The sequence below is a fragment of the Taudactylus pleione genome, unplaced genomic scaffold (genome assembly GCF_031769625.1).
Source record: "Taudactylus pleione unplaced genomic scaffold, aTauple2 ptg000612l, whole genome shotgun sequence".
NCBI lineage: Eukaryota > Metazoa > Chordata > Amphibia > Anura > Myobatrachidae > Taudactylus > Taudactylus pleione.
Genome location: NW_028285014.1, coordinates 1525152 through 1646183, shown reverse-complemented (window position 1 = coordinate 1646183; position 121032 = coordinate 1525152). Strand labels below are relative to the sequence as shown.

Genomic DNA, 121032 nt, shown 5'->3' with positions numbered 1-121032 from the left:
TTATCATTTAAGAATAATTTAATTAATTTAATTCTAATGTAGTTTGATCTTGATTGGAATGTAGATGGGAAAATCGATCAATTCTTAGGTCTTTAAAAGTTTCTATGCCCTTTAATTCATTCAATCATTGTGCTTCATATTGCTTAGAAATAAATGGGATCAAGATATCAATGTCTGGGAGAGGAAAGATTGAAAGACTGTGGATGTCCTGAGCATACTTCTCAATGTCAGTCATTTTGAGTGTAAAACATAACCAAAGAGCAAAAATATATTGTCGGAAGTGGGATTTGAACCTACGCCTCTTTACAGAGACCAGAATTCCCATTAACTGGAAGAGTAGAATCTTGAGTCTGATGTCTTAGACCGCTCGGCCATCCTGACAAGCACATCAGTATGTCCAAATCTGCTTCCTGTTAGGGTTTATCATTTTACTATTTATATTTTTGATTGTGATTTTGACAAATAATTTGGCCTTGTTGAAAAAGGGGTCATTAATTCAAGATCTTAGATTAATGCATTTCCTCTAAAAGCTGTTTCTTAAATAACATTATTTAGGAAAAATGGCTCAAGCTAAAGTGTTATCCTTCAAAATTACTGTTGTCACCCTTTACTAAGGTCTTCATCCTAGCAGAACAGATTAGTTTGTCTTAGAAGTAAATTGTATATCACGTTATATGTAAAGTCTAAGAGCCTTAAAATACTTTCGATGCCAATTATTCTTGTGTTTTATGTTTAGATTACTGAATAATAAAAGAATGTTGTGCAAACAATACTTATTCTTCAAAGGAAGAGATGTACAAGAACACGAGGACATGCACTGAAACTGGAGGGAGGTAGACTTAGTGGAAATTTGAAGAAAAATTACTTCACAGAAAGGGTAGTTGATAAATAGAAAAGCTTCCCATCCGATGTTGCTGAAGCTAAATGGTGAAACAATTTAAACACGCTTAGGATAGGCATAAGAATATCCTTAAGAGAAATGTAAGGAGCAAATAGGATTGAAGTTGCCAAAAGGATACATGAAAAGGAGCAGACTACGTGGGCCAAGTGGTTCTTATCTGCCATCAAATTCTGTTTCTATGTAAAACATTATTTCAACAGTCAATTTCTACATGAACTGAACTTTAGAATTTTAAAACTAATCATAGTGTCTTTATCATTTAAGAATAATTTAATTAATTTAAGTCTAATGTAATTTGATCTTGATTGGAATGTAGATGGGAAAATCGATCAATTCTTAGGTCTTTAACAGTTTCTATGCCCTTTAATTCATTCAATCATTGTACTTCATATTGCTTAGAAATAAATGGGATCAAGATATCAATGTCTGGGAGAGGAAAGATTGAAAGACTGTGGATGTCCTGAGCATACTTCTCAATGTCGGTCATTTTGAGTGTAAAACATAACCAAAGAGCAAGAAAATATTGTCAGAAGTGGAATTTGAACCCACGCCTCTTTACAGAGACCAGAATTCCCATTAACTGGAAGAGTAGAATCTTGAGTCTGGCGCCTTAGACTGCTCGGCCATCCTGACATGCACATCAGTATGTCCAAACCTGCTTCCTGTTAGGGTTTATCATTTTACTATTTATATTTTTGATTGTGATTTTGACAAATAATTTGGCCTTGTTGAAAAAGGGGTCATTAAATCAAGATCTTAGATTAATGCATTTCCTCTAAAAGCTGTTTCTTAAATAACATTATTTAGGAAAAATGGCTCAAGCTAAAGTGTTATCCTTCAAAATTACTGTTGCCACCCTTTACTAAGGTCTTCATCCTAGCAGAACAGATTAGTTTGTCTTAGAAGTAAATTGTATATCACGTTATATGTAAAGTCTAAGAGCCCTAAAATACTTTCGATGCCAATTATTCTTGTGTTTTATGTTTAGATTACTGAATACTAAAAGAATGTTGTGCAAACAATACTTATTCTTCAAAGGAAGAGATGTACAAGAACACGAAGACATGCACTGAAACTGGAGGGAGGTAGACTTAGAGGAAATTTGATGAAAAAATACTTCACAGAAAGGGTAGTTGATAAATAGAAAAGCCTCCCATCCGATGTTGTTGAAGCTAAACGGTGAAACAATTTAAATACGCTTGGGATAGGCATAATAATATCCTTAAAAGAAATGTAAGGAGCAAATAGAGTTGAAGTTGCCTAAAGGATACATGAAAAGGAGCAGACTACGTGGGCCAAGTGGTTCTTATCTGCCATCAAATTCTGTTTCTATGTAAAATATTATTTCAACCACCAATTTCTACATGAACTGAACTTTAGAATTTTAAAACTAATCATAGTGTCTTTATCATTTAAGAATAATTTAATTAATTTAAGTCTAATGTAGTTTAATCTTGATTGGAATGTAGATGGGAAAATCAATCAATTCTTAGGTCTTTAAAAGTTTCTATGCCCTTTAATTCATTCAATCATTGTGCTTCATATTGCTTAGAAATAAATGGGATCAAGATATCAATGTCTGGGAGAGGAAAGATTGAAAGACTGTGGATGTCCTGAGCATACTTCTCAATGTCAGTCATTTTGAGTGTAAAACATAACCAAAGAGCAAAAATATATTGTCGGAAGTGGGATTTGAACCTACGCCTCTTTACAGAGACCAGAATTCCCATTAACTGGAAGAGTAGAATCTTGAGTCTGGTGTCTTAGACCGCTCGGCCATCCTGACATGCACATCAGTATGTCCAAATCTGCTTCCTGTTAGGGTTTATCATTTTACTATTTATATTTTTGATTGTGATTTTGACAAATAATTTGGCCTTGTTGAAAAAGGGGTCATTAAATCAAGATCTTAGATTAATGCATTTCCTCTAAAAGCTGTTTCTTAAATAACATTATTTAGGAAAAATGGCTCAAGCTAAAGTGTTATCCTTCAAAATTACTGTTGCCACCCTTTACTAAGGTCTTCATCCTAGCAGAACAGATTAGTTTGTCTTAGAAGTAAATTGTATATCACGTTATATGTAAAGTCTAAGAGCCTTAAAATACTTTCGATGCCAATTATTCTTGTGTTTTATGTTTAGATTACTGAATACTAAAAGAATGTTGTGCAAACAATACTTATTCTTCAAAGGAAGAGATGTACAAGAACACGAGGACATGCACTGAAACTGGAGGGAGGTAGACTTAGAGGAAATTTGAAGAAAAATTACTTCACAGAAAGGGTAGTTGATAAATAGAAAAGCTTCCCATCCGATGTTGCTGAAGCTAAATGGTGAAACAATTTAAACACGCTTAGGATAGGCATAAGAATATCCTTAAGAGAAATGTAAGGAGCAAATAGGATTGAAGTTGCCAAAAGGATACATGAAAAGGAGCAGACTACGTGGGCCAAGTGGTTCTTATCTGCCATCAAATTCTGTTTCTATGTAAAACATTATTTCAACAGTCAATTTCTACATGAACTGAACTTTAGAATTTTAAAACTAATCATAGTGTCTTTATCATTTAAGAATAATTTAATTAATTTAAGTCTAATGTAATTTGATCTTGATTGGAATGTAGATGGGAAAATCGATCAATTCTTAGGTCTTTAACAGTTTCTATGCCCTTTAATTCATTCAATCATTGTACTTCATATTGCTTAGAAATAAATGGGATCAAGATATCAATGTCTGGGAGAGGAAAGATTGAAAGACTGTGGATGTCCTGAGCATACTTCTCAATGTCGGTCATTTTGAGTGTAAAACATAACCAAAGAGCAAGAAAATATTGTCAGAAGTGGAATTTGAACCCACGCCTCTTTACAGAGACCAGAATTCCCATTAACTGGAAGAGTAGAATCTTGAGTCTGGCGCCTTAGACTGCTCGGCCATCCTGACATGCACATCAGTATGTCCAAACCTGCTTCCTGTTAGGGTTTATCATTTTACTATTTATATTTTTGATTGTGATTTTGACAAATAATTTGGCCTTGTTGAAAAAGGGGTCATTAAATCAAGATCTTAGATTAATGCATTTCCTCTAAAAGCTGTTTCTTAAATAACATTATTTAGGAAAAATGGCTCAAGCTAAAGTGTTATCCTTCAAAATTACTGTTGCCACCCTTTACTAAGGTCTTCATCCTAGCAGAACAGATTAGTTTGTCTTAGAAGTAAATTGTATATCACGTTATATGTAAAGTCTAAGAGCCCTAAAATACTTTCGATGCCAATTATTCTTGTGTTTTATGTTTAGATTACTGAATACTAAAAGAATGTTGTGCAAACAATACTTATTCTTCAAAGGAAGAGATGTACAAGAACACGAAGACATGCACTGAAACTGGAGGGAGGTAGACTTAGAGGAAATTTGATGAAAAAATACTTCACAGAAAGGGTAGTTGATAAATAGAAAAGCCTCCCATCCGATGTTGTTGAAGCTAAACGGTGAAACAATTTAAATACGCTTGGGATAGGCATAATAATATCCTTAAAAGAAATGTAAGGAGCAAATAGAGTTGAAGTTGCCTAAAGGATACATGAAAAGGAGCAGACTACGTGGGCCAAGTGGTTCTTATCTGCCATCAAATTCTGTTTCTATGTAAAATATTATTTCAACCACCAATTTCTACATGAACTGAACTTTAGAATTTTAAAACTAATCATAGTGTCTTTATCATTTAAGAATAATTTAATTAATTTAAGTCTAATGTAGTTTAATCTTGATTGGAATGTAGATGGGAAAATCAATCAATTCTTAGGTCTTTAAAAGTTTCTATGCCCTTTAATTCATTCAATCATTGTGCTTCATATTGCTTAGAAATAAATGGGATCAAGATATCAATGTCTGGGAGAGGAAAGATTGAAAGACTGTGGATGTCCTGAGCATACTTCTCAATGTCAGTCATTTTGAGTGTAAAACATAACCAAAGAGCAAAAATATATTGTCGGAAGTGGTATTTGAACCTACGCCTCTTTACAGAGACCAGAATTCCCATTAACTGGAAGAGTAGAATCTTGAGTCTGGTGTCTTAGACCGCTCGGCCATCCTGACATGCACATCAGTATGTCCAAATCTGCTTCCTGTTAGGGTTTATCATTTTACTATTTATATTTTTGATTGTGATTTTGACAAATAATTTGGCCTTGTTGAAAAAGGGGTCATTAAATCAAGATCTTAGATTAATGCATTTCCTCTAAAAGCTGTTTCTTAAATAACATTATTTAGGAAAAATGGCTCAAGCTAAAGTGTTATCCTTCAAAATTACTGTTGCCACCCTTTACTAAGGTCTTCATCCTAGCAGAACAGATTAGTTTGTCTTAGAAGTAAATTGTATATCACGTTATATGTAAAGTCTAAGAGCCTTAAAATACTTTCGATGCCAATTATTCTTGTGTTTTATGTTTAGATTACTGAATACTAAAAGAATGTTGTGCAAACAATACTTATTCTTCAAAGGAAGAGATGTACAAGAACACGAGGACATGCACTGAAACTGGAGGGAGGTAGACTTAGAGGAAATTTGAAGAAAAATTACTTCACAGAAAGGGTAGTTGATAAATAGAAAAGCTTCCCATCCGATGTTGTTGAAGCTAAATGGTGAAACAATTTAAACACGCTTAGGATAGGCATAAGAATATCCTTAAGAGAAATGTAAGGAGCAAATAGGATTGAAGTTGCCAAAAGGATACATGAAAAGGAGCAGACTACGTGGGCCAAGTGGTTCTTATCTGCCATCAAATTCTGTTTCTATGTAAAACATTATTTCAACAGTCAATTTCTACATGAACTGAACTTTAGAATTTTAAAACTAATCATAGTGTCTTTATCATTTAAGAATAATTTAATTAATTTAAGTCTAATGTAATTTGATCTTGATTGGAATGTAGATGGGAAAATCGATCAATTCTTAGGTCTTTAACAGTTTCTATGCCCTTTAATTCATTCAATCATTGTACTTCATATTGCTTAGAAATAAATGGGATCAAGATATCAATGTCTGGGAGAGGAAAGATTGAAAGACTGTGGATGTCCTGAGCATACTTCTCAATGTCGGTCATTTTGAGTGTAAAACATAACCAAAGAGCAAGAAAATATTGTCAGAAGTGGGATTTGAACCCACGCCTCTTTACAGAGACCAGAATTCCCATTAACTGGAAGAGTAGAATCTTGAGCTGGTGCCTTAGACCGCTCGGCCATCCTGACATGCACATCAGTATGTCCAAACCTGCTTCCTGTTAGGGTTTATCATTTTACTATTTATATTTTTGATTGTGATTTTGACAAATAATTTGGCCTTGTTGAAAAAGGGGTCATTAAATCAAGATCTTAGATTAATGCATTTCCTCTAAAAGCTGTTTCTTAAATAACATTATTTAGGAAAAATGGCTCAAGCTAAAGTGTTATCCTTCAAAATTACTGTTGCCACCCTTTACTAAGGTCTTCATCCTAGCAGAACAGATTAGTTTGTCTTAGAAGTAAATTGTATATCACGTTATATGTAAAGTCTAAGAGCCTTAAAATACTTTCAATGCCAATTATTCTTGTGTTTTATGTTTAGATTACTGAATACTAAAAGAATGTTGTGCAAACAATACTTATTCTTCAAAGGAAGAGATGTACAAGAACACGAGGACATGCACTGAAACTGGAGGGAGGTAGACTTAGAGGAAATTTGATGAAAAAATACTTCACAGAAAGGGTAGTTGATAAATAGAAATGCCTCCCATCCGATGTTGTTGAAGCTAAACGGTGAAACAATTTAAATACGCTTGGGATAGGCATAATAATATCCTTAAAAGAAATGTAAGGAGCAAATAGAGTTGAAGTTGCCTAAAGGATACATGAAAAGGAGCAGACTACGTGGGCCAAGTGGTTCTTATCTGCCATCAAATTCTGTTTCTATGTAAAACATTATTTCAACCACCAATTTCTACATGAACTGAACTTTAGAATTTTAAAACTAATCATAGTGTCTTTATCATTTAAGAATAATTTAATTAATTTAATTCTAATGTAGTTTGATCTTGATTGGAATGTAGATGGGAAAATCGATCAATTCTTAGGTCTTTAAAAGTTTCTATGCCCTTTAATTCATTCAATCATTGTGCTTCATATTGCTTAGAAATAAATGGGATCAAGATATCAATGTCTGGGAGAGGAAAGATTGAAAGACTGTGGATGTCCTGAGCATACTTCTCAATGTCAGTCATTTTGAGTGTAAAACATAACCAAAGAGCAAAAATATATTGTGGGAAGTGGGATTTGAACCTACGCCTCTTTACAGAGACCAGAATTCCCATTAACTGGAAGAGTAGAATCTTGAGTCTGGTGTCTTAGACCGCTCGGCCATCCTGACAAGCACATCAGTATGTCCAAATCTGCTTCCTGTTAGGGTTTATCATTTTACTATTTATATTTTTGATTGTGATTTTGACAAATAATTTGGCCTTGTTGAAAAAGGGGTCATTAATTCAAGAACTTAGATTAATGCATTTCCTCTAAAAGCTGTTTCTTAAATAACATTATTTAGGAAAAATGGCTCAAGCTAAAGTGTTATCCTTCAAAATTACTGTTGCCACCCTTTACTAAGGTCTTCATCCTAGCAGAACAGATTAGTTTGTCTTAGAAGTAAATTGTATATCACGTTATATGTAAAGTCTAAGAGCCTTAAAATACTTTCGATGCCAATTTTTCTTGTGTTTTATGTTTAGATTACTGAATACTAAAAGAATGTTGTGCAAACAATACTTATTCTTCAAAGGAAGAGATGTACAAGAACACGAGGACATGCACTGAAACTGGAGGGAGGTAGACTTAGAGGAAATTTGAAGAAAAATTACTTCACAGAAAGGGTAGTTGATAAATAGAAAAGCTTCCCATCCGATGTTGCTGAAGCTAAATGGTGAAACAATTTAAACACGCTTAGGATAGGCATAAGAATATCCTTAAGAGAAATGTAAGGAGCAAATAGGATTGAAGTTGCCAAAAGGATACATGAAAAGGAGCAGACTACGTGGGCCAAGTGGTTCTTATCTGCCATCAAATTCTGTTTCTATGTAAAACATTATTTCAACAGTCAATTTCTACATGAACTGAACTTTAGAATTTTAAAACTAATCATAGTGTCTTTATCATTTAAGAATAATTTAATTAATTTAAGTCTAATGTAATTTGATCTTGATTGGAATGTAGATGGGAAAATCGATCAATTCTTAGGTCTTTAACAGTTTCTATGCCCTTTAATTCATTCAATCATTGTACTTCATATTGCTTAGAAATAAATGGGATCAAGATATCAATGTCTGGGAGAGGAAAGATTGAAAGACTGTGGATGTCCTGAGCATACTTCTCAATGTCGGTCATTTTGAGTGTAAAACATAACCAAAGAGCAAGAAAATATTGTCAGAAGTGGAATTTGAACCCACGCCTCTTTACAGAGACCAGAATTCCCATTAACTGGAAGAGTAGAATCTTGAGTCTGGCGCCTTAGACTGCTCGGCCATCCTGACATGCACATCAGTATGTCCAAACCTGCTTCCTGTTAGGGTTTATCATTTTACTATTTATATTTTTGATTGTGATTTTGACAAATAATTTGGCCTTGTTGAAAAAGGGGTCATTAAATCAAGATCTTAGATTAATGCATTTCCTCTAAAAGCTGTTTCTTAAATAACATTATTTAGGAAAAATGGCTCAAGCTAAAGTGTTATCCTTCAAAATTATTGTTGCCACCCTTTACTAAGGTCTTCATCCTAGCAGAACAGATTAGTTTGTCTTAGAAGTAAATTGTATATCACGTTATATGTAAAGTCTAAGAGCCCTAAAATACTTTCGATGCCAATTATTCTTGTGTTTTATGTTTAGATTACTGAATACTAAAAGAATGTTGTGCAAACAATACTTATTCTTCAAAGGAAGAGATATACAAGAACACGAGGACATGCACTGAAACTGGAGGGAGGTAGACTTAGAGGAAATTTGAAGAAAAATTACTTCACAGAAAGGGTAGTTGATAAATAGAAAAGCCTCCCATCCGATGTTGTTGAAGCTAAATGGTGAAACAATTTAAACACGCTTGGGATAGGCATAAGAATATCCTTAAGAGAAATGTAAGGAGCAAATAGGATTGAAGTTGCCAAAAGGATACATGAAAAGGAGCAGACTACGTGGGCCAAGTGGTTCTTATCTGCCATCAAATTCTGTTTCTATGTAAAACATTATTTCAACAGTCAATTTCTACATGAACTGAACTTTAGAATTTTAAAACTAATCATAGTGTCTTTATCATTTAAGAATAATTTAATTAATTTAAGTCTAATGTAATTTGATCTTGATTGGAATGTAGATGGGAAAATCGATCAATTCTTAGGTCTTTAAAAGTTTCTATGCCCTTTAATTCATTCAATCATTGTGCTTCATATTGCTTAGAAATTAATGGGATCAAGATATCAATGTCTGGGAGAGGAAAGATTGAAAGACTGTGGATGTCCTGAGCATACTTCTCAATGTCAGTCATTTTGAGTGTAAAACATAACCAAAGAGCAAAAATATATTGTCAGAAGTGGGATTTGAACCTACGCCTCTTTACAGAGACCAGAATTCCCATTAACTGGAAGAGTAGAATCTTGAGTCTGGTGTCTTAGACCGCTCGGCCATCCTGACAAGCACATCAGTATGTCTAAACCTGCTTCCTGTTAGGGTTTATCATTTTACTATTTATATTTTTGATTGTGATTTTGACAAATAATTTGGCCTTGTTGAAAAAGGGGTCATTAAATCAAGATCTTAGATTAATGCATTTCCTCTAAAAGCTGTTTCTTAAATAACATTATTTAGGAAAAATGGCTCAAGCTAAAGTGTTATCCTTCAAAATTACTGTTGCCACCCTTTACTAAGGTCTTCATCCTAGCAGAACAGATTAGTTTGTCTTAGAAGTAAATTGTATATCACGTTATATGTAAAGTCTAAGAGCCTTAAAATACTTTCGATGCCAATTATTCTTGTGTTTTATGTTTAGATTACTGAATACTAAAAGAATGTTGTGCAAACAATACTTATTCTTCAAAGGAAGAGATGTACAAGAACACGAGGACATGCACTGAAACTGGAGGGAGGTAGACTTAGAGGAAATTTGAAGAAAAATTACTTCACAGAAAGGGTAGTTGATAAATAGAAAAGCCTCCCATCCGATGTTGTTGAAGCTAAATGGTGAAACAATTTAAACACGCTTGGGATAGGCATAAGAATATCCTTAAGAGAAATGTAAGGAGCAAATAGGATTGAAGTTGCCTAAAGGATACATGAAAAGGAGCAGACTACGTGGGCCAAGTGGTTCTTATCTGCCATCAAATTCTGTTTCTATGTAATACATTATTTCAATAGCCAATTTCTACATGAACTGAACTTTAGAATTTTGAAACTAATCATAGTGTCTTTATCAATTAAGAATAATTTAATTAATTTAACTCTAATGTAAATTGATCTTGATTGGAATGTAGATGGGAAAATCGATCAATTCTTTGGTCTTTAAAAGTTTCTATGCCCTTTAATTCATTCAATCATTGTGCTTCATATTGCTTAGAAATAAATGGGATCAAGATATCATTGTCTGGGAGAGGAAAGATTGAAAGACTGTGGATGTCCTGAGCATACTTCTCAATGTCAGTAATTTTGAGTGTAAAACATAACCAAAGAGCAAAAATTTATTGTCAGAAGTGGGATTTGAACCTACGCCTCTTTACAGAGACCAGAATTCCCATTAACTGGAAGAGTAGAATCTTGAGTCTGATGTCTTAGACCGCTCGGCCATCCTGACAAGCACATCAGTATGTCCAAACCTGCTTCCTGTTAGGGTTTATCATTTTACTATTTATATTTTTGATTGTGATTTTGACAAATAATTTGGCCTTGTTGAAAAAGGGGTCATTAAATCAAGATCTTAGATTAATGCATTTCCTCTAAAAGCTGTTTCTTAAATAACATTATTTAGGAAAAATGGCTCAAGCTAAAGTGTTATCCTTCAAAATTACTGTTGCCACCCTTTACTAAGGTCTTCATCCTAGCAGAACAGATTAGTTTGTCTTAGAAGTAAATTGTATATCACGTTATATGTAAAGTCTAAGAGCCTTAAAATACTTTCGATGCCAATTATTCTTGTGTTTTATGTTTAGATAACTGAATACTAAAAGAATGTTGTGCAAACAATACTTATTCTTCAAAGGAAGAGATGTACAAGAACACGAGGACATGCACTTAAACTGGAGGGAGGTAGACTTAGAGGAAATTTGAAGAAAAATTACTTCACAGAAAGGGTAGTTGATAAATAGAAAAGCCTCCCATCCGATGTTGTTGAAGCTAAATGGTGAAACAATTTAAACACGCTTGGGATAGGCATAAGAATATCCTTTAGAGAAATGTAAGGAGCAAATAGGATTGAAGTTGCCTAAAGGATACATGAAAAGGAGCAGACTACATTGGCCAAGTGGTTCTTATCTGCATCAAATTCTGTTTCTATGTAATACATTATTTCAATAGCCAATTTCTATATGAACTGAACTTTAGAATTTTAAAACTAATCATAGTGTCTTTATCATTTAAGAATAATGTAATTAATTTAACTCTAATGTAATTTGATCTTGATTGGAATGCAGATGGGAAAATCGATCAATTCTTAGGTCTTTAAAAGTTTCTATGCCCTTTAATTCATTCAATCATTGTGCTTCATATTGCTGAGAAATAAATGGGATCAAGATATCAATGTCTGGGAGAGGAAAGATTGAAAGACTGTGGATGTCCTGAGCATACTTCTCAATGTCAGTCATTTTGAGTGTAAAACATAACCAAAGAGCAAAAATATATTGTCAGAAGTGGGATTTGAACCTACGCCTCTTTACAGAGACCAGAATTCCCATTAACTGGAAGAGTAGAATCTTGAGTCTGGTGTCTTAGACCGCTCGGCCATCCTGACAAGCACATCAGTATGTCTAAACCTGCTTCCTGTTAGGGTTTATCATTTTACTATTTATATTTTTGATTGTGATTTTGACAAATAATTTGGCCTTGTTGAAAAAGGGGTCATTAAATCAAGATCTTAGATTAATGCATTTCCTCTAAAAGCTGTTTCTTAAATAACATTATTTAGGAAAAATGGCTCAAGCTAAAGTGTTATCCTTCAAAATTACTGTTGCCACCCTTTACTAAGGTCTTCATCCTAGCAGAACCGATTAGTTTGTCTTAGAAGTAAATTGTATATCACGTTATATGTAAAGTCTAAGAGCCTTAAAATACTTTTGATGCCAATTATTCTTGTGTTTTATGTTTAGATTACTGAATACTAAAAGAATGTTGTGCAAACAATCCTTATTCTTCAAAGGAAGAGATGTACAAGAACACGAGGACATGCACTGAAACTGGAGGGAGGTAGACTTAGAGGAAATTTGAAGAAAAATTACTTCACAGAAAGGGTAGTTGATAAATAGAAAAGCCTCCCATCCGATGTTGTTGAAGCTAAATGGTGAAACAATTTAAACACGCTTGGGATAGGCATAAGAATATCCTTAAGAGAAATGTAAGGAGCAAATAGGATTGAAGTTGCCTAAAGGATACATGAAAAGGAGCAGACTACTTGGGCCAAGTGGTTCTTATCTGCCATCAAATTGTTTCTATTTAAAACATTATTTCAACAGTCAATTTCTACATGAACTGAACTTTAGAATTTTAAAACTAATCATAGTGTCTTTATCATTTAAGAATAATTTAATTAATTTAAGTCTAATGTAATTTGATCTTGATTGGAATGTAGATGGGAAAATCGATCAATTCTTAGGTCTTTAACAGTTTCTATGCCCTTTAATTCATTCAATCATTGTGCTTCATATTGCTTAGAAATAAATGGGATCAAGATATCAATGTCTGGGAGAGGAAAGATTGATAGACTGTGGATGTCCTGAGCATACTTCTCAATGTCGGTCATTTTGAGTGTAAAACATAACCAAAGAGCAAGAAAATATTGTCAGAAGTGGGATTTGAACCCACGCCTCTTTACAGAGACCAGAATTCCCATTAACTGGAAGAGTAGAATCTTGAGTCTGGCGCCTTAGACCGCTCGGCCATCCTGACATGCACATCAGTATGTCCAAACCTGCTTCCTGTTAGGGTTTATCATTTTACTATTTATATTTTTGATTGTGATTTTGACAAATAATTTGGCCTTGTTGAAACTGGGGTCATTAAATCAAGATCTTAGATTAATGCATTTCCTCTAAAAGCTGTTTCTTAAATAACATTATTTAGGAAAAATGGCTCAAGCTAAAGTGTTATCCTTCAAAATTACTGTTGCCACCCTTTACTAAGGTCTTCATCCTAGCAGAACAGATTAGTTTGTCTTAGAAGTAAATTGTATATCACGTTATATGTAAAGTCTAAGAGCCTTAAAATACTTTCAATGCCAATTATTCTTGTGTTTTATGTTTAGATTACTGAATACTAAAAGAATGTTGTGCAAACAATACTTATTCTTCAAAGGAAGAGATGTACAAGAACACGAGGACATGCACTGAAACTGGAGGGAGGTAGACTTAGAGGAAATTTGATGAAAAAATACTTCACAGAAAGGGTAGTTGATAAATAGAAAAGCCTCCCATCTGATGTTGTTGAAGCTAAACGGTGAAACAATTTAAATACGCTTGGGATAGGCATAATAATATCCTTAAAAGAAATGTAAGGAGCAAATAGAGTTGAAGTTGCCTAAAGGATACATGAAAAGGAGCAGACTACGTGGGCCAAGTGGTTCTTATCTGCCATCAAATTCTGTTTCTATGTAAAATATTATTTCAACCACCAATTTCTACATGAACTGAACTTTAGAATTTTAAAACTAATCATAGTGTCTTTATCATTTAAGAATAATTTAATTAATTTAAGTCTAATGTAGTTTAATCTTGATTGGAATGTAGATGGGAAAATCGATCAATTCTTAGGTCTTTAAAAGTTTCTATGCCCTTTAATTCATTCAATCATTGTGCTTCATATTGCTTAGAAATAAATGGGATCAAGATATCAATGTCTGGGAGAGGAAAGATTGAAAGACTGTGGATGTCCTGAGCATACTTCTCAATGTCAGTAATTTTGAGTGTAAAACATAACCAAAGAGCAAAAATTTATTGTCAGAAGTGGGATTTGAACCTACGCCTCTTTACAGAGACCAGAATTCCCATTAACTGGAAGAGTAGAATCTTGAGTCTGATGTCTTAGACCGCTCGGCCATCCTGACAAGCACATCAGTATGTCCAAACCTGCTTCCTGTTAGGGTTTATCATTTTACTATTTATATTTTTGATTGTGATTTTGACAAATAATTTGGCCTTGTTGAAAAAGGGGTCATTAAATCAAGATCTTAGATTAATGCATTTCCTCTAAAAGCTGTTTCTTAAATAACATTATTTAGGAAAAATGGCTCAAGCTAAAGTGTTATCCTTCAAAATTACTGTTGCCACCCTTTACTAAGGTCTTCATCCTAGCAGAACAGATTAGTTTGTCTTAGAAGTAAATTGTATATCACGTTATATGTAAAGTCTAAGAGCCTTAAAATACTTTCGATGCCAATTATTCTTGTGTTTTATGTTTAGATAACTGAATACTAAAAGAATGTTGTGCAAACAATACTTATTCTTCAAAGGAAGAGATGTACAAGAACACGAGGACATGCACTTAAACTGGAGGGAGGTAGACTTAGAGGAAATTTGAAGAAAAATTACTTCACAGAAAGGGTAGTTGATAAATAGAAAAGCCTCCCATCCGATGTTGTTGAAGCTAAATGGTGAAACAATTTAAACACGCTTGGGATAGGCATAAGAATATCCTTAAGAGAAATGTAAGGAGCAAATAGGATTGAAGTTGCCTAAAGGATACATGAAAAGGAGCAGACTACATTGGCCAAGTGGTTCTTATCTGCATCAAATTCTGTTTCTATGTAATACATTATTTCAATAGCCAATTTCTATATGAACTGAACTTTAGAATTTTAAAACTAATCATAGTGTCTTTATCATTTAAGAATAATGTAATTAATTTAACTCTAATGTAATTTGATCTTGATTGGAATGCAGATGGGAAAATCGATCAATTCTTAGGTCTTTAAAAGTTTCTATGCCCTTTAATTCATTCAATCATTGTGCTTCATATTACTGAGAAATAAATGGGATCAAGATATCAATGTCTGGGAGAGGAAAGATTGAAAGACTGTGGATGTCCTGAGCATACTTCTCAATGTCAGTCATTTTGAGTGTAAAACATAACCAAAGAGCAAAAATATATTGTCAGAAGTGGGATTTGAACCTACGCCTCTTTACAGAGACCAGAATTCCCATTAACTGGAAGAGTAGAATCTTGAGTCTGGTGTCTTAGACCGCTCGGCCATCCTGACAAGCACATCAGTATGTCTAAACCTGCTTCCTGTTAGGGTTTATCATTTTACTATTTATATTTTTGATTGTGATTTTGACAAATAATTTGGCCTTGTTGAAAAAGGGGTCATTAAATCAAGATCTTAGATTAATGCATTTCCTCTAAAAGCTGTTTCTTAAATAACATTATTTAGGAAAAATGGCTCAAGCTAAAGTGTTATCCTTCAAAATTACTGTTGCCACCCTTTACTAAGGTCTTCATCCTAGCAGAACCGATTAGTTTGTCTTAGAAGTAAATTGTATATCACGTTATATGTAAAGTCTAAGAGCCTTAAAATACTTTTGATGCCAATTATTCTTGTGTTTTATGTTTAGATTACTGAATACTAAAAGAATGTTGTGCAAACAATACTTATTCTTCAAAGGAAGAGATGTACAAGAACACGAGGACATGCACTGAAACTGGAGGGAGGTAGACTTAGAGGAAATTTGAAGAAAAATTACTTCACAGAAAGGGTAGTTGATAAATAGAAAAGCCTCCCATCCGATGTTGTTGAAGCTAAATGGTGAAACAATTTAAACACGCTTGGGATAGGCATAAGAATATCCTTAAGAGAAATGTAAGGAGCAAATAGGATTGAAGTTGCCTAAAGGATACATGAAAAGGAGCAGACTACTTGGGCCAAGTGGTTCTTATCTGCCATCAAATTGTTTCTATGTAAAACATTATTTCAACAGTCAATTTCTACATGAACTGAACTTTAGAATTTTAAAACTAATCATAGTGTCTTTATCATTTAAGAATAATTTAATTAATTTAAGTCTAATGTAATTTGATCTTGATTGGAATGTAGATGGGAAAATCGATCAATTCTTAGGTCTTTAACAGTTTCTATGCCCTTTAATTCATTCAATCATTGTGCTTCATATTGCTTAGAAATAAATGGGATCAAGATATCAATGTCTGGGAGAGGAAAGATTGATAGACTGTGGATGTCCTGAGCATACTTCTCAATGTCGGTCATTTTGAGTGTAAAACATAACCAAAGAGCAAGAAAATATTGTCAGAAGTGGGATTTGAACCCACGCCTCTTTACAGAGACCAGAATTCCCATTAACTGGAAGAGTAGAATCTTGAGTCTGGCGCCTTAGACCGCTCGGCCATCCTGACAAGCACATCAGTATGTCCAAACCTGCTTCCTGTTAGGGTTTATCATTTTACTATTTATATTTTTGATTGTGATTTTGACAAATAATTTGGCCTTGTTGAAACTGGGGTCATTAAATCAAGATCTTAGATTAATGCATTTCCTCTAAAAGCTGTTTCTTAAATAACATTATTTAGGAAAAATGGCTCAAGCTAAAGTGTTATCCTTCAAAATTACTGTTGCCACCCTTTACTAAGGTCTTCATCCTAGCAGAACAGATTAGTTTGTCTTAGAAGTAAATTGTATATCACGTTATATGTAAAGTCTAAGAGCCTTAAAATACTTTCAATGCCAATTATTCTTGTGTTTTATGTTTAGATTACTGAATACTAAAAGAATGTTGTGCAAACAATACTTATTCTTCAAAGGAAGAGATGTACAAGAACACGAGGACATGCACTGAAACTGGAGGGAGGTAGACTTAGAGGAAATTTGATGAAAAAATACTTCACAGAAAGGGTAGTTGATAAATAGAAAAGCCTCCCATCTGATGTTGTTGAAGCTAAACGGTGAAACAATTTAAATATGCTTGGGATAGGCATAATAATATCCTTAAAAGAAATGTAAGGAGCAAATAGAGTTGAAGTTGCCTAAAGGATACATGAAAAGGAGCAGACTACGTGGGCCAAGTGGTTCTTATCTGCCATCAAATTCTGTTTCTATGTAAAATATTATTTCAACCACCAATTTCTACATGAACTGAACTTTAGAATTTTAAAACTAATCATAGTGTCTTTATCATTTAAGAATAATTTAATTAATTTAAGTCTAATGTAGTTTAATCTTGATTGGAATGTAGATGGGAAAATCGATCAATTCTTAGGTCTTTAAAAGTTTCTATGCCCTTTAATTCATTCAATCATTGTGCTTCATATTGCTTAGAAATAAATGGGATCAAGATATCAATGTCTGGGAGAGGAAAGATTGAAAGACTGTGGATGTCCTGAGCATACTTCTCAATGTCAGTCATTTTGAGTGTAAAACATAACCAAAGAGCAAAAATATATTGTCGGAAGTGGGATTTGAACCTACGCCTCTTTACAGAGACCAGAATTCCCATTAACTGGAAGAGTAGAATCTTGAGTCTGGTGCCTTAGACCGCTCGGCCATCCTGACATGCACATCAGTATGTCCAAACCTGCTTCCTGTTAGGGTTTATCATTTTACTATTTATATTTTTGATTGTGATTTTGACAAATAATTTGGCCTTGTTGAAAAAGGGGAAATTAAATCAAGATCTTAGATTAATGCATTTCCTCTATAAGCTGTTTCTTAAATAACATTATTTAGGAAAAATGGCTCAAGCTAAAGTGTTATCCTTCAAAATTACTGTTGCCACCCTTTACTAAGGTCTTCATCCTAGCAGAACAGATTAGTTTGTCTTAGAAGTAAATTGTATATCACGTTATATGTAAAGTCTAAGAGCCTTAAAATACTTTCAATGCCAATTATTCTTGTGTTTTATGTTTAGATTACTGAATACTAAAAGAATGTTGTGCAAACAATACTTATTCTTCAAAGGAAGAGATGTACAAGAACACGAGGACATGCACTGAAACTGGAGGGAGGTAGACTTAGAGGAAATTTGATGAAAAAATACTTCACAGAAAGGGTAGTTGATAAATAGAAAAGCCTCCCATCCGATGTTGTTGAAGCTAAACGGTGAAACAATTTAAATACGCTTGGGATAGGCATAATAATATCCTTAAAAGAAATGTAAGGAGCAAATAGAGTTGAAGTTGCCTAAAGGATACATGAAAAGGAGCAGACTACGTGGGCCAAGTGGTTCTTATCTGCCATCAAATTCTGTTTCTATGTAAAACATTATTTCAACCACCAATTTCTACATGAACTGAACTTTAGAATTTTAAAACTAATCATAGTGTCTTTATCATTTAAGAATAATTTAATTAATTTAATTCTAATGTAGTTTGATCTTGATTGGAATGTAGATGGGAAAATCGATCAATTCTTAGGTCTTTAAAAGTTTCTATGCCCTTTAATTCATTCAATCATTGTGCTTCATATTGCTTAGAAATAAATGGGATCAAGATATCAATGTCTGGGAGAGGAAAGATTGAAAGACTGTGGATGTCCTGAGCATACTTCTCAATGTCAGTCATTTTGAGTGTAAAACATAACCAAAGAGCAAAAATATATTGTCGGAAGTGGGATTTGAACCTACGCCTCTTTACAGAGACCAGAAATCCCATTAACTGGAAGAGTAGAATCTTGAGTCTGGTGTCTTAGACCGCTCGGCCATCCTGACAAGCACATCAGTATGTCCAAATCTGCTTCCTGTTAGGGTTTATCATTTTACTATTTATATTTTTGATTGTGATTTTGACAAATAATTTGGCCTTGTTGAAAAAGGGGTCATTAATTCAAGATCTTAGATTAATGCATTTCCTCTAAAAGCTGTTTCTTAAATAACATTATTTAGGAAAAATGGCTCAAGCTAAAGTGTTATCCTTCAAAATTACTGTTGCCACCCTTTACTAAGGTCTTCATCCTAGCAGAACAGATTAGTTTGTCTTAGAAGTAAATTGTATATCACGTTATATGTAAAGTCTAAGAGCCTTAAAATACTTTCGATGACAATTATTCTTGTGTTTTATGTTTAGATTACTGAATACTAAAAGAATGTTGTGCAAACAATACTTATTCTTCAAAGGAAGAGATGTACAAGAACACGAGGACATGCACTGAAACTGGAGGGAGGTAGACTTAGAGGAAATTTGAAGAAAAATTACTTCACAGAAAGGGTAGTTGATAAATAGAAAAGCTTCCCATCCGATGTTGCTGAAGCTAAATGGTGAAACAATTTAAACACGCTTAGGATAGGCATAAGAATATCCTTAAGAGAAATGTAAGGAGCAAATAGGATTGAAGTTGCCAAAAGGATACATGAAAAGGAGCAGACTACGTGGGCCAAGTGGTTCTTATCTGCCATCAAATTCTGTTTCTATGTAAAACATTATTTCAACAGTCAATTTCTACATGAACTGAACTTTAGAATTTTAAAACTAATCATAGTGTCTTTATCATTTAAGAATAATTTAATTAATTTAAGTCTAATGTAATTTGATCTTGATTGGAATGTAGATGGGAAAATCGATCAATTCTTAGGTCTTTAACAGTTTCTATGCCCTTTAATTCATTCAATCATTGTACTTCATATTGCTTAGAAATAAATGGGATCAAGATATCAATGTCTGGGAGAGGAAAGATTGAAAGACTGTGGATGTCCTGAGCATACTTCTCAATGTCGGTCATTTTGAGTGTAAAACATAACCAAAGAGCAAGAAAATATTGTCAGAAGTGGAATTTGAACCCACGCCTCTTTACAGAGACCAGAATTCCCATTAACTGGAAGAGTAGAATCTTGAGTCTGGCGCCTTAGACCGCTCGGCCATCCTGACATGCACATCAGTATGTCCAAACCTGCTTCCTGTTAGGGTTTATCATTTTACTATTTATATTTTTGATTGTGATTTTGACAAATAATTTGGCCTTGTTGAAAAAGGGGTCATTAAATCAAGATCTTAGATTAATGCATTTCCTCTAAAAGCTGTTTCTTAAATAACATTATTTAGGAAAAATGGCTCAAGCTAAAGTGTTATCCTTCAAAATTACTGTTGCCACCCTTTACTAAGGTCTTCATCCTAGCAGAACAGATTAGTTTGTCTTAGAAGTAAATTGTATATCACGTTATATGTAAAGTCTAAGAGCCCTAAAATACTTTCGATGCCAATTATTCTTGTGTTTTATGTTTAGATTACTGAATACTAAAAGAATGTTGTGCAAACAATACTTATTCTTCAAAGGAAGAGATGTACAAGAACACAAGGACATGCACTGAATCTGGAGGGAGGTAGACTTAGAGGAAATTTGAAGAAAAATTACTTCACAGAAAGGGTAGTTGATAAATAGAAAAGCCTCCCATCCGATGTTGTTGAAGCTAAATGGTGAAACAATTTAAACACGCTTGGGATAGGCATAAGAATATCCTTAAGAGAAATGTAAGGAGCAAATAGGATTGAAGTTGCCAAAAGGATACATGAAAAGGAGCAGACTACGTGGGCCAAGTGGTTCTTATCTGCCATCAAATTCTGTTTCTATGTAAAACATTATTTCAACAGTCAATTTCTACATGAACTGAACTTTAGAATTTTAAAACTAATCATAGTGTCTTTATCATTTAAGAATAATTTAATTAATTTAAGTCTAATGTAATTTGATCTTGATTGGAATGTAGATGGGAAAATCGATCAATTCTTAGGTCTTTAACAGTTTCTATGCCCTTTAATTCATTCAATCATTGTACTTCATATTGCTTAGAAATAAATGGGATCAAGATATCAATGTCTGGGAGATGAAAGATTGAAAGACTGTGGATGTCCTGAGCATACTTCTCAATGTCGGTCATTTTGAGTGTAAAACATAACCAAAGAGCAAGAAAATATTGTCAGAAGTGGGATTTGAACCCACGCCTCTTTACAGAGACCAGAATTCCCATTAACTGGAAGAGTAGAATCTTGAGTCTGGCGCCTTAGACCGCTCGGCCATCCTGACATGCACATCAGTATGTCCAAACCTGCTTCCTGTTAGGGTTTATCATTTTACTATTTATATTTTTGATTGTGATTTTGACAAATAATTTGGCCTTGTTGAAAAAGGGGTCATTAAATCAAGATCTTAGATTAATGCATTTCCTCTAAAAGCTGTTTCTTAAATAACATTATTTAGGAAAAATGGCTCAAGCTAAAGTGTTATCCTTCAAAATTACTGTTGCCACCCTTTACTAAGGTCTTCATCCTAGCAGAACAGATTAGTTTGTCTTTGAAGTAAATTTTATATCACGTTATATGTAAAGTCTAAGAGCCTTAAAATACTTTCGATGCCAATTATTCTTGTGTTTTATGTTTAGATTACTGAATACTAAAAGAATGTTGTGCAAACAATACTTATTCTTCAAAGGAAGAGATGTATAAGAACACGAGGACATGCACTGAAACTGGAGGGAGGTAGACTTAGAGGAAATTTGAAGAAAAATTACTTCACAGAAAGGGTAGTTGATAAATAGAAAAGCCTCCCATCCGATGTTGTTGCAGCTAAATGGTGAAACAATTTAAACACGCTTGGGATAGGCATAAGAATATCCTTAAGAGAAATGTAAGGAGCAAATAGGATTGAAGTTGCCTAAAGGATACATGAAAAGGAGCAGACTACGTGGGCCAAGTGGTTCTTATCTGCCATCAAATTCTGTTTCTATGTAAAACATTATTTCAACAGTCAATTTCTACATGAACTGAACTTTAGAATTTTAAAACTAATCATAGTGTCTTTATCATTTAAGATTAATTTAATTAATTTAAGTCTAATGTAATTTGATCTTGATTGGAATGTAGATGGGAAAATCAATCAATTCTTAGGTCTTTAACAGTTTCTATGCCCTTTAATTCATTCAATCATTGTGCTTCATATTGCTTAGAAATAAATGGGATCAAGATATCAATGTCTGGGAGAGGAAAGATTGATAGACTGTGGATGTCCTGAGCATACTTCTCAATGTCGGTCATTTTGAGTGTAAAACATAACCAAAGAGCAAGAAAATATTGTCAGAAGTGGGATTTGAACCCACGCCTCTTTACAGAGACCAGAATTCCCATTAACTGGAAGAGTAGAATCTTGAGTCTGGCGCCTTAGACCGCTCGGCCATCCTGACATGCACATCAGTATGTCCAAACCTGCTTCCTGTTAGGGTTTATCATTTTACTATTTATATTTTTGATTGTGATTTTGACAAATAATTTGGCCTTGTTGAAAAAGGGGTCATTAAATCAAGATCTTAGATTAATGCATTTCCTCTAAAAGCTGTTTCTTAAATAACATTATTTAGGAAAAATGGCTCAAGCTAAAGTGTTATCCTTCAAAATTACTGTTGCCACCCTTTACTAAGGTCTTCATCGTAGCAGAACAGATTAGTTTGTCTTAGAAGTAAATTGTATATCACGTTATATGTAAAGTCTAAGAGCCCTAAAATACTTTCGATGCCAATTATTCTTGTGTTTTATGTTTAGATTACTGAATACTAAAAGAATGTTGTGCAAACAATACTTATTCTTCAAAGGAAGAGATGTACAAGAACACGAGGACATGCACTGAAACTGGAGGGAGGTAGACTTAGAGGAAATTTGAAGAAAAATTACTTCACAGAAAGGGTAGTTGATAAATAGAAAAGCCTCCCATCCGATGTTGTTGAAGCTAAATGGTGAAACAATTTAAACACGCTTGGGATAGGCATAAGAATATCCTTAAGAGAAATGTAAGGAGCAAATAGGATTGAAGTTGCCAAAAGGATACATGAAAAGGAGCAGACTACGTGGGCCAAGTGGTTCTTATCTGCCATAAAATTCTGTTTCTATGTAAAACATTATTTCAACAGTCAATTTCTACATGAACTGAACTTTAGAATTTTAAAACTAATCATAGTGTCTTTATCATTTAAGAATAATTTAATTAATTTAAGTCTAATGTAATTTGATCTTGATTGGAATGTAGATGGGAAAATCGATCAATTTTTAGGTCTTTAACAGTTTCTATGCCCTTTAATTCATTCAATCATTGTACTTCATATTGCTTAGAAATAAATGGGATCAAGATATCAATGTCTGGGAGAGGAAAGATTGAAAGACTGTGGATGTCCTGAGCATACTTCTCAATGTCGGTCATTTTGAGTGTAAAACATAACCAAAGAGCAAGAAAATATTGTCAGAAGTTGGATTTGAACCCACGCCTCTTTACAGAGACCAGAATTCCCATTAACTGGAAGAGTAGAATCTTGAGTCTGGCGCCTTAGACCGCTCGGCCATCCTGACATGCACATCAGTATGTCCAAACCTGCTTCCTGTTAGGGTTTATCATTTTACTATTTATATTTTTGATTGTGATTTTGACAAATAATTTGGCCTTGTTGAAAAAGGGGTCATTAAATCAAGATCTTAGATTAATGCATTTCCTCTAAAAGCTGTTTCTTAAATAACATTATTTAGGAAAAATGGCTCAAGCTAAAGTGTTATCCTTCAAAATTACTGTTGCCACCCTTTACTAAGGTCTTCATCCTAGCAGAACAGATTAGTTTGTCTTTGAAGTAAATTTTATATCACGTTATATGTAAAGTCTAAGAGCCTTAAAATACTTTCGATGCCAATTATTCTTGTGTTTTATGTTTAGATTACTGAATACTAAAAGAATGTTGTGCAAACAATACTTATTCTTCAAAGGAAGAGATGTACAAGAACACGAGGACATGCACTGAAACTGGAGGGAGGTAGACTTAGAGGAAATTTGAAGAAAAATTACTTCACAGAAAGGGTAGTTGATAAATAGAAAAGCCTCCCATCCGATGTTGTTGAAGCTAAATGGTGAAACAATTTAAACACGCTTGGGATAGGCATAAGAATATCCTTAAGAGAAATGTAAGGAGCAAATAGGATTGAAGTTGCCTAAAGGATACATGAAAAGGAGCAGACTACGTGGGCCAAGTGGTTCTTATCTGCCATCAAATTCTGTTTCTATGTAAAACATTATTTCAACAGTCAATTTCTACATGAACTGAACTTTAGAATTTTAAAACTAATCATAGTGTCTTTATCATTTAAGATTAATTTAATTAATTTAAGTCTAATGTAATTTGATCTTGATTGGAATGTAGATGGGAAAATCAATCAATTCTTAGGTCTTTAACAGTTTCTATGCCCTTTAATTCATTCAATCATTGTGCTTCATATTGCTTAGAAATAAATGGGATCAAGATATCAATGTCTGGGAGAGGAAAGATTGATAGACTGTGGATGTCCTGAGCATACTTCTCAATGTCGGTCATTTTGAGTGTAAAACATAACCAAAGAGCAAGAAAATATTGTCAGAAGTGGGATTTGAACCCACGCCTCTTTACAGAGACCAGAATTCCCATTAACTGGAAGAGTAGAATCTTGAGTCTGGCGCCTTAGACCGCTCGGCCATCCTGACATGCACATCAGTATGTCCAAACCTGCTTCCTGTTAGGGTTTATCATTTTACTATTTATATTTTTGATTGTGATTTTGACAAATAATTTGGCCTTGTTGAAACTGGGGTCATTAAATCAAGATCTTAGATTAATGCATTTCCTCTAAAAGCTGTTTCTTAAATAACATTATTTAGGAAAAATGGCTCAAGCTAAAGTGTTATCCTTCAAAATTACTGTTGCCACCCTTTACTAAGGTCTTCATCCTAGCAGAACAGATTAGTTTGTCTTTGAAGTAAATTTTATATCACGTTATATGTAAAGTCTAAGAGCCTTAAAATACTTTCGATGCCAATTATTCTTGTGTTTTATGTTTAGATTACTGAATACTAAAAGAATGTTGTGCAAACAATACTTATTCTTCAAAGGAAGAGATGTATAAGAACACGAGGACATGCACTGAAACTGGAGGGAGGTAGACTTAGAGGAAATTTGAAGAAAAATTACTTCACAGAAAGGGTAGTTGATAAATAGAAATGCCTCCCATCCGATGTTGTTGAAGCTAAATGGTGAAACAATTTAAACACGCTTGGGATAGGCATAAGAATATCCTTAAGAGAAATGTAAGGAGCAAATAGGATTGAAGTTGCCTAAAGGATACATGAAAAGGAGCAGACTACGTGGGCCAAGTGGTTCTTATCTGCCATCAAATTCTGTTTCTATGTAAAACATTATTTCAACAGTCAATTTCTACATGAACTGAACTTTAGAATTTTAAAACTAATCATAGTGTCTTTATCATTTAAGATTAATTTAATTAATTTAAGTCTAATGTAATTTGATCTTGATTGGAATGTAGATGGGAAAATCAATCAATTCTTAGGTCTTTAACAGTTTCTATGCCCTTTAATTCATTCAATCATTGTGCTTCATATTGCTTAGAAATAAATGGGATCAAGATATCAATGTCTGGGAGAGGAAAGATTGATAGACTGTGGATGTCCTGAGCATACTTCTCAATGTCGGTCATTTTGAGTGTAAAACATAACCAAAGAGCAAGAAAATATTGTCAGAAGTGGTATTTGAACCCACGCCTCTTTACAGAGACCAGAATTCCCATTAACTGGAAGAGTAGAATCTTGAGTCTGGCGCCTTAGACCGCTCGGCCATCCTGACATGCACATCAGTATGTCCAAACCTGCTTCCTGTTAGGGTTTATCATTTTACTATTTATATTTTTGATTGTGATTTTGACAAATAATTTGGCCTTGTTGAAAAAGGGGTCATTAAATCAAGATCTTAGATTAATGCATTTCCTCTAAAAGCTGTTTCTTAAATAACATTATTTAGGAAAAATGGCTCAAGCTAAAGTGTTATCCTTCAAAATTACTGTTGCCACCCTTTACTAAGGTCTTCATCCTAGCAGAACAGATTAGTTTGTCTTTGAAGTAAATTTTATATCACGTTATATGTAAAGTCTAAGAGCCTTAAAATACTTTCGATGCCAATTATTCTTGTGTTTTATGTTTAGATTACTGAATACTAAAAGAATGTTGTGCAAACAATACTTATTCTTCAAAGGAAGAGATGTACAAGAACACGAGGACATGCACTGAAACTGGAGGGAGGTAGACTTAGAGGAAATTTGAAGAAAAATTACTTCACAGAAAGGGTAGTTGATAAATAGAAAAGCCTCCCATCCGATGTTGTTGAAGCTAAATGGTGAAACAATTTAAACACGCTTGGGATAGGCATAAGAATATCCTTAAGAGAAATGTAAGGAGCAAATAGGATTGAAGTTGCCTAAAGGATACATGAAAAGGAGCAGACTACGTGGGCCAAGTGGTTCTTATCTGCCATCAAATTCTGTTTCTATGTAAAACATTATTTCAACAGTCAATTTCTACATGAACTGAACTTTAGAATTTTAAAACTAATCATAGTGTCTTTATCATTTAAGATTAATTTAATTAATTTAAGTCTAATGTAATTTGATCTTGATTGGAATGTAGATGGGAAAATCAATCAATTCTTAGGTCTTTAACAGTTTCTATGCCCTTTAATTCATTCAATCATTGTGCTTCATATTGCTTAGAAATAAATGGGATCAAGATATCAATGTCTGGGAGAGGAAAGATTGATAGACTGTGGATGTCCTGAGCATACTTCTCAATGTCGGTCATTTTGAGTGTAAAACATAACCAAAGAGCAAGAAAATATTGTCAGAAGTGGGATTTGAACCCACGCCTCTTTACAGAGACCAGAATTCCCATTAACTGGAAGAGTAGAATCTTGAGTCTGGCGCCTTAGACCGCTCGGCCATCCTGACATGCACATCAGTATGTCCAAACCTGCTTCCTGTTAGGGTTTATCATTTTACTATTTATATTTTTGATTGTGATTTTGACAAATAATTTGGCCTTGTTGAAAAAGGGGTCATTAAATCAAGATCTTAGATTAATGCATTTCCTCTAAAAGCTGTTTCTTAAATAACATTATTTAGGAAAAATGGCTCAAGCTAAAGTGTTATCCTTCAAAATTACTGTTGCCACCCTTTACTAAGGTCTTCATCCTAGCAGAACAGATTAGTTTGTCTTTGAAGTAAATTTTATATCACGTTATATGTAAAGTCTAAGAGCCTTAAAATACTTTCGATGCCAATTATTCTTGTGTTTTATGTTTAGATTACTGAATACTAAAAGAATGTTGTGCAAACAATACTTATTCTTCAAAGGAAGAGATGTACAAGAACACGAGGACATGCACTGAAACTGGAGGGAGGTAGACTTAGAGGAAATTTGAAGAAAAATTACTTCACAGAAAGGGTAGTTGATAAATAGAAAAGCCTCCCATCCGATGTTGTTGAAGCTAAATGGTGAAACAATTTAAACTCGCTTGGGATAGGCATAAGAATATCCTTAAGAGAAATGTAAGGAGCAAATAGGATTGAAGTTGCCTAAAGGATACATGAAAAGGAGCAGACTACGTGGGCCAAGTGGTTCTTATCTGCCATCAAATTCTGTTTCTATGTAAAACATTATTTCAACAGTCAATTTCTACATGAACTGAACTTTAGAATTTTAAAACTAATCATAGTGTCTTTATCATTTAAGATTAATTTAATTAATTTAAGTCTAATGTAATTTGATCTTGATTGGAATGTAGATGGGAAAATCAATCAATTCTTAGGTCTTTAACAGTTTCTATGCCCTTTAATTCATTCAATCATTGTGCTTCATATTGCTTAGAAATAAATGAGATCAAGATATCAATGTCTGGGAGAGGAAAGATTGATAGACTGTGGATGTCCTGAGCATACTTCTCAATGTCGGTCATTTTGAGTGTAAAACATAACCAAAGAGCAAGAAAATATTGTCAGAAGTGGGATTTGAACCCACGCCTCTTTACAGAGACCAGAATTCCCATTAACTGGAAGAGTAGAATCTTGAGTCTGGCGCCTTAGACCGCTCGGCCATCCTGACATGCACATCAGTATGTCCAAACCTGCTTCCTGTTAGGGTTTATCATTTTACTATTTATATTTTTGATTGTGATTTTGACAAATAATTTGGCCTTGTTGAAAAAGGGGTCATTAAATCAAGATCTTAGATTAATGCATTTCCTCTAAAAGCTGTTTCTTAAATAACATTATTTAGGAAAAATGGCTCAAGCTAAAGTGTTATCCTTCAAAATTACTGTTGCCACCCTTTACTAAGGTCTTCATCCTAGCAGAACAGATTAGTTTGTCTTAGAAGTAAATTGTATATCACGTTATATGTAAAGTCTAAGAGCCCTAAAATACTTTCGATGCCAATTATTCTTGTGTTTTATGTTTAGATTACTGAATACTAAAAGAATGTTGTGCAAACAATACTTATTCTTCAAAGGAAGAGATGTACAAGAACACGAGGACATGCACTGAAACTGGAGGGAGGTAGACTTAGAGGAAATTTGAAGAAAAATTACTTCACAGAAAGGGTAGTTGATAAATAGAAAAGCCTCCCATCCGATGTTGTTGAAGCTAAATGGTGAAACAATTTAAACACGCTTGGGATAGGCATAAGAATATCCTTAAGAGAAATGTAAGGAGCAAATAGGATTGAAGTTGCCAAAAGGATACATGAAAAGGAGCAGACTACGTGGGCCAAGTGGTTCTTATCTGCCATAAAATTCTGTTTCTATGTAAAACATTATTTCAACAGTCAATTTCTACATGAACTGAACTTTAGAATTTTAAAACTAATCATAGTGTCTTTATCATTTAAGAATAATTTAATTAATTTAAGTCTAATGTAATTTGATCTTGATTGGAATGTAGATGGGAAAATCGATCAATTCTTAGGTCTTTAACAGTTTCTATGCCCTTTAATTCATTCAATCAATGTACTTCATATTGCTTAGAAATAAATGGGATCAAGATATCAATGTCTGGGAGAGGAAAGATTGAAAGACTGTGGATGTCCTGAGCATACTTCTCAATGTCAGTCATTTTGAGTGTAAAACATAACCAAAGAGCAAGAAAATATTGTCAGAAGTTGGATTTGAACCCACGCCTCTTTACAGAGACCAGAATTCCCATTAACTGGAAGAGTAGAATCTTGAGTCTGGCGCCTTAGACCGCTCGGCCATCCTGACATGCACATCAGTATGTCCAAACCTGCTTCCTGTTAGGGTTTATCATTTTACTATTTATATTTTTGATTGTGATTTTGACAAATAATTTGGCCTTGTTGAAAAAGGGGTCATTAAATCAAGATCTTAGATTAATGCATTTCCTCTAAAAGCTGTTTCTTAAATAACATTATTTAGGAAAAATGGCTCAAGCTAAAGTGTTATCCTTCAAAATTACTGTTGCCACCCTTTACTAAGGTCTTCATCCTAGCAGAACAGATTAGTTTGTCTTTGAAGTAAATTTTATATCACGTTATATGTAAAGTCTAAGAGCCTTAAAATACTTTCGATGCCAATTATTCTTGTGTTTTATGTTTAGATTACTGAATACTAAAAGAATGTTGTGCAAACAATACTTATTCTTCAAAGGAAGAGATGTACAAGAACACGAGGACATGCACTGAAACTGGAGGGAGGTAGACTTAGAGGAAATTTGAAGAAAAATTACTTCACAGAAAGCGTAGTTGATAAATAGAAAAGCCTCCCATCCGATGTTGTTGAAGCTAAATGGTGAAACAATTTAAACACGCTTGGGATAGGCATAAGAATATCCTTAAGAGAAATGTAAGGAGCAAATAGGATTGAAGTTGCCTAAAGGATACATGAAAAGGAGCAGACTACGTGGGCCAAGTGGTTCTTATCTGCCATCAAATTCTGTTTCTATGTAAAACATTATTTCAACAGTCAATTTCTACATGAACTGAACTTTAGAATTTTAAAACTAATCATAGTGTCTTTATCATTTAAGATTAATTTAATTAATTTAAGTCTAATGTAATTTGATCTTGATTGGAATGTAGATGGGAAAATCAATCAATTCTTAGGTCTTTAACAGTTTCTATGCCCTTTAATTCATTCAATCATTGTGCTTCATATTGCTTAGAAATAAATGGGATCAAGATATCAATGTCTGGGAGAGGAAAGATTGATAGACTGTGGATGTCCTGAGCATACTTCTCAATGTCGGTCATTTTGAGTGTAAAACATAACCAAAGAGCAAGAAAATATTGTCAGAAGTGGGATTTGAACCCACGCCTCTTTACAGAGACCAGAATTCCCATTAACTGGAAGAGTAGAATCTTGAGTCTGGCGCCTTAGACCGCTCGGCCATCCTGACATGCACATCAGTATGTCCAAACCTGCTTCCTGTTAGGGTTTATCATTTTACTATTTATATTTTTGATTGTGATTTTTACAAATAATTTGGCCTTGTTGAAAAAGGGGTCATTAAATCAAGATCTTAGATTAATGAATTTCCTCTAAAAGCTGTTTCTTAAATAACATTATTTAGGAAAAATGGCTCAAGCTAAAGTGTTATCCTTCAAAATTACTGTTGCCACCCTTTACTAAGGTCTTCATCCTAGCAGAACAGATTAGTTTGTCTTAGAAGTAAATTGTATATCACGTTATATGTAAAGTCTAAGAGCCCTAAAATACTTTCGATGCCAATTATTCTTGTGTTTTATGTTTAGATTACTGAATACTAAAAGAATGTTGTGCAAACAATACTTATTCTTCAAAGGAAGAGATGTACAAGAACACGAGGACATGCACTGAAACTGGAGGGAGGTAGACTTAGAGGAAATTTGAAGAAAAATTACTTCACAGAAAGGGTAGTTGATAAATAGAAAAGCCTCCCATCCGATGTTGTTGAAGCTAAATGTTGAAAAAATTTAAACACGCTTGGGATAGGCATAAGAATATCCTTAAGAGAAATGTAAGGAGCAAATAGGATTGAAGTTGCCAAAAGGATACATGAAAAGGAGCAGACTACGTGGGCCAAGTGGTTCTTATCTGCCATAAAATTCTGTTTCTATGTAAAACATTATTTCAACAGTCAATTTCTACATGAACTGAACTTTAGAATTTTAAAACTAATCATAGTGTCTTTATCATTTAAGAATAATTTAATTAATTTAAGTCTAATGTAATTTGATCTTGATTGGAATGTAGATGGGAAAATCGATCAATTCTTAGGTCTTTAACAGTTTCTATGCCCTTTAATTCATTCAATCAATGTACTTCATATTGCTTAGAAATAAATGGGATCAAGATATCAATGTCTGGGAGAGGAAAGATTGAAAGACTGTGGATGTCCTGAGCATACTTCTCAATGTCAGTCATTTTGAGTGTAAAACATAACCAAAGAGCAAGAAAATATTGTCAGAAGTTGGATTTGAACCCACGCCTCTTTACAGAGACCAGAATTCCCATTAACTGGAAGAGTAGAATCTTGAGTCTGGCGCCTTAGACCGCTCGGCCATCCTGACATGCACATCAGTATGTCCAAACCTGCTTCCTGTTAGGGTTTATCATTTTACTATTTATATTTTTGATTGTGATTTTGACAAATAATTTGGCCTTGTTGAAAAAGGGGTCATTAAATCAAGATCTTAGATTAATGCATTTCCTCTAAAAGCTGTTTCTTAAATAACATTATTTAGGAAAAATGGCTCAAGCTAAAGTGTTATCCTTCAAAATTACTGTTGCCACCCTTTACTAAGGTCTTCATCCTAGCAGAACAGATTAGTTTGTCTTTGAAGTAAATTGTATATCACGTTATATGTAAAGTCTAAGAGCCTTAAAATACTTTCGATGCCAATTATTCTTGTGTTTTATGTTTAGATTACTGAATACTAAAAGAATGTTGTGCAAACAATACTTATTCTTCAAAGGAAGAGATGTACAAGAACACGAGGACATGCACTGAAACTGGAGGGAGGTAGACTTAGAGGAAATTTGAAGAAAAATTACTTCACAGAAAGGGTAGTTGATAAATAGAAAAGCCTCCCATCCGATGTTGTTGAAGCTAAATGGTGAAACAATTTAAACACGCTTGGGATAGGCATAAGAATATCCTTAAGAGAAATGTAAGGAGCAAATAGGATTGAAGTTGCCTAAAGGATACATGAAAAGGAGCAGACTACGTGGGCCAAGTGGTTCTTATCTGCCATCAAATTCTGTTTCTATGTAAAACATTATTTCAACAGTCAATTTCTACATGAACTGAACTTTAGAATTTTAAAACTAATCATAGTGTCTTTATCATTTAAGATTAATTTAATTAATTTAAGTCTAATGTAATTTGATCTTGATTGGAATGTAGATGGGAAAATCGATCAATTCTTAGGTCTTTAAAAGTTTCTATGCCCTTTAATTCATTCAATCATTGTGCTTCATATTGCTTAGAAATAAATGGGATCAAGATATCAATGTCTGGGAGAGGAAAGATTGAAAGACTGTGGATGTCCTGAGCATACTTCTCAATGTCAGTCATTTTGAGTGTAAAACATAACCAAAGAGCAAAAATATATTGTCAGAAGTGGGATTTGAACCTACGCCTCTTTACAGAGACCAGAATTCCCATTAACTGGAAGAGTAGAATCTTGAGTCTAGTGTCTTAGACCGCTCGGCCATCCTGCCAAGCACATCAGTATGTCTAAACCTGCTTCCTGTTAGGGTTTATCATTTTACTATTTATATTTTTGATTGTGATTTTGACAAATAATTTGGCAATGTTGAAAAAGGGGTCATTAAATCAAGATCTTAGATTAATGCATTTCCTCTAAAAGCTGTTTCTTAAATAACATTATTTAGGAAAAATGGCTCAAGCTAAAGTGTTATCCTTCAAAATTACTGTTGCCACCCTTTACTAAGGTCTTCATCCTAGCAGAACAGATTAGTTTGTCTTAGAAGTAAATTGTATATCACGTTATATGTAAAGTCTAAGAGCCTTAAAATACTTTCGATGCCAATTATTCTTGTGTTTTATGTTTAGATTACTGAATACTAAAAGAATGTTGTGCAAACAATACTTATTCTTCAAAGGAAGAGATGTACAAGAACACGAGGACATGCACTGAAACTGGAGGGAGGTAGACTTAGAGGAAATTTGAAGAAAAATTACTTCACAGAAAGGGTAGTTGATAAATAGAAAAGCCTTCCATCCGATGTTGTTGAAGCTAAATGGTGAAACAATTTAAACATGCTTGGGATAGGCATAAGAATATCCTTAAGAGAAATGTAAGGAGCAAATAGGATTGAAGTTGCCTAAAGGATACATGAAAAGGAGCAGACTACGTGGGCCAAGTGGTTCTTATCTGCCATCAAATTCTGTTTCTATGTAATACATTATTTCAATAGCCAATTTCTACATGAACTGAACTTTAGAATTTTGAAACTAATCATAGTGTCTTTATCAATTAAGAATAATTTAATTAATTTAACTCTAATGTAAATTGATCTTGATTGGAATGTAGATGGGAAAATCGATCAATTCTTTGGTCTTTAAAAGTTTCTATGCCCTTTAATTCATTCAATCATTGTGCTTCATATTGCTTAGAAATAAATGGGATCAAGATATCAATGTCTGGGAGAGGAAAGATTGAAAGACTGTGGATGTCCTGAGCATACTTCTCAATGTCAGTAATTTTGAGTGTAAAACATAACCAAAGAGCAAAAATTTATTGTCAGAAGTGGGATTTGAACCTACGCCTCTTTACAGAGACCAGAATTCCCATTAACTGGAAGAGTAGAATCTTGAGTCTGATGTCTTAGACCGCTCGGCCATCCTGACAAGCACATCAGTATGTCCAAACCTGCTTCCTGTTAGGGTTTATCATTTTACTATTTATATTTTTGATTGTGATTTTGACAAATAATTTGGCCTTGTTGAAAAAGGGGTCATTAAATCAAGATCTTAGATTAATGCATTTCCTCTAAAAGCTGTTTCTTAAATAACATTATTTAGGAAAAATGGCTCAAGCTAAAGTGTTATCCTTCAAAATTACTGTTGCCACCCTTTACTAAGGTCTTCATCCTAGCAGAACAGATTAGTTTGTCTTAGAAGTAAATTGTATATCACGTTATATGTAAAGTCTAAGAGCCTTAAAATACTTTCGATGCCAATTATTCTTGTGTTTTATGTTTAGATAACTGAATACTAAAAGAATGTTGTGCAAACAATACTTATTCTTCAAAGGAAGAGATGTACAAGAACACGAGGACATGCACTTAAACTGGAGGGAGGTAGACTTAGAGGAAATTTGAAGAAAAATTACTTCACAGAAAGGGTAGTTGATAAATAGAAAAGCCTCCCATCCGATGTTGTTGAAGCTAAATGGTGAAACAATTTAAACACGCTTGGGATAGGCATAAGAATATCCTTAAGAGAAATATAAGGAGCAAATAGGATTGAAGTTGCCTAAAGTATACATGAAAAGGAGCAGACTACATTGGCCAAGTGGTTCTTATCTGCCATCAAATTCTGTTTCTATGTAATACATTATTTCAATAGCCAATTTCTATATGAACTGAACTTTAGAATTTTAAAACTAATCATAGTGTCTTTATCATTTAAGAATAATGTAATTAATTTAACTCTAATGTAATTTGATCTTGATTGGAATGCAGATGGGAAAATCGATCAATTCTTAGGTCTTTACAAGTTTCTATGCCCTTTAATTCATTCAATCATTGTGCTTCATATTGCTGAGAAATAAATGGGATCAAGATATCAATGTCTGGTAGAGGAAAGATTGAAAGACTGTGGATGTCCTGAGCATGCTTCTCAATGTCGGTCATTTTGAGTGTAAAACATAACCAAAGAGTAAGAAAATATTATCAGAGTGGGATTTGAACCCACGCCTCTTTACAGAGACAAGAATTCCCATTAACTGGAAGAATAGAATCTTGAGTCTGGCGCCTTAGACCACTCGGCCATCCTGACATGCACATCAGTATGTCCAAACCTGCTTCCTGTTAGGGTTTATCATTTTACTATTTATATTTTTGATTGTGATTTTGACAAATAATTTGGCCTTGTTGAAAATGGGGTCATTAAATCAAGATCTTAGATTAATGCATTTCCTCTAAAAGCTGTTTCTTAAATAACATTATTTAGGAAAAATGGCTCAAGCTAAAGTGTTATCCTTCAAAATTACTGTTGCCACCCTTTACTAAGGTCCTCATCCTAGCCGAACAGATTAGTTTGTCTTAGAAGTAAATTGTATATCACGTTATATGTAAAGTCTAAGAGCCTTAAAATACTTTCAATGCCAATTATTCTTGTGTTTTATGTTTAGATTACTGAATACTAAAAGAATGTTGTGCAAACAATACTTATTCTTCAAAGGAAGAGATGTACAAGAACACGAGGACATGCACTGAAACTGGAGGGAGGTAGACTTAGAGGAAATTTGATGAAAAATTACTTCACAGAAAGGGTAGTTGATCAATAGAAAAGCCTCCCATCCGATGTTGTTGAAGCTAAACGGTGAAACAATTTAAACACGCTTCGGATAGGCATAAGAATATCCTTAAGAGAAATGTAAGGAGCAAATAGGGTTGAAGTTGCCTAAATGATACATGAAAAGGAGCAGACTACATGGGCCAAGTGGTTCTTATCTGCCATCAAATTCTGTTTCTATGTAATACATTATTTCAATAGCCAATTTCTACATGACCTGAACTTTAGAATTTTAAAACTAATCATAGTGTCTTTATCATTTAAGAATAATTTAATTAATTTAACTCTAATGTAATTTGATCTTGATTGGAAAGTAGATGGGAAAATCGATCAATTCTTAGGTCTTTAAAAGTTTCTATGCCCTTTAATTCATTCAATCATTGTGCTTCATATTGCTTAGAAATAAATGGGATCAAGATATCAATGTCTGGGAGAGGAAAGATTGAAAGACTGTGGATGTCCTGAGCATACTTCTCAATGTCAGTAATTTTGAGTGTAAAACATAACCAAAGAGCAAAAATATATTGTCAGAAGTGGGATTTGAACCTACGCCTCTTTACAGAGACCAGAATTCCCATTAACTGGAAGAGTAGAATCTTGAGTCTGATGTCTTAGACTGCTCGGCCATCCTGACAAGCACATCAGTATGTCCAAACCTGCTTCCTGTTAGGGTTTATCATTTTACTATTTATATTTTTGATTGTGATTTTGACAAATAATTTGGCCTTGTTGAAAAAGGGGTCATTAAAACAAGATCTTAGATTAATGCATTTCCTCTAAAAGCTGTTTCTTAAATAACATTATTTAGGAAAAATGGCTCAAGCTAAAGTGTTATCCTTCAAAATTACTGTTGCCACCCTTTACTAAGGTCTTCATCCTAGCAGAACAGATTAGTTTGTCTTAGAAGTAAATTGTATATCACGTTATATGTAAAGTCTAAGAGCCTTAAAATACTTTCGATGCCAATTATTCTTGTGTTTTATGTTTAGATAACTGAATACTAAAAGAATGTTGTGCAAACAATACTTATTCTTCAAAGGAAGAGATATACAAGAACACGAGGACATGCACTTAAGCTGGAGGGAGGTAGACTTAGAGGAAATTTGAAGAAAAATTACTTCACAGAAAGGGTAGTTGATAAATAGAAAAGCCTCCCATCCGATGTTGTTGAAGCTAAATGGTGAAACAATTTAAACACGCTTGGGATAGGCATAAGAATATCCTTAAGAGAAATGTAAGGAGCAAATAGGATTGAAGTTGCCTAAAGTATACATGAAAAGGAGCAGACTACATTGGCCAAGTGGTTCTTATCTGCCATCAAATTCTGTTTCTATGTAATACATTATTTCAATAGCCAATTTCTATATGAACTGAACTTTAGAATTTTAAAACTAATCATAGTGTCTTTATCATTTAAGAATAATGTAATTAATTTAACTCTAATGTAATTTGATCTTGATTGGAATGCAGATGGGAAAATCGATCAATTCTTAGGTCTTTAAAAGTTTCTATGCCCTTTAATTCATTCAATCATTGTGCTTCATATTGCTGAGAAATAAATGGGATCAAGATATCAATGTCTGGTAGAGGAAAGATTGAAAGACTGTGGATGTCCTGAGCATGCTTCTCAATGTCGGTCATTTTGAGTGTAAAACATAACCAAAGAGTAAGAAAATATTATCAGAAGTGGGATTTGAACCCACGCCTCTTTACAGAGACAAGAATTCCCATTAACTGGAAGAATAGAATCTTGAGTCTGGCGCCTTAGACCACTCGGCCATCCTGACAAGCACATCAGTATATCCGAACCTGCTTCCTGTTAGGGTTTATCATTTTACTATTTATATTTTTGATTGTGATTTTGACAAATAATTTGGACTTGTTGAAAAAGGGGTCATTAAATCAAGATCTTAGATTTATGCATTTCCTCTAAAAGCTGTTTCTTAAATAACATTATTTAGGAAAAATGGCTCAAGCTAAAGTGTTATCCTTCAAAATTACTGTTGCCACCCATTACTAAGGTCTTCATCCTAGCAGAACAGATTAGTTTGTCTTAGAAGAAAATTGTATATCATATTATATGTAAAGTCTAAGAGCCTTAAAATACTTTCGATGCCAATTATTCTTGTGTTTTATGTTTAGATTACTGAATACTAAAAGAATGTTGTGCAAACAATATTTATTCTTCAAAGGAAGAGATGTACAAGAACACGAGGACATGCACTGAAACTGGAGGGAGGTAGACTTAGAGGAAATTTGAAGAAAAATTACTTCACAGAAAGGGTAGTTGATAAATAGAAAAGCCTCCCATCCGATGTTGTTGAAGCTAAATGGTGAAACAATTTAAACACGCTTGGAATAGGCATAAGAATATCCTTAAGAGAAATGTACGGAGCAAATAGGATTGAAGTTGCCTAAAGGATACATGAAAAGGAGCAGACTACGTGGGCCAAGTGGTTCTTATCTGCCATCAAATTCTGTTTCTATGTAAAACATTATTTCAACAGTCAATTTCTACATGAACTGAACTTTAGAATTTTAAAACTAATCATAGTGTCTTTATCATTTAAGAATAATGTAATTAATTTAACTCTAATGTAATTTGATCTTGATTGGAATGTAGATGGGAAAATCGATCAATTCTTAGGTCTTTAAAAGTTTCTATGCCCTTTAATTCATTCAATCATTGTGCTTCATATTGCTGAGAAATAAATGGGATCAAGATATCAATGTCTGGGAGAGGAAAGATTGAAAGACTGTGGATGTCCTGAGCATGCTTCTCAATGTCGGTCATTTTGAGTGTAAAACATAACCAAAGAGTAAGAAAATATTATCAGAAGTGGGATTTGAACCCACGCCTCTTTACAGAGACAAGAATTCCCATTAACTGGAAGAATAGAATCTTGAGTCTGGCGCCTTAGACCACTCGGCCATCCTGACAAGCACATCAGTATATCCGAACCTGCTTCCTGTTAGGGTTTATCATTTTACTATTTATATTTTTGATTGTGATTTTGACAAATAATTTGGACTTGTTGAAAAAGGGGTCATTAAATCAAGATCTTAGATTTATGCATTTCCTCTAAAAGCTGTTTCTTAAATAACATTATTTAGGAAAAATGGCTCAAGCTAAAGTGTTATCCTTCAAAATTACTGTTGCCACCCTTTACTAAGGTCTTCATCCTAGCAGAACAGATTAGTTTGTCTTAGAAGAAAATTGTATATCATGTTATATGTAAAGTCTAAGAGCCTTAAAATACTTTCGATGCCAATTATTTTTGTGTTTTATGTTTAGATTACTGAATACTAAAAGAATGTTGTGCAAACAATATTTATTCTTCAAAGGAAGAGATGTACAAGAACACGAGGACATGCACTGAAACTGGAGGGAGGTAGACTTAGAGGAAATTTGAAGAAAAATTACTTCACAGAAAGGGTAGTTGATAAATAGAAAAGCCTCCCATCCGATGTTGTTGAAGCTAAATGGTGAAACAATTTAAACACGCTTGGGATAGGCATAAGAATATCCTTAAGAGAAATGTAAGGAGCAAATAGGATTGAAGTTGCCTAAAGGATACATGAAAAGGAGCAGACTACGTGGGCCAAGTGGTTCTTATCTGCCATCAAATTCTGTTTCTATGTAAAACATTATTTCAACAGTAAATTTCTACATGAACTGAACTTTAGAATTTTAAAACTAATCATAGTGTCTTTATCATTTAAGAATAATTTAATTAATTTAAGTCTAATGTAATTTGATCTTGATTGGAATGTAGATGTGAAAATCGATCAATTCTTAGGTCTTTAACAGTTTCTATGCCCTTTAATTCATTCAATCATTGTGCTTCATATTGCTTAGAAATAAATGGGATCAAGATATCAATGTCTGGGAGAGGAAAGATTGAAAGACTGTGGATGTCCTGAGCATACTTCTCAATGTCAGTAATTTTGAGTGTAAAACATAACCAAAGAGCAAAAATTTATTGTCAGAAGTGGGATTTGAACCTACGCCTCTTTACAGAGACCAGAATTCCCATTAACTGGAAGAGTAGAATCTTGAGTCTGATGTCTTAGACCGCTCGGCCATCCTGACAAGCACATCAGTATGTCCAAACCTGCTTCCTGTTAGGGTTTATCATTTTACTATTTATATTTTTGATTGTGATTTTGACAAATAATTTGGCCTTGTTGAAAAAGGGGTCATTAAATCAAGATCTTAGATTAATGCATTTCCTCTAAAAGCTGTTTCTTAAATAACATTATTTAGGAAAAATGGCTCAAGCTAAAGTGTTATCCTTCAAAATTACTGTTGCCACCCTTTACTAAGGTCTTCATCCTAGCAGAACAGATTAGTTTGTCTTAGAAGTAAATTGTATATCACGTTATATGTAAAGTCTAAGAGCCTTAAAATACTTTCGATGCCAATTATTCTTGTGTTTTATGTTTAGATAACTGAATACTAAAAGAATGTTGTGCAAACAATACTTATTCTTCAAAGGAAGAGATGTACAAGAACACGAGGACATGCACTTAAACTGGAGGGAGGTAGACTTAGAGGAAATTTGAAGAAAAATTACTTCACAGAAAGGGTAGTTGATAAATAGAAAAGCCTCCCATCCGATGTTGTTGAAGCTAAATGGTGAAACAATTTAAACACGCTTGGGATAGGCATAAGAATATCCTTAAGAGAAATATAAGGAGCAAATAGGATTGAAGTTGCCTAAAGTATACATGAAAAGGAGCAGACTACATTGGCCAAGTGGTTCTTATCTGCCATCAAATTCTGTTTCTATGTAATACATTATTTCAATAGCCAATTTCTATATGAACTGAACTTTAGAATTTTAAAACTAATCATAGTGTCTTTATCATTTAAGAATAATGTAATTAATTTAACTCTAATGTAATTTGATCTTGATTGGAATGCAGATGGGAAAATCGATCAATTCTTAGGTCTTTACAAGTTTCTATGCCCTTTAATTCATTCAATCATTGTGCTTCATATTGCTGAGAAATAAATGGGATCAAGATATCAATGTCTGGTAGAGGAAAGATTGAAAGACTGTGGATGTCCTGAGCATGCTTCTCAATGTCGGTCATTTTGAGTGTAAAACATAACCAAAGAGTAAGAAAATATTATCAGAGTGGGATTTGAACCCACGCCTCTTTACAGAGACAAGAATTCCCATTAACTGGAAGAATAGAATCTTGAGTCTGGCGCCTTAGACCACTCGGCCATCCTGACATGCACTTCAGTATGTCCAAACCTGCTTCCTGTTAGGGTTTATCATTTTACTATTTATATTTTTGATTGTGATTTTGACAAATAATTTGGCCTTGTTGAAAATGGGGTCATTAAATCAAGATCTTAGATTAATGCATTTCCTCTAAAAGCTGTTTCTTAAATAACATTATTTAGGAAAAATGGCTCAAGCTAAAGTGTTATCCTTCAAAATTACTGTTGCCACCCTTTACTAAGGTCTTCATCCTAGCAGAACAGATTAGTTTGTCTTAGAAGTAAATTGTATATCACGTTATATGTAAAGTCTAAGAGCCTTAAAATACTTTCAATGCCAATTATTCTTGTGTTTTATGTTTAGATTACTGAATACTAAAAGAATGTTGTGCAAACAATACTTATTCTTCAAAGGAAGAGATGTACAAGAACACGAGGACATGCACTGAAACTGGAGGGAGGTAGACTTAGAGGAAATTTGATGAAAAATTACTTCACAGAAAGGGTAGTTGATCAATAGAAAAGCCTCCCATCCGATGTTGTTGAAGCTAAACGGTGAAACAATTTAAACACGCTTCGGATAGGCATAAGAATATCCTTAAGAGAAATGTAAGGAGCAAATAGGGTTGAAGTTGCCTAAATGATACATGAAAAGGAGCAGACTACATGGGCCAAGTGGTTCTTATCTGCCATCAAATTCTGTTTCTATGTAATACATTATTTCAATAGCCAATTTCTACATGACCTGAACTTTAGAATTTTAAAACTAATCATAGTGTCTTTATCATTTAAGAATAATTTAATTAATTTAACTCTAATGTAATTTGATCTTGATTGGAAAGTAGATGGGAAAATCGATCAATTCTTAGGTCTTTAAAAGTTTCTATGCCCTTTAATTCATTCAATCATTGTGCTTCATATTGCTTAGAAATAAATGGGATCAAGATATCAATGTCTGGGAGAGGAAAGATTGAAAGACTGTGGATGTCCTGAGCATACTTCTCAATGTCAGTAATTTTGAGTGTAAAACATAACCAAAGAGCAAAAATATATTGTCAGAAGTGGGATTTGAACCTACGCCTCTTTACAGAGACCAGAATTCCCATTAACTGGAAGAGTAGAATCTTGAGTCTGATGTCTTAGACTGCTCGGCCATCCTGACAAGCACATCAGTATGTCCAAACCTGCTTCCTGTTAGGGTTTATCATTTTACTATTTATATTTTTGATTGTGATTTTGACAAATAATTTGGCCTTGTTGAAAAAGGGGTCATTAAAACAAGATCTTAGATTAATGCATTTCCTCTAAAAGCTGTTTCTTAAATAACATTATTTAGGAAAAATGGCTCAAGCTAAAGTGTTATCCTTCAAAATTACTGTTGCCACCCTTTACTAAGGTCTTCATCCTAGCAGAACAGATTAGTTTGTCTTAGAAGTAAATTGTATATCACGTTATATGTAAAGTCTAAGAGCCTTAAAATACTTTCGATGCCAATTATTCTTGTGTTTTATGTTTAGATTACTGAATACTAAAAGAATGTTGTGCAAACAATATTTATTCTTCAAAGGAAGAGATGTACAAGAACACGAGGACATGCACTGAAACTGGAGGGAGGTAGACTTAGAGGAAATTTGAAGAAAAATTACTTCACAGAAAGGGTAGTTGATAAATAGAAAAGCCTCCCATCCGATGTTGTTGAAGCTAAATGGTGAAACAATTTAAACACGCTTGGAATAGGCATAAGAATATCCTTAAGAGAAATGTACGGAGCAAATAGGATTGAAGTTGCCTAAAGGATACATGAAAAGGAGCAGACTACGTGGGCCAAGTGGTTCTTATCTGCCATCAAATTCTGTTTCTATGTAAAACATTATTTCAACAGTCAATTTCTACATGAACTGAACTTTAGAATTTTAAAACTAATCATAGTGTCTTTATCATTTAAGAATAATGTAATTAATTTAACTCTAATGTAATTTGATCTTGATTGGAATGTAGATGGGAAAATCGATCAATTCTTAGGTCTTTAAAAGTTTCTATGCCCTTTAATTCATTCAATCATTGTGCTTCATATTGCTGAGAAATAAATGGGATCAAGATATCAATGTCTGGGAGAGGAAAGATTGAAAGACTGTGGATGTCCTGAGCATGCTTCTCAATGTCGGTCATTTTGAGTGTAAAACATAACCAAAGAGTAAGAAAATATTATCAGAAGTGGGATTTGAACCCACGCCTCTTTACAGAGACAAGAATTCCCATTAACTGGAAGAATAGAATCTTGAGTCTGGCGCCTTAGACCACTCGGCCATCCTGACAAGCACATCAGTATATCCGAACCTGCTTCCTGTTAGGGTTTATCATTTTACTATTTATATTTTTGATTGTGATTTTGACAAATAATTTGGACTTGTTGAAAAAGGGGTCATTAAATCAAGATCTTAGATTTATGCATTTCCTCTAAAAGCTGTTTCTTAAATAACATTATTTAGGAAAAATGGCTCAAGCTAAAGTGTTATCCTTCAAAATTACTGTTGCCACCCTTTACTAAGGTCTTCATCCTAGCAGAACAGATTAGTTTGTCTTAGAAGAAAATTGTATATCATGTTATATGTAAAGTCTAAGAGCCTTAAAATACTTTCGATGCCAATTATTTTTGTGTTTTATGTTTAGATTACTGAATACTAAAAGAATGTTGTGCAAACAATATTTATTCTTCAAAGGAAGAGATGTACAAGAACACGAGGACATGCACTGAAACTGGAGGGAGGTAGACTTAGAGGAAATTTGAAGAAAAATTACTTCACAGAAAGGGTAGTTGATAAATAGAAAAGCCTCCCATCCGATGTTGTTGAAGCTAAATGGTGAAACAATTTAAACACGCTTGGGATAGGCATAAGAATATCCTTAAGAGAAATGTAAGGAGCAAATAGGATTGAAGTTGCCTAAAGGATACATGAAAAGGAGCAGACTACGTGGGCCAAGTGGTTCTTATCTGCCATCAAATTCTGTTTCTATGTAAAACATTATTTCAACAGTCAATTTCTACATGAACTGAACTTTAGAATTTTAAAACTAATCATAGTGTCTTTATCATTTAAGAATAATTTAATTAATTTAAGTCTAATGTAATTTGATCTTGATTGGAATGTAGATGTGAAAATCGATCAATTCTTAGGTCTTTAACAGTTTCTATGCCCTTTAATTCATTCAATCATTGTGCTTCATATTGCTTAGAAATAAATGGGATCAAGATATCAATGTCTGGGAGAGGAAAGATTGAAAGACTGTGGATGTCCTGAGCATACTTCTCAATGTCAGTAATTTTGAGTGTAAAACATAACCAAAGAGCAAAAATATATTGTCAGAAGTGGGATTTGAACCTACGCCTCTTTACAGAGACCAGAATTCCCATTAACTGGAAGAGTAGAATCTTGAGTCTGATGTCTTAGACTGCTCGGCCATCCTGACAAGCACATCAGTATGTCCAAACCTGCTTCCTGTTAGGGTTTATCATTTTACTATTTATATTTTTGATTGTGATTTTGACAAATAATTTGGCCTTGTTGAAAAAGGGGTCATTAAAACAAGATCTTAGACTAATGCATTTCCTCTAAAAGCTGTTTCTTAAATAACATTATTTAGGAAAAATGGCTCAAGCTAAAGTGTTATCCTTCAAAATTACTGTTGCCACCCTTTACTAAGGTCTTCATCCTAGCAGAACAGATTAGTTTGTCTTAGAAGTAAATTGTATATCACGTTATATGTAAAGTCTAAGAGCCTTAAAATACTTTCGATGCCAATTATTCTTGTGTTTTATGTTTAGATAACTGAATACTAAAAGAATGTTGTGCAAACAATACTTATTCTTCAAAGGAAGAGATATACAAGAACACGAGGACATGCACTTAAACTGGAGGGAGGTAGACTTAGAGGAAATTTGAAGAAAAATTACTTCACAGAAAGGGTAGTTGATAAATAGAAAAGCCTCCCATCCGATGTTGTTGAAGCTAAATGGTGAAACAATTTAAACACGCTTGGGATAGGCATAAGAATATCCTTAAGAGAAATGTAAGGAGCAAATAGGATTGAAGTTGCCTAAAGTATACATGAAAAGGAGCAGACTACATTGGCCAAGTGGTTCTTATCTGCCATCAAATTCTGTTTCTATGTAATACATTATTTCAATAGCCAATTTCTATATGAACTGAACTTTAGAATTTTAAAACTAATCATAGTGTCTTTATCATTTAAGAATAATGTAATTAATTTAACTCTAATGTAATTTGATCTTGATTGGAATGCAGATGGGAAAATCGATCAATTCTTAGGTCTTTAAAAGTTTCTATGCCCTTTAATTCATTCAATCATTGTGCTTCATATTGCTGAGAAATAAATGGGATCAAGATATCAATGTCTGGTAGAGGAAAGATTGAAAGACTGTGGATGTCCTGAGCATGCTTCTCAATGTCGGTCATTTTGAGTGTAAAACATAACCAAAGAGAAAGAAAATATTATCAGAAGTGGGATTTGAACCCACGCCTCTTTACAGAGACAAGAATTCCCATTAACTGGAAGAATAGAATCTTGAGTCTGGCGCCTAAGACCACTCGGCCATCCTGACAAGCACATCAGTATATCCGAACCTGCTTCCTGTTAGGGTTTATCATTTTACTATTTATATTTTTGATTGTGATTTTGACAAATAATTTGGACTTGTTGAAAAAGGGGTCATTAAATCAAGATCTTAGATTTATGCATTTCCTCTAAAAGCTGTTTCTTAAATAACATTATTTAGGAAAAATGGCTCAAGCTAAAGTGTTATCCTTCAAAATTACTGTTGCCACCCTTTACTAAGGTCTTCATCCTAGCAGAACAGATTAGTTTGTCTTAGAAGAAAATTGTATATCATGTTATATGTAAAGTCTAAGAGCCTTAAAATACTTTCGATGCCAATTATTCTTGTGTTTTATGTTTAGATTACTGAATACTAAAAGAATGTTGTGCAAACAATATTTATTCTTCAAAGGAAGAGATGTACAAGAACACGAGGACATGCACTGAAACTGGAGGGAGGTAGACTTAGAGGAAATTTGAAGAAAAATTACTTCACAGAAAGGGTAGTTGATAAATAGAAAAGCCTCCCATCCGATGTTGTTGAAGCTAAATGGTGAAACAATTTAAACACGCTTGGAATAGGCATAAGAATATCCTTAAGAGAAATGTAAGGAGCAAATAGGATTGAAGTTGCCTAAAGGATACATGAAAAGGAGCAGACTACGTGGGCCAAGTGGTTCTTATCTGCCATCAAATTCTGTTTCTATGTAAAACATTATTTCAACAGTCAATTTCTACATGAACTGAACTTTAGAATTTTAAAACTAATCATAGTGTCTTTATCATTTAAGAATAATTTAATTAATTTAACTCTAATGTAATTTGATCTTGATTGGAATGTAGATGGGAAAATCGATCAATTCTTAGGTCTTTAAAAGTTTCTATGCCCTTTAATTCATTCAATCATTGTGCTTCATATTGCTGAGAAATAAATGGGATCAAGATATCAATGTCTGGTAGAGGAAAGATTGAAAGTCTGTGGATGTCCTGAGCATGCTTCTCAATGTCGGTCATTTTGAGTGTAAAACATAACCAAAGAGTAAGAAAATATTATCAGAAGTGGGATTTGAACCCACGCCTCTTTACAGAGACAAGAATTCCCATTAACTGGAAGAATAGAATCTTGAGTCTGGCGCCTTAGACCACTCGGCCATCCTGACAAGCACATCAGTATATCCGAACCTGCTTCCTGTTAGGGTTTATCATTTTACTATTTATATTTTTGATTGTGATTTTGACAAATAATTTGGCCTTGTTGAAAATGGGGTCATTAAATCAAGATCTTAGATTAATGCATTTCCTCTAAAAGCTGTTTCTTAAATAACATTATTTAGGAAAAATGGCTCCAGCTAAAGTGTTATCCTTCAAAATTACTGTTGCCACCCTTTACTAAGGTCTTCATCCTAGCAGAACAGATTAGTTTGTCTTAGAAGTAAATTGTATATCACGTTATATGTAAAGTCTAAGAGCCTTAAAATACTTTCAATGCCAATTATTCTTGTGTTTTATGTTTAGATTACTGAATACTAAAAGAATGTTGTGCAAACAATACTTATTCTTCAAAGGAAGAGATGTACAAGAACACGAGGACATGCACTGAAACTGGAGGGAGGTAGACTTAGAGGAAATTTGATGAAAAATTACTTCACAGAAAGGGTAGTTGATAAATAGAAAAGCCTCCCATCCAATGTTGTTGAAGCTAAACGGTGAAACAATTTAAACACGCTTCGGATAGGCATAAGAATATCCTTAAGAGAAATGTAAGGAGCAAATAGGGTTGAAGTTGCCTAAAGGATACATGAAAAGGAGCAGACTACATGGGCCAAGTGGTTCTTATCTGCCATCAAATTCTGTTTCTATGTAATACATTATTTCAATAGCCAATTTCTACATGAACTGAACTTTAGAATTTTAAAACTAATCATAGTGTCTTTATCATTTAAGAATAATTTAATTAATTTAACTCTAATGTAATTTGATCTTGATTGGAATGTAGATGGGAAAATCGATCAATTCTTAGGTCTTTAAAAGTTTCTATGCCCTTTAATTCATTCAATCATTGTGCTTCATATTGCTTAGAAATAAATGGGATCAAGATATCAATGTCTGGGAGAGTAAAGATTGAAAGACTGTGGATGTCCTGAGCATACTTCTCAATGTCAGTAATTTTGAGTGTAAAACATAACCAAAGAGCAAAAATATATTGTCAGAAGTGGGATTTGAACCTACGCCTCTTTACAGAGACCAGAATTCCCATTAACTGGAAGAGGAGAATCTTGAGTCTGATGTCTTAGACCGCTCGGCCATCCTGACAAGCACATCAGTATGTCCAAACCTGCTTCCTGTTAGGGTTTATCATTTTACTATTTATATTTTTGATTGTGATTTTGACAAATAATTTGGCCTTGTTGACAAAAGGGGTCATTAAATCAAGATCTTAGATTAATGCATTTCCTCTAAAAGCTGTTTCTTAAATAACATTATTTAGGAAAAATGGCTCAAGCTAAAGTGTTATCCTTCAAAATTACTGTTGCCACCCTTTACTAAGGTCTTCATCCTAGCAGAACAGATTAGTTTGTCTTAGAAGTAAATTGTATATCACGTTATATGTAAAGTCTAAGAGCCTTAAAATACTTTCGATGCCAATTATTCTTGTGTTTTATGTTTAGATAACTGAATACTAAAAGAATGTTGTGCAAACAATACTTATTCTTCAAAGGAAGAGATGTACAAGAACACGAGGACATGCACTTAAACTGGAGGGAGGTAGACTTAGAGGAAATTTGAAGAAAAATTACTTCACAGAAAGGGTAGTTGATAAATAGAAAAGCCTCCCATCCGATGTTGTTGAAGCTAAATGGTGAAACAATTTAAACACGCTTGGGATAGGCATAAGAATATCCTTAAGAGAAATGTAAGGAGCAAATAGGATTGAAGTTGCCTAAAGTATACATGAAAAGTAGCAGACTACATTGGCCAAGTGGTTCTTATCTGCCATCAAATTCTGTTTCTATGTAATACATTATTTCAATAGCCAATTTCTATATGAACTGAACTTTAGAATTTTAAAACTAATCATAGTGTCTTTATCATTTAAGAATAATGTAATTAATTTAACTCTAATGTAATTTGATCTTGATTGGAATGCAGATGGGAAAATCGATCAATTCTTAGGTCTTTAAAAGTTTCTATGCCCTTTAATTCATTCAATCATTGTGCTTCATATTGCTGAGAAATAAATGGGATCAAGATATCAATGTCTGGTAGAGGAAAGATTGAAAGACTGTGGATGTCCTGAGCATGCTTCTCAATGTCGGTCATTTTGAGTGTAAAACATAACCAAAGAGTAAGAAAATATTATCAGAAGTGGGATTTGAACCCACGCCTCTTTACAGAGACAAGAATTCCCATTAACTGGAAGAATAGAATCTTGAGTCTGGCGCCTTAGACCACTCGGCCATCCTGACAAGCACATCAGTATATCCGAACCTGCTTCCTGTTAGGGTTTATCATTTTACTATTTATATTTTTGATTGTGATTTTGACAAATAATTTGGACTTGTTGAAAAAGGGGTCATTAAATCAAGATCTTAGATTTATGCATTTCCTCTAAAAGCTGTTTCTTAAATAACATTATTTAGGAAAAATGGCTCAAGCTAAAGTGTTATCCTTCAAAATTACTGTTGCCACCCTTTACTAAGGTCTTCATCCTAGCAGAACAGATTAGTTTGTCTTAGAAGAAAATTGTATATCATGTTATATGTAAAGTCTAAGAGCCTTAAAATACTTTCGATGCCAATTATTCTTGTGTTTTATGTTTAGATTACTGAATACTAAAAGAATGTTGTGCAAACAATATTTATTCTTCAAAGGAAGAGATGTACAAGAACACGAGGACATGCACTGAAACTGGAGGGAGGTAGACTTAGAGGAAATTTGAAGAAAAATTACTTCACAGAAAGGGTAGTTGATAAATAGAAAAGCCTCCCATCCGATGTTGTTGAAGCTAAATGGTGAAACAATTTAAACACGCTTGGAATAGGCATAAGAATATCCTTAAGAGAAATGTAAGGAGCAAATAGGATTGAAGTTGCCTAAAGGATACATGAAAAGGAGCAGACTACGTGGGCCAAGTGGTTCTTATCTGCCATCAAATTCTGTTTCTATGTAAAACATTATTTCAACAGTCAATTTCTACATGAACTGAACTTTAGAATTTTAAAACTAATCATAGTGTCTTTATCATTTAAGAATAATTTAATTAATTTAACTCTAATGTAATTTGATCTTGATTGGAATGTAGATGGGAAAATCGATCAATTCTTAGGTCTTTAAAAGTTTCTATGCCCTTTAATTCATTCAATCATTGTGCTTCATATTGCTGAGAAATAAATGGGATCAAGATATCAATGTCTGGTAGAGGAAAGATTGAAAGACTGTGGATGTCCTGAGCATGCTTCTCAATGTCGGTCATTTTGAGTGTAAAACATAACCAAAGAGTAAGAAAATATTATCAGAAGTGGGATTTGAACCCACGCCTCTTTACAGAGACAAGAATTCCCATTAACTGGAAGAATAGAATCTTGAGTCTGGCGCCTTAGACCACTCGGCCATCCTGACAAGCACATCAGTATATCCGAACCTGCTTCCTGTTAGGGTTTATCATTTTACTATTTATATTTTTGATTGTGATTTTGACAAATAATTTGGCCTTGTTGAAAATGGGGTCATTAAATCAAGATCTTAGATTAATGCATTTCCTCTAAAAGCTGTTTCTTAAATAACATTATTTAGGAAAAATGGCTCCAGCTAAAGTGTTATCCTTCAAAATTACTGTTGCCACCCTTTACTAAGGTCTTCATCCTAGCAGAACAGATTAGTTTGTCTTAGAAGTAAATTGTATATCACGTTATATGTAAAGTCTAAGAGCCTTAAAATACTTTCAATGCCAATTATTCTTGTGTTTTATGTTTAGATTACTGAATACTAAAAGAATGTTGTGCAAACAATACTTATTCTTCAAAGGAAGAGATGTACAAGAACACGAGGACATGCACTGAAACTGGAGGGAGGTAGACTTAGAGGAAATTTGATGAAAAATTACTTCACAGAAAGGGTAGTTGATAAATAGAAAAGCCTCCCATCCGATGTTGTTGAAGCTAAACGGTGAAACAATTTAAACACGCTTCGGATAGGCATAAGAATATCCTTAAGAGAAATGTAAGGAGCAAATAGGGTTGAAGTTGCCTAAAGGATACATGAAAAGGAGCAGACTACATGGGCCAAGTGGTTCTTATCTGCCATCAAATTCTGTTTCTATGTAATACATTATTTCAATAGCCAATTTCTACATGAACTGAACTTTAGAATTTTAAAACTAATCATAGTGTCTTTATCATTTAAGAATAATTTAATTAATTTAACTCTAATGTAATTTGATCTTGATTGGAATGTAGATGGGAAAATCGATCAATTCTTAGGTCTTTAAAAGTTTCTATGCCCTTTAATTCATTCAATCATTGTGCTTCATATTGCTTAGAAATAAATGGGATCAAGATATCAATGTCTGGGAGAGGAAAGATTGAAAGACTGTGGATGTCCTGAGCATACTTCTCAATGTCAGTAATTTTGAGTGTAAAACATAACCAAAGAGCAAAAATATATTGTCAGAAGTGGGATTTGAACCTACGCCTCTTTACAGAGACAAGAATTCCCATTAACTGGAAGAGGAGAATCTTGAGTCTGATGTCTTAGACCGCTCGGCCATCCTGACAAGCACATCAGTATGTCCAAACCTGCTTCCTGTTAGGGTTTATCATTTTACTATTTATATTTTTGATTGTGATTTTGACAAATAATTTGGCCTTGTTGACAAAGGGGTCATTAAATCAAGATCTTAGATTAATGCATTTCCTCTAAAAGCTGTTTCTTAAATAACATTATTTAGGAAAAATGGCTCAAGCTAAAGTGTTATCCTTCAAAATTACTGTTGCCACCCTTTACTAAGGTCTTCATCCTAGCAGAACAGATTAGTTTGTCTTAGAAGTAAATTGTATATCACGTTATATGTAAAGTCTAAGAGCCTTAAAATACTTTCGATGCCAATTATTCTTGTGTTTTATGTTTAGATAACTGAATACTAAAAGAATGTTGTGCAAACAATACTTATTCTTCAAAGGAAGAGATGTACAAGAACACGAGGACATGCACTTAAACTGGAGGGAGGTAGACTTAGAGGAAATTTGAAGAAAAATTACTTCACAGAAAGGGTAGTTGATAAATAGAAAAGCCTCCCATCCGATGTTGTTGAAGCTAAATGGTGAAACAATTTAAACACGCTTGGGATAGGCATAAGAATATCCTTAAGAGAAATGTAAGGAGCAAATAGGATTGAAGTTGCCTAAAGTATACATGAAAAGTAGCAGACTACATTGGCCAAGTGGTTCTTATCTGCCATCAAATTCTGTTTCTATGTAATACATTATTTCAATAGCCAATTTCTATATGAACTGAACTTTAGAATTTTAAAACTAATCATAGTGTCTTTATCATTTAAGAATAATGTAATTAATTTAACTCTAATGTAATTTGATCTTGATTGGAATGCAGATGGGAAAATCGATCAATTCTTAGGTCTTTAAAAGTTTCTATGCCCTTTAATTCATTCAATCATTGTGCTTCATATTGCTGAGAAATAAATGGGATCAAGATATCAATGTCTGGTAGAGGAAAGATTGAAAGACTGTGGATGTCCTGAGCATGCTTCTCAATGTCGGTCATTTTGAGTGTAAAACATAACCAAAGAGTAAGAAAATATTATCAGAAGTGGGATTTGAACCCACGCCTCTTTACAGAGACAAGAATTCCCATTAACTGGAAGAATAGAATCTTGAGTCTGGCGCCTTAGACCACTCGGCCATCCTGACAAGCACATCAGTATATCCGAACCTGCTTCCTGTTAGGGTTTATCATTTTACTATTTATATTTTTGATTGTGATTTTGACAAATAATTTGGACTTGTTGAAAAAGGGGTCATTAAATCAAGATCTTAGATTTATGCATTTCCTCTAAAAGCTGTTTCTTAAATAACATTATTTAGGAAAAATGGCTCAAGCTAAAGTGTTATCCTTCAAAATTACTGTTGCCACCCTTTACTAAGGTCTTCATCCTAGCAGAACAGATTAGTTTGTCTTAGAAGAAAATTGTATATCATGTTATATGTAAAGTCTAAGAGCCTTAAAATACTTTCGATGCCAATTATTCTTGTGTTTTATGTTTAGATAACTGAATACTAAAAGAATGTTGTGCAAACAATACTTATTCTTCAAAGGAAGAGATGTACAAGAACACGAGGACATGCACTTAAACTGGAGGGAGGTAGACTTAGAGGAAATTTGAAGAAAAATTACTTCACAGAAAGGGTAGTTGATAAATAGAAAAGCCTCCCATCCGATGTTGTTGAAGCTAAATGGTGAAACAATTTAAACACGCTTGGGATAGGCATAAGAATATCCTTAAGAGAAATGTAAGGAGCAAATAGGATTGAAGTTGCCTAAAGTATACATGAAAAGTAGCAGACTACATTGGCCAAGTGGTTCTTATCTGCCATCAAATTCTGTTTCTATGTAATACATTATTTCAATAGCCAATTTCTATATGAACTGAACTTTAGAATTTTAAAACTAATCATAGTGTCTTTATCATTTAAGAATAATGTAATTAATTTAACTCTAATGTAATTTGATCTTGATTGGAATGCAGATGGGAAAATCGATCAATTCTTAGGTCTTTAAAAGTTTCTATGCCCTTTAATTCATTCAATCATTGTGCTTCATATTGCTGAGAAATAAATGGGATCAAGATATCAATGTCTGGTAGAGGAAAGATTGAAAGACTGTGGATGTCCTGAGCATGCTTCTCAATGTCGGTCATTTTGAGTGTAAAACATAACCAAAGAGTAAGAAAATATTATCAGAAGTGGGATTTGAACCCACGCCTCTTTACAGAGACAAGAATTCCCATTAACTGGAAGAATAGAATCTTGAGTCTGGCGCCTTAGACCACTCGGCCATCCTGACAAGCACATCAGTATATCCGAACCTGCTTCCTGTTAGGGTTTATCATTTTACTATTTATATTTTTGATTGTGATTTTGACAAATAATTTGGACTTGTTGAAAAAGGGGTCATTAAATCAAGATCTTAGATTTATGCATTTCCTCTAAAAGCTGTTTCTTAAATAACATTATTTAGGAAAAATGGCTCAAGCTAAAGTGTTATCCTTCAAAATTACTGTTGCCACCCTTTACTAAGGTCTTCATCCTAGCAGAACAGATTAGTTTGTCTTAGAAGAAAATTGTATATCATGTTATATGTAAAGTCTAAGAGCCTTAAAATACTTTCGATGCCAATTATTCTTGTGTTTTATGTTTAGATTACTGAATACTAAAAGAATGTTGTGCAAACAATATTTATTCTTCAAAGGAAGAGATGTACAAGAACACGAGGACATGCACTGAAACTGGAGGGAGGTAGACTTAGAGGAAATTTGAAGAAAAATTACTTCACAGAAAGGGTAGTTGATAAATAGAAAAGCCTCCCATCCGATGTTGTTGAAGCTAAATGGTGAAACAATTTAAACACGCTTGGAATAGGCATAAGAATATCCTTAAGAGAAATGTAAGGAGCAAATAGGATTGAAGTTGCCTAAAGGATACATGAAAAGGAGCAGACTACGTGGGCCAAGTGGTTCTTATCTGCCATCAAATTCTGTTTCTATGTAAAACATTATTTCAACAGTCAATTTCTACATGAACTGAACTTTAGAATTTTAAAACTAATCATAGTGTCTTTATCATTTAAGAATAATTTAATTAATTTAACTCTAATGTAATTTGATCTTGATTGGAATGTAGATGGGAAAATCGATCAATTCTTAGGTCTTTAAAAGTTTCTATGCCCTTTAATTCATTCAATCATTGTGCTTCATATTGCTGAGAAATAAATGGGATCAAGATATCAATGTCTGGTAGAGGAAAGATTGAAAGACTGTGGATGTCCTGAGCATGCTTCTCAATGTCGGTCATTTTGAGTGTAAAACATAACCAAAGAGTAAGAAAATATTATCAGAAGTGGGATTTGAACCCACGCCTCTTTACAGAGACAAGAATTCCCATTAACTGGAAGAATAGAATCTTGAGTCTGGCGCCTTAGACCACTCGGCCATCCTGACAAGCACATCAGTATATCCGAACCTGCTTCCTGTTAGGGTTTATCATTTTACTATTTATATTTTTGATTGTGATTTTGACAAATAATTTGGCCTTGTTGAAAATGGGGTCATTAAATCAAGATCTTAGATTAATGCATTTCCTCTAAAAGCTGTTTCTTAAATAACATTATTTAGGAAAAATGGCTCCAGCTAAAGTGTTATCCTTCAAAATTACTGTTGCCACCCTTTACTAAGGTCTTCATCCTAGCAGAACAGATTAGTTTGTCTTAGAAGTAAATTGTATATCACGTTATATGTAAAGTCTAAGAGCCTTAAAATACTTTCAATGCCAATTATTCTTGTGTTTTATGTTTAGATTACTGAATACTAAAAGAATGTTGTGCAAACAATACTTATTCTTCAAAGGAAGAGATGTACAAGAACACGAGGACATGCACTGAAACTGGAGGGAGGTAGACTTAGAGGAAATTTGATGAAAAATTACTTCACAGAAAGGGTAGTTGATAAATAGAAAAGCCTCCCATCCGATGTTGTTGAAGCTAAACGGTGAAACAATTTAAACACGCTTCGGATAGGCATAAGAATATCCTTAAGAGAAATGTAAGGAGCAAATAGGGTTGAAGTTGCCTAAAGGATACATGAAAAGGAGCAGACTACATGGGCCAAGTGGTTCTTATCTGCCATCAAATTCTGTTTCTATGTAATACATTATTTCAATAGCCAATTTCTACATGAACTGAACTTTAGAATTTTAAAACTAATCATAGTGTCTTTATCATTTAAGAATAATTTAATTAATTTAACTCTAATGTAATTTGATCTTGATTGGAATGTAGATGGGAAAATCGATCAATTCTTAGGTCTTTAAAAGTTTCTATGCCCTTTAATTCATTCAATCATTGTGCTTCATATTGCTTAGAAATAAATGGGATCAAGATATCAATGTCTGGGAGAGGAAAGATTGAAAGACTGTGGATGTCCTGAGCATACTTCTCAATGTCAGTAATTTTGAGTGTAAAACATAACCAAAGAGCAAAAATATATTGTCAGAAGTGGGATTTGAACCTACGCCTCTTTACAGAGACAAGAATTCCCATTAACTGGAAGAGGAGAATCTTGAGTCTGATGTCTTAGACCGCTCGGCCATCCTGACAAGCACATCAGTATGTCCAAACCTGCTTCCTGTTAGGGTTTATCATTTTACTATTTATATTTTTGATTGTGATTTTGACAAATAATTTGGCCTTGTTGACAAAGGGGTCATTAAATCAAGATCTTAGATTAATGCATTTCCTCTAAAAGCTGTTTCTTAAATAACATTATTTAGGAAAAATGGCTCAAGCTAAAGTGTTATCCTTCAAAATTACTGTTGCCACCCTTTACTAAGGTCTTCATCCTAGCAGAACAGATTAGTTTGTCTTAGAAGTAAATTGTATATCACGTTATATGTAAAGTCTAAGAGCCTTAAAATACTTTCGATGCCAATTATTCTTGTGTTTTATGTTTAGATAACTGAATACTAAAAGAATGTTGTGCAAACAATACTTATTCTTCAAAGGAAGAGATGTACAAGAACACGAGGACATGCACTTAAACTGGAGGGAGGTAGACTTAGAGGAAATTTGAAGAAAAATTACTTCACAGAAAGGGTAGTTGATAAATAGAAAAGCCTCCCATCCGATGTTGTTGAAGCTAAATGGTGAAACAATTTAAACACGCTTGGGATAGGCATAAGAATATCCTTAAGAGAAATGTAAGGAGCAAATAGGATTGAAGTTGCCTAAAGTATACATGAAAAGTAGCAGACTACATTGGCCAAGTGGTTCTTATCTGCCATCAAATTCTGTTTCTATGTAATACATTATTTCAATAGCCAATTTCTATATGAACTGAACTTTAGAATTTTAAAACTAATCATAGTGTCTTTATCATTTAAGAATAATGTAATTAATTTAACTCTAATGTAATTTGATCTTGATTGGAATGCAGATGGGAAAATCGATCAATTCTTAGGTCTTTAAAAGTTTCTATGCCCTTTAATTCATTCAATCATTGTGCTTCATATTGCTGAGAAATAAATGGGATCAAGATATCAATGTCTGGTAGAGGAAAGATTGAAAGACTGTGGATGTCCTGAGCATGCTTCTCAATGTCGGTCATTTTGAGTGTAAAACATAACCAAAGAGTAAGAAAATATTATCAGAAGTGGGATTTGAACCCACGCCTCTTTACAGAGACAAGAATTCCCATTAACTGGAAGAATAGAATCTTGAGTCTGGCGCCTTAGACCACTCGGCCATCCTGACAAGCACATCAGTATATCCGAACCTGCTTCCTGTTAGGGTTTATCATTTTACTATTTATATTTTTGATTGTGATTTTGACAAATAATTTGGACTTGTTGAAAAAGGGGTCATTAAATCAAGATCTTAGATTTATGCATTTCCTCTAAAAGCTGTTTCTTAAATAACATTATTTAGGAAAAATGGCTCAAGCTAAAGTGTTATCCTTCAAAATTACTGTTGCCACCCTTTACTAAGGTCTTCATCCTAGCAGAACAGATTAGTTTGTCTTAGAAGAAAATTGTATATCATGTTATATGTAAAGTCTAAGAGCCTTAAAATACTTTCGATGCCAATTATTCTTGTGTTTTATGTTTAGATTACTGAATACTAAAAGAATGTTGTGCAAACAATATTTATTCTTCAAAGGAAGAGATGTACAAGAACACGAGGACATGCACTGAAACTGGAGGGAGGTAGACTTAGAGGAAATTTGAAGAAAAATTACTTCACAGAAAGGGTAGTTGATAAATAGAAAAGCCTCCCATCCGATGTTGTTGAAGCTAAATGGTGAAACAATTTAAACACGCTTGGAATAGGCATAAGAATATCCTTAAGAGAAATGTAAGGAGCAAATAGGATTGAAGTTGCCTAAAGGATACATGAAAAGGAGCAGACTACGTGGGCCAAGTGGTTCTTATCTGCCATCAAATTCTGTTTCTATGTAAAACATTATTTCAACAGTCAATTTCTACATGAACTGAACTTTAGAATTTTAAAACTAATCATAGTGTCTTTATCATTTAAGAATAATTTAATTAATTTAACTCTAATGTAATTTGATCTTGATTGGAATGTAGATGGGAAAATCGATCAATTCTTAGGTCTTTAAAAGTTTCTATGCCCTTTAATTCATTCAATCATTGTGCTTCATATTGCTGAGAAATAAATGGGATCAAGATATCAATGTCTGGTAGAGGAAAGATTGAAAGACTGTGGATGTCCTGAGCATGCTTCTCAATGTCGGTCATTTTGAGTGTAAAACATAACCAAAGAGTAAGAAAATATTATCAGAAGTGGGATTTGAACCCACGCCTCTTTACAGAGACAAGAATTCCCATTAACTGGAAGAATAGAATCTTGAGTCTGGCGCCTTAGACCACTCGGCCATCCTGACAAGCACATCAGTATATCCGAACCTGCTTCCTGTTAGGGTTTATCATTTTACTATTTATATTTTTGATTGTGATTTTGACAAATAATTTGGCCTTGTTGAAAATGGGGTCATTAAATCAAGATCTTAGATTAATGCATTTCCTCTAAAAGCTGTTTCTTAAATAACATTATTTAGGAAAAATGGCTCCAGCTAAAGTGTTATCCTTCAAAATTACTGTTGCCACCCTTTACTAAGGTCTTCATCCTAGCAGAACAGATTAGTTTGTCTTAGAAGTAAATTGTATATCACGTTATATGTAAAGTCTAAGAGCCTTAAAATACTTTCAATGCCAATTATTCTTGTGTTTTATGTTTAGATTACTGAATACTAAAAGAATGTTGTGCAAACAATACTTATTCTTCAAAGGAAGAGATGTACAAGAACACGAGGACATGCACTGAAACTGGAGGGAGGTAGACTTAGAGGAAATTTGATGAAAAATTACTTCACAGAAAGGGTAGTTGATAAATAGAAAAGCCTCCCATCCGATGTTGTTGAAGCTAAACGGTGAAACAATTTAAACACGCTTCGGATAGGCATAAGAATATCCTTAAGAGAAATGTAAGGAGCAAATAGGGTTGAAGTTGCCTAAAGGATACATGAAAAGGAGCAGACTACATGGGCCAAGTGGTTCTTATCTGCCATCAAATTCTGTTTCTATGTAATACATTATTTCAATAGCCAATTTCTACATGAACTGAACTTTAGAATTTTAAAACTAATCATAGTGTCTTTATCATTTAAGAATAATTTAATTAATTTAACTCTAATGTAATTTGATCTTGATTGGAATGTAGATGGGAAAATCGATCAATTCTTAGGTCTTTAAAAGTTTCTATGCCCTTTAATTCATTCAATCATTGTGCTTCATATTGCTTAGAAATAAATGGGATCAAGATATCAATGTCTGGGAGAGTAAAGATTGAAAGACTGTGGATGTCCTGAGCATACTTCTCAATGTCAGTAATTTTGAGTGTAAAACATAACCAAAGAGCAAAAATATATTGTCAGAAGTGGGATTTGAACCTACGCCTCTTTACAGAGACCAGAATTCCCATTAACTGGAAGAGGAGAATCTTGAGTCTGATGTCTTAGACCGCTCGGCCATCCTGACAAGCACATCAGTATGTCCAAACCTGCTTCCTGTTAGGGTTTATCATTTTACTATTTATATTTTTGATTGTGATTTTGACAAATAATTTGGCCTTGTTGACAAAGGGGTCATTAAATCAAGATCTTAGATTAATGCATTTCCTCTAAAAGCTGTTTCTTAAATAACATTATTTAGGAAAAATGGCTCAAGCTAAAGTGTTATCCTTCAAAATTACTGTTGCCACCCTTTACTAAGGTCTTCATCCTAGCAGAACAGATTAGTTTGTCTTAGAAGTAAATTGTATATCACGTTATATGTAAAGTCTAAGAGCCTTAAAATACTTTCGATGCCAATTATTCTTGTGTTTTATGTTTAGATAACTGAATACTAAAAGAATGTTGTGCAAACAATACTTATTCTTCAAAGGAAGAGATGTACAAGAACACGAGGACATGCACTTAAACTGGAGGGAGGTAGACTTAGAGGAAATTTGAAGAAAAATTACTTCACAGAAAGGGTAGTTGATAAATAGAAAAGCCTCCCATCCGATGTTGTTGAAGCTAAATGGTGAAACAATTTAAACACGCTTGGGATAGGCATAAGAATATCCTTAAGAGAAATGTAAGGAGCAAATAGGATTGAAGTTGCCTAAAGTATACATGAAAAGTAGCAGACTACATTGGCCAAGTGGTTCTTATCTGCCATCAAATTCTGTTTCTATGTAATACATTATTTCAATAGCCAATTTCTATATGAACTGAACTTTAGAATTTTAAAACTAATCATAGTGTCTTTATCATTTAAGAATAATGTAATTAATTTAACTCTAATGTAATTTGATCTTGATTGGAATGCAGATGGGAAAATCGATCAATTCTTAGGTCTTTAAAAGTTTCTATGCCCTTTAATTCATTCAATCATTGTGCTTCATATTGCTGAGAAATAAATGGGATCAAGATATCAATGTCTGGTAGAGGAAAGATTGAAAGACTGTGGATGTCCTGAGCATGCTTCTCAATGTCGGTCATTTTGAGTGTAAAACATAACCAAAGAGTAAGAAAATATTATCAGAAGTGGGATTTGAACCCACGCCTCTTTACAGAGACAAGAATTCCCATTAACTGGAAGAATAGAATCTTGAGTCTGGCGCCTTAGACCACTCGGCCATCCTGACAAGCACATCAGTATATCCGAACCTGCTTCCTGTTAGGGTTTATCATTTTACTATTTATATTTTTGATTGTGATTTTGACAAATAATTTGGACTTGTTGAAAAAGGGGTCATTAAATCAAGATCTTAGATTTATGCATTTCCTCTAAAAGCTGTTTCTTAAATAACATTATTTAGGAAAAATGGCTCAAGCTAAAGTGTTATCCTTCAAAATTACTGTTGCCACCCTTTACTAAGGTCTTCATCCTAGCAGAACAGATTAGTTTGTCTTAGAAGAAAATTGTATATCATGTTATATGTAAAGTCTAAGAGCCTTAAAATACTTTCGATGCCAATTATTCTTGTGTTTTATGTTTAGATTACTGAATACTAAAAGAATGTTGTGCAAACAATATTTATTCTTCAAAGGAAGAGATGTACAAGAACACGAGGACATGCACTGAAACTGGAGGGAGGTAGACTTAGAGGAAATTTGAAGAAAAATTACTTCACAGAAAGGGTAGTTGATAAATAGAAAAGCCTCCCATCCGATGTTGTTGAAGCTAAATGGTGAAACAATTTAAACACGCTTGGAATAGGCATAAGAATATCCTTAAGAGAAATGTAAGGAGCAAATAGGATTGAAGTTGCCTAAAGGATACATGAAAAGGAGCAGACTACGTGGGCCAAGTGGTTCTTATCTGCCATCAAATTCTGTTTCTATGTAAAACATTATTTCAACAGTCAATTTCTACATGAACTGAACTTTAGAATTTTAAAACTAATCATAGTGTCTTTATCATTTAAGAATAATTTAATTAATTTAACTCTAATGTAATTTGATCTTGATTGGAATGTAGATGGGAAAATCGATCAATTCTTAGGTCTTTAAAAGTTTCTATGCCCTTTAATTCATTCAATCATTGTGCTTCATATTGCTTAGAAATAAATGGGATCAAGATATCAATGTCTGGGAGAGGAAAGATTGAAAGACTGTGGATGTCCTGAGCATACTTCTCAATGTCAGTAATTTTGAGTGTAAAACATAACCAAAGAGCAAAAATATATTGTCAGAAGTGGGATTTGAACCTACGCCTCTTTACAGAGACCAGAATTCCCATTAACTGGAAGAGGAGAATCTTGAGTCTGATGTCTTAGACCGCTCGGCCATCCTGACAAGCACATCAGTATGTCCAAACCTGCTTCCTGTTAGGGTTTATCATTTTACTATTTATATTTTTGATTGTGATTTTGACAAATAATTTGGCCTTGTTGACAAAGGGGTCATTAAATCAAGATCTTAGATTAATGCATTTCCTCTAAAAGCTGTTTCTTAAATAACATTATTTAGGAAAAATGGCTCAAGCTAAAGTGTTATCCTTCAAAATTACTGTTGCCACCCTTTACTAAGGTCTTCATCCTAGCAGAACAGATTAGTTTGTCTTAGAAGTAAATTGTATATCACGTTATATGTAAAGTCTAAGAGCCTTAAAATACTTTCGATGCCAATTATTCTTGTGTTTTATGTTTAGATAACTGAATACTAAAAGAATGTTGTGCAAACAATACTTATTCTTCAAAGGAAGAGATGTACAAGAACACGAGGACATGCACTTAAACTGGAGGGAGGTAGACTTAGAGGAAATTTGAAGAAAAATTACTTCACAGAAAGGGTAGTTGATAAATAGAAAAGCCTCCCATCCGATGTTGTTGAAGCTAAATGGTGAAACAATTTAAACACGCTTGGGATAGGCATAAGAATATCCTTAAGAGAAATGTAAGGAGCAAATAGGATTGAAGTTGCCTAAAGTATACATGAAAAGTAGCAGACTACATTGGCCAAGTGGTTCTTATCTGCCATCAAATTCTGTTTCTATGTAATACATTATTTCATTAGCCAATTTCTATATGAACTGAACTTTAGAATTTTAAAACTAATCATAGTGTCTTTATCATTTAAGAATAATGTAATTAATTTAACTCTAATGTAATTTGATCTTGATTGGAATGCAGATGGGAAAATCGATCAATTCTTAGGTCTTTAAAAGTTTCTATGCCCTTTAATTCATTCAATCATTGTGCTTCATATTGCTGAGAAATAAATGGGATCAAGATATCAATGTCTGGTAGAGGAAAGATTGAAAGACTGTGGATGTCCTGAGCATGCTTCTCATTGTCGGTCATTTTGAGTGTAAAACATAACCAAAGAGTAAGAAAATATTATCAGAAGTGGGATTTGAACCCACGCTTCTTTACAGAGACAAGAATTCCCATTAACTGGAAGAATAGAATCTTGAGTCTGGCGCCTTAGACCACTCGGCCATCCTGACAAGCACATCAGTATATCCGAACCTGCTTCCTGTTAGGGTTTATCATTTTACTGTTTATATTTTTGATTGTGATTTTGACAAATAATTTGGACTTGTTGAAAAAGGGGTCATTAAATCAAGATCTTAGATTTATGCATTTCCTCTAAAAGCTGTTTCTTAAATAACATTATTTAGGAAAAATGACTCAAGCTAAAGTGTTATCCTTCAAAATTACTGTTGCCACCCTTTACTAAGGTCTTCATCCTAGCAGAACAGATTAGTTTGTCTTAGAAGAAAATTGTATATCATGTTATATGTAAAGTCTAAGAGCCTTAAAATACTTTCGATGCCAATTATTCTTGTGTTTTATGTTTAGATTACTGAATACTAAAAGAATGTTGTGCAAACAATATTTATTCTTCAAAGGAAGAGATGTACAAGAACACGAGGACATGCACTGAAACTGGAGGGAGGTAGACTTAGAGGAAATTTGAAGAAAAATTACTTCACAGAAAGGGTAGTTGATAAATAGAAAAGCCTCCCATCCGATGTTGTTGAAGCTAAATGGTGAAACAATTTAAACACGCTTGGGATAGGCATAAGAATATCCTTAAGAGAAATGTAAGGAGCAAATAGGATTGAAGTTGCCTAAAGGATACATGAAAAGGAGCAGACTACGTGGGCCAAGTGGTTCTTATCTGCCATCAAATTCTGTTTCTATGTAATACATTATTTCAATAGCCAATTTCTACATGAACTGAACTTTAGAATTTTAAAACTAATCATAGTGTCTTTATCATTTAAGAATAATTTAATTAATTTAACTCTAATGTAATTTGATCTTGATTGGAATGTAGATGGGAAAATCGATCAATTCTTAGGTCTTTAAAAGTTTCTATGCCCTTTAATTCATTCAATCATTGTGCTTCATATTGCTTAGAAATAAATGGGATCAAGATATCAATGTCTGGGAGAGGAAAGATTGAAAGACTGTGTATGTCCTGAGCATACTTCTCAATGTCAGTAATTTTGAGTGTAAAACATAACCAAAGAGCAAAAATATATTGTCAGAAGTGGGATTTGAACCTACGCCTCTTTACAGAGACCAGAATTCCCATTAACTGGAAGAGTAGAATCTTGAGTCTGGTGTCTTAGACCGCTCGGCCATCCTGACAAGCACATCAGTATATCCGAACCTGCTTCCTGTTAGGGTTTATCATTTTACTATTTATATTTTTGATTGTGATTTTGACAAATAATTTGGACTTGTTGAAAAAGGGGTCATTAAATCAAGATCTTAGATTTATGCATTTCCTCTAAAAGCTGTTTCTTAAATAACATTATTTAGGAAAAATGGCTCAAGCTAAAGTTTTATCCTTCAAAATTACTGTTGCCACCCTTTAGTAAGGTCTTCATCCTAGCAGAACAGATTAGTTTGTCTTAGAAGAAAATTGTATATCATGTTATATGTAAAGTCTAAGAGCCTTAAAATACTTTCGATGCCAATTATTCTTGTGTTTTATGTTTAGATTACTGAATACTAAAAGAATGTTGTGCAAACAATATTTATTCTTCAAAGGAAGAGATGTACAAGAACATGAGGACATGCACTGAAACTGAAGGGAGGTAGACTTAGAGGAAATTTGAAGAAAAATTACTTCACAGAAAGGGTAATTGATAAAGAGAAAAGCCTCCCATCCGATGTTGTTGAAGCTAAATGGTGAAACAATTTAAATACGCTTGGGATAGGCATAAGAATATCCTTAAAAGAAATGTAAGGAGCAAATAGGGTTGAAGTTGCCTAAAGGATACATGAAAAGGAGCAGACTACGTGGGCCAAGTGGTTCTTATCTGCCATCAAATTCTGTTTCTATGTAAAACATTATTTCAACCGCCAATTTCTACATGAACTAAACTTTAGAATTTTAAAACTAATCATAGTGTCTTTATCATTTAAGAATAATTTAATTAATTTAAGTCTAATGTAAATTTTGATCTTGATTGGAATGTAGATGGGAAAATCGATCAATTCTTAGGTCTTTAAAAGTTTCTATGCCCTTTAATTCATTCAATCATTGTGCTTCATATTGCTTAGAAATAAATGGGATCAAGATATCAATGTCTGGGAGAGTTAAGATTGAAAGACTGTGGATGTCCTGAGCATACTTCTCAATGTCAGTCATTTTGAGTGTAAAACATAACCAAAGAGCAAAAATATATTGTCAGAAGTGGGATTTGAACCTACGCCTCTTTACAGAGACCAGAATTCCCATTAACTGGAAGAGTAGAATCTTGAGGCTGGTGTCTTAGACCGCTCAGCCATCCTGACAAGCACATCAGCATGTCCAAACCTGCTTCCTGTTAGGGTTTATCATTTTACTATTTATATTTTTGATTGTGATTTTGACAAATAATTTGGCCTTGTTGAAAAAGGGGTCATTAAATCAAGATCTTAGATTAATGCATTTCCTCTAAAAGCTGTTTCTTAAATAACATTATTTAGGAAAAATGGCTCAAGCTAAAGTGTTATCCTTCAAAATTACTGTTGCCACCCTTTACTAAGGTCTTCATCCTAGCAGAACAGATTAGTTTGTCTTAGAAGTAAATTGTATATCACGTTATATGTAAAGTCTAAGAGCCTTAAAATACTTTCGATGCCAATTATTCTTGTGTTTTATGTTTAGATTACTGAATACTAAAAGAATGTTGTGCAAACAATACTTATTCTTCAAAGGAAGAGATGTACAAGAACACGAGGACATGCACTGAAACTGGAGGGAGGTAGACTTAGAGGAAATTTGAAGAAAAATTACTTCACAGAAAGGGTAGTTGATAAATAGAAAAGCCTCCCATCCGATGTTGTTGAAGCTAAATGGTGAAACAATTTAAACACGCTTGGGATAGGCATAAGAATATCCTTAAGAGAAATGTAAGGAGCAAATAGGATTGAAGTTGCCTAAAGTATACATGAAAAGTAGCAGACTACATTGGCCAAGTGGTTCTTATCTGCCATCAAATTCTGTTTCTATGTAATACATTATTTCATTAGCCAATTTCTATATGAACTGAACTTTAGAATTTTAAAACTAATCATAGTGTCTTTATCATTTAAGAATAATGTAATTAATTTAACTCTAATGTAATTTGATCTTGATTGGAATGCAGATGGGAAAATCGATCAATTCTTAGGTCTTTAAAAGTTTCTATGCCCTTTAATTCATTCAATCATTGTGCTTCATATTGCTGAGAAATAAATGGGATCAAGATATCAATGTCTGGTAGAGGAAAGATTGAAAGACTGTGGATGTCCTGAGCATGCTTCTCATTGTCGGTCATTTTGAGTGTAAAACATAACCAAAGAGTAAGAAAATATTATCAGAAGTGGGATTTGAACCCACGCTTCTTTACAGAGACAAGAATTCCCATTAACTGGAAGAATAGAATCTTGAGTCTGGCGCCTTAGACCACTCGGCCATCCTGACAAGCACATCAGTATATCCGAACCTGCTTCCTGTTAGGGTTTATCATTTTACTGTTTATATTTTTGATTGTGATTTTGACAAATAATTTGGACTTGTTGAAAAAGGGGTCATTAAATCAAGATCTTAGATTTATGCATTTCCTCTAAAAGCTGTTTCTTAAATAACATTATTTAGGAAAAATGACTCAAGCTAAAGTGTTATCCTTCAAAATTACTGTTGCCACCCTTTACTAAGGTCTTCATCCTAGCAGAACAGATTAGTTTGTCTTAGAAGAAAATTGTATATCATGTTATATGTAAAGTCTAAGAGCCTTAAAATACTTTCGATGCCAATTATTCTTGTGTTTTATGTTTAGATTACTGAATACTAAAAGAATGTTGTGCAAACAATATTTATTCTTCAAAGGAAGAGATGTACAAGAACACGAGGACATGCACTGAAACTGGAGGGAGGTAGACTTAGAGGAAATTTGAAGAAAAATTACTTCACAGAAAGGGTAGTTGATAAATAGAAAAGCCTCCCATCCGATGTTGTTGAAGCTAAATGGTGAAACAATTTAAACACGCTTGGGATAGGCATAAGAATATCCTTAAGAGAAATGTAAGGAGCAAATAGGATTGAAGTTGCCTAAAGGATACATGAAAAGGAGCAGACTACGTGGGCCAAGTGGTTCTTATCTGCCATCAAATTCTGTTTCTATGTAATACATTATTTCAATAGCCAATTTCTACATGAACTGAACTTTAGAATTTTAAAACTAATCATAGTGTCTTTATCATTTAAGAATAATTTAATTAATTTAACTCTAATGTAATTTGATCTTGATTGGAATGTAGATGGGAAAATCGATCAATTCTTAGGTCTTTAAAAGTTTCTATGCCCTTTAATTCATTCAATCATTGTGCTTCATATTGCTTAGAAATAAATGGGATCAAGATATCAATGTCTGGGAGAGGAAAGATTGAAAGACTGTGTATGTCCTGAGCATACTTCTCAATGTCAGTAATTTTGAGTGTAAAACATAACCAAAGAGCAAAAATATATTGTCAGAAGTGGGATTTGAACCTACGCCTCTTTACAGAGACCAGAATTCCCATTAACTGGAAGAGTAGAATCTTGAGTCTGGTGTCTTAGACCGCTCGGCCATCCTGACAAGCACATCAGTATATCCGAACCTGCCTCCTGTTAGGGTTTATCATTTTACTATTTATATTTTTGATTGTGATTTTGACAAATAATTTGGACTTGTTGAAAAAGGGGTCATTAAATCAAGATCTTAGATTTATGCATTTCCTCTAAAAGCTGTTTCTTAAATAACATTATTTAGGAAAAATGGCTCAAGCTAAAGTTTTATCCTTCAAAATTACTGTTGCCACCCTTTAGTAAGGTCTTCATCCTAGCAGAACAGATTAGTTTGTCTTAGAAGAAAATTGTATATCATGTTATATGTAAAGTCTAAGAGCCTTAAAATACTTTCGATGCCAATTATTCTTGTGTTTTATGTTTAGATTACTGAATACTAAAAGAATGTTGTGCAAACAATATTTATTCTTCAAAGGAAGAGATGTACAAGAACATGAGGACATGCACTGAAACTGAAGGGAGGTAGACTTAGAGGAAATTTGAAGAAAAATTACTTCACAGAAAGGGTAATTGATAAAGAGAAAAGCCTCCCATCCGATGTTGTTGAAGCTAAATGGTGAAACAATTTAAATACGCTTGGGATAGGCATAAGAATATCCTTAAAAGAAATGTAAGGAGCAAATAGGGTTGAAGTTGCCTAAAGGATACATGAAAAGGAGCAGACTACGTGGGCCAAGTGGTTCTTATCTGCCATCAAATTCTGTTTCTATGTAAAACATTATTTCAACCGCCAATTTCTACATGAACTGAACTTTAGAATTTTAAAACTAATCATAGTGTCTTTATCATTTAAGAATAATTTAATTAATTTAAGTCTAATGTAGTTTGATCTTGATTGGAATGTAGATGGGAAAATCGATCAATTCTTAGGTCTTTAAAAGTTTCTATGCCCTTTAATTCATTCAATCATTGTGCTTCATATTGCTTAGAAATAAATGGGATCAAGATATCAATGTCTGGGAGAGTTAAGATTGAAAGACTGTGGATGTCCTGAGCATACTTCTCAATGTCAGTCATTTTGAGTGTAAAACATAACCAAAGAGCAAAAATATATTGTCAGAAGTGGGATTTGAACCTACGCCTCTTTACAGAGACCAGAATTCCCATTAACTGGAAGAGTAGAATCTTGAGGCTGGTGTCTTAGACCGCTCAGCCATCCTGACAAGCACATCAGCATGTCCAAACCTGCTTCCTGTTAGGGTTTATCATTTTACTATTTATATTTTTGATTGTGATTTTGACAAATAATTTGGCCTTGTTGAAAAAGGGGTCATTAAATCAAGATCTTAGATTAATGCATTTCCTCTAAAAGCTGTTTCTTAAATAACATTATTTAGGAAAAATGGCTCAAGCTAAAGTGTTATCCTTCAAAATTACTGTTGCCACCCTTTACTAAGGTCTTCATCCTAGCAGAACAGATTAGTTTGTCTTAGAAGTAAATTGTATATCACGTTATATGTAAAGTCTAAGAGCCTTAAAATACTTTCGATGCCAATTATTCTTGTGTTTTATGTTTAGATTACTGAATACTAAAAGAATGTTGTGCAAACAATACTTATTCTTCAAAGGAAGAGATGTACAAGAACACGAGGACATGCACTGAAACTGGAGGGAGGTAGACTTAGAGGAAATTTGAAGAAAAATTACTTCACAGAAAGGGTAGTTGATAAATAGAAAAGCCTCCCATCCGATGTTGTTGAAGCTAAATGGTGAAACAATTTAAACACGCTTGGGATAGGCATAAGAATATCCTTAAGAGAAATGTAAGGAGCAAATAGGATTGAAGTTGCCTAAAGGATACATGAAAAGGAGCAGACTACGTGGGCCAAGTGGTTCTTATCTGCCATCAAATTCTGTTTCTATGTAAAACATTATTTCAACAGTCAATTTCTACATGAACTGAACTTTAGAATTTTAAAACTAATCATAGTGTCTTTATCATTTAAGAATAATTTAATTAATTTAACTCTAATGTAATTTGATCTTGATTGGAATGTAGATGGGAAAATCGATCAATTCTTAGGTCTTTAACAGTTTCTATGCCCTTTAATTCATTCAATCATTGTGCTTCATATTGCTTAGAAATAAAAGGGATCAAGATATCAATGTCTGGGAGAGGAAAGATTGAAAGACTGTGGATGTCCTGAGCATACTTCTCAATGTCGGTCATTTTGAGTGTAAAACATAACCAAAGAGCAAGAAAATATTGTCAGAAGTGGGATTTGAACCCACGCCTCTTTACAGAGACCAGAATTCCCATTAACTGGAAGAGTAGAATATGAGTCTGGCGCCTTAGACCGCTCGGCCATCCTGACATGCACATCAGTATATCCAAACCTGCTTCCTGTTAGGGTTTATCATTTTACTATTTATATTTTTGATTGTGATTTTGACAAATAATTTGGCCTTGTTGAAAATGGGGTCATTAAATCAAGATCTTAGATTAATGCATTTCCTCTAAAAGCTGTTTCTTAAATAACATTATTTAGGAAAAATGTCTCAAGCTAAAGTGTTATCCTTCAAAATTACTGTTGCCACCCTTTACTAAGGTCTTCATCCTAGCAGAACAGATTAGTTTGTCTTAGAAGTGAATTGTATATCACGTTATATGTAAAGTCTAAGAGCCTTAAAATACTTTCAATGCCAATTATTCTTGTGTTTTATGTTTAGATTACTGAATACTAAAAGAATGTTGTGCAAACAATACTTATTCTTCAAAGGAAGAGATGTACAAGAACACGAGGACATGCACTGAAACTGGAGGGAGGTAGACTTAGAGGAAATTTGATGAAAAATTACTTCACAGAAAGGGTAGTTGATAAATAGAAAAGCCTCCCATCCGATGTTGTTGAAGCTAAACGGTGAAACAATTTAAACACGCTTGGGATAGGCATAAGAATATCCTTAAGAGAAATGTAAGGAGCAAATAGGGTTGAAGTTGCCTAAAGGATACATGAAAAGGAGCAGACTACATGGGCCAAGTGGTTCTTATCTGGCATCAAATTCTGTTTCTATGTAATACATTATTTCAATAGCCAATTTCTACATGAACTGAACTTTAGAATTTTAAAACTAATCATAGTGTCTTTATCATTTAAGAATAATTTAATTAATTTAACTCTAATGTAATTTGATCTTGATTGGAATGTAGATGGGAAAATCGTTCAATTCTTAGGTCTTTAAAAGTTTCTATGCCCTTTAATTCATTCAATCATTATGCTTCATATTGCTTAGAAATAAATGGGATCAAGATATCAATGTCTGGTAGAGGAAAGATTGAAAGACTGTGGATGTCCTGAGCATACTTCTCAATGTCAGTCATTTTGAGTGTAAAACATAACCAAAGAGCAAAAATATATTGTCAGAAGTGGGATTTGAACCTACGCCTCTTTACAGAGACTAGAATTCCCATTAACTGGAAGAGTAGAATCTTGAGTCTGGTGTCTTAGACCGCTCGGCCATCCTGACAAGCACATCAGTATGTCCAAACCTGCTTCCTGTTAGGGTTTATCATTTTACTATTTTATTTTTGATTGTGATTTTGACAAATAATTTGGCCTTGTTGAAAAAGGGGTCATTAAAACAAGATCTTAGATTAATGCATTTCCTCTAAAAGCTGTTTCTTAAATAACATTATTTAGGAAAAATGGCTCAAGCTAAAGTGTTATCCTTCAAAATTACTGTTGCCACCCTTTACTAAGGTCTTCATCCTAGCAGAACAGATTAGTTTGTCTTAGAAGTAAATTGTATATCACGTTATATGTAAAGTCTAAGAGCCTTAAAATACTTTCGATGCCAATTATTCTTGTGTTTTATGTTTAGATAACTGAATACTAAAAGAATGTTGTGCAAACAATACTTATTCTTCAAAGGAAGAGATGTACAAGAACACGAGGACATGCACTTAAACTGGAGGGAGGTAGACTTAGAGGAAATTTGAAGAAAAATTACTTCACAGAAAGGGTAGTTGATAAATAGAAAAGCCTCCCATCCGATGTTGTTGAAGCTAAATGGTGAAACAATTTAAACACGCTTGGGATAGGCATAAGAATATCCTTAAGAGAAATATAAGGAGCAAATAGGATTGAAGTTGCCTAAAGTATACATGAAAAGGAGCAGACTACATTGGCCAAGTGGTTCTTATCTGCCATCAAATTCTGTTTCTATGTAATACATTATTTCAATAGCCAATTTCTATATGAACTGAACTTTAGAATTTTAAAACTAATCATAGTGTCTTTATCATTTAAGAATAATGTAATTAATTTAACTCTAATGTAATTTGATCTTGATTGGAATGCAGATGGGAAAATCGATCAATTCTTAGGTCTTTAAAAGTTTCTATGCCCTTTAATTCATTCAATCATTGTGCTTCATATTGCTGAGAAATAAATGGGATCAAGATATCAATGTCTGGGAGATGAAAGATTGAAAGACTGTGGATGTCCTGAGCATGCTTCTCAATGTCGGTCATTTTGAGTGTAAAACATAACCAAAGAGTAAGAAAATATTATCAGAAGTGGGATTTGAACCTACGCCTCTTTACAGAGACAAGAATTCCCATTAACTGGAAGAGTAGAATCTTTAGTCTGGCGCCTTAGACCACTCGGCCATCCTGACAAGCACATCAGTATATCCGAACCTGCTTCCTGTTAGGGTTTATCATTTTACTATTTATATTTTTGATTATGATTTTGACAAATAATTTGGACTTGTTGAAAAAGGGGTCATTAAATCAAGATCTTAGATTTATGCATTTCCTCTAAAAGCTGTTTCTTAAATAACATTATTTAGGAAAAATGGCTTAAGCTAAAGTTTTATCCTTCAAAATTACTGTTGCCACCCTTTACTAAGGTCTTCATCCTAGCAGAACAGATTAGTTTGTCTTAGAAGAAAATTGTATATCATGTTATATGTAAAGTCTAAGAGCCTTAAAATACTTTCGATGCCAATTATTCTTGTGTTTTATGTTTAGATTACTGAATACTAAAAGAATGTTGTGCAAACAATATTTATTCTTCAAAGGAAGAGATGTACAAGAACATGAGGACATGCACTGAAACTGAAGGGAGGTAGACTTAGAGGAAATTTGAAGAAAAATTACTTCACAGAAAGGGTAATTGATAAAGAGAAAAGCCTCCCATCTGATGTTGTTGAAGCTAAATGGTGAAACAATTTAAACACGCTTGGGATAGGCATAAGAATATCCTTAAGAGAAATGTAAGGAGCAAATAGGATTGAAGTTGCCTAAAGGATACATGAAACGGAGCAGACTACGTGGGCCAAGTGGTTCTTATCTGCCATCAAATTCTGTTTCTATGTAAAACATTATTTCAACAGTCAATTTCTACATGAACTGAACTTTAGAATTTTAAAACTAATCATAGTGTCTTTATCATTTAAGAATAATTTAATTAATTTAACTCTAATGTAATTTGATCTTGATTGGAATGCAGATGGGAAAATCGATCAATTCTTAGGTCTTTAAAAGTTTCTATGTCCTTTAATTCATTCAATCATTGTGCTTCATATTGCTGAGAAATAAATGGGATCAAGATATCAATGTCTGGTAGAGGAAAGATTGAAAGACTGTGGATGTCCTGAGCATGCTTCTCAATGTCGGTCATTTTGAGTGTAAAACATAACCAAAGAGTAAGAAAATATTATCAGAAGTGGGATTTGAACCCACGCCTCTTTACAGAGACAAGAATTCCCATTAACTGGAAGAATAGAATCTTGAGTCTGGCACCTTAGACCACTCGGCCATCCTGACAAGCACATCAGTATATCCGAACCTGCTTCCTGTTAGGGTTTATCATTTTACTATTTATATTTTTGATTGTGATTTTGACAAATAATTTGGACTTGTTGAAAAAGGGGTCATTAAATAAGGATCTTAGATTTATGCATTTCCTCTAAAAGCTGTTTCTTAAATAACATTATTTAGGAAAAATGGCTCAAGCTAAAGTGTTATCCTTCAAAATTACTGTTGCCACCCTTTACTAAGGTCTTCATCCTAGCAGAACAGATTAGTTTGTCTTAGAAGAAAATTGTATATCATGTTATATGTAAAGTCTAAGAGCCTTAAAATACTTTCGATGCCAATTATTCTTGTGTTTTATGTTTAGATTACTGAATACTAAAAGAATGTTGTGCAAACAATATTTATTCTTCAAAGGAAGAGATGTACAAGAACACGAGGACATGCACTTAAACTGGAGGGAGGTAGACTTAGAGGAAATTTGAAAAAAAATTACTTCACAGAAAGGGTAGTTGATAAATAGAAAAGCCTCCCATCCGATGTTGTTGAAGCTAAATGGTGAAACAATTTAAACACGCTTGGGATAGGCATAAGAATATCCTTAAGAGAAATGTAAGGAGCAAATAGGATTGAAGTTGCCTAAAGCATACATGAAAAGGAGCAGACTACGTGGGCCAAGTGGTTCTTATCTGCCATCAAATTCTGTTTCTATGTAAAACATTATTTCAACAGTCAATTTCTACATGAACTGAACTTTAGAATTTTAAAACTAATCATAGTGTCTTTATCATTTAAGAATAATTTAATTAATTTAACTCTAATGTAATTTGATCTTGATTGGAATGCAGATGGGAAAATCGATCAATTCTTAGGTCTTTAAAAGTTTCTATGCCCTTTAATTCATTCAATCATTGTGCTTCATATTGCTGAGAAATAAATGGGATCAAGATATCAATGTCTGGTAGAGGAAAGATTGAAAGACTGTGGATGTCCTGAGCATGCTTCTCAATGTCGGTCATTTTGAGTGTAAAACATAACCAAAGAGTAAGAAAATATTATCAGAAGTGGGATTTGAACACACGCCTCTTTACAGAGACAAGAATTCCCATTAACTGGAAGAGTAGAATCTTGAGTCTGGCGCCTTAGACCACTCGGCCATCCTGACAAGCACATCAGCATATCCGAACCTGTTTCCTGTTAGGGTTTATCATTTTACTATTTATATTTTTGATTGTGATTTTGACAAATAATTTGGACTTGTTGAAAAAGGGGTCATTAAATCAAGATCTTAGATTTATGCATTTCCTCTAAAAGCTGTTTCTTAAATAACATTATTTAGGAAAAATGGCTCAAGCTAAAGTTTTATCCTTCAAAATTACTGTTGCCACCCTTTACTAAGGTCTTCATCCTAGCAGAACAGATTAGTTTGTCTTAGAAGAAAATTGTATATCATGTTATATGTAAAGTCTAAGAGCCTTAAAATACTTTCGATGCCAATTATTCTTGTGTTTTATGTTTAGATTACTGAATACTAAAAGAATGTTGTGCAAACAATATTTATTCTTCAAAGGAAGAGATGTACAAGAACACGAGGACATGCACTGAAACTGGAGGGAGGTAGACTTAGAGGAAATTTGAAGAAAAATTACTTCACAGAAAGGGTAGTTGATAAATAGAAAAGCCTCCCATCCGATGTTGTTGAAGCTAAACGGTGAAACAATTTAAACACGCTTCGGATAGGCATAAGAATATCCTTAAGAGAAATGTAAGGAGCAAATAGGGTTGAAGTTGCCTAAAGGATACATGAAAAGGAGCAGACTACATGGGCCAAGTGTTTCTTATCTGCCATCAAATTCTGTTTCTATGTAATACATTATTTCAATAGCCAATTTCTACATGAACTGAACTTTAGAATTTTAAAACTAATCATAGTGTCTTTATCATTTAAGAATAATTTAATTAATTTAACTCTAATGTAATTTGATCTTGATTGGAATGTAGATGGGAAAATCGATCAATTCTTAGGTCTTTAAAAGTTTCTATGCCCTTTAATTCATTCAATCATTATGCTTCATATTGCTTAGAAATAAATGGGATCAAGATATCAATGTCTGGTAGAGGAAAGATTGAAAGACTGTGGATGTCCTGAGCATACTTCTCAATGTCAGTCATTTTGAGTGTAAAACATAACCAAAGAGCAAAAATATATTGTCAGAAGTGGGATTTGAACCTACGCCTCTTTACAGAGACTAGAATTCCCATTAACTGGAAGAGTAGAATCTTGAGTCTGGTGTCTTAGACCGCTCGGCCATCCTGACAAGCACATCAGTATGTCCAAACCTGCTTCCTGTTAGGGTTTATCATTTTACTATTTATATTTTTGATTGTGATTTTGACAAATAATTTGGCCTTGTTGAAAAAGGGGTCATTAAAACAAGATCTTAGATTAATGCATTTCCTCTAAAAGCTGTTTCTTAAATAACATTATTTAGGAAAAATGGCTCAAGCTAAAGTGTTATCCTTCAAAATTACTGTTGCCACCCTTTACTAAGGTCTTCATCCTAGCAGAACAGATTAGTTTGTCTTAGAAGTAAATTGTATATCACGTTATATGTAAAGTCTAAGAGCCTTAAAATACTTTCGATGCCAATTATTCTTGTGTTTTATGTTTAGATAACTGAATACTAAAAGAATGTTGTGCAAACAATACTTATTCTTCAAAGGAAGAGATGTACAAGAACACGAGGACATGCACTTAAACTGGAGGGAGGTAGACTTAGAGGAAATTTGAAGAAAAATCACTTCACAGAAAGGGTAGTTGATAAATAGAAAAGCCTCCCATCCGATGTTGTTGAAGCTAAATGGTGAAACAATTTAAACACGCTTGGGATAGGCATAAGAATATCCTTAAGAGAAATATAAGGAGCAAATAGGATTGAAGTTGCCTAAAGTATACATGAAAAGGAGCAGACTACATTGGCCAAGTGGTTCTTATCTGCCATCAAATTCTGTTTCTATGTAATACATTATTTCAATAGCCAATTTCTATATGAACTGAACTTTAGAATTTTAAAACTAATCATAGTGTCTTTATCATTTAAGAATAATGTAATTAATTTAACTCTAATGTAATTTGATCTTGATTGGAATGCAGATGGGAAAATCGATCAATTCTTAGGTCTTTAAAAGTTTCTATGCCCTTTAATTCATTCAATCATTGTGCTTCATATTGCTGAGAAATAAATGGGATCAAGATATCAATGTCTGGTAGAGGAAAGATTGAAAGACTGTGGATGTCCTGAGCATGCTTCTCAATGTCGGTCATTTTGAGTGTAAAACATAACCAAAGAGTAAGAAAATATTATCAGAAGTGGGATTTGAACCCACGCCTCTTTACAGAGACAAGAATTCCCATTAACTGGAAGAATAGAATCTTGAGTCTGGCACCTTAGACCACTCAGCCATCCTGACAAGCACATCAGTATATCCGAACCTGCTTCCTGTTAGGGTTTATCATTTTACTATTTATATTTTTGATTGTGATTTTGACAAATAATTTGGACTTGTTGAAAAAGGGGTCATTAAATCAAGATCTTAGATTTATGCATTTCCTCTAAAAGCTGTTTCTTAAATAACATTATTTAGGAAAAATGGCTCAAGCTAAAGTGTTATCCTTCAAAATTACTGTTGCCACCCTTTACTAAGGTCTTCATCCTAGCAGAACAGATTAGTTTGTCTTAGAAGAAAATTGTATATCATGTTATATGTAAAGTCTAAGAGCCTTAAAATACTTTCGATGCCAATTATTCTTGTGTTTTATGTTTAGATTACTGAATACTAAAAGAATGTTGTGCAAACAATATTTATTCTTCAAAGGAAGAGATGTACAAGAACACGAGGACATGCACTGAAACTGGAGGGAGGTAGACTTAGAGGAAATTTGAAGAAAAATTACTTCACAGAAAGGGTAGTTGATAAATAGAAAAGCCTCCCATCCGATGTTGTTGAAGCTAAATGGTGAAACAATTTAAACACGCTTGGGATAGGCATAAGAATATCCTTAAGAGAAATGTAAGGAGCAAATAGGATTGAAGTTGCCTAAAGCATACATGAAAAGGAGCAGACTACGTGGGCCAAGTGGTTCTTATCTGCCATCAAATTCTGTTTCTATGTAAAACATTATTTCAACAGTCAATTTCTACATGAACTGAACTTTAGAATTTTAAAACTAATCATAGTGTCTTTATCATTTAAGAATAATTTAATTAATTTAACTCTAATGTAATTTGATCTTGATTGGAATGCAGATGGGAAAATCGATCAATTCTTAGGTCTTTAAAAGTTTCTATGCCCTTTAATTCATTCAATCATTGTGCTTCATATTGCTGAGAAATAAATGGGATCAAGATATCAATGTCTGGTAGAGGAAAGATTGAAAGACTGTGGATGTCCTGAGCATGCTTCTCAATGTCGGTCATTTTGAGTGTAAAACATAACCAAAGAGTAAGAAAATATTATCAGAAGTGGGATTTGAACCCACGCCTCTTTACAGAGACAAGAATTCCCATTAACTGGAAGAGTAGAATCTTGAGTCTGGCGCCTTAGACCACTCGGCCATCCTGACAAGCACATCAGTATATCCGAACCTGTTTCCTGTTAGGGTTTATCATTTTACTATTTATATTTTTGATTGTGATTTTGACAAATAATGTGGACTTGTTGAAAAAGGGGTCATTAAATCAAGATCTTAGATTTATGCATTTCCTCTAAAAGCTGTTTCTTAAATAACATTATTTAGGAAAAATGGCTCAAGCTAAAGTTTTATCCTTCAAAATTACTGTTGCCACCCTTTACTAAGGTCTTCATCCTAGCAGAACAGATTAGTTTGTCTTAGAAGAAAATTGTATATCATGTTATATGTAAAGTCTAAGAGCCTTAAAATACTTTCGATGCCAATTATTCTTGTGTTTTATGTTTAGATTACTGAATACTAAAAGAATGTTGTGCAAACAATATTTATTCTTCAAAGGAAGAGATGTACAAGAACACGAGGACATGCACTGAAACTGGAGGGAGGTAGACTTAGAGGAAATTTGAAGAAAAATTACTTCACAGAAAGGGTAGTTGATAAATAGAAAAGCCTCCCATCCGATGTTGTTGAAGCTAAACGGTGAAACAATTTAAACACGCTTCGGATAGGCATAAGAATATCCTTAAGAGAAATGTAAGGAGCAAATAGGGTTGAAGTTGCCTAAAGGATACATGAAAAGGAGCAGACTACATGGGCCAAGTGGTTCTTATCTGCCATCAAATTCTGTTTCTATGTAATACATTATTTCAATAGCCAATTTCTACATGAACTGAACTTTAGAATTTTAAAACTAATCATAGTGTCTTTATCATTTAAGAATAATTTAATTAATTTAACTCTAATGTAATTTGATCTTGATTGGAATGTAGATGGGAAAATCGATCAATTCTTAGGTCTTTAAAAGTTTCTATGCCCTTTAATTCATTCAATCATTATGCTTCATATTGCTTAGAAATAAATGGGATCAAGATATCAATGTCTGGTAGAGGAAAGATTGAAAGACTGTGGATGTCCTGAGCATACTTCTCAATGTCAGTCATTTTGAGTGTAAAACATAACCAAAGAGCAAAAATATATTGTCAGAAGTGGGATTTGAACCTACGCCTCTTTACAGAGACTAGAATTCCCATTAACTGGAAGAGTAGAATCTTGAGTCTGGTGTCTTAGACCGCTCGGCCATCCTGACAAGCACATCAGTATGTCCAAACCTGCTTCCTGTTAGGGTTTATCATTTTACTATTTATATTTTTGATTGTGATTTTGACAAATAATTTGGCCTTGTTGAAAAAGGGGTCATTAAAACAAGATCTTAGATTAATGCATTTCCTCTAAAAGCTGTTTCTTAAATAACATTATTTAGGAAAAATGGCTCAAGCTAAAGTGTTATCCTTCAAAATTACTGTTGCCACCCTTTACTAAGGTCTTCATCCTAGCAGAACAGATTAGTTTGTCTTAGAAGTAAATTGTATATCACGTTATATGTAAAGTCTAAGAGCCTTAAAATACTTTCGATGCCAATTATTCTTGTGTTTTATGTTTAGATAACTGAATACTAAAAGAATGTTGTGCAAACAATACTTATTCTTCAAAGGAAGAGATGTACAAGAACACGAGGACATGCACTTAAACTGGAGGGAGGTAGACTTAGAGGAAATTTGAAGAAAAATTACTTCACAGAAAGGGTAGTTGATAAATAGAAAAGCCTCCCATCCGATGTTGTTGAAGCTAAATGGTGAAACAATTTAAACACGCTTGGGATAGGCATAAGAATATCCTTAAGAGAAATATAAGGAGCAAATAGGATTGAAGTTGCCTAAAGTATACATGAAAAGGAGCAGACTACATTGGCCAAGTGGTTCTTATCTGCCATCAAATTCTGTTTCTATGTAATACATTATTTCAATAGCCATTTTCTATATGAACTGAACTTTAGAATTTTAAAACTAATCATAGTGTCTTTATCATTTAAGAATAATGTAATTAATTTAACTCTAATGTAATTTGATCTTGATTGGAATGCAGATGGGAAAATCGATCAATTCTTAGGTCTTTAAAAGTTTCTATGCCCTTTAATTCATTCAATCATTGTGCTTCATATTGCTGAGAAATAAATGGGATCAAGATATCAATGTCTGGTAGAGGAAAGATTGAAAGACTGTGGATGTCCTGAGCATGCTTCTCAATGTTGGTCATTTTGAGTGTAAAACATAACCAAAGAGTAAGAAAATATTATCAGAAGTGGGATTTGAACCCACGCCTCTTTACAGAGACAAGAATTCCCATTAACTGGAAGAATAGAATCTTGAGTCTGGCACCTTAGACCACTCGGCCATCCTGACAAGCACATCAGTATATCCGAACCTGCTTCCTGTTAGGGTTTATCATTTTACTATTTATATTTTTGATTGTGATTTTGACAAATAATTTGGACTTGTTGAAAAAGGGGTCATTAAATCAAGATCTTAGATTTATGCATTTCCTCTAAAAGCTGTTTCTTAAATAACATTATTTAGGAAAAATGGCTCAAGCTAAAGTGTTATCCTTCAAAATTACTGTTGCCACCCTTTACTAAGGTCTTCATCCTAGCAGAACAGATTAGTTTGTCTTAGAAGAAAATTGTATATCATGTTATATGTAAAGTCTAAGAGCCTTAAAATACTTTCGATGCCAATTATTCTTGTGTTTTATGTTTAGATTACTGAATACTAAAAGAATGTTGTGCAAACAATATTTATTCTTCAAAGGAAGAGATGTACAAGAACACGAGGACATGCACTGAAACTGGAGGGAGGTAGACTTAGAGGAAATTTGAAGAAAAATTACTTCACAGAAAGGGTAGTTGATAAATAGAAAAGCCTCCCATCCGATGTTGTTGAAGCTAAATGGTGAAACAATTTAAACACGCTTGGGATAGGCATAAGAATATCCTTAAGAGAAATGTAAGGAGCAAATAGGATTGAAGTTGCCTAAAGCATACATGAAAAGGAGCAGACTACGTGGGCCAAGTGGTTCTTATCTGCCATCAAATTCTGTTTCTATGTAAAACATTATTTCAACAGTCAATTTCTACATGAACTGAACTTTAGAATTTTAAAACTAATCATAGTGTCTTTATCATTTAAGAATAATTTAATTAATTTAACTCTAATGTAATTTGATCTTGATTGGAATGCAGATGGGAAAATCGATCAATTCTTAGGTCTTTAAAAGTTTCTATGCCCTTTAATTCATTCAATCATTGTGCTTCATATTGCTGAGAAATAAATGGGATCAAGATATCAATGTCTGGTAGAGGAAAGATTGAAAGACTGTGGATGTCCTGAGCATGCTTCTCAATGTCGGTTATTTTGAGTGTAAAACATAACCAAAGAGTAAGAAAATATTATCAGAAGTGGGATTTGAACCCACGCCTCTTTACTGAGACAAGAATTCCCATTAACTGGAAGAGTAGAATCTTGAGTCTGGCGCCTTAGACCACTCGGCCATCCTGACAAGCACATCAGTATATCCGAACCAGTTTCCTGTTAGGGTTTATCATTTTACTATTTATATTTTTGATTGTGATTTTGACAAATAATTTGGACTTGTTGAAAAAGGGGTCATTAAATCAAGATCTTAGATTTATGCATTTCCTCTAAAAGCTGTTTCTTAAATAACATTATTTAGGAAAAATGGCTCAAGCTAAAGTTTTATCCTTCAAAATTACTGTTGCCACCCTTTACTAAGGTCTTCATCCTAGCAGAACAGATTAGTTTGTCTTAGAAGAAAATTGTATATCATGTTATATGTAAAGTCTAAGAGCCTTAAAATACTTTCGATGCCAATTATTCTTGTGTTTTATGTTTAGATTACTGAATACTAAAAGAATGTTGTGCAAACAATATTTATTCTTCAAAGGAAGAGATGTACAAGAACACGAGGACATGCACTGAAACTGGAGGGAGGTAGACTTAGAGGAAATTTGAAGAAAAATTACTTCACAGAAAGGGTAGTTGATAAATAGAAAAGCCTCCCATCCGATGTTGTTGAAGCTAAACGGTGAAACAATTTAAACACGCTTGGGATAGGCATAAGAATATCCTTAAGAGAAATGTAAGGAGCAAATAGGATTGAAGTTGCCTAAAGGATACATGAAAAGGAGCAGACTACGTGGGCCAAGTGGTTCTTATCTGCCATCAAATTCTGTTTCTATGTAAAACATTATTTCAACAGTCAATTTCTACATGAACTGAACTTTAGAATTTTAAAACTAATCATAGTGTCTTTATCATTTAAGAATAATTTAATTAATTTAACTCTAATGTAATTTGATCTTGATTGGAATGTAGATGGGAAAATCGATCAATTCTTAGGTCTTTAAAAGTTTCTATGCCCTTTAATACATTCAATCATTGTGCTTCATATTGCTTATAAATAAATGGGATCAAGATATCAATGTCTGGGAGAGGAAAGATTGAAAGACTGTGGATGTCCTGAGCATACTTCTCAATGTCAGTAATTTTGAGTGTAAAACATAACCAAAGAGCAAAAATATATTGTCAGAAGTGGGATTTGAACCTACGCCTCTTTACAGAGACCAGAATTCCCATTAACTGGAAGAGTAGAATCTTGAGTCTGGTGTCTTAGACCGCTCGGCCATCCTGACAAGCACATCAGTATGTCCAAACCTGCTTCCTGTTAGGGTTTATCATTTTACTATTTATATTTTTGATTGTGATTTTGACAAATAATTTGGCCTTGTTGAAAAAGGGGTCATTAAATCAAGATCTTAGATTAATGCATTTCCTCTAAAAGCTGTTTCTTAAATAACATTATTTAGGAAAAATGGCTCAAGCTAAAGTTTTATCCTTCAAAATTACTGTTGCCACCCTTTACTAAGGTCTTCATCCTAGCAGAACAGATTAGTTTGTCTTAGAAGAAAATTGTATATCATGTTATATGTAAAGTCTAAGAGCCTTAAAATACTTTCGATGCCAATTATTCTTGTGTTTTATGTTTAGATAACTGAATACTAAAAGAATGTTGTGCAAACAATACTTATTCTTCAAAGGAAGAGATGTACAAGAACACGAGGACATGCACTTAAACTGGAGGGAGGTAGACTTAGAGGAAATTTGAAGAAAAATTACTTCACAGAAAGGGTAGTTGATAAATAGAAAAGCCTCCCATCCGATGTTGTTGAAGCTAAATGGTGAAACAATTTAAACACGCTTGGGATAGGCATAAGAATATCCTTAAGAGAAATATAAGGAGCAAATAGGATTGAAGTTGCCTAAAGTATACATGAAAAGGAGCAGACTACATTGGCCAAGTGGTTCTTATCTGCCATCAAATTCTGTTTCTATGTAATACATTATTTCAATAGCCATTTTCTATATGAACTGAACTTTAGAATTTTAAAACTAATCATAGTGTCTTTATCATTTAAGAATAATGTAATTAATTTAACTCTAATGTAATTTGATTTTGATTGGAATGCAGATGGGAAAATCGATCAATTCTTAGGTCTTTAAAAGTTTCTATGCCCTTTAATTCATTCAATCATTGTGCTTCATATTGCTGAGAAATAAATGGGATCAAGATATCAATGTCTGGTAGAGGAAAGATTGAAAGACTGTGGATGTCCTGAGCATGCTTCTCAATGTTGGTCATTTTGAGTGTAAAACATAACCAAAGAGTAAGAAAATATTATCAGAAGTGGGATTTGAACCCACGCCTCTTTACAGAGACAAGAATTCCCATTAACTGGAAGAATAGAATCTTGAGTCTGGCACCTTAGACCACTCGGCCATCCTGACAAGCACATCAGTATATCCGAACCTGCTTCCTGTTAGGGTTTATCATTTTACTATTTATATTTTTGATTGTGATTTTGACAAATAATTTGGACTTGTTGAAAAAGGGGTCATTAAATCAAGATCTTAGATTTATGCATTTCCTCTAAAAGCTGTTTCTTAAATAACATTATTTAGGAAAAATGGCTCAAGCTAAAGTGTTATCCTTCAAAATTACTGTTGCCACCCTTTACTAAGGTCTTCATCCTAGCAGAACAGATTAGTTTGTCTTAGAAGAAAATTGTATATCATGTTATATGTAAAGTCTAAGAGCCTTAAAATACTTTCGATGCCAATTATTCTTGTGTTTTATGTTTAGATTACTGAATACTAAAAGAATGTTGTGCAAACAATATTTATTCTTCAAAGGAAGAGATGTACAAGAACACGAGGACATGCACTGAAACTGGAGGGAGGTAGACTTAGAGGAAATTTGAAGAAAAATTACTTCACAGAAAGGGTAGTTGATAAATAGAAAAGCCTCCCATCCGATGTTGTTGAAGCTAAATGGTGAAACAATTTAAACACGCTTGGGATAGGCATAAGAATATCCTTAAGAGAAATGTAAGGAGCAAATAGGATTGAAGTTGCCTAAAGCATACATGAAAAGGAGCAGACTACGTGGGCCAAGTGGTTCTTATCTGCCATCAAATTCTGTTTCTATGTAAAACATTATTTCAACAGTCAATTTCTACATGAACTGAACTTTAGAATTTTAAAACTAATCATAGTGTCTTTATCATTTAAGAATAATTTAATTAATTTAACTCTAATGTAATTTGATCTTGATTGGAATGCAGATGGGAAAATCGATCAATTCTTAGGTCTTTAAAAGTTTCTATGCCCTTTAATTCATTCAATCATTGTGCTTCATATTGCTGAGAAATAAATGGGATCAAGATATCAATGTCTGGTAGAGGAAAGATTGAAAGACTGTGGATGTCCTGAGCATGCTTCTCAATGTCGGTTATTTTGAGTGTAAAACATAACCAAAGAGTAAGAAAATATTATCAGAAGTGGGATTTGAACCCACGCCTCTTTACTGAGACAAGAATTCCCATTAACTGGAAGAGTAGAATCTTGAGTCTGGCGCCTTAGACCACTCGGCCATCCTGACAAGCACATCAGTATATCCGAACCAGTTTCCTGTTAGGGTTTATCATTTTACTATTTATATTTTTGATTGTGATTTTGACAAATAATTTGGACTTGTTGAAAAAGGGGTCATTAAATCAAGATCTTAGATTTATGCATTTCCTCTAAAAGCTGTTTCTTAAATAACATTATTTAGGAAAAATGGCTCAAGCTAAAGTTTTATCCTTCAAAATTACTGTTGCCACCCTTTACTAAGGTCTTCATCCTAGCAGAACAGATTAGTTTGTCTTAGAAGAAAATTGTATATCATGTTATATGTAAAGTCTAAGAGCCTTAAAATACTTTCGATGCCAATTATTCTTGTGTTTTATGTTTAGATTACTGAATACTAAAAGAATGTTGTGCAAACAATATTTATTCTTCAAAGGAAGAGATGTACAAGAACACGAGGACATGCACTGAAACTGGAGGGAGGTAGACTTAGAGGAAATTTGAAGAAAAATTACTTCACAGAAAGGGTAGTTGATAAATAGAAAAGCCTCCCATCCGATGTTGTTGAAGCTAAACGGTGAAACAATTTAAACACGCTTGGGATAGGCATAAGAATATCCTTAAGAGAAATGTAAGGAGCAAATAGGATTGAAGTTGCCTAAAGGATACATGAAAAGGAGCAGACTACGTGGGCCAAGTGGTTCTTATCTGCCATCAAATTCTGTTTCTATGTAAAACATTATTTCAACAGTCAATTTCTACATGAACTGAACTTTAGAATTTTAAAACTAATCATAGTGTCTTTATCATTTAAGAATAATTTAATTAATTTAACTCTAATGTAATTTGATCTTGATTGGAATGTAGATGGGAAAATCGATCAATTCTTAGGTCTTTAAAAGTTTCTATGCCCTTTAATACATTCAATCATTGTGCTTCATATTGCTTATAAATAAATGGGATCAAGATATCAATGTCTGGGAGAGGAAAGATTGAAAGACTGTGGATGTCCTGAGCATACTTCTCAATGTCAGTAATTTTGAGTGTAAAACATAACCAAAGAGCAAAAATATATTGTCAGAAGTGGGATTTGAACCTACGCCTCTTTACAGAGACCAGAATTCCCATTAACTGGAAGAGTAGAATCTTGAGTCTGGTGTCTTAGACCGCTCGGCCATCCTGACAAGCACATCAGTATGTCCAAACCTGCTTCCTGTTAGGGTTTATCATTTTACTATTTATATTTTTGATTGTGATTTTGACAAATAATTTGGCCTTGTTGAAAAAGGGGTCATTAAATCAAGATCTTAGATTAATGCATTTCCTCTAAAAGCTGTTTCTTAAATAACATTATTTAGGAAAAATGGCTCAAGCTAAAGTTTTATCCTTCAAAATTACTGTTGCCACCCTTTACTAAGGTCTTCATCCTAGCAGAACAGATTAGTTTGTCTTAGAAGAAAATTGTATATCATGTTATATGTAAAGTCTAAGAGCCTTAAAATACTTTCGATGCCAATTATTCTTGTGTTTTATGTTTAGATAACTGAATACTAAAAGAATGTTGTGCAAACAATACTTATTCTTCAAAGGAAGAGATGTACAAGAACACGAGGACATGCACTTAAACTGGAGGGAGGTAGACTTAGAGGAAATTTGAAGAAAAATTACTTCACAGAAAGGGTAGTTGATAAATAGAAAAGCCTCCCATCCGATGTTGTTGAAGCTAAATGGTGAAACAATTTAAACACGCTTGGGATAGGCATAAGAATATCCTTAAGAGAAATATAAGGAGCAAATAGGATTGAAGTTGCCTAAAGTATACATGAAAAGGAGCAGACTACATTGGCCAAGTGGTTCTTATCTGCCATCAAATTCTGTTTCTATGTAATACATTATTTCAATAGCCATTTTCTATATGAACTGAACTTTAGAATTTTAAAACTAATCATAGTGTCTTTATCATTTAAGAATAATGTAATTAATTTAACTCTAATGTAATTTGATTTTGATTGGAATGCAGATGGGAAAATCGATCAATTCTTAGGTCTTTAAAAGTTTCTATGCCCTTTAATTCATTCAATCATTGTGCTTCATATTGCTGAGAAATAAATGGGATCAAGATATCAATGTCTGGTAGAGGAAAGATTGAAAGACTGTGGATGTCCTGAGCATGCTTCTCAATGTTGGTCATTTTGAGTGTAAAACATAACCAAAGAGTAAGAAAATATTATCAGAAGTGGGATTTGAACCCACGCCTCTTTACAGAGACAAGAATTCCCATTAACTGGAAGAATAGAATCTTGAGTCTGGCACCTTAGACCACTCGGCCATCCTGACAAGCACATCAGTATATCCGAACCTGCTTCCTGTTAGGGTTTATCATTTTACTATTTATATTTTTGATTGTGATTTTGACAAATAATTTGGACTTGTTGAAAAAGGGGTCATTAAATCAAGATCTTAGATTTATGCATTTCCTCTAAAAGCTGTTTCTTAAATAACATTATTTAGGAAAAATGGCTCAAGCTAAAGTGTTATCCTTCAAAATTACTGTTGCCACCCTTTACTAAGGTCTTCATCCTAGCAGAACAGATTAGTTTGTCTTAGAAGAAAATTGTATATCATGTTATATGTAAAGTCTAAGAGCCTTAAAATACTTTCGATGCCAATTATTCTTGTGTTTTATGTTTAGATTACTGAATACTAAAAGAATGTTGTGCAAACAATATTTATTCTTCAAAGGAAGAGATGTACAAGAACACGAGGACATGCACTGAAACTGGAGGGAGGTAGACTTAGAGGAAATTTGAAGAAAAATTACTTCACAGAAAGGGTAGTTGATAAATAGAAAAGCCTCCCATCCGATGTTGTTGAAGCTAAATGGTGAAACAATTTAAACACGCTTGGGATAGGCATAAGAATATCCTTAAGAGAAATGTAAGGAGCAAATAGGATTGAAGTTGCCTAAAGCATACATGAAAAGGAGCAGACTACGTGGGCCAAGTGGTTCTTATCTGCCATCAAATTCTGTTTCTATGTAAAACATTATTTCAACAGTCAATTTCTACATGAACTGAACTTTAGAATTTTAAAACTAATCATAGTGTCTTTATCATTTAAGAATAATTTAATTAATTTAACTCTAATGTAATTTGATCTTGATTGGAATGCAGATGGGAAAATCGATCAATTCTTAGGTCTTTAAAAGTTTCTATGCCCTTTAATTCATTCAATCATTGTGCTTCATATTGCTGAGAAATAAATGGGATCAAGATATCAATGTCTGGTAGAGGAAAGATTGAAAGACTGTGGATGTCCTGAGCATGCTTCTCAATGTCGGTTATTTTGAGTGTAAAACATAACCAAAGAGTAAGAAAATATTATCAGAAGTGGGATTTGAACCCACGCCTCTTTACTGAGACAAGAATTCCCATTAACTGGAAGAGTAGAATCTTGAGTCTGGCGCCTTAGACCACTCGGCCATCCTGACAAGCACATCAGTATATCCGAACCAGTTTCCTGTTAGGGTTTATCATTTTACTATTTATATTTTTGATTGTGATTTTGACAAATAATTTGGACTTGTTGAAAAAGGGGTCATTAAATCAAGATCTTAGATTTATGCATTTCCTCTAAAAGCTGTTTCTTAAATAACATTATTTAGGAAAAATGGCTCAAGCTAAAGTTTTATCCTTCAAAATTACTGTTGCCACCCTTTACTAAGGTCTTCATCCTAGCAGAACAGATTAGTTTGTCTTAGAAGAAAATTGTATATCATGTTATATGTAAAGTCTAAGAGCCTTAAAATACTTTCGATGCCAATTATTCTTGTGTTTTATGTTTAGATTACTGAATACTAAAAGAATGTTGTGCAAACAATATTTATTCTTCAAAGGAAGAGATGTACAAGAACACGAGGACATGCACTGAAACTGGAGGGAGGTAGACTTAGAGGAAATTTGAAGAAAAATTACTTCACAGAAAGGGTAGTTGATAAATAGAAAAGCCTCCCATCCGATGTTGTTGAAGCTAAACGGTGAAACAATTTAAACACGCTTGGGATAGGCATAAGAATATCCTTAAGAGAAATGTAAGGAGCAAATAGGATTGAAGTTGCCTAAAGGATACATGAAAAGGAGCAGACTACGTGGGCCAAGTGGTTCTTATCTGCCATCAAATTCTGTTTCTATGTAAAACATTATTTCAACAGTCAATTTCTACATGAACTGAACTTTAGAATTTTAAAACTAATCATAGTGTCTTTATCATTTAAGAATAATTTAATTAATTTAACTCTAATGTAATTTGATCTTGATTGGAATGTAGATGGGAAAATCGATCAATTCTTAGGTCTTTAAAAGTTTCTATGCCCTTTAATACATTCAATCATTGTGCTTCATATTGCTTATAAATAAATGGGATCAAGATATCAATGTCTGGGAGAGGAAAGATTGAAAGACTGTGGATGTCCTGAGCATACTTCTCAATGTCAGTAATTTTGAGTGTAAAACATAACCAAAGAGCAAAAATATATTGTCAGAAGTGGGATTTGAACCTACGCCTCTTTACAGAGACCAGAATTCCCATTAACTGGAAGAGTAGAAGCTTGAGTCTGGTGTCTTAGACCACTCGGCCATCCTGACAAGCACATCAGTATGTCCAAACCTGCTTCCTGTTAGGGTTTATCATTTTACTATTTATATTTTTGATTGTGATTTTGACAAATAATTTGGCCTTGTTGAAAAAGGGGTCATTAAATCAAGATCTTAGATTAATGCATTTCCTCTAAAAGCTGTTTCTTAAATAACATTATTTAGGAAAAATGGCTCAAGCTAAAGTTTTATCCTTCAAAATTACTGTTGCCACCCTTTACTAAGGTCTTCATCCTAGCAGAACAGATTAGTTTGTCTTAGAAGAAAATTGTATATCATGTTATATGTAAAGTCTAAGAGCCTTAAAATACTTTCGATGCCAATTATTCTTGTGTTTTATGTTTAGATTACTGAATACTAAAAGAATGTTGTGCAAACAATATTTATTCTTCAAAGGAAGAGATGTACAAGAACACGAGGACATGCACTTAAACTGGAGGGAGGTAGACTTAGAGGAAATTTGAAGAAAAATTACTTCACAGAAAGGGTAGTTGATAAATAGAAAAGCCTCCCATCCGATGTTGTTGAAGCTAAATGGTGAAACAATTTAAACACGCTTGGGATAGGCATAAGAATATCCTTAAGAGAAATGTAAGGAGCAAATAGGATTGAAGTTGCCTAAAGGATACATGAAAAGGAGCAGACTACATTGGCCAAGTGGTTCTTATCTGCCATCAAATTCTGTTTCTATGTAATACATTATTTCAATAGCCAATTTCTATATGAACTGAACTTTAAAATTTTAAAACTAATCATAGTGTCTTTATCATTTAAGAATAATGTAATTAATTTAACTCTAATGTAATTTGATCTTGATTGGAATGCAGATGGGAAAATCGATCAATTCTTAGGTCTTTAAAAGTTTCTATGCCCTTTAATTCATTCAATCATTGTGCTTCATATTGCTTAGAAATAAATGGGATCAAGATATCAATGTCTGGGAGAGTTAAGATTGAAAGACTGTGGATGTCCTGAGCATACTTCTCAATGTCAGTCATTTTGAGTGTAAAACATAACCAAAGAGCAAAAATATATTGTCAGAAGTGGGATTTGAACCTACGCCTCTTTACAGAGACCAGAATTCCCATTAACTGGAAGAGTAGAATCTTGAGTCTGGTGTCTTAGACCGCTCAGCCATCCTGACAAGCACATCAGTATGTCCAAACCTGCTTCCTGTTAGGGTTTATCATTTTACTATTTATATTTTTGATTGTGATTTTGACAAATAATTTGGCCTTGTTGAAAAAGGGGTCATTAAATCAAGATCTTAGATTAATGCATTTCCTCTAAAAGCTGTTTCTTAAATAACATTATTTAGGAAAAATGGCTCAAGCTAAAGTGTTATCCTTCAAAATTACTGTTGCCACCCTTTACTAAGGTCTTCATCCTAGCAGAACAGATTAGTTTGTCTTAGAAGTAAATTGTATATCACGTTATATGTAAAGTCTAAGAGCCTTAAAATACTTTCGATGCCAATTATTCTTGTGTTTTATGTTTAGATTACTGAATACTAAAAGAATGTTGTGCAAACAATACTTATTCTTCAAAGGAAGAGATGTACAAGAACACGAGGACATGCACTGAAACTGGAGGGAGGTAGACTTAGAGGAAATTTGAAGAAAAATTACTTCACAGAAAGGGTAGTTGATAAATAGAAAAGCCTCCCATCCGATGTTGTTGAAGCTAAATGGTGAAACAATTTAAACACGCTTGGGATAGGCATAAGAATATCCTTAAGAGAAATGTAAGGAGCAAATAGGATTGAAGTTGCCTAAAGGATACATGAAAAGGAGCAGACTACGTGGGCCAAGTGGTTCTTATCTGCCATCAAATTCTGTTTCTATGTAAAACATTATTTCAACAGTCAATTTCTACATGAACTGAACTTTAGAATTTTAAAACTAATCATAGTGTCTTTATCATTTAAGAATAATTTAATTAATTTAAGTCTAATGTAATTTGATCTTGATTGGAATGTAGATGGGAAAATCGATCAATTCTTAGGTCTTTAACAGTTTCTATGCCCTTTAATTCATTCAATCATTGTGCTTCATATTGCTTAGAAATAAAAGGGATCAAGATATCAATGTCTGGGAGAGGAAAGATTGAAAGACTGTGGATGTCCTGAGCATACTTCTCAATGTCGGTCATTTTGAGTGTAAAACATAACCAAAGAGCAAGAAAATATTGTCAGAAGTGGGATTTGAACCCACGCCTCTTTACAGAGACCAGAATTCCCATTAACTGGAAGAGTAGAATCTTGAGTCTGGCGCCTTAGACCGCTCGGCCATCCTGACATGCACATCAGTATGTCCAAACCTGCTTCCTGTTAGGGTTTATCATTTTACTATTTATATTTTTGATTGTGATTTTGACAAATAATTTGGCCTTGTTGAAAATGGGGTCATTAAATCAAGATCTTAGATTAATGCATTTCCTCTAAAAGCTGTTTCTTAAATATCATTATTTAGGAAAAATGGCTCAAGCTAAAGTGTTATCCTTCAAAATTACTGTTGCCACCCTTTACTAAGGTCTTCATCCTAGCAGAACAGATTAGTTTGTCTTAGAAGTGAATTGTATATCACGTTATATGTAAAGTCTAAGAGCCTTAAAATACTTTCAATGCCAATTATTCTTGTGTTTTATGTTTAGATTACTGAATACTAAAAGAATGTTGTGCAAACAATACTTATTCTTCAAAGGAAGAGATGTACAAGAACACGAGGACATGCACTGAAACTGGAGGGAGGTAGACTTAGAGGAAATTTGAAGAAAAATTACTTCACAGAAAGGGTAGTTGATAAATAGAAAAGCCTCCCATCCGATGTTGTTGAAGCTAAACGGTGAAACAATTTAAACACGCTTCGGATAGGCATAAGAATATCCTTAAGAGAAATGTAAGGAGCAAATAGGGTTGAAGTTGCCTAAAGGATACATGAAAAGGAGCAGACTACATGGGCCAAGTGGTTCTTATCTGCCATCAAATTCTGTTTCTATGTAATACATTATTTCAATAGCCAATTTCTACATGAACTGAACTTTAGAATTTTAAAACTAATCATAGTGTCTTTATCATTTAAGAATAATTTAATTAATTTAACTCTAATGTAATTTGATCTTGATTGGAATGTAGATGGGAAAATCGATCAATTCTTAGGTCTTTAAAAGTTTCTATGCCCTTTAATTCATTCAATCATTGTGCTTCATATTGCTTAGAAATAAATGGGATCAAGATATCAATGTCTGGTAGAGGAAAGATTGAAAGACTGTGGATGTCCTGAGCATACTTCTCAATGTCAGTCATTTTGAGTGTAAAACATAACCAAAGAGCAAAAATATATTGTCAGAAGTGGGATTTGAACCTACGCCTCTTTACAGAGACTAGAATTCCCATTAACTGGAAGAGTAGAATCTTGAGTCTGGTGTCTTAGACCGCTCGGCCATCCTGACAAGCACATCAGTATGTCCAAACCTGCTTCCTGTTAGGGTTTATCATTTTACTATTTATATTTTTGATTGTGATTTTGACAAATAATTTGGCCTTTTTGAAAAAGGGGTCATTAAAACAAGATCTTAGATTAATGCATTTCCTCTAAAAGCTGTTTCTTAAATAACATTATTTACTAAAAATGGCTCAAGCTAAAGTGTTATCCTTCAAAATTACTGTTGCCACCCTTTACTAAGGTCTTCATCCTAGCAGAACAGATTAGTTTGTCTTAGAAGTAAATTGTATATCACGTTATATGTAAAGTCTAAGAGCCTTAAAATACTTTCGATGCCAATTATTCTTGTGTTTTATGTTTAGATAACTGAATACTAAAAGAATGTTGTGCAAACAATACTTATTCTTCAAAGGAAGAGATGTACAAGAACACGAGGACATGCACTTAAACTGGAGGGAGGTAGACTTAGAGGAAATTTGAAGAAAAATTACTTCACAGAAAGGGTAGTTGATAAATAGAAAAGCCTCCCATCCGATGTTGTTGAAGCTAAATGGTGAAACAATTTAAACACGCTTGGGATAGGCATAAGAATATCCTTAAGAGAAATATAAGGAGCAAATAGGATTGAAGTTGCCTAAAGTATACATGAAAAGGAGCAGACTACATTGGCCAAGTGGTTCTTATCTGCCATCAAATTCTGTTTCTATGTAATACATTATTTCAATAGCCAATTTCTATATGAACTGAACTTTAGAATTTTAAAACTAATCATAGTGTCTTTATCATTTAAGAATAATGTAATTAATTTAACTCTAATGTAATTTGATCTTGATTGGAATGCAGATGGGAAAATCGATCAATTCTTAGGTCTTTAAAAGTTTCTATGCCCTTTAATTCATTCAATCATTGTGCTTCATATTGCTGAGAAATAAATGGGATCAAGATATCAATGTCTGGTAGAGGAAAGATTGAAAGACTGTGGATGTCCTGAGCATGCTTCTCAATGTCGGTCATTTTGAGTGTAAAACATAACCAAAGAGCAAAAATATATTGTCAGAAGTGGGATTTGAACCTACGCCTCTTTACAGAGACCAGAATTCCCATTAACTGGAAGAGTAGAATCTTGAGTCTGGTGTCTTAGACCGCTCGGCCATCCTGACAAGCACATCAGTATGTCCAAACCTGCTTCCTGTTAGGGTTTATCATTTTACTATTTATATTTTTGATTGTGATTTTGACAAATAATTTGGCCTTGTTGAAAAAGGGGTCATTAAATCAAGATCTTAGATTAATGCATTTCCTCTAAAAGCTGTTTCTTAAATAACATTATTTAGGAAAAATGGCTCAAGCTAAAGTATTATCCTTCAAAATTACTGTTGCCACCCTTTACTAAGGTCTTCATCCTAGCAGAACAGATTAGTTTGTCTTAGAAGTAAATTGTATATCACGTTATATGTAAAGTCTAAGAGCCTTAAAATACTTTCGATGCCAATTATTCTTGTGTTTTATGTTTAGATAACTGAATACTAAAAGAATGTTGTGCAAACAATACTTATTCTTCAAAGGAAGAGATGTACAAGAACACGAGGACATGCACTTAAACTGGAGGGAGGTAGACTTAGAGGAAATTTGAAGAAAAATTACTTCACAGAAAGGGTAGTTGATAAATAGAAAAGCCTCCCATCCGATGTTGTTGAAGCTAAATGGTGAAACAATTTAAACACGCTTGGGATAGGCATAAGAATATCCTTAAGAGAAATGTAAGGAGCAAATAGGATTGAAGTTGCCTAAAGGATACATGAAAAGGAGCAGACTACATTGGCCAAGTGGTTCTTATCTGCCATCAAATTCTGTTTCTATGTAATACATTATTTCAATAGCCAATTTCTATATGAACTGAACTTTAAAATTTTAAAACTAATCATAGTGTCTTTATCATTTAAGAATAATGTAATTAATTTAACTCTAATGTAATTTGATCTTGATTGGAATGCAGATGGGAAAATCGATCAATTCTTAGGTCTTTAAAAGTTTCTATGCCCTTTAATTCATTCAATCATTGTGCTTCATATTGCTGAGAAATAAATGGGATCAAGATATCAATGTCTGGGAGATGAAAGATTGAAAGACTGTGGATGTCCTGAGCATGCTTCTCAATGTCGGTCATTTTAAGTGCAAAACATAACCAAAGAGTAAGAAAATATTATCAGAAGTGGGATTTGAACCTACGCCTCTTTACAGAGACAAGAATTCCCATTAACTGGAAGAGTAGAATCTTTAGTCTGGCGCCTTAGACCACTCGGCCATCCTGACAAGCACATCAGTATAGCCGAACCTGCTTCCTGTTAGGGTTTATCATTTTACTATTTATATTTTTGATTGTGATTTTGACAAATAATTTGGACTTGTTGAAAAAGGGGTCATTAAATCAAAATCTTAGATTTATGCATTTCCTCTAAAAGCTGTTTCTTAAATAACATTATTTAGGAAAAATGGCTCAAGCTAAAGTTTTATCCTTCAAAATTACTGTTGCCACCCTTTACTAAGGTCTTCATCCTAGCAGAACAGATTAGTTTGTCTTAGAAGAAAATTGTATATCATGTTATATGTAAAGTCTAAGAGCCTTAAAATACTTTCGATGCCAATTATTCTGGTGTTTTATGTTTAGATTACTGAATACTAAAAGAATGTTGTGCAAACAATATTTATTCTTCAAAGGAAGAGATGTACAAGAACATGAGGACATGCACTGAAACTGAAGGGAGGTAGACTTAGAGGAAATTTGAAGAAAAATTACTTCACAGAAAGGGTAATTGATAAAGAGAAAAGCCTCCCATCCGATGTTGTTGAAGCTAAATGGTGAAACAATTTAAACACGCTTGGGATAGGCATAAGAATATCCTTAAGAGAAATGTAAGGAGCAAATAGGATTGAAGTTGCCTAAAGGATACATGAAACGGAGCAGACTACGTGGGCCAAGTGGTTCTTATCTGCCATCAAATTCTGTTTCTATGTAAAACATTATTTCAACAGTCAATTTCTACATGAACTGAACTTTAGAATTTTAAAACTAATCATAGTGTCTTTATCATTTAAGAATAATTTAATTAATTTAACTCTAATGTAATTTGATCTTGATTGGAATGTAGATGGGAAAATCGATCAATTCTTAGGTCTTTAACAGTTTCTATGCCCTTTAATTCATTCAATCATTGTGCTTCATATTGCTTAGAAATAAAAGGGATCAAGATATCAATGTCTGGGAGAGGAAAGATTGAAAGACTGTGGATGTCCTGAGCATACTTCTCAATGTCGGTCATTTTGAGTGTAAAACATAACCAAAGAGCAAGAAAATATTGTCAGAAGTGGGATTTGAACCCACGCCTCTTTACAGAGACCAGAATTCCCATTAACTGGAAGAGTAGAATCTTGAGTCTGGCGCCTTAGACCGCTCGGCCATCCTGACATGCACATCAGTATGTCCAAACCTGCTTCCTGTTAGGGTTTATCATTTTACTATTTATATTTTTGATTGTGATTTTGACAAATAATTTGGCCTTGTTGAAAATGGGGTCATTAAATCAAGATCTTAGATTAATGCATTTCCTCATAAGCTGTTTCTTAAATAACATTATTTAGGAAAAATGGCTCAAGCTAAAGTGTTATCCTTCAAAATTACTGTTGCCACCCTTTACTAAGGTCTTCATCCTAGCAGAACAGATTAGTTTGTCTTAGAAGTAAATTGTATATCACGTTATATGTAAAGTCTAAGAGCCTTAAAATACTTTCGATGCCAATTATTCTTGTGTTTTATGTTTAGATAACTGAATACTAAAAGAATGTTGTGCAAACAATACTTATTCTTCAAAGGAAGAGATGTACAAGAACACGAGGACATGCACTTAAACTGGAGGGAGGTAGACTTAGAGGAAATTTGAAGAAAAATTACTTCACAGAAAGGGTAGTTGATAAATAGAAAAGCCTCCCATCCGATGTTGTTGAAGCTAAATGGTGAAACAATTTAAACACGCTTGGGATAGGCATAAGAATATCCTTAAGAGAAATGTAAGGAGCAAATAGGATTGAAGTTGCCTAAAGGATACATGAAAAGGAGCAGACTACATTGGCCAAGTGGTTCTTATCTGCCATCAAATTCTGTTTCTATGTAATACATTATTTCAATAGCCAATTTCTATATGAACTGAACTTTAAAATTTTAAAACTAATCATAGTGTCTTTATCATTTAAGAATAATGTAATTAATTTAACTCTAATGTAATTTGATCTTGATTGGAATGCAGATGGGAAAATCGATCAATTCTTAGGTCTTTAAAAGTTTCTATGCCCTTTAATTCATTCAATCATTGTGCTTCATATTGCTGAGAAATAAATGGGATCAAGATATCAATGTCTGGGAGATGAAAGATTGAAAGACTGTGGATGTCCTGAGCATGCTTCTCAATGTCGGTCATTTTGAGTGCAAAACATAACCAAAGAGTAAGAAAATATTATCAGAAGTGGGATTTGAACCTACGCCTCTTTACAGAGACAAGAATTCCCATTAACTGGAAGAGTAGAATCTTTAGTCTGGCGCCTTAGACCACTCGGCCATCCTGACAAGCACATCAGTATAGCCGAACCTGCTTCCTGTTAGGGTTTATCATTTTACTATTTATATTTTTGATTGTGATTTTGACAAATAATTTGGACTTGTTGAAAAAGGGGTCATTAAATCAAAATCTTAGATTTATGCATTTCCTCTAAAAGCTGTTTCTTAAATAACATTATTTAGGAAAAATGGCTCAAGCTAAAGTTTTATCCTTCAAAATTACTGTTGCCACCCTTTACTAAGGTCTTCATCCTAGCAGAACAGATTAGTTTGTCTTAGAAGAAAATTGTATATCATGTTATATGTAAAGTCTAAGAGCCTTAAAATACTTTCGATGCCAATTATTCTGGTGTTTTATGTTTAGATTACTGAATACTAAAAGAATGTTGTGCAAACAATATTTATTCTTCAAAGGAAGAGATGTACAAGAACATGAGGACATGCACTGAAACTGAAGGGAGGTAGACTTAGAGGAAATTTGAAGAAAAATTACTTCACAGAAAGGGTAATTGATAAAGAGAAAAGCCTCCCATCCGATGTTGTTGAAGCTAAATGGTGAAACAATTTAAACACGCTTGGGATAGGCATAAGAATATCCTTAAGAGAAATGTAAGGAGCAAATAGGATTGAAGTTGCCTAAAGGATACATGAAACGGAGCAGACTACGTGGGCCAAGTGGTTCTTATCTGCCATCAAATTCTGTTTCTATGTAAAACATTATTTCAACAGTCAATTTCTACATGAACTGAACTTTAGAATTTTAAAACTAATCATAGTGTCTTTATCATTTAAGAATAATTTAATTAATTTAACTCTAATGTAATTTGATCTTGATTGGAATGTAGATGGGAAAATCGATCAATTCTTAGGTCTTTAACAGTTTCTATGCCCTTTAATTCATTCAATCATTGTGCTTCATATTGCTTAGAAATAAAAGGGATCAAGATATCAATGTCTGGGAGAGGAAAGATTGAAAGACTGTGGATGTCCTGAGCATACTTCTCAATGTCGGTCATTTTGAGTGTAAAACATAACCAAAGAGCAAGAAAATATTGTCAGAAGTGGGATTTGAACCCACGCCTCTTTACAGAGACCAGAATTCCCATTAACTGGAAGAGTAGAATCTTGAGTCTGGCGCCTTAGACCGCTCGGCCATCCTGACATGCACATCAGTATGTCCAAACCTGCTTCCTGTTAGGGTTTATCATTTTACTATTTATATTTTTGATTGTGATTTTGACAAATAATTTGGCCTTGTTGAAAATGGGGTCATTAAATCAAGATCTTAGATTAATGCATTTCCTCATAAGCTGTTTCTTAAATAACATTATTTAGGAAAAATGGCTCAAGCTAAAGTGTTATCCTTCAAAATTACTGTTGCCACCCTTTACTAAGGTCTTCATCCTAGCAGAACAGATTAGTTTGTCTTAGAAGTGAATTGTATATCACGTTATATGTAAAGTCTAAGAGCCTTAAAATACTTTCAATGCCAATTATTCTTGTGTTTTATGTTTAGATTACTGAATACTAAAAGAATGTTGTGCAAACAATACTTATTCTTCAAAGGAAGAGATGTACAAGAACACGAGGACATGCACTGAAACTGGAGGGAGGTAGACTTAGAGGAAATTTTATGAAAAATTACTTCACAGAAAGGGTAGTTGATAAATAGAAAAGCCTCCCATCCGATGTTGTTGAAGCTAAACGGTGAAACAATTTAAACACGCTTCGGATAGGCATAAGAATATCCTTAAGAGAAATGTAAGGAGCAAATAGGGTTGAAGTTGCCTAAAGGATACATGAAAAGGAGCAGACTACATGGGCCAAGTGGTTCTTATCTGGCATCAAATTCTGTTTCTATGTAATACATTATTTCAATAGCCAATTTCTACATGAACTGAACTTTAGAATTTTAAAACTAATCATAGTGTCTTTATCATTTAAGAATAATTTAATTAATTTAACTCTAATGTAATTTGATCTTGATTGGAATGTAGATGGGAAAATCGATCAATTCTTAGGTCTTTAAAAGTTTCTATGCCCTTTAATTCATTCAATCATTGTGCTTCATATTGCTTAGAAATAAATGGGATCAAGATATCAATGTCTGGTAGAGGAAAGATTGAAAGACTGTGGATGTCCTGAGCATACTTCTCAATGTCAGTCATTTTGAGTGTAAAACATAACCAAAGAGCAAAAATATATTGTCAGAAGTGGGATTTGAACCTACGCCTCTTTACAGAGACTAGAATTCCCATTAACTGGAAGAGTAGAATCTTGAGTCTGGTGTCTTAGACCGCTCGGCCATCCTGACAAGCACATCAGTATGTCCAAACCTGCTTCCTGTTAGGGTTTATCATTTTACTATTTATATTTTTGATTGTGATTTTGACAAAAAATTTGGCCTTTTTGAAAAAGGGGTCATTAAAACAAGATCTTAGATTAATGCATTTCCTCTAAAAGCTGTTTCTTAAATAACATTATTTACTAAAAATGGCTCAAGCTAAAGTGTTATCCTTCAAAATTACTGTTGCCACCCTTTACTAAGGTCTTCATCCTAGCAGAACAGATTAGTTTGTCTTAGAAGTAAATTGTATATCACGTTATATGTAAAGTCTAAGAGCCTTAAAATACTTTCGATGCCAATTATTCTTGTGTTTTATGTTTAGATAACTGAATACTAAAAGAATGTTGTGCAAACAATACTTATTCTTCAAAGGAAGAGATGTACAAGAACACGAGGACATGCACTTAAACTGGAGGGAGGTAGACTTAGAGGAAATTTGAAGAAAAATTACTTCACAGAAAGGGTAGTTGATAAATAGAAAAGCCTCCCATCCGATGTTGTTGAAGCTAAATGGTGAAACAATTTAAACACGCTTGGGATAGGCATAAGAATATCCTTAAGAGAAATATAAGGAGCAAATAGGATTGAAGTTGCCTAAAGTATACATGAAAAGGAGCAGACTACATTGGCCAAGTGGTTCTTATCTGCCATCAAATTCTGTTTCTATGTAATACATTATTTCAATAGCCAATTTCTATATGAACTGAACTTTAGAATTTTAAAACTAATCATAGTGTCTTTATCATTTAAGAATAATGTAATTAATTTAACTCTAATGTAATTTGATCTTGATTGGAATGCAGATGGGAAAATCGATCAATTCTTAGGTCTTTAAAAGTTTCTATGCCCTTTAATTCATTCAATCATTGTGCTTCATATTGCTGAGAAATAAATGGGATCAAGATATCAATGTCTGGTAGAGGAAAGATTGAAAGACTGTGGATGTCCTGAGCATGCTTCTCAATGTCGGTCATTTTGAGTGTAAAACATAACCAAAGAGCAAAAATATATTGTCAGAAGTGGGATTTGAACCTACGCCTCTTTACAGAGACCAGAATTCCCATTAACTGGAAGAGTAGAATCTTGAGTCTGGTGTCTTAGACCGCTCGGCCATCCTGACATGCACATCAGTATGTCCAAACCTGCTTCCTGTTAGGGTTTATCATTTTACTATTTATATTTTTGATTGTGATTTTGACAAATAATTTGGCCTTGTTGAAAATGGGGTCATTAAATCAAGATCTTAGATTAATGCATTTCCTCTAAAAGCTGTTTCTTAAATAACATTATTTAGGAAAAATGGCTCAAGCTAAAGTGTTATCCTTCAAAATTACTGTTGCCACCCTTTACTAAGGTCTTCATCCTAGCAGAACAGATTAGTTTGTCTTAGAAGTGAATTGTATATCACGTTATATGTAAAGTCTAAGAGCCTTAAAATACTTTCAATGCCAATTATTCTTGTGTTTTATGTTTAGATTACTGAATACTAAAAGAATGTTGTGCAAACAATACTTATTCTTCAAAGGAAGAGATGTACAAGAACACGAGGACATGCACTGAAACTGGAGGGAGGTAGACTTAGAGGAAATTTTATGAAAAATTACTTCACAGAAAGGGTAGTTGATAAATAGAAAAGCCTCCCATCCGATGTTGTTGAAGCTAAACGGTGAAACAATTTAAACACGCTTCGGATAGGCATAAGAATATCCTTAAGAGAAATGTAAGGAGCAAATAGGGTTGAAGTTGCCTAAAGGATACATGAAAAGGAGCAGACTACATGGGCCAAGTGGTTCTTATCTGGCATCAAATTCTGTTTCTATGTAATACATTATTTCAATAGCCAATTTCTACATGAACTGAACTTTAGAATTTTAAAACTAATCATAGTGTCTTTATCATTTAAGAATAATTTAATTAATTTAACTCTAATGTAATTTGATCTTGATTGGAATGTAGATGGGAAAATCGATCAATTCTTAGGTCTTTAAAAGTTTCTATGCCCTTTAATTCATTCAATCATTGTGCTTCATATTGCTTAGAAATAAATGGGATCAAGATATCAATGTCTGGTAGAGGAAAGATTGAAAGACTGTGGATGTCCTGAGCATACTTCTCAATGTCAGTCATTTTGAGTGTAAAACATAACCAAAGAGCAAAAATATATTGTCAGAAGTGGGATTTGAACCTACGCCTCTTTACAGAGACTAGAATTCCCATTAACTGGAAGAGTAGAATCTTGAGTCTGCTGTCTTAGACCGCTCGGCCACCCTGACAAGCACATCAGTATGTCCAAACCTGCTTCCTGTTAGGGTTTATCATTTTACTATTTATATTTTTGATTGTGATTTTGACAAATAATTTGGCCTTTTTGAAAAAGGGGTCATTAAAACAAGATCTTAGATTAATGCATTTCCTCTAAAAGCTGTTTCTTAAATAACATTATTTTCTAAAAATGGCTCAAGCTAAAGTGTTATCCTTCAAAATTACTGTTGCCACCCTTTACTAAGGTCTTCATCCTAGCAGAACAGATTAGTTTGTCTTAGAAGTAAATTGTATATCACGTTATATGTAAAGTCTAAGAGCCTTAAAATACTTTCGATGCCAATTATTCTTGTGTTTTATGTTTAGATAACTGAATACTAAAAGAATGTTGTGCAAACAATACTTATTCTTCAAAGGAAGAGATGTACAAGAACACGAGGACATGCACTTAAACTGGAGGGAGGTAGACTTAGAGGAAATTTGAAGAAAAATTACTTCACAGAAAGGGTAGTTGATAAATAGAACAGCCTCCCATCCGATGTTGTTGAAGCTAAATGGTGAAACAATTTAAACACGCTTGGGATAGGCATAAGAATATCCTTAAGAGAAATATAAGGAGCAAATAGGATTGAAGTTGCCTAAAGTATACATGAAAAGGAGCAGACTACATTGGCCAAGTGGTTCTTATCTGCCATCAAATTCTGTTTCTATGTAATACATTATTTCAATAGCCAATTTCTATATGAACTGAACTTTAGAATTTTAAAACTAATCATAGTGTCTTTATCATTTAAGAATAATGTAATTAATTTAACTCTAATGTAATTTGATCTTGATTGGAATGCAGATGGGAAAATCGATCAATTCTTAGGTCTTTAAAAGTTTCTATGCCCTTTAATTCATTCAATCATTGTGCTTCATATTGCTGAGAAATAAATGGGATCAAGATATCAATGTCTGGTAGAGGAAAGATTGAAAGACTGTGGATGTCCTGAGCATGCTTCTCAATGTCGGTCATTTTGAGTGTAAAACATAACCAAAGAGCAAAAATATATTGTCAGAAGTGGGATTTGAACCTACGCCTCTTTACAGAGACCAGAATTCCCATTAACTGGAAGAGTAGAATCTTGAGTCTGGTGTCTTAGACCGCTCGGCCATCCTGACAAGCACATCAGTATGTCCAAACCTGCTTCCTGTTAGGGTTTATCATTTTACTATTTATATTTTTGATTGTGATTTTGACAAATAATTTGGCCTTGTTGAAAAAGGGGTCATTAAATCAAGATCTTAGATTAATGCATTTCCTCTAAAAGCTGTTTCTTAAATAACATTATTTAGGAAAAATGGCTCAAGCTAAAGTATTATCCTTCAAAATTACTGTTGCCACCCTTTACTAAGGTCTTCATCCTAGCAGAACAGATTAGTTTGTCTTAGAAGTAAATTGTATATCACGTTATATGTAAAGTCTAAGAGCCTTAAAATACTTTCGATGCCAATTATTCTTGTGTTTTATGTTTAGATAACTGAATACTAAAAGAATGTTGTGCAAACAATACTTATTCTTCAAAGGAAGAGATGTACAAGAACACGAGGACATGCACTTAAACTGGAGGGAGGTAGACTTAGAGGAAATTTGAAGAAAAATTACTTCACAGAAAGGGTAGTTGATAAATAGAAAAGCCTCCCATCCGATGTTGTTGAAGCTAAATGGTGAAACAATTTAAACACGCTTGGGATAGGCATAAGAATATCCTTAAGAGAAATGTAAGGAGCAAATAGGATTGAAGTTGCCTAAAGGATACATGAAAAGGAGCAGACTACATTGGCCAAGTGGTTCTTATCTGCCATCAAATTCTGTTTCTATGTAATACATTATTTCAATAGCCAATTTCTATATGAACTGAACTTTAAAATTTTAAAACTAATCATAGTGTCTTTATCATTTAAGAATAATGTAATTAATTTAACTCTAATGTAATTTGATCTTGATTGGAATGTAGATGGGAAAATCGATCAATTCTTAGGTCTTTAACAGTTTCTATGCCCTTTAATTCATTCAATCATTGTGCTTCATATTGCTTAGAAATAAAAGGGATCAAGATATCAATGTCTGGGAGAGGAAAGATTGAAAGACTGTGGATGTCCTGAGCATACTTCTCAATGTCGGTCATTTTGAGTGTAAAACATAACCAAAGAGCAAGAAAATATTGTCAGAAGTGGGATTTGAACCCACGCCTCTTTACAGAGACCAGAATTCCCATTAACTGGAAGAGTAGAATCTTGAGTCTGGCGCCTTAGACCGCTCGGCCATCCTGACATGCACATCAGTATGTCCAAACCTGCTTCCTGTTAGGGTTTATCATTTTACTATTTATATTTTTGATTGTGATTTTGACAAATAATTTGGCCTTGTTGAAAATGGGGTCATTAAATCAAGATCTTAGATTAATGCATTTCCTCTAAAAGCTGTTTCTTAAATAACATTATTTAGGAAAAATGGCTCAAGCTAAAGTGTTATCCTTCAAAATTACTGTTGCCACCCTTTACTAAGGTCTTCATCCTAGCAGAACAGATTAGTTTGTCTTTGAAGTGAATTGTATATCACGTTATATGTAAAGTCTAAGAGCCTTAAAATACTTTCAATGCCAATTATTCTTGTGTTTTATGTTTAGATTACTGAATACTAAAAGAATGTTGTGCAAACAATACTTATTCTTCAAAGGAAGAGATGTACAAGAACACGAGGACATGCACTGAAACTGGAGGGAGGTAGACTTAGAGGAAATTTTATGAAAAATTACTTCACAGAAAGGGTAGTTGATAAATAGAAAAGCCTCCCATCCGATGTTGTTGAAGCTAAACGGTGAAACAATTTAAACACGCTTCGGATAGGCATAAGAATATCCTTAAGAGAAATGTAAGGAGCAAATAGGGTTGAAGTTGCCTAAAGGATACATGAAAAGGAGCAGACTACATGGGCCAAGTGGTTCTTATCTGGCATCAAATTCTGTTTCTATGTAATACATTATTTCAATAGCCAATTTCTACATGAACTGAACTTTAGAATTTTAAAACTAATCATAGTGTCTTTATCATTTAAGAATAATTTAATTAATTTAACTCTAATGTAATTTGATCTTGATTGGAATGTAGATGGGAAAATCGATCAATTCTTAGGTCTTTAAAAGTTTCTATGCCCTTTAATTCATTCAATCATTGTGCTTCATATTGCTTAGAAATAAATGGGATCAAGATATCAATGTCTGGTAGAGGAAAGATTGAAAGACTGTGGATGTCCTGAGCATACTTCTCAATGTCAGTCATTTTGAGTGTAAAACATAACCAAAGAGCAAAAATATATTGTCAGAAGTGGGATTTGAACCTACGCCTCTTTACAGAGACTAGAATTCCCATTAACTGGAAGAGTAGAATCTTGAGTCTGGTGTCTTAGACCGCTCGGCCACCCTGACAAGCACATCAGTATGTCCAAACCTGCTTCCTGTTAGGGTTTATCATTTTACTATTTATATTTTTGATTGTGATTTTGACAAATAATTTGGCCTTTTTGAAAAAGGGGTCATTAAAACAAGATCTTAGATTAATGCATTTCCTCTAAAAGCTGTTTCTTAAATAACATTATTTACTAAAAATGGCTCAAGCTAAAGTGTTATCCTTCAAAATTACTGTTGCCACCCTTTACTAAGGTCTTCATCCTAGCAGAACAGATTAGTTTGTCTTAGAAGTAAATTGTATATCACGTTATATGTAAAGTCTAAGAGCCTTAAAATACTTTCGATGCCAATTATTCTTGTGTTTTATGTTTAGATAACTGAATACTAAAAGAATGTTGTGCAAACAATACTTATTCTTCAAAGGAAGAGATGTACAAGAACACGAGGACATGCACTTAAACTGGAGGGAGGTAGACTTAGAGGAAATTTGAAGAAAAATTACTTCACAGAAAGGGTAGTTGATAAATAGAAAAGCCTCCCATCCGATGTTGTTGAAGCTAAATGGTGAAACAATTTAAACACGCTTGGGATAGGCATAAGAATATCCTTAAGAGAAATATAAGGAGCAAATAGGATTGAAGTTGCCTAAAGTATACATGAAAAGGAGCAGACTACATTGGCCAAGTGGTTCTTATCTGCCATCAAATTCTGTTTCTATGTAATACATTATTTCAATAGCCAATTTCTATATGAACTGAACTTTAGAATTTTAAAACTAATCATAGTGTCTTTATCATTTAAGAATAATGTAATTAATTTAACTCTAATGTAATTTGATCTTGATTGGAATGCAGATGGGAAAATCGATCAATTCTTAGGTCTTTAAAAGTTTCTATGCCCTTTAATTCATTCAATCATTGTGCTTCATATTGCTGAGAAATAAATGGGATCAAGATATCAATGTCTGGTAGAGGAAAGATTGAAAGACTGTGGATGTCCTGAGCATGCTTCTCAATGTCGGTCATTTTGAGTGTAAAACATAACCAAAGAGCAAAAATATATTGTCAGAAGTGGGATTTGAACCTACGCCTCTTTACAGAGACCAGAATTCCCATTAACTGGAAGAGTAGAATCTTGAGTCTGGTGTCTTAGACCACTCGGCCATCCTGACAAGCACATCAGTATGTCCAAACCTGCTTCCTGTTAGGGTTTATCATTTTACTATTTATATTTTTGATTGTGATTTTGACAAATAATTTGGCCTTGTTGAAAAAGGGGTCATTAAATCAAGATCTTAGATTAATGCATTTCCTCTAAAAGCTGTTTCTTAAATAACATTATTTAGGAAAAATGGCTCAAGCTAAAGTATTATCCTTCAAAATTACTGTTGCCACCCTTTACTAAGGTCTTCATCCTAGCAGAACAGATTAGTTTGTCTTAGAAGTAAATTGTATATCACGTTATATGTAAAGTCTAAGAGCCTTAAAATACTTTCGATGCCAATTATTCTTGTGTTTTATGTTTAGATAACTGAATACTAAAAGAATGTTGTGCAAACAATACTTATTCTTCAAATGAAGAGATGTACAAGAACACGAGGACATGCACTTAAACTGGAGGGAGGTAGACTTAGAGGAAATTTGAAGAAAAATTACTTCACAGAAAGGGTAGTTGATAAATAGAAAAGCCTCCCATCCGATGTTGTTGAAGCTAAATGGTGAAACAATTTAAACACGCTTGGGATAGGCATAAGAATATCCTTAAGAGAAATGTAAGGAGCAAATAGGATTGAAGTTGCCTAAAGGATACATGAAAAGGAGCAGACTACATTGGCCAAGTGGTTCTTATCTGCCATCAAATTCTGTTTCTATGTAATACATTATTTCAATAGCCAATTTCTATATGAACTGAACTTTAAAATTTTAAAACTAATCATAGTGTCTTTATCATTTAAGAATAATGTAATTAATTTAACTCTAATGTAATTTGATCTTGATTGGAATGCAGATGGGAAAATCGATCAATTCTTAGGTCTTTAAAAGTTTCTATGCCCTTTAATTCATTCAATCATTGTGCTTCATATTGCTGAGAAATAAATGGGATCAAGATATCAATGTCTGGGAGATGAAAGATTGAAAGACTGTGGATGTCCTGAGCATGCTTCTCAATGTCGGTCATTTTGAGTATAAAACATAACCAAAGAGTAAGAAAATATTATCAGAAGTGGGATTTGAACCTACGCCTCTTTACAGAGACAAGAATTCCCATTAACTGGAAGAGTAGAATCTTTAGTCTGGCGTCTTAGACCACTCGGCCATCCTGACAAGCACACCAGTATATCCGAACCTGCTTCCTGTTAGGGTTTATCATTTTACTATTTATATTTTTGATTGTGATTTTGACAAATAATTTGGACTTGTTGAAAAAGGGGTCATTAAATCAAGATCTTAGATTTATGCATTTCCTCTAAAAGCTGTTTCTTAAATAACATTATTTAGGAAAAATGGCTCAAGCTAAAGTTTTATCCTTCAAAATTACTGTTGCCACCCTTTACTAAGGTCTTCATCCTAGCAGAACAGATTAGTTTGTCTTAGAAGAAAATTGTATATCATGTTATATGTAAAGTCTAAGAGCCTTAAAATACTTTCGATGCCAATTATTCTTGTGTTTTATGTTTAGATTACTGAATACTAAAAGAATGTTGTGCAAACAATATTTATTCTTCAAAGGAAGAGATGTACAAGAACATGAGGACATGCACTGAAACTGAAGGGAGGTAGACTTAGAGGAAATTTGAAGAAAAATTACTTCACAGAAAGGGTAATTGATAAAGAGAAAAGCCTCCCATCCGATGTTGTTGAAGCTAAATGGTGAAACAATTTAAACACGCTTGGGATAGGCATAAGAATATCCTTAAGAGAAATGTAAGGAGCAAATAGGATTGAAGTTGCCTAAAGGATACATGAAACGGAGCAGACTACGTGGGCCAAGTGGTTCTTATCTGCCATCAAATTCTGTTTCTATGTAAAACATTATTTCAACAGTCAATTTCTACATGAACTGAACTTTAGAATTTTAAAACTAATCATAGTGTCTTTATCATTTAAGAATAATTTAATTAATTTAACTCTAATGTAATTTGATCTTGATTGGTATGTAGATGGGAAAATCGATCAATTCTTAGGTCTTTAACAGTTTCTATGCCCTTTTATTCATTCAATCATTGTGCTTCATATTGCTTAGAAATAAAAGGGATCAAGATATCAATGTCTGGGAGAGGAAAGATTGAAAGACTGTGGATGTCCTGAGCATACTTCTCAATGTCGGTCATTTTGAGTGTAAAACATAACCAAAGAGCAAGAAAATATTGTCAGAAGTGGGATTTGAACCCACGCCTCTTTACAGAGACCAGAATTCCCATTAACTGGAAGAGTAGAATCTTGAGTCTGGCGCCTTAGACCGCTCGGCCATCCTGACATGCACATCAGTATGTCCAAACCTGCTTCCTGTTAGGGTTTATCATTTTACTATTTATATTTTTGATTGTGATTTTGACAAATAATTTGGCCTTGTTGAAAATGGGGTCATTAAATCAAGATCTTAGATTAATGCATTTCCTCTAAAAGCTGTTTCTTAAATAACATTATTTAGGAAAAATGGCTCAAGCTAAAGTGTTATCCTTCAAAATTACTGTTGCCACCCTTTACTAAGGTCTTCATCCTAGCAGAACAGATTAGTTTGTCTTAGAAGTGAATTGTATATCACGTTATATGTAAAGTCTAAGAGCCTTAAAATACTTTCAATGCCAATTATTCTTGTGTTTTATGTTTAGATTACTGAATACTAAAAGAATGTTGTGCAAACAATACTTATTCTTCAAAGGAAGAGATGTACAAGAACACGAGGACATGCACTGAAACTGGAGGGAGGTAGACTTAAAGGAAATTTGATGAAAAATTACTTCACAGAAAGGGTAGTTGATAAATAGAAAAGCCTCCCATCCGATGTTGTTGAAGCTAAACGGTGAAACAATTTAAACACGCTTCGGATAGGCATAAGAATATCCTTAAGAGAAATGTAAGGAGCAAATAGGGTTGAAGTTGCCTAAAGGATACATGAAAAGGAGCAGACTACATGGGCCAAGTGGTTCTTATCTGGCATCAAATTCTGTTTCTATGTAATACATTATTTCAATAGCCAATTTCTACATGAACTGAACTTTAGAATTTTAAAACTAATCATAGTGTCTTTATCATTTAAGAATAATTTAATTAATTTAACTCTAATGTAATTTGATCTTGATTGGAATGTAGATGGGAAAATCGATCAATTCTTAGGTCTTTAAAAGTTTCTATGCCCTTTAATTCATTCAATCATTGTGCTTCATATTGCTTAGAAATAAATGGGATCAAGATATCAATGTCTGGTAGAGGAAAGATTGAAAGACTGTGGATGTCCTGAGCATACTTCTCAATGTCAGTCATTTTGAGTGTAAAACATAACCAAAGAGCAAAAATATATTGTCAGAAGTGGGATTTGAACCTACGCCTCTTTACAGAGACTAGAATTCCCATTAACTGGAAGAGTAGAATCTTGAGTCTGGTGTCTTAGACCGCTCGGCCATCCTGACAAGCACATCAGTATGTCCAAACCTGCTTCCTGTTAGGGTTTATCATTTTACTATTTATATTTTTGATTGTGATTTTGACAAATAATTTGGCCTTTTTGAAAAAGGGGTCATTAATACAAGATCTTAGATTAATGCATTTCCTCTAAAAGCTGTTTCTTAACTAACATTATTTACTAAAAATGGCTCAAGCTAAAGTGTTATCCTTCAAAATTACTGTTGCCACCCTTTACTAAGGTCTTCATCCTAGCAGAACAGATTAGTTTGTCTTAGAAGTAAATTGTATATCACGTTATATGTAAAGTCTAAGAGCCTTAAAATACTTTCGATGCCAATTATTCTTGTGTTTTATGTTTAGATAACTGAATACTAAAAGAATGTTGTGCAAACAATACTTATTCTTCAAAGGAAGAGATGTACAAGAACACGAGGACATGCACTTAAACTGGAGGGAGGTAGACTTAGAGGAAATTTGAAGAAAAATTACTTCACAGAAAGGGTAGTTGATAAATAGAAAAGCCTCCCATCCGATGTTGTTGAAGCTAAATGGTGAAACAATTTAAACACGCTTGGGATAGGCATAAGAATATCCTTAAGAGAAATATAAGGAGCAAATAGGATTGAAGTTGCCTAAAGTATACATGAAAAGGAGCAGACTACATTGGCCAAGTGGTTCTTATCTGCCATCAAATTCTGTTTCTATGTAATACATTATTTCAATAGCCAATTTCTATATGAACTGAACTTTAGAATTTTAAAACTAATCATAGTGTCTTTATCATTTAAGAATAATGTAATTAATTTAACTCTAATGTAATTTGATCTTGATTGGAATGCAGATGGGAAAATCGATCAATTCTTAGGTCTTTAAAAGTTTCTATGCCCTTTAATTCATTCAATCATTGTGCTTCATATTGCTGAGAAATAAATGGGATCAAGATATCAATGTCTGGGAGATGAAAGATTGAAAGACTGTGGATGTCCTGAGCATGCTTCTCAATGTCGGTCATTTTGAGTGTAAAACATAACCAAAGAGTAAGAAAATATTATCAGAAGTGGGATTTGAACCTACGCCTCTTTACAGAGACAAGAATTCCCATTAACTGGAAGAGTAGAATCTTTAGTCTGGCGTCTTAGACCACTCGGCCATCCTGACAAGCACACCAGTATATCCGAACCTGCTTCCTGTTAGGGTTTATCATTTTACTATTTATATTTTTGATTGTGATTTTGACAAATAATTTGGACTTGTTGAAAAAGGGGTCATTAAATCAAGATCTTAGATTTATGCATTTCCTCTAAAAGCTGTTTCTTCAATAACATTATTTAGGAAAAATGGCTCAAGCTAAAGTTTTATCCTTCAAAATTACTGTTGCCACCCTTTACTAAGGTCTTCATCCTAGCAGAACAGATTAGTTTGTCTTAGAAGAAAATTGTATATCATGTTATATGTAAAGTCTAAGAGCCTTAAAATACTTTCGATGCCAATTATTCTTGTGTTTTATGTTTAGATTACTGAATACTAAAAGAATGTTGTGCAAACAATATTTATTCTTCAAAGGAAGAGATGTACAAGAACATGAGGACATGCACTGAAACTGAAGGGAGGTAGACTTAGAGGAAATTTGAAGAAAAATTACTTCACAGAAAGGGTAATTGATAAAGAGAAAAGCCTCCCATCCGATGTTGTTGAAGCTAAATGGTGAAACAATTTAAACACGCTTGGGATAGGCATAAGAATATCCTTAAGAGAAATGTAAGGAGCAAATAGGATTGAAGTTGCCTAAAGGATACATGAAACGGAGCAGACTACGTGGGCCAAGTGGTTCTTATCTGCCATCAAATTCTGTTTCTATGTAAAACATTATTTCAACAGTCAATTTCTACATGAACTGAACTTTAGAATTTTAAAACTAATCATAGTGTCTTTATCATTTAAGAATAATTTAATTAATTTAACTCTAATGTAATTTGATCTTGATTGGAATGTAGATGGGAAAATCGATCAATTCTTAGGTCTTTAACAGTTTCTATGCCCTTTAATTCATTCAATCATTGTGCTTCATATTGCTTAGAAATAAAAGGGATCAAGATATCAATGTCTGGGAGAGGAAAAATTGAAAGACTGTGGATGTCCTGAGCATACTTCTCAATGTCGGTCATTTTGAGTGTAAAACATAACCAAAGAGCAAGAAAATATTGTCAGAAGTGGGATTTGAACCCACGCCTCTTTACAGAGACCAGAATTCCCATTAACTGGAAGAGTAGAATCTTGAGTCTGGCGCCTTAGACCGCTCGGCCATCCTGACATGCACATCAGTATGTCCAAACCTGCTTCCTGTTAGGGTTTATCATTTTACTATTTATATTTTTGATTGTGATTTTGACAAATAATTTGGCCTTGTTGAAAATGGGGTCATTAAATCAAGATCTTAGATTAATGCATTTCCTCTAAAAGCTGTTTCTTAAATAACATTATTTAGGAAAAATGGCTCAAGCTAAAGTGTTATCCTTCAAAATTACTGTTGCCACCCTTTACTAAGGTCTTCATCCTAGCAGAACAGATTAGTTTGTCTTAGAAGTGAATTGTATATCACGTTATATGTAAAGTCTAAGAGCCTTAAAATACTTTCAATGCCAATTATTCTTGTGTTTTATGTTTAGATTACTGAATACTAAAAGAATGTTGTGCAAACAATACTTATTCTTCAAAGGAAGAGATGTACAAGAACACAAGGACATGCACTGAAACTGGAGGGAGGTAGACTTAGAGGAAATTTGATGAAAAATTACTTCACAGAAAGGGTAGTTGATAAATAGAAAAGCCTCCCATCCGATGTTGTTGAAGCTAAACGGTGAAACAATTTAAACACGCTTCGTATAGGCATAAGAATTTCCTTAAGAGAAATGTAAGGAGCAAATAGGGTTGAAGTTGCCTAAAGGATACATGAAAAGGAGCAGACTACATGGGCCAAGTGGTTCTTATCTGCCATCAAATTCTGTTTCTATGTAATACATTATTTCAATAGCCAATTTCTACATGAACTGAACTTTAGAATTTTAAAACTAATCATAGTGTCTTTATCATTTAAGAATAATTTAATTAATTTAACTCTAATGTAATTTGATCTTGATTGGAATGTAGATGGGAAAATCGATCAATTCTTAGGTCTTTAAAAGTTTCTATGCCCTTTAATTCATTCAATCATTGTGCTTCATATTGCTTAGAAATAAATGGGATCAAGATATCAATGTCTGGTAGAGGAAAGATTGAAAGACTGTGGATGTCCTGAGCATACTTCTCAATGTCAGTCATTTTGAGTGTAAAACATAACCAAAGAGCAAAAATATATTGTCAGAAGTGGGATTTGAACCTACGCCTCTTTACAGAGACTAGAATTCCCATTAACTGGAAGAGTAGAATCTTGAGTCTGGTGTCTTAGACCGCTCGGCCATCCTGACAAGCACATCAGTATGTCCAAACCTGCTTCCTGTTAGGGTTTATCATTTTACTATTTATATTTTTGATTGTGATTTTGACAAATAATTTGGCCTTGTTGAAAAAGGGGTCATTAAAACAAGATCTTAGATTAATGCATTTCCTCTAAAAGCTGTTTCTTAAATAACATTATTTAGGAAAAATGGCTCAAGCTAAAGTGTTATCCTTCAAAATTACTGTTGCCACCCTCTACTAAGGTCTTCATCCTAGCAGAACAGATTAGTTTGTCTTAGAAGAAAATTGTATATCACGTTATATGTAAAGTCTAAGAGCCTTAAAATACTTTCGATGCCAATTATTCTTGTGTTTTATGTTTAGATAACTGAATACTAAAAGAATGTTGTGCAAACAATACTTATTCTTCAAAGGAAGAGATGTACAAGAACACGAGGACATGCACTTAAACTGGAGGGAGGTAGACTTAGAGGAAATTTGAAGAAAAATTACTTCACAGAAAGGGTAGTTGATAAATAGAAAAGCCTCCCATCCGATGTTGTTGAAGCTAAATGGTGAAACAATTTAAACACGCTTGGGATAGGCATAAGAATATCCTTAAGAGAAATATAAGGAGCAAATAGGATTGAAGTTGCCTAAAGTATACATGAAAAGGAGCAGACTACATTGGCCAAGTGGTTCTTATCTGCCATCAAATTCTGTTTCTATGTAATACATTATTTCAATAGCCAATTTCTATATGAACTGAACTTTAGAATTTTAAAACTAATCATAGTGTCTTTATCATTTAAGAATAATGTAATTAATTTAACTCTAATGTAATTTGATCTTGATTGGAATGCAGATGGGAAAATCGATCAATTCTTAGGTCTTTAAAAGTTTCTATGCCCTTTAATTCATTCAATCATTGTGCTTCATATTGCTGAGAAATAAATGGGATCAAGATATCAATGTCTGGTAGAGGAAAGATTGAAAGACTGTGGATGTCCTGAGCATGCTTCTCAATGTCGGTCATTTTGAGTGTAAAACATAACCAAAGAGTAAGAAAATATTATCAGAAGTGGGATTTGAACCCACGCCTCTTTACAGAGACAAGAATTCGCATTAACTGGAAGAATAGAATCTTGAGTCTGGCACCTTAGACCACTCGGCCATCCTGACAAGCACAACAGTATATCCGAACCTGCTTCCTGTTAGGGTTTATCATTTTACTATTTATATTTTTGATTGTGATTTTGACAAATAATTTGGACTTGTTGAAAAAGGGGTCATTAAATCAAGATCTTAGATTTATGCATTTCCTCTAAAAGCTGTTTCTTAAATAACATTATTTAGGAAAAATGGCTCAAGCTAAAGTGTTATCCTTCAAAATTACTGTTGCCACCCTTTACTAAGGTCTTCATCCTAGCAGAACAGATTAGTTTGTCTTAGAAGAAAATTGTATATCATGTTATATGTAAAGTCTAAGAGCCTTAAAATACTTTCGATGCCAATTATTCTTGTGTTTTATGTTTAGATTACTGAATACTAAAAGAATGTTGTGCAAACAATATTTATTCTTCAAAGGAAGAGATGTACAAGAACACGAGGACATGCACTGAAACTGGAGGGAGGTAGACTTAGAGGAAATTTGAAGAAAAATTACTTCACAGAAAGGGTAGTTGATAAATAGAAAAGCCTCCCATCCGATGTTGTTGAAGCTAAATGGTGAAACAATTTAAACACGCTTGGGATAGGCATAAGAATATCCTTAAGAGAAATGTAAGGAGCAAATAGGATTGAAGTTGCCTAAAGGATACATGAAAAGGAGCAGACTACGTGGGCCAAGTGGTTCTTATCTGCCATCAAATTCTGTTTCTATGTAAAACATTATTTCAACAGTAAATTTCTACATGAACTGAACTTTAGAATTTTAAAACTAATCATAGTGTCTTTATCATTTAAGAATAATTTAATTAATTTAAGTCTAATGTAATTTGATCTTGATTGGAATGTAGATGTGAAAATCGATCAATTCTTAGGTCTTTAACAGTTTCTATGCCCTTTAATTCATTCAATCATTGTGCTTCATATTGCTTAGAAATAAATGGGATCAAGATATCAATGTCTGGGAGAGGAAAGATTGAAAGACTGTGGATGTCCTGAGCATACTTCTCAATGTCGGTCATTTTGAGTGTAAAACATAACCAAAGAGCAAGAAAATATTGTCAGAAGTGGGATTTGAACCCACGCCTCTTTACAGAGACCAGAATTCCCATTAACTGGAAGAGTAGAAACTTGAGTCTGGCGCCTTAGACCACTCGGCCATCCTGACATGCACATCAGTATGTCCAAACCTGCTTCCTGTTAGGGTTTATCATTTTACTATTTATATTTTTGATTGTGATTTTGACAAATAATTTGGCCTTGTTGAAAATGGGGTCATTAAATCAAGATCTTAGATTAATGCATTTCCTCTAAAAGCTGTTTCTTAAATAACATTATTTAGGAAAAATGGCTCAAGCTAAAGTGTTATCCTTCAAAATTACTGTTGCCACCCTTTACTAAGGTCTTCATCCTAGCAGAACAGATTAGTTTGTCTTAGAAGTAAATTGTATATCACGTTATATGTAAAGTCTAAGAGCCTTAAAATACTTTCAATGCCAATTATTCTTGTGTTTTATGTTTAGATTACTGAATACTAAAAGAATGTTGTGCAAACAATACTTATTCTTCAAAGGAAGAGATGTACAAGAACACGAGGACATGCACTGAAACTGGAGGGAGGTAGACTTAGAGGAAATTTGATGAAAAATTACTTCACAGAAAGGGTAGTTGATAAATAGAAAAGCCTCCCATCCGATGTTGTTGAAGCTAAACATTGAAACAATTTAAACACGCTTCGGATAGGCATAAGAATATCCTTAAGAGAAATGTAAGGAGCAAATAGGGTTGAAGTTGCCTAAAGGATACATGAAAAGGAGCAGACTACATGGGCCAAGTGGTTCTTATCTGCCATCAAATTCTGTTTCTATGTAATACATTATTTCAATAGTCAATTTCTACATGAACTGAACTTTAGAATTTTAAAACTAATCATAGTGTCTTTATCATTTAAGAATAATTTAATTAATTTAACTCTAATGTAATTTGATCTTGATTGGAATGTAGATGGGAAAATCGATCAATTCTTAGGTCTTTAAAAGTTTCTATGCCCTTTAATTCATTCAATCATTGTGCTTCATATTGCTTAGAAATAAATGGGATCAAGATATCAATGTCTGGGAGAGGAAAGATTGAAAGACTGTGGATGTCCTGAGCATACTTCTCAATGTCAGTAATTTTGAGAGTAAAACATAACCAAAGAGCAAAAATATATTGTCAGAAGTGGGATTTGAACCTACGCCTCTTTACAGAGACCAGAATTCCCATTAACTGGAAGAGTAGAATCTTGAGTCTGATGTCTTAGACCGCTCGGCCATCCTGACAAGCACATCAGTATGTCCAAACCTGCTTCCTGTTAGGGTTTATCATTTTACCATTTATATTTTTGATTGTGATTTTGACAAATAATTTGGCCTTGTTGACAAAGGGGTCATTAAATCAAGATCTTAGATTAATGCATTTCCTCTAAAAGCTGTTTCTTAAATAACATTATTTAGGAAAAATGGCTCAAGCTAAAGTGTTATCCTTCAAAATTACTGTTGCCACCCTTTACTAAGGTCTTCATCCTAGCAGAACAGATTAGTTTGTCTTAGAAGTAAATTGTATATCACGTTATATGTAAAGTCTAAGAGCCTTAAAATACTTTCGATGCCAATTATTCTTGTGTTTTATGTTTAGATAACTGAATACTAAAAGAATGTTGTGCAAACAATACTTATTCTTCAAAGGAAGAGATGTACAAGAACACGAGGACATGCACTTAAACTGGAGGGAGGTAGACTTAGAGGAAATTTGAAGAAAAATTACTTCACAGAAAGGGTAGTTGATAAATAGAAAAGCCTCCCATCCGATGTTGTTGAAGCTAAATGGTGAAACAATTTAAACACGCTTGGGATAGGCATAAGAATATCCTTAAGAGAAATGTAAGGAGCAAATAGGATTGAAGTTGCCTAAAGTATACATGAAAAGGAGCAGACTACATTGGCCAAGTGGTTCTTATCTGCCATCAAATTCTGTTTCTATGTAATACATTATTTCAATAGCCAATTTCTATATGAACTGAACTTTAGAATTTTAAAACTAATCATAGTGTCTTTATCATTTAAGAATAATGTAATTAATTTAACTCTAATGTAATTTGATCTTGATTGGAATGCAGATGGGAAAATCGATCAATTCTTATGTCTTTAAAAGTTTCTATGCCCTTTAATTCATTCAATCATTGTGCTTCATATTGCTGAGAAATAAATGGGATCAAGATATCAATGTCTGGTAGAGGAAAGATTGAAAGACTGTGGATGTCCTGAGCATGCTTCTCAATTTCGGTCATTTTGAGTGTAAAACATAACCAAAGAGTAAGAAAATATTATCAGAAGTGGGATTTGAACCCACGCCTCTTTACAGAGACAAGAATTCCCATTAACTGGAAGAGTAGAATCTTGAGTCTGGCGCCTTAGACCACTCGGCCATCCTGACAAGCACATCAGTATATCCGAACCTGTTTCCTGTTAGGGTTTATCATTTTACTATTTATATTTTTGATTGTGATTTTGACAAGTAATTTGGACTTGTTGAAAAAGGGGTCATTAAATCAAGATCTTAGATTTATGCATTTCCTCTAAAAGCTGTTTCTTAAATAACATTATTTAGGAAAAATGGCTCAAGCTAAAGTTTTATCCTTCAAAATTACTGTTGCCACCCTTTACTAAGGTCTTCATCCTAGCAGAACAGATTAGTTTGTCTTAGAAGAAAATTGTATATCATGTTATATGTAAAGTCTAAGAGCCTTAAAATACTTTCGATGCCAATTATTCTTGTGTTTTATGTTTAGATTACTGAATACTAAAAGAATGTTGTGCAAACAATATTTATTCTTCAAAGGAAGAGATGTACAAGAACACGAGGACATGCACTGAAACTGGAGGGAGGTAGACTTAGAGGAAATTTGAAGAAAAATTACTTCACAGAAAGGGTAGTTGATAAATAGAAAAGCCTCCCATCCGATGTTGTTGAAGCTAAACGGTGAAACAATTTAAACACGCTTGGGATAGGCATAAGAATATCCTTAAGAGAAATGTAAGGAGCAAATAGGATTGAAGTTGCCTAAAGGATACATGAAAAGGAGCAGACTATGTGGGCCAAGTGGTTCTTATCTGCCATCAAATTCTGTTTCTATGTAAAACATTATTTCAACAGTCAATTTCTACATGAACTGAACTTTAGAATTTTAAAACTAATCATAGTGTCTTTATCATTTAAGAATAATTTAATTAATTTAACTCTAATGTAATTTGATCTTGATTGGAATGTAGATGGGAAAATCGATCAATTCTTAGGTCTTTAAAAGTTTCTATGCCCTTTAATACATTCAATCATTGTGCTTCATATTGCTTAGAAATAAATGGGATCAAGATATCAATGTCTGGGAGAGGAAAGATTGAAAGACTGTGGATGTCCTGAGCATACTTCTCAATGTCAGTAATTTTGAGTGTAAAACATAACCAAAGAGCAAAAATATATTGTCAGAAGTGGGATTTGAACCTACGCCTCTTTACAGAGACCAGAATTCCCATTAACTGGAAGAGTAGAATCTTGAGTCTAGTGTCTTAGACCGCTCGGCCATCCTGACAAGCACATCAGTATGTCCAAACCTGCTTCCTGTTAGGGTTTATCATTTTACTATTTATATTTTTGATTGTGATTTTGACAAATAATTTGGACTTGTTGAAAAAGGGGTCATTAAATCAAGATCTTAGATTAATGCATTTCCTCTAAAAGCTGTTTCTTAAATAACATTATTTAGGAAAAATGGCTCAAGCTAAAGTATTATCCTTCAAAATTACTGTTGCCACCCTTTACTAAGGTCTTCATCCTAGCAGAACAGATTAGTTTGTCTTAGAAGTAAATTGTATATCACGTTATATGTAAAGTCTAAGAGCCTTAAAATACTTTCGATGCCAATTATTCTTGTGTTTTATGTTTAGATAACTGAATACTAAAAGAATGTTATGCAAACAATACTTATTCTTCAAAGGAAGAGATGTACAAGAACACGAGGACATGCACTTAAACTGGAGGGAGGTAGACTTAGAGGAAATTTGAAGAAAAATTACTTCACAGAAAGGGTAGTTGATAAATAGAAAAGCCTCCCATCCGATGTTGTTGAAGCTAAATGGTGAAACAATTTAAACACGCTTGGGATAGGCATAAGAATATCCTTAAGAGAAATGTAAGGAGCAAATAGGATTGAAGTTGCCTAAAGGATACATGAAAAGGAGCAGACTACATTGGCCAAGTGGTTCTTATCTGCCATCAAATTCTGTTTCTATGTAATACATTATTTCAATAGCCAATTTCTATATGAACTGAACTTTAGAATTTTAAAACTAATCATAGTGTCTTTATCATTTAAGAATAATGTAATTAATTTAACTCTAATGTAATTTGATCTTGATTGGAATGCAGATGGGAAAATCGATCAATTCTTAGGTCTTTAAAAGTTTCTATGCCCTTTAATTCATTCAATCATTGTGCTTCATATTGCTGAGAAATAAATGGGATCAAGATATCAATGTCTGGGAGAGGAAAGATTGAAAGACTGTGGATGTCCTGAGCATACTTCTCAATGTCAGTCATTTTGAGTGTAAAACATAACCAAAGAGCAAAAATATATTGTCAGAAGTGGGATTTGAAGCTACGCCTCTTTACAGAGACCAGAATTCCCATTAACTGGAAGAGTAGAATCTTGAGTCTGGTGTCTTAGACCGCTCGGCCATCCTGACAAGCACATCAGTATGTCCAAACCTGCTTCCTGTTAGGGTTTATCATTTTACTATTTATATTTTTGATTGTGATTTTGACAAATAATTTGGCCTTGTTGAAAAAGGGGTCATTAAATCAAGATCTTAGATTAATGCATTTCCTCTAGAAGCTGTTTCTTAAATAACATTATTTAGGAAAAATGGCTCAAGCTAAAGTGTTATCCTTCAAAATTACTGTTGCCACCCTTTACTAAGGTCTTCATCCTAGCAGAACAGATTAGTTTGTCTTAGAAGTAAATTGTATATCACGTTATATGTAAAGTCTAAGAGCCTTAAAATACTTTCGATGCCAATTATTCTTGTGTTTTATGTTTAGATTACTGAATACTAAAAGAATGTTGTGCAAACAATACTTATTCTTCAAAGGAAGAGATGTACAAGAACACGAGGATATGCACTGAAACTGGAGGGAGGTAGACTTAGAGGAAATTTGAAGAAAAATTACTTCACAGAAAGGGTAGTTGATAAATAGAAAAGCCTCCCATCCGATGTTGTTGAAGCTAAACGGTGAAACAATTTAAACACGCTTGGGATAGGCATAAGAATATCCTTAAGAGAAATGTAAGGAGCAAATAGGATTGAAGTTGCCTAAAGGATACATGAAAAGGAGCAGACTATGTGGGCCAAGTGGTTCTTATCTGCCATCAAATTCTGTTTCTATGTAAAACATTATTTCAACAGTCAATTTCTACATGAACTGAACTTTAGAA

The 121032-nt window shown here is 33.6% G+C and overlaps 39 non-coding genes across 39 annotated transcripts; all 39 read right to left on the bottom strand.

Annotated features, from left to right (window-relative positions):
- Positions 1-12951: 12951 nt before the first annotated feature.
- On the bottom strand, positions 12952-13060 carry TRNAL-CAA (transfer RNA leucine (anticodon CAA)). Its single transcript has 2 exons — positions 13023-13060; positions 12952-12997 (listed from the first exon to the last, which is right to left on the bottom strand). It is a non-coding gene; the product is annotated as a tRNA-Leu (tRNA).
- Positions 13061-16407: 3347 nt separating this feature from the next.
- TRNAL-CAA (transfer RNA leucine (anticodon CAA)) lies at positions 16408-16516 on the bottom strand. Its single transcript has 2 exons — positions 16479-16516; positions 16408-16453 (listed from the first exon to the last, which is right to left on the bottom strand). It is a non-coding gene; the product is annotated as a tRNA-Leu (tRNA).
- A 3350-nt stretch (positions 16517-19866) lies between these two features.
- Positions 19867-19975, bottom strand: TRNAL-CAA (transfer RNA leucine (anticodon CAA)). Its single transcript has 2 exons — positions 19938-19975; positions 19867-19912 (listed from the first exon to the last, which is right to left on the bottom strand). It is a non-coding gene; the product is annotated as a tRNA-Leu (tRNA).
- A 1044-nt stretch (positions 19976-21019) lies between these two features.
- TRNAL-CAA (transfer RNA leucine (anticodon CAA)) lies at positions 21020-21128 on the bottom strand. Its single transcript has 2 exons — positions 21091-21128; positions 21020-21065 (listed from the first exon to the last, which is right to left on the bottom strand). It is a non-coding gene; the product is annotated as a tRNA-Leu (tRNA).
- Positions 21129-22172: 1044 nt separating this feature from the next.
- On the bottom strand, positions 22173-22281 carry TRNAL-CAA (transfer RNA leucine (anticodon CAA)). The gene is made up of 2 exons: positions 22244-22281; positions 22173-22218 (listed from the first exon to the last, which is right to left on the bottom strand). It is a non-coding gene; the product is annotated as a tRNA-Leu (tRNA).
- A 2197-nt stretch (positions 22282-24478) lies between these two features.
- On the bottom strand, positions 24479-24587 carry TRNAL-CAA (transfer RNA leucine (anticodon CAA)). The gene is made up of 2 exons: positions 24550-24587; positions 24479-24524 (listed from the first exon to the last, which is right to left on the bottom strand). It is a non-coding gene; the product is annotated as a tRNA-Leu (tRNA).
- A 2197-nt stretch (positions 24588-26784) lies between these two features.
- Positions 26785-26893, bottom strand: TRNAL-CAA (transfer RNA leucine (anticodon CAA)). The gene is made up of 2 exons: positions 26856-26893; positions 26785-26830 (listed from the first exon to the last, which is right to left on the bottom strand). It is a non-coding gene; the product is annotated as a tRNA-Leu (tRNA).
- Positions 26894-27937: 1044 nt separating this feature from the next.
- TRNAL-CAA (transfer RNA leucine (anticodon CAA)) lies at positions 27938-28046 on the bottom strand. The gene is made up of 2 exons: positions 28009-28046; positions 27938-27983 (listed from the first exon to the last, which is right to left on the bottom strand). It is a non-coding gene; the product is annotated as a tRNA-Leu (tRNA).
- Positions 28047-30243: 2197 nt separating this feature from the next.
- Positions 30244-30352, bottom strand: TRNAL-CAA (transfer RNA leucine (anticodon CAA)). Its single transcript has 2 exons — positions 30315-30352; positions 30244-30289 (listed from the first exon to the last, which is right to left on the bottom strand). It is a non-coding gene; the product is annotated as a tRNA-Leu (tRNA).
- A 6808-nt stretch (positions 30353-37160) lies between these two features.
- On the bottom strand, positions 37161-37269 carry TRNAL-CAA (transfer RNA leucine (anticodon CAA)). Its single transcript has 2 exons — positions 37232-37269; positions 37161-37206 (listed from the first exon to the last, which is right to left on the bottom strand). It is a non-coding gene; the product is annotated as a tRNA-Leu (tRNA).
- A 1044-nt stretch (positions 37270-38313) lies between these two features.
- TRNAL-CAA (transfer RNA leucine (anticodon CAA)) lies at positions 38314-38422 on the bottom strand. Its single transcript has 2 exons — positions 38385-38422; positions 38314-38359 (listed from the first exon to the last, which is right to left on the bottom strand). It is a non-coding gene; the product is annotated as a tRNA-Leu (tRNA).
- A 4502-nt stretch (positions 38423-42924) lies between these two features.
- TRNAL-CAA (transfer RNA leucine (anticodon CAA)) lies at positions 42925-43033 on the bottom strand. The gene is made up of 2 exons: positions 42996-43033; positions 42925-42970 (listed from the first exon to the last, which is right to left on the bottom strand). It is a non-coding gene; the product is annotated as a tRNA-Leu (tRNA).
- A 3350-nt stretch (positions 43034-46383) lies between these two features.
- On the bottom strand, positions 46384-46492 carry TRNAL-CAA (transfer RNA leucine (anticodon CAA)). Its single transcript has 2 exons — positions 46455-46492; positions 46384-46429 (listed from the first exon to the last, which is right to left on the bottom strand). It is a non-coding gene; the product is annotated as a tRNA-Leu (tRNA).
- Positions 46493-48690: 2198 nt separating this feature from the next.
- TRNAL-CAA (transfer RNA leucine (anticodon CAA)) lies at positions 48691-48799 on the bottom strand. Its single transcript has 2 exons — positions 48762-48799; positions 48691-48736 (listed from the first exon to the last, which is right to left on the bottom strand). It is a non-coding gene; the product is annotated as a tRNA-Leu (tRNA).
- A 1044-nt stretch (positions 48800-49843) lies between these two features.
- Positions 49844-49952, bottom strand: TRNAL-CAA (transfer RNA leucine (anticodon CAA)). The gene is made up of 2 exons: positions 49915-49952; positions 49844-49889 (listed from the first exon to the last, which is right to left on the bottom strand). It is a non-coding gene; the product is annotated as a tRNA-Leu (tRNA).
- A 2197-nt stretch (positions 49953-52149) lies between these two features.
- TRNAL-CAA (transfer RNA leucine (anticodon CAA)) lies at positions 52150-52258 on the bottom strand. Its single transcript has 2 exons — positions 52221-52258; positions 52150-52195 (listed from the first exon to the last, which is right to left on the bottom strand). It is a non-coding gene; the product is annotated as a tRNA-Leu (tRNA).
- A 1044-nt stretch (positions 52259-53302) lies between these two features.
- Positions 53303-53411, bottom strand: TRNAL-CAA (transfer RNA leucine (anticodon CAA)). The gene is made up of 2 exons: positions 53374-53411; positions 53303-53348 (listed from the first exon to the last, which is right to left on the bottom strand). It is a non-coding gene; the product is annotated as a tRNA-Leu (tRNA).
- Positions 53412-54455: 1044 nt separating this feature from the next.
- On the bottom strand, positions 54456-54564 carry TRNAL-CAA (transfer RNA leucine (anticodon CAA)). Its single transcript has 2 exons — positions 54527-54564; positions 54456-54501 (listed from the first exon to the last, which is right to left on the bottom strand). It is a non-coding gene; the product is annotated as a tRNA-Leu (tRNA).
- A 2197-nt stretch (positions 54565-56761) lies between these two features.
- TRNAL-CAA (transfer RNA leucine (anticodon CAA)) lies at positions 56762-56870 on the bottom strand. The gene is made up of 2 exons: positions 56833-56870; positions 56762-56807 (listed from the first exon to the last, which is right to left on the bottom strand). It is a non-coding gene; the product is annotated as a tRNA-Leu (tRNA).
- Positions 56871-57914: 1044 nt separating this feature from the next.
- Positions 57915-58023, bottom strand: TRNAL-CAA (transfer RNA leucine (anticodon CAA)). The gene is made up of 2 exons: positions 57986-58023; positions 57915-57960 (listed from the first exon to the last, which is right to left on the bottom strand). It is a non-coding gene; the product is annotated as a tRNA-Leu (tRNA).
- Positions 58024-60220: 2197 nt separating this feature from the next.
- On the bottom strand, positions 60221-60329 carry TRNAL-CAA (transfer RNA leucine (anticodon CAA)). Its single transcript has 2 exons — positions 60292-60329; positions 60221-60266 (listed from the first exon to the last, which is right to left on the bottom strand). It is a non-coding gene; the product is annotated as a tRNA-Leu (tRNA).
- Positions 60330-69446: 9117 nt separating this feature from the next.
- TRNAM-CAU (transfer RNA methionine (anticodon CAU)) lies at positions 69447-69554 on the bottom strand. The gene is made up of 2 exons: positions 69517-69554; positions 69447-69492 (listed from the first exon to the last, which is right to left on the bottom strand). It is a non-coding gene; the product is annotated as a tRNA-Met (tRNA).
- Positions 69555-71750: 2196 nt separating this feature from the next.
- On the bottom strand, positions 71751-71859 carry TRNAF-AAA (transfer RNA phenylalanine (anticodon AAA)). Its single transcript has 2 exons — positions 71822-71859; positions 71751-71796 (listed from the first exon to the last, which is right to left on the bottom strand). It is a non-coding gene; the product is annotated as a tRNA-Phe (tRNA).
- A 1044-nt stretch (positions 71860-72903) lies between these two features.
- On the bottom strand, positions 72904-73012 carry TRNAL-CAA (transfer RNA leucine (anticodon CAA)). The gene is made up of 2 exons: positions 72975-73012; positions 72904-72949 (listed from the first exon to the last, which is right to left on the bottom strand). It is a non-coding gene; the product is annotated as a tRNA-Leu (tRNA).
- Positions 73013-77515: 4503 nt separating this feature from the next.
- Positions 77516-77624, bottom strand: TRNAL-CAA (transfer RNA leucine (anticodon CAA)). The gene is made up of 2 exons: positions 77587-77624; positions 77516-77561 (listed from the first exon to the last, which is right to left on the bottom strand). It is a non-coding gene; the product is annotated as a tRNA-Leu (tRNA).
- A 2197-nt stretch (positions 77625-79821) lies between these two features.
- On the bottom strand, positions 79822-79930 carry TRNAL-CAA (transfer RNA leucine (anticodon CAA)). Its single transcript has 2 exons — positions 79893-79930; positions 79822-79867 (listed from the first exon to the last, which is right to left on the bottom strand). It is a non-coding gene; the product is annotated as a tRNA-Leu (tRNA).
- A 3350-nt stretch (positions 79931-83280) lies between these two features.
- TRNAL-CAA (transfer RNA leucine (anticodon CAA)) lies at positions 83281-83389 on the bottom strand. The gene is made up of 2 exons: positions 83352-83389; positions 83281-83326 (listed from the first exon to the last, which is right to left on the bottom strand). It is a non-coding gene; the product is annotated as a tRNA-Leu (tRNA).
- A 3350-nt stretch (positions 83390-86739) lies between these two features.
- Positions 86740-86848, bottom strand: TRNAL-CAA (transfer RNA leucine (anticodon CAA)). The gene is made up of 2 exons: positions 86811-86848; positions 86740-86785 (listed from the first exon to the last, which is right to left on the bottom strand). It is a non-coding gene; the product is annotated as a tRNA-Leu (tRNA).
- A 4503-nt stretch (positions 86849-91351) lies between these two features.
- On the bottom strand, positions 91352-91460 carry TRNAL-CAA (transfer RNA leucine (anticodon CAA)). The gene is made up of 2 exons: positions 91423-91460; positions 91352-91397 (listed from the first exon to the last, which is right to left on the bottom strand). It is a non-coding gene; the product is annotated as a tRNA-Leu (tRNA).
- Positions 91461-94810: 3350 nt separating this feature from the next.
- TRNAF-AAA (transfer RNA phenylalanine (anticodon AAA)) lies at positions 94811-94919 on the bottom strand. Its single transcript has 2 exons — positions 94882-94919; positions 94811-94856 (listed from the first exon to the last, which is right to left on the bottom strand). It is a non-coding gene; the product is annotated as a tRNA-Phe (tRNA).
- A 1044-nt stretch (positions 94920-95963) lies between these two features.
- On the bottom strand, positions 95964-96072 carry TRNAL-CAA (transfer RNA leucine (anticodon CAA)). Its single transcript has 2 exons — positions 96035-96072; positions 95964-96009 (listed from the first exon to the last, which is right to left on the bottom strand). It is a non-coding gene; the product is annotated as a tRNA-Leu (tRNA).
- A 1043-nt stretch (positions 96073-97115) lies between these two features.
- Positions 97116-97224, bottom strand: TRNAF-AAA (transfer RNA phenylalanine (anticodon AAA)). Its single transcript has 2 exons — positions 97187-97224; positions 97116-97161 (listed from the first exon to the last, which is right to left on the bottom strand). It is a non-coding gene; the product is annotated as a tRNA-Phe (tRNA).
- Positions 97225-98268: 1044 nt separating this feature from the next.
- Positions 98269-98377, bottom strand: TRNAL-CAA (transfer RNA leucine (anticodon CAA)). The gene is made up of 2 exons: positions 98340-98377; positions 98269-98314 (listed from the first exon to the last, which is right to left on the bottom strand). It is a non-coding gene; the product is annotated as a tRNA-Leu (tRNA).
- Positions 98378-104032: 5655 nt separating this feature from the next.
- TRNAL-CAA (transfer RNA leucine (anticodon CAA)) lies at positions 104033-104141 on the bottom strand. The gene is made up of 2 exons: positions 104104-104141; positions 104033-104078 (listed from the first exon to the last, which is right to left on the bottom strand). It is a non-coding gene; the product is annotated as a tRNA-Leu (tRNA).
- Positions 104142-108644: 4503 nt separating this feature from the next.
- On the bottom strand, positions 108645-108753 carry TRNAL-CAA (transfer RNA leucine (anticodon CAA)). Its single transcript has 2 exons — positions 108716-108753; positions 108645-108690 (listed from the first exon to the last, which is right to left on the bottom strand). It is a non-coding gene; the product is annotated as a tRNA-Leu (tRNA).
- A 3350-nt stretch (positions 108754-112103) lies between these two features.
- On the bottom strand, positions 112104-112212 carry TRNAL-CAA (transfer RNA leucine (anticodon CAA)). The gene is made up of 2 exons: positions 112175-112212; positions 112104-112149 (listed from the first exon to the last, which is right to left on the bottom strand). It is a non-coding gene; the product is annotated as a tRNA-Leu (tRNA).
- A 2197-nt stretch (positions 112213-114409) lies between these two features.
- TRNAL-CAA (transfer RNA leucine (anticodon CAA)) lies at positions 114410-114518 on the bottom strand. The gene is made up of 2 exons: positions 114481-114518; positions 114410-114455 (listed from the first exon to the last, which is right to left on the bottom strand). It is a non-coding gene; the product is annotated as a tRNA-Leu (tRNA).
- Positions 114519-115562: 1044 nt separating this feature from the next.
- On the bottom strand, positions 115563-115671 carry TRNAL-CAA (transfer RNA leucine (anticodon CAA)). Its single transcript has 2 exons — positions 115634-115671; positions 115563-115608 (listed from the first exon to the last, which is right to left on the bottom strand). It is a non-coding gene; the product is annotated as a tRNA-Leu (tRNA).
- A 2197-nt stretch (positions 115672-117868) lies between these two features.
- TRNAL-CAA (transfer RNA leucine (anticodon CAA)) lies at positions 117869-117977 on the bottom strand. Its single transcript has 2 exons — positions 117940-117977; positions 117869-117914 (listed from the first exon to the last, which is right to left on the bottom strand). It is a non-coding gene; the product is annotated as a tRNA-Leu (tRNA).
- Between the last annotated feature and the right edge of the window lie 3055 nt (positions 117978-121032).